The sequence below is a fragment of the Brachypodium distachyon genome, chromosome 1, assembly GCF_000005505.3.
Source record: "Brachypodium distachyon strain Bd21 chromosome 1, Brachypodium_distachyon_v3.0, whole genome shotgun sequence".
In the NCBI taxonomy this organism is placed as follows: domain Eukaryota; kingdom Viridiplantae; phylum Streptophyta; class Magnoliopsida; order Poales; family Poaceae; genus Brachypodium; species Brachypodium distachyon.
The window spans coordinates 55,419,158-55,541,560 of NC_016131.3; the positions used below are offsets into that span (position 1 = coordinate 55,419,158).

Sequence of the window (122,403 nt, forward strand, 5' to 3'; positions counted from 1 at the left end):
ATCCTAGGGTTTTCCCCCTTTCTTCTTCTTCTTCTTCCCCAAGAACACAGCTCAAGGAGCACCATTGTAGAGCTTCTCTATCCCGGCTAATACCACAAAGCAGGAGTAGGAGTCTTACCTCTACAAGAGGGCTCCGAACCTGGGTAGATCTGGGTGTTCTTGCGTATTTCGTGCGTGTTCTTCTTCACGTCCTCCCTCCTCCGGATCCACCATCGTCCATCGGCCCCAAGTTAAGCCATCCTATGGCATCTGCCATGACACCACCACGACAGTCCCTACGTTTGTTCGAATTCACCCGCAGCCCCTCATTTCTCATATTCTCTCCTCGTCTCCTCCCGTCTCGTTCTCTGCCTCCCCTCCCATCTAGCTCTCTGCATTCCCTCCCGTCTCAGCTAGCCCGATGCCGTGCTCAGCCTCCCCTTCCCTCCTAGCTCGCCTCCACAACGCTCCCTCTCGCCTCCTCCTTTCCTCGTCTCCTCCGTTGTGCTGCGCTCCATCTTCCCCTCTGGTCCCTATGTTGTGTTCCCTTCAGGTGGCAGCGAGGCCAAATCTTGTGGTGGTGTGGCTGGATCTGGTGGCGGATGAAAGATCGGTATGGTTTTAGCTTTTCTTTTTCTTGAAAGATACAAACACCTAATCCTAGGGCTTTCTAGATTCTCTAAAGTGAATGCAACCCTAGAATGAAATGCAATAGCCGAAGCAACAATAGATAGCAAGAATGTAAAGGAGAAATGATACCACACGTGGAGACGAAGATTTCACCAGAGTTCCACCTATTGGGATCGGTCTACGTCTCCGTTTGGAGGAGTGCTCTACCACAAAGGTAGAGACGCCACAAAGGCTCACTCTATTCTCCAACTCACCACACCACAAAGGTGGGATGAGCTCTCACAACACCACAAAGGTGAGGTGAGTTCCACTAATGGCTTCCATGAGGGCAAGCGCCGAACCGTTACAAACTTGACCGGAGCAAACTCCACAACTCAATTGGAGGCTCTCAATCCAAGCCCCGAGCTCCTCGCACACCAAGGGAGAGCACGAGGTGACCGCTTCCGTCTAGTGTTCCCAACAACCCAAGAGAACGAAATCCACAAAGAAAACAAGTGGAATCAACTTTTTGACTTCGTAAAACCTAGAACAAGATCTTCTCCTCCAATCCTCAAAGAATCAAGAGTTATGAGTGGCTAGGGAGGGAGATCTTGAAGATTTAAGCTTGAGATGAGTGGAGATGTTCTTGGATGCTTGCTCGGTCACTGGCTCGTTGGGGACGAAGGGGTATATAAGTGGGTTCCCAAAAATCGAGCCGTTAGGCACAGGTCGGGGTAGACCGGAACTTCCGCTGAATTTCCGGCTGACCGGAAGTTCCGAATATTCACCGAAAGTTCAGCATATTCCCCCGGGACTAACAGAGAGCACCCGGAGGTTCGGGCAGAATTTCACCCGGAACTTCCGCTGCCTGGAACCCTAAGAAGCCAGAAACACCCTCAGAAAAATGTTTTCTTCTCACACCTTTTTGGGTAGGCTTTTTAGTGGGTGCAATTTGGTGTAGATGTGTACGTGAAAATGATTCACCCGTTACCTTCCCTTGTGGATCCCCTCTTAATAGCACGGATGTCCTACGACTCAAATAAACCGAAAAAACCGCTAAACACCACTACGCTTCTTTCCTTTTTGAGGGTTCACAATACATCTTGTGTCGAGTTCTTTATAAAACCTGAAATGCTTAGCACAAGATTAGATAACAAAACACGTTGTCATCACCACCAAAACCACTTAGGAGAGAAATGCCCTTTCAATCTCCCCCTTTTTGGTGAATGATGACAACACAAAGATTTGCATAAAGAATAATCAATTAAAACTAGATGCATGGAATATAAAATATAGACGGGCTCCACCTAGATGTATGCACTAATTAGATTTGCTTGACATGCAAAGAGCACATACACTAGGCTCAACACCCCCCCTAGATTTTATAAACCAATAACTCATTTGCAAAGGATTAAAGGTATTCCACTAAAATCTCTATAAGAGTATGTAGGATTCATTCATAAAAAAGATATAGATCATACCTCCACAAGGCATAACAATTTTGAATGAAACCTACAATGACTTATCCAACGAGATATCGAGTAATGCTTCCAAGAAGCATAAAGGATTAGATAAGTCAAACCAATTGAACATATACCTTTTGCAATGAGATCTTGTGATGGAGCACATATCTAAGGACACAAAAACATCACATCTCCACACAAGATTAGTAAGACATGAGATAAGCAATAAAGTCATATCTAGAACAAATAATCCATCACATAAAGCTTAAAGATAGCTATTACATCACAATGTTATCAAGTCTTACACAAACCACGAATTTAAAATACTTCAACACACTAGATAAGTAGCACGAGCACATATAAAAACTCCATGAATAAAAACGAGCTTGTGACTAAGCCATGCAAATCCCCGAGGCCCTAGACTCTCCCTCACAACTACACTCTCCCCCTTTGGCATCAAGACACCAAAAAGGGAAGAATCGTCCCAAGAGAGAAACAAACAAATCACTCGAAGAAATCGTCATCAGTGTCTTCTTCCTCATCCTCTTCTTCACTACCCTCGGCAGCAGGCACTTCATCTTCATCATCATCCTCATCTTCTTCATCACCACGCACCGGAGAAGGAAGATGGCCATCATCGCGGTTCCAATCTCCATGGGTGCTCCTCCAACTCTCAAAGTTCTCAACATCAGACACAGGAGAGCTAGGCAAGCCCATATGGTTCAAAATGCGCTCTTGACGACGAAGAATGCAATGATTAACTTGCTCAACATTGTACAACTTCCTCTCATTAGATTGTTGCATGCAAAAAATCTTCCTTATCATGCCCTTCCAACCACCTTGCTTGCTAGAACCACGAGTGTGAGAGGAGGGTCCCAAACCCAAATCTGAAGGAATATTCTCATCCTCCTCAATGTCAACCGGGGCTTGAAAGTTGTTCGGAGGTGGTGGAAGGTGTCTCTTCTTCTTCAGTTGCCTGGAGGGGTGAACCACAAACGCTACATCATGCATGAGAGGAGCCTTGGCTAGAATAAGCTTCATGATGTACGGGGCATAGGGAGGCACTCTCCTATGGAGAATAGCAAAATAGAGTTCATGCCACAAGTAGTCCATCACATCCAAAGGTGTATCTCCATTCTTCCTCCTATGTGTTTCCAACATGAGATTGACACCAAAACCATGTATCTCATCCGAGTTACCCGTCTTGCAAGCTATGGTTTCTCTGTAGATGCGTTGCAAGATGTCATAGGTGGGCTTCAGAAATTTGGTCCCTCAAAGAGTAACTCTTCCTTCCATGTAAAGTGGCTTCAACACCTTCTTGCCAGCAGCATCATTGTCATGGGGGCGAAAGCCTGAAGGGGTGCAATGTCCAGCATTCTCATACCCAAGGAGGTTCGCAAACTCGGCCCATGTGGGAGTGCAAAAGTGGCTCCTCGACATCCATGAAACTCTGCGAATGTTCTGGTCATCTAGATCTTCTTGGAACACCGTGGCATAAAACTGAGCCACTAGAGTCTCATCATAAGCTTGATTGAAGGTCATGATAGGAAACAAATTGAGCTTCTCACAAATAGATAGTGCTTCTCCAAAGTATTTCTTGTCAGCTTGCATAGCTTCAACATTGATAGAGCATTGAGGAACAACTTTGGTCTTGGGAAGCAAATATATCTCTTCAAATATACGAATCTGAAAGTTGGTATGGAAGTGATGGTGGTTATCCTTGAGATCTGAATCAGGCTCCTTCAAATAAGAATTAATGAACCTCTCATCCACAGACACTTGCTCGGGCCAATGCTTGATAGGAAACTTGCTGGGCTGAGCTTTGGAAGTCGACTTTTGGCGAGAGGACTTGGACTTGGCGAGGTCTAGCTGCTCACACTCACGTTCTTTCATCACAGTCTCTGCCCTCTTCTTTGTTGTAAGCTTCTTGGGAGAAGAAAGAATTATCGGATCCTTGCCCCTGTCTTGACGAGAACTAGTACCCCCTGTGAACAGAAAGTGATACGAGGGACAATAGATAAGTGCTCAGGATTGTATAAGTAAAGAATCGAATAATTGGAGCCAAGGCTGTACAGAAAGATTGTCCAGGGACCGGAAGTTCCGGCTAAAACCTGGAAGTTCCAGCCGCGACCGGAAGTTCTGGACTCCCGCAGAAACGGGACGAACCCTAACTTCCAATCCCTTAACAATCAAGCCATACAACCACAAATCCAACTAGCCTAGTCCATGCATTCTACACAACAAAGGAATTCCACCAACAAATTTGCCCTAATTTCTCACATTCATCAAAGGATTCAAACAAACCCTAGAAGGAGAGAAAAGAGGAATTACTTGATTTCACCATGATGGAGATCGAAGAGAAGCGCATCCTTGTTGTAGATCTGAAGAGAGGAACCGGATCTTCCAGTTGAATCCAAAGAAATTGAGACTTCCTTGGAGCTAGGGTTTGAGGATTGAGCAAGAGAGAGAGGGGGGTCAAGCGGAGTGGGGAAGAGAACCCCCACCCAGTCGGCCCCCTTCACTTAACAGGAAAAACTCTTCATCGGAAGTTCCGTCCAAGTGATGAAACATTCGGCTGACCGGAAGTTCCGCCCGGGAGACAGAAGTTCTGGCAAACCCAGACACAGACAATGGATTCAAAGTGTGGGAACTTCTGAGCAAAAAGAATAGATGGTTTTCAGATAAGATGGCTTGGGTAGATCACACAAAGTGATTAATAGGGATGTATATACTCAAGCTCGCAAGATGCAACTTTAAATACCAAGAATTGAGTATTTCTCCATATATAAGCATATAATGTCATATATTGACTTACAAGATTTGCAATGAATTAAAAGAATCAACCTCACAAAAGTGAGGGCGGTGGCCTAGGCCACCATATTTGAGTATGTATGAGCTTGACACCGCGAATATAGATTCTTGGGCTCAAGACTCAAAACTCACATTGAAGCTCAATGTATGAAATTAATGTTAGCATAATAAGAGTAGCATTTGCCCATGAATTGAGCTATGCTCCCCCTACATCCATGTGCATAACCAAACTAGACAAATGTTAACCGTGGGTACGGGTGCAAGTTTATCAAACCACAACACTAGAATCTAGGATATTTAGCTCATGCCTTAACTCCCGAAATGTTGGTTCATCAAGTGGCTTCGTGAAAATATCCGCTAGTTGCATACCGGTGGCAACATAAGAGAGATCAATATCACCACGGGCCACGTGCTCTCGAATGAAATGACGACGAATCTCAATATGCTTCATCTTGCTATGTTGCACGGGCTTGTGGGCTATCTTGATTGCACTCTCGTTGTCACATAAAAGAGGCACACTTTCACAAGTGATTCCATAGTCCAACAATGTTTATCTCATCCATAATAATTGTGCACAACAACTTGCGGCGGCTATACACTCAGCTTCCGTCATGGAAAGAGACACAATTTTGCTTCTTAGAAGACCAACTCACCAAAGACCTACCAAGAAATTGGCATGTCCCAGAAGTTGACTTCCTATCCACTTTGTCTCCCGCCCAATCCGAATCTGAATATCCCATGAGCGTGAAACTTGATCCTTTAGGATACCATAAACCAAAGTTTGGGGCATGAACCAAATATCTAAAGATTCTTTTGACCGCCACTAAGTGGCTTTCTTTTGGTGCGGATTGATATCTTGCACAAATACCCACACTTAACATAATATCCGGTCTAGATGCACAAAGGTAAAGCAAAGAACCAATCATAGAACGATATACCTTTTGATCCACATATTTACCATTGGGATCGAGATCAAGAGAGCTTGATGTAGGCATTGGGGTCTTGGCACTCTTGGCGTCATGCATCTTGAATCTTTTTAGTATTCTTGGGTGTATTTGGCTTGATTAATAAAGATTCCTCCTTGAATCTCTTTAGTATGTCTTGGGTGTATTTGGCTTGATTAATAAAGATTCCTCCTCTCAATTGCTTGATTTCAAATCCAAGGAAGAACTCCAATTTACCCATCATAGACATCTCAAACCTTTCGGTCATTAGCTTAGCAAATTGATCATTGAACACACCATTAGTAGAACCAAATATGATGTCATAAACATATAGTTGGCATATAAAAAAATCACCACCAACCATCTTAGTAAAAAGAGTGGGGTCAATAACCCCAATTTCAAAGTCACGATCCACTAGTAGCTCCTTTAGGTGCTCATACCAAGCTCGAGGTGCTTGTTTGAGGCCATAAAAGGCTTTATCAAGTGTGTACATGTGGTTAGGAAATTGAGGGTCCTCAAACCCCGGTGGTTGTTTGACATATACCAACTCATTTAGTGGACCATTTAGAAATGCACTTTTCACATCCATTTGTTGCAAAGTAATGTTATGATGCGATGCATATGCAAGCAAAATACGAATACATTCAGAGGCGAGCAACAGGAGTAAAAGTTTCACCGTAGTCAATACCCTCGACTTGGGAGAAACCTTAAGCCACCAATCTTGCCTTGTTCTTTGTCGCTTGTCCAAGTGCATCTTGCTTGTTCTTGAATATCCATTTGGTGCCAATGACATTCTTGCAATCTTTTGGTCTTTCCACCAATGACCATACTCTATTGCGCTCGAAGTTATTCAACTCTTCATGCATGGCATTGAGCCAATCCGGATCCTCGAGTGCTTCTTGTACCTTTTGGGGTTCAACACAAGAGACAAAAGCATGATGTTCACAAAAGTTAGCTAATTGTCTACGAGTAGTTACCCCTTTTCTCACACTTCCTAGGACATTGTCCAAGGTATGTTCTTGACGTTGAAGTCGTGAGGCAATCTTCATGGCCCGTCGTTCCATAGCTTCTTGAGATAAATCTTGAGGCTCAATGGAAGCTTGAACATCTTGAAGATCTTGATCTTGGACATCATTTGGTGAAGAATCACCAACATCAACATTTGCTTGAACTTGTCCTTGATCAACTTGTTCATCAACATGAGTGACTTGTTCTTGTTCTTGGCTAGCTTGTGGATCTTGTGGAGATGAGGCCTCCACTTGAGTGAAGCATTGTCCTTCTCCTTCTTCCATACAGGGATCCTCAACGGGCATAATTTGACCTATGCCCATTCTTTGTATGGCTTGGGGAGGAATTTCCTCATCTACATCCACAACATCAACTTACCCCACATGGGAGCCATTATTCTCATCAAACTCCACATTACAAGATTTTTCAACACATCCAGTGGATTTGTTGTAGACTCTATAAGTGTGGGAGTTTGATGCATAGCCAACAAATATGCCCTCATAAGTTTTAGGCTCAAATTTAGATAAACGAAACACTTACAACCGAATACCCGAAAGTACTTGAGGTTGGGCTTGCGTCCCGTGAGAATTTCTGTAACATCCCTATTTCAAAACCTTTCATATGCATTGCATCCATGAGCATCATGCCACAATTGCATATTTGAATTCAAATTTGAATCTCAAAAGGCTTTTATTTCATTTTAAACCCTAGTATTTCACCCATTTGAGCTTTGGATCTTAAAACCAATAAGGTTTATCTATAAATGGGGTTTATTGCATAAATAAGCTTCTCATAATTTTTGGATATTTATTTGGAGTTGAAAAACTATTTTATTTAAATAGTTATATAGACCTAAAGGCATTTATAAGGCAAATATATTTTCATATATTTTATTTTGAGGGGAAATTACTCCCAAAAGTTGAATCATGATAAAACATGATTTTACAAATTTTCTGGAATTGATTTGGACCAATTTGGAGCTTAAAATCAAAAGATATCAAAGAAATCGGAAAAAGAAAAAGAGAAAAGGCTAAAAGAAAAAAAAAGGAAGAAACGGACCGGCCCGGCCGAATTGGGCCGAACCAGCCTACTTACCTGCTCGCGCCCGAGCCAGACCGGCCCAGCGCCAGCGTGCGCGCCCGAGGCTGACAGGCAGGACCCACCTGTCAGTCCCTTCGTTCTCGAAGGAAACCTGCCCGCGATCTCCGCCGCCGACCCGCGCCGAGCCGTCGCCGCCGTGACGCCCGCGCCCGTAGATTCCGGCCTTCCCGAAGTTGCCCGAGCACGTCCCTATAAAGCCCAGCCTCCCCTCTCTTCTTCCCCTCTGTTTGCCCTCACTCGCACGCGCCCACGCCATCGGAATTGCTCGCCGGAGCCGCACACCCGCCGCCGCGTTCTTTGGTCGCCGCCGCCGAGCCTGGTGAGCCAATCTCGCCGCCCCTTGCACCTCTCTTCTCCTCTCTCTCTCGCGCATCCCCTGATGCGCTTCTTTTTCTTTTCGTGCACCGCAGCACCTCGCCGACGTCAACCCGGAGCTCGGCCACCGCCCGTCGCCTTCACGTCGTCCTAGGCGAGGATCCCGACGACCCCGAGGAGCGCCGACCCCATCATCGTCTTTGCCGTGCCGCGCCGCTTCGACTCCGCCGCTTCCCGAGCCCGCAGCCTCGCTAGAACACGCCGCGCCGCCGCCCTGAGCCGTCGCCGCCGCTCGCCGAAACCCTAGGGTTCCCGGAGGTGAGCCCGAGGCCCCCTCGTCCGTTGGATCTTGATCAGCGGCCGAGATTAGATCGAGTTTAATTCTTTTAAGCGAACCGGTATCATCCAATGAGAAGCCGACACGTGGCACTGCTTAAATAATAACGAAAATATAATTTTAATCCCGGAATTGATTTAAATGGCACTTTTGCAGAAACACCCCTAGAAATTCAAATGCTCATAACTTTTAAACCCTTTGGCCAAATTTGATAAATTTTACCTTTTTGGAAAGCTCTCAACCTATAGAATCTTTTGGCACTGTCCAATTTTAAATTTGAATAATGTAACCACAATCAAATTACAGAAAGGCTTTTAATGCTATTTAAATCATAACTAATTATTTAGAAATCCTTTTTAATTGAAACCAGTGCCCAAAAATTTGTTTTATTATCCTCTGTCCATTGGGACAGAGAAATAAATATTTTTGAATTAAATTATTTAGCTGATGCCAATGAAACTATAATTTAGGGTTTTAATCAATCGTTTTTGCCTTTTTGTTTAAAACCCTAATGCATTTGTTTTAATTACTAATGTTTAGGACCTGATCACCCAAATAAAATAAACACAATCATGTCACATGTTGCATTGCATCATAGCATACCTTCTTTTGTCGTGACTGAATTGTGTGTTTATGTGTGTGTATATTGTTTGTTTCGTATAGTTTTCTCGGAGAGCGAACCTTGTGATTGTGAAGAGTGTTTGAGTACCAACTACTACCAAGGCAAGTTCGCTTTGATCATTATCCTATTATTATTGTTTTTAAAATACTTATGCATTAGTGTTGCTCGTAGAATGCATTGATAGGATTATTACTCGTACTTATGCTAGCTATGATTTGACCTACTACCGATAGGGTCACTTTTGCCATGAATCCTCCACCAATAGCCATCGTGATTAGATATTGCTTAGCCATGCTATGTTAGTATACGTGGGAGGGAATCTCAATCACTGTGAAACTGATATTGTGGAGTAATTTTGAAAACTTGGCAAAACAATCCTAATGAACCATCCTGGGTGGACGGCTCTGAGGATTTGAGATGTTATGCGACATCAGGTCCATTTCATATGGGGAATATGTACAACCTCTCGAGAGTGTCAAACTAAGTACTTAGCCGTGTCCCCGGTTACGGACAATTATGAACAACTAGATTTGGGGGCTGTAAGGAAGGTCTCACTCATTCCAACTTCTTAAATAAAATGAATGGTTTGAACCTGGGTTAGGAGCATTGATGTGTCTACTCAATGTCCTTAGTTTAATAGGAGCATCAGTGTTTCTACCCGATGTCCATTAGTTAACAATAATGTAACATTCAATTGTACTAAAATAAACTATGTTTTGCTACCACGCCATAAAGCCTGAACCCCACTATACCTCGATTGCATATACTTGGTAGGATTTGTTATAACTTCCAGGTGAACTTGTATTGACCACGTAGTGGCTGCAATCAATAATGCAGGTGAATCTGACGAAGAGTGAGGTTCGTTGATATTCCTTGGGTCATGTGCTTACATTCCAACATGCTCTCTCCTCTGGGAGTAGTTGAGGCCCATTTGCTCCACCTTTTCCGCTGCCGTTTGTGAAACAATATTTGGTTATTTTGGAACTCTATTTGTTATGCTGACCCAAGGGGTTATGCAAGTTTGTAAGTACAATTAAGTTCTGGATGATACGATGTAATAAAGTACTTTTGACATTTGAATCTTGGTATTACATCTTGAAACTGTGTGTGCTAGTGAGTCGATCCAGGAACTAGCACAAATAAGCACAGAGATCGAACCCTGTACGAGGGGGATCGCTTCAATTTCATAAGGTGTCTTGTTCAATATCTTGCGGAGATAGAGGCGATTAGTAGCATGGCATGCGGTGTTGATAGCTTCGGCCCAAAAGTTGTATGGAGACTTGAACTCCGCCAACATTGTCCTTGCCGCATCCATGAGAGTTCTATTCTTTCTCTTTGCTACACCGTTTTGTTGAGGGGTATACGCAACAGAATATTGTCTTTTGATACCCTCATCACTCAAAAACTCAATCAAGGTGTAATTCTTGAACTCAGAGCCATTATCACTCCTAACAGCCATAATCTTTGCATTGTATTGGCGTTGGGCTTCATTGGCAAAGTCGATGACGGTTTGTTGGGTCTCACTCTTGTGCTTGAAGAAATATACCCAAGTGTACCTAGAATAGTCATAAACAATAACCAAACAATATTTCTTACCACCAAAACTATCATATGTAGGAGGACAGAAGAGATCCATATGAAGGAGCTCCAAAGGCCTCGTTGAACTGATAATTGTCTCGTGGTTATGTGCCTTCTCATGTAATTTTCCTTCAATACAAGCACTACACACACGGTCTTTATTAAATGAAACATTGGTTAGTCCTAGCACATGCTCACCTTTGAGGAGGCTTTTCAAAGATCTCATATTGACATGGGCTAGATGGCGATGCCATAGCCAACCCACATTAACTTTAGCCATTAGACATGTTTCTTCTCTAGTGGGTTTTTTACCAAAATCTACCACATAGAGACCATTTTCCACATATCTAACAAAGACTACTTTAAGAGTATTGCTCCATAAAAGGGTCACACTAGTTGTGCCAAAGAAGAAATAAAAACCCATATGTGCAAGTTGAAGTACCGAAAGTAAATTGTATGAAAGGGACTCAACAAGCATGACATTCTCAATGGATGTATCCGGAGAGATGACAACATTTCTTAGTACCATTGATTGTGAAGAATCTCCAAATGTAACTTGCTTGGACCTTGATGTACTCATTTTGGTGTCCACAATCAACTCTTTGCTCCCGGTCATATGATTAGTGCATCCACTATCCACTATCCATGAAGATCCACCGGAAGCAACCTCTTACAAGTTTAAGCTTTGATTTTAGGTACCCATCTTTGAATGGGTCCTTTAGCGTTAGCAACAAGGATCTTAGGAACCCAAATAGACCAATGAACATATTCATAAGGAGAACCAACAAATTTGGCATAAACATGCCCATCATTAGTATGACAAAGAACGTATGAGGGATTGAAGTCACCGGCACTATTATCATAGGTGGCCTTGCCACCCTTCTTGTTCTTTGGTTTCTCCTTGGCCGCCTCCCCTTCCTTCACAAAATTAGCATTAGTGTGGGGAGGTGTCTTGGCCTTCTTCTTGTTGTTGCTCTTCTCATTGGGGTTGTACCCAATTCCCTCCAATCCAAAAGCTTTCCTATGATCATTCAAAAGATCATGGAGGTTCTTCTCGCCTTGGAAGCAAGTGGCTAGACCCTTTTCAAGTTGCGCCTTCAACCTAGCATTCTCCTCAATCATAGATGTATGCTTACAACAAGGGTTAGTTGAAGCATCTTTATCATTAGAAATTAATTTCTTAACAAGAGAATATAGAAGATGATCGCAAGACACTTTGAGAGACTTGTACTCACTTGTCCAGGACTTGTAGTCCTTTCCAAGTTTGTCAAAGTTCTCAAGGAGGTTCTTGTGACCATTCTCAACTTCACTTATCCTGCCCAAGTACTCATTAGCAAGGGAAATAGCATTATCATAGGAATCTTAAACTTTAGCAAGTTTCTTAGTAAGTGACTACTCAAGTGCTTCCCTATTTGCTTGTTCTTCCTCAAGAGCTTCATTAAGCTCCGCAACCTCATGAGCGGCAATGCACTCAAGTCTTACCTTCTCATTCATGAGCTCATCATGTTCTTCAATAATAGCTTGAGCTTCACCTAGTTTTTCCAAGAGGTCCTCAAACCTTTTTTTGGTCTCACCTTCCAAGCTTGCCATGAACATCTCGAATTCATTCATGTTATGCTTAACAACACTACTCTCCTCCACACAATCAAATAGAGGTAAACTCTTAGGAATGACATGTTTGGTGGGAAGAGGGATTACCAAAGAGGTCTTGGTCATAAGACACTTGGATGAGCAGTTCTTGTTCTCATTGGGGGAGTCGAAGAGAGATGGGAGTGAAGGAGCAATGGCAATGTTCGCCCTCTCCGTGGACTCTTCATCATCATCATTTTCGTCACCCGAAGTATAATTCTTCTTGAACAAGAAGCATTCTTGGTTGCCTCTTCTTCGTTGGCTTCTTGTGGAAGGAGGGATTGGTCTTCCCCTTAAGTATAAGGCGATCACCATTCTCCTCCCTCTTCTCATAAATATACTCTGCAACGAAATGATTATTGTTACCACAATTATAACATTTACGAGATCTTTGACCTTTGGGCTTGGAGCTTGAAGCTCCCTTGTTGTAGTAGAAGTTGTTGGGGTTCAAGGTGTTGGTCTTGACAAACTTCTTGTTCTTCCAAAAAGCTTGAGCAGCAAGAGCCATGTGATCATTAAACTCATAGTTGCAATTTTCTTCCGTGATCTCAACCTCTTCTTGTTGGGGTGCTTCACATGGAGTTGAGGTGGGAGTACGTTGGTTTTCAATGCAAGGTTTGAGCTTTGTGAGAGAAACTTGGCACAAATGAGGTTGTCCTCGGAGATCTTCTTGAGAATATCCATAGCCACAAACTCTCCCATCACTTGACTTGGAGTCAAGTTATAGTAGTCCGTTCTTTGCATAATCATTGCGGCATGAACCTCTCGGTGTGGAGAGATGGCTTCTATGAGTAGACGCTTGAGCCATTCATCATTGATGTCACGACTTCCATGGTCCTTCATCTTGGCTCTAAGGGTGATGACTCTCCTATAAAACTCATCCGGAACCTCTCCATCCTTCATGAAGAAACTTTTGCATTCGTTGATGACCACTTCAAACTTTGACTTCCTAACACTCTCATTGTTGTCAAAGTGGTCACCAATGAGCTTCCAAGCATCTCTAGCGGAATCAACACCACGGACAAACGTTTTATATTCCAAGGGTAGAGCCTTTAGAAGTATTCCAATGGCATGCTCATTGAGTTGATTGTCCACATACTCTCTTGGTGACAAGTTCTTTGGATCGTGAACAAAGTAGCCTTCTTCAACAATTTTTCACAACTCCGTTGATGTGCTCTTGAAGTGGGTCCTCATGGAATGAAACCAATCAACGTAATTAGTAGAGGTTAGCATGGTGGGTTCACCTTGGTTATACATAGGTGGCAAATTATGATGGCGATGATTATATTGAGGTGGTGGAGCCACCTCACTATACAACCCATAGCTACCCCTACCTTGGGATTTGGTAGCACTCTCTTCGATAGCCTTAACCTTGTTATGGGCTTCGGCGTCCGAATCTTCCTTAGTCAAATCCACCGCACTTGGTGGCTTGGCATAGGAAGGCTCGGTAGAGGAAGAGGATGCTTTGTTAGGAGACTAGAGGGGGGGTGAATAGAAGACTAACAAATTTTAGCTTTTCTTTTTCTTGAAAAATACAAACACTTAATCCTAGGGCTTTCTAGATTCTCTAAAGTGAATGCAACCCTAGAATGAAATGCAATAGCCGAAGCAACAATAGATAGCAAGAATGTAAAGGGGAAATGATACCACACGTGGAGACGAAGATTTCACCAGAGTTCCACCTATTGGGATCGGTCTACGTCTCCGTTTGGAGGAGTGCTCTACCACAAAGGTAGAGACGCCACAAAGGCTCACTCTATTCTCCAACTCACCACACCACAAAGGTGGGATGAGCTCTCACAACACCACAAAGGTGAGGTGAGTTCCACTAATGGCTTCCATGAGGGCGAGCGCCGAACCGTTACAAACTTGACCGGAGCAAACTCCACAACTCAATTGGAGGCTCTCAATCCAAGCCCCGAGCTCCTCGCACACCAAGGGAGAGCACGAGGTGACCGCTTCCGTCTAGTGTTCCCAACAACCCAAGAGAACGAAATCCACAAAGAAAACAAGTGGAATCAACTTTTTGACTTCGTAAAACCTAGAACAAGATCTTCTCCTCCAATCCTCAAAGAATCAAGAGTTATGAGTGGCTAGGGAGGGAGATCTTGAAGATTTAAGCTTGAGATGAGTGGAGATGTTCTTGGATGCTTGCTCGGTCACTGGCTCGTTGGGGACGAAGGGGTATATAAGTGGGTTCCCAAAAATCGAGCCGTTAGGCACAGGTCAGGGTAGGCCGGAACTTCCGGCTGACCGGAAGTTCTGAATATTCACCGGAAGTTCCGCATATTCACTGGAAGTTCCGGGTGAACTTCCGCCGCCTAGAACCCTGAGAAGCCAGAAACACCCTCAGAAAAATGTTTTCTTCTCACACCTTTTTGGGTAGGCTTTTTAGTGGGTGCAATTTGGTGTAGATGTGTACGTGAAAATGATTCACCCGTTACCTTCCCTTGTGGATCCCCTCTTAATAGCACGGATGTCCTACGACTCAAATCAACCGAAAAAACCGCTAAACACCACTACGCTTCTTTCCTTTTTGAGAGTCCACAATACATCTTGTGTCAAGTTCTTTATAAAACCTGAAATGCTTAGCACAAGATTAGATAACAAAACACGTTGTCATCACCACCAAAACCACTTAGGAGAGAAATGCCCTTTCAGGGGAGATTACGAATCCAGCGGCGGCAAGGACGGATCCGGTGGCGACAAGGACAGATCCGGCGGCGGCGAGGGGCGAGGAGATGTGCGACGGCATCTAGCGCGGGATGGCATCGGCCTTGTAGGAATTGATTTGAAATTGTGGCTGTAAGTCTGGGATTTTGACACTGTCTGAAGACCGAGGAGATTCAGCTACTCTCCATGGGCACCCGCCCACCTTCGCCGTCGCCGTCGCCGCCGTCCTGCTCGCCGGCGTGCCGGTCTCTGCAGCGTTCTTGTTGCATCTCCTTGGGGTGGCGGGTGTAATTGTAATAATGTAACATTGTAGGACGTAATTGTAAATTCTTCTTGTGAATGCGTCCGCGCCAACCTTTTTGGCACGGAGGGAGTATGTACTAGGGAATAAAATTAGTACAAATAAAACCAAGTGTGAGTGAAAAAAAAATAGGTATGTGATGTGGCTGACACAAACGAGAGAGAATCAAAGTTTGAAAAAATAAGAGAGAGAAATCGTTAGGTCCCATCCAAAAACATCTGTGTGCCTGACACCTCTCTTTTAATCACCAACCTCTAATATGATGGACCCCGTGTATTAGCATGCCCATGTGGAGGAACGAGTGGCCACTGCGATGCCGTCGGCGTCTCCGTCTCCGCTTTAATCTCACGCCCCTGAGAGCTATCGTCGCCAGATTTTGCAAGAGTGACTGTGTTTGGACCGTCAACATCTGGTCTAGGCGTCTAGCGTCACCCAATCCAAACTCCAAACATAATCTTTTCTTAACACTATAATGATTTAACCCCTTATCATTCAATCCCAAAAGAGCTATAAAATAATAAAATTATAAAGTGTAGCCTGTTTAATTAATGAAGAGCACCTCTTGGTCCAATAAACAATTACGAGATGGAGTACACATAGGGTCATCTACATAGAGTAACTCTGGAATGAAGCCACCCACACAGTTACAGATGCTAAACCATTTTCAGGAATGAGAATGCCAATGTACATGGATAGGTTAACCATTTGCGAGGCTAGGTAGATTTTGCAAGGCATCCAAGCTTCTGCCTATTCGTTTTTCTATCGAGGCAAGCCTCCGCTCAAGTTTTAGCACACTGGCATGAATAATCCTAATATCAACTTCTGCAAGCTTTGCAAAGGCGCGTATCAATATGTAATAATCAGCATGTGAAACGGAAACAAGACTGCCAGATACTGTCTTCCTTCTATAGTGAAGATAATTATCTGATCTTAGCCCCCTCCCTGGCGGCATATAACAAAATCCATGATCTTCCATTTCTGACTTAATCCTTTGTATCCCTGATGATGTAGAAAAGCGCCTTGCACCAACAAATGTTCCATCCTGGCAGCGTTTATTCACTCCATTCGTAGTTTGCATTTCCTCCATGTGCACTTTTGGATTATCATCCTGCAATGCAACAGTTTAAGCCATCACAAACAACAGCTGTCCCTGAAAAAGGCACAGATAATCCTCTAGGTGATCATAAAAAATTTAAGTTCAAAACCAGTATTCATTGAGGACAAAATAAAGAGTTTTTCCAAAAATAGCAACTCATTCAGTTTTTTGTTGTTATCATCAGTTTAAAAAATAATACTCCCTCCGTCCAACAAAAGATGTCTCAAGTTTGTTAAAATTTGGATGTATTTAGACATGACTTAGTGTATAGATGCATTCAAATTTAGTCAAAGTTGAGACATCCTTTGTTGGACGGAGGGAGTAATAGAAATGAAAACTTCAAACACCAACTGCGTTTGGTTTTTAAGATCATTTATGATTTCTTTTCATGCTGACTTTGCTCCTGAAAAAATAAGGCGGCATGATAGAACGTCATTAGTAGTTTGCAGTATATATTGAGTTTATCAAAATCTCAATAATCCAGAATGGACACAATCTTTGAGGTGAACACTAGTTTTATGCTTGATGCAAAACATGAACAAGTTCTAGCCAAAATATCAAGTAGAGTGCAAGTACATTACCTCTCCTGCTTTGTACATATCATGAAAGATCTCTATTAAATGCGCCTCCTCAACTGAATATGCAATCCCAGGAAAAACGACATCTTTGCAATATTTGAGATAAGAGCGAAGGTCCTTCGAATAGTCTGTAGATTTAGAAAGCTTAGTCAACTTTGTATCACTAGCAAGTACCTGGTGAAGTCACGAATAGTGCTACCTAGAATGCATCCAATCAAAGACAAACCACTGTAACATTGAACAAACATACCATTGAGAGAATATCTATTTTAGCTAGATAAGAATAAAGAATTGCATGCACATTGTTTTCGTCCAATATACTGTACTTCTATAATTTCTTAAGATATAAGATAATAAATATATTGGTTACGATACAAAGAAAATTAAGATTTTAACAGGGAAATGACCTAGCAGCATCGTATACAAGAAAAGGAGAGAAGTACAGCTTTGGTAATTGAAACGGAACAAGAAGCTTTAGTAGTCTCCGTCAGAACTTTGTTTGTGGAAGGAAGCATGAGAATATGCTCATTAGACAACCCAAAGGCAATCACAGAAAATAGTATTTCCAAGTGGAAGATAGGTGCATTGTTAAATTTTGTAATGCTGCCTGGCGCACAAGCCCCACATTGGTTCAAGCCTTGTGTTAGTCACTAACCACATAGGCATCATTACGGCGCTATCTAGTTCTAAGTGGGGAAGTTGTGATCCAGGAAAAGTGGAAAGTTATTTATTAATAGGCACAAAGCCACAAACTCCATGCATATACATGTCATTACACCCTCCATTACTAAATATACATGTCATTCTTGCCTTGTCTGTTTATCACTAAACACATGTCATTCTAACATTTTGAGAACAATTATAACACTGATCCGTGCATGCCCCTACCAAAGTAATTGAAAACTACCTTACAAGATGCCAAGATAGAGTAGTGGCTCCACACATAGGAGAGTACAACATATTAACAATAGAAATAACATAAGGCTACAAGCCTACAACGGAATTTTTCCTCTTAACATGGCACCTATGCTAGAAGCTCAGGTGACATACTGACATGTGTAAGTAACATAAAAGGTTCGTAACTAAACCACTAATGGACATCATAAGTATGACAGAACGTGACAATGTGACATGCGTACATATAAATAGAATGTTGACAGAAGAACATGTTCATTGGAAGTTACCATGTCCAACATCAATTTTATCACAAGCCTCTGCAAGAGTGCAGAGCAACTCTTTTGTGCCAAATGCATTGGTCCTGCATTCAGGCTTCATAGATGGTAGTGAATTTGCATCAGGGTCAGACCCACCTGCAGTTATTCCTGCCTCGCAGATCTCCTGGAGAAAAAAGCAAAGTTCAGTTCATCATATTTACAAGAAATCTTATATGACTTGAGAGAGTGGCCCTATATGTCAAACTCACCTCCCATATCCCTTGACCATTAATGTTGTACAGAAATCTTAGAGACACTATTAGTATGGCCATTACATATACCCGTGTAGGGATCCTATCCGAATTACTAGACAACCATAGTTCTGCAGGCATAGCCCACTCATATATGTGGCATGCATGAGGGAGGATTCTTTCTACTGGCAGAGACAACTCATTCAAGTAGCGTTGAGCAATAGCATAGAAATTAACTGAAGGAAGACGCAGGCCTATTCTTTGTGCTATGGACCCAGCTGCGGCTTCCAGTTGCCATGTTCCAATCACTCGAACTGGCCTGAATAGTTGTCTTGCATCCAAAGGACATTTTAGAGCGCTCCCCAAGAGCTTGTCCACTTCTGTAAATGCTGCCACATAAGGAAGCTTACCCTCAGTTGCCCACCTGGAAATATCAGTAGGTAGGATGGCTTCCCGGGCAATATGACAAGCCAAGAAAGAAACAGCCAATGTTGAGTACAGTGGCAGCATCGTCCTCAATGAGCGCAGAAAGATGAACTCGCACCTTTTTCTGGTACCTTTTCGAGCCAAGGCTGCATCAGCCAATTCATACTTCACCTGGTGAGGTTTCTGGTCACCTGCAATAAAAGAAGGCATTCATTTCAAGACGATTCTGCTCTTACGGTGCGAATAACAGAAGAAGAGCGTAAACTGACACCTTCACTGGCAGAGCGTTTCAGTTTCTCCACAGCCTCGTCCTGAGCGAGCACCTTCTGCGGCCACATTTCATCGAACACCTTGGACGCGGCCACCAACCGCACCCAAATTGTTCCAGCAACGCCGCAGATGAGCGCACCCACACGGTGCCTCTCCACCAGCACTTCCAGCTGCCGCTGCAGGATCACTTGCAACCCCAGCACATAGCGCCGCCGGACCTGCGCCACCAGCTCCTCGGGATTGCCCCAAGCATCAGCGCCAGGCGCGAAGTCCTGAGGCGCGCTCGGCTCATCAAAGTCATCGAATGGGCGAGCGGTTGGGCCGCCATGCGCGGGGTGAGGAGTTCGGTAGGGCGCGGGAGTTTGAGGTGTCTGGGTAGGTACACGGCGTAGAAAAGGCATACTGTCGTTGAAATCGTTGGGGTCGGTGGCGGTCACCTGGGTGGAGGTATGGACGGCGTAGCACCGGCGGCACGAGAAGAAGCCGTCCACGGCATCGTCGGGGCTGTAGACTTCGGTGGCGGAGCACTCATTGCAGCGCAGGGTGATGCTTCCTTCTCCGCCGCCGTAGTGATCCCCGTCGTCGTCCATGGGAGCTGTGGGCCGAACCAGGAATCGCGGAGCTGCAGAGCCCGATTCCAAGTGTGGGTATGCAGAGCTTAAATAGAAGGTCTGCTAATCAACAGTCAGCTTGGGGGGTCAGCTTGATGGATTCGACGGGTAGTTGGGGACGAGATTATGGGATCACCGGGAGCCGAGGAACGCACAGGGTGTGTTTGGTTGGCCGGAGGGGTGGCACGCTGGAGATGGAACGGGACGGACGGCGGAGGGGCTCTAGGCGGGCGGCGGAGGAGCAGTGCGCGGCCAGCGGAGAGAAGGCGCGCCTGCAGCGGAGGAGATGTGCGCGGCCGGCTGCGCGCTGGCGGCGGAGGGGCGGCCGCCGCGAGGGAGACGCTCGGTAGGAGGGAGGAGTTAGTTCGCGAGAGAGAGAGAGAGAGAGAGAGAGGCCGCTGCAGCTAAAAAAGGGCCAAATCGGCCGTATCTCGCGTGCAGCATGCGAGGCCCACTTTTGCAGCTCGGCTGCAGCCCCCTCATGCGAGCCATCTGCAGCCCAGTCATCCAAACAGTTGCCGGAGGTGTATTGCTTCGTGTGGGCCAGGAAAGGCTTGTCGTACTTGAGCAAATCACTTTTTTTTTCTCCTTTTCTTTTTCTGGGTAGCATTATGAAGGAGTAAATTACAGAAAACCACCACATTAGAGGTTAGAGTTTCACATAGGTATCAGGTTTCGTTTTGGTGACTAAAAACCACCGGATTTGCTGAACCTCTCGGTCCTAGCGGATAAACCTGTTTCTGACAGAGCCGGTATACTGGTCAGGCCGACGTGGCGTGCCATCGTGGCCATGGACTGAACAGATCAACATCCCGATGCCCCCTATGCGCGCTCCAGCGCGCCCTGCTCACTGCCGTGTCCTGCGCCTGCTCTGCTCGCGCTGCCGCTCGCCGCCGCGCGCCCTGCCCTGCTCGCACCGCGCGCCCCGCTCACGGCCGCCGCTCCTTGCCGCATCCTACGCCTGCTCTACGTGCTCTGCTCAAGCCGCACGCCCTGCACGTGCACTTCCCGTTGTGTCCTCGCTGCCTCCTCGCCGGAGAAGGACTAGGCCGGCTTGATGGGGAGAAGGAGAGAACAGAGGGAGAGCACCCTGGCAAGACACGCTGGCCCGACAGTGGGCCATACCTATCAGAAACGCACTTATTCGCTAGAGACTATGGAGTTAAACAAATCCGGTGGTTTTTAGTCACCAAAACAAAAACTGGTATCTATTTGAAACCCTAACCTCTAATGTGGTGGTTTTCTGTAATTTACTCCATTATGGATTGGTCCCGATTCTTCCGCCCTGCCGGGTCCGTTCTTAAATTCTCATGCCCCGTCTTCTCTGTTCGGGTAGTTTATAGGACCCTTCTCTAGATCTTTGAGAATTGCAGAAGAGTAACGGTTGTGTTATATTTAGGTTGCCTGATTTTTATTTAGAAATAAGTTGATTTTGTAGTCATTGATCATGGTTTGTGCTTTAAGATTTATGGAAAAGAAAAGATAAAATAGCATCTAAATACTAATTCAACAATTATGATTCGTCAGTTTAGATTTTTTTTTTAAATCAGTTAATTTGTTGCCCAGCATGCCACATCGTCCATGTCTTCACGGTTACGTAGAGGATTTTGTACGCCCCCGGTGCAATTCAATCAAATCCCGAGCATCATGCGGGGGCATAACTTCTTCTTTTTTGACAGCAAAAACCCTCTTTATTGATTCAAGGTATCAAGAGTTACATAATTATGCAGGGGCATAACTTCGTTTTGAGCGGTGGCGCCACAACTTTAGTTTTTTTTTAGCTAAACGCACGGTTTTGTTGATTAATAAACATGGGTACAGAAGTATCATTCTCATCATTCCAAGGCTTAGATAGCCAAAGATATTTTGTCTTTTGTATTTTTGTCTTTTTGCGACATACTCACATCTAGATTTGTTTTTTTTGTTTCTCTATGCATATAATGAATTTGGATTTGAAACTTTGTGACATGATAGACACATGTCTTATGAACCTACTCAATTTATTTAAAAAAATTGAAATTTTTTTAGGAGCACTGGATATCTTCTCGAGAACGGTGGAGTCAAGGAGACGGAAAGGATGACGACGACAAGAAATAAAAAAAAGTTGAAAAAGAAAGAGAAAAGGGGAGACAGAAGAGGAAAAGTCGCACGGGCGAAAGAGGAAAGGAGGAAAGCTCGCGCGCCGGACGAGCGCAAGAGAGTTCTTTCGGAATTTACCATGTGTCCTTTGCACCCTGCTGGGCTAACATGGGCCCGCCTATACCGGGTAATGAATTGTTTTTCCTAGCCGATATACATATACATTTTGATATTGGGTTTGGTCCACTAGAGCTCGAAGCCCACTAAGACAGTCACCCCATTAAAATATCTCATTCGAGCATGGTCGCAAGGAAACAAATGAAGTAACCAATGATCTTGCACGACATGCTAATGAAGCCCAGAGTGTTTCTGCTGATTATTCCCTGTAACCTTTTTACCTCTCGCGCTCTTAGCTAATGATATGTAACAAATTGTTTGATATAAATAAAAGGTTCAAAAAGAAACTGCTAGTCCCTTCGAAGCATATTACTTGTCTCAAATTTGTCCAAATACAGATGTATATATATTTATAGATCGTTGAGATACATGTAATATTTCGGCAAGCAAAAGGAGTAACTGAAAAAGACAAGTTACTAGCTGATTACTAAACTACTCGAGTGCCTTGCAGGATTCAAAAAAATAAAACTAACGTCCACCAAGCCGAGACATGAAGAAGGCGGGCCACTCGATCTCTGGGGGCACCATGGTCAGACAGTTGAGGCCACAAAACTGGTCTGTCACCTCTTGTATGGCCCTAGTCTCAAGAACGGTCATGTACACGCGCCGGTGGCAATCCACGATGTGCAATGTGCCGCTCATCTCTCCCGCCAGGCAAAAGAAATGCCCCGTATCAATCAAATTATACTTGGGCCATTCTAGCTCGATTGTCCGAGTGCACAGCCAGCAGTCCGTAGTGCTATCTTCTTCATCCCCTGATGGCCTGGTCGTGTCCAAATCTCCACCAGGAATCTTCTGTGGTAGAGGCAAACAAACGAGAGCTCCCCATCAGTGGCAATGCCAAGCCGTGGCGGCATGTAAAGGTACAAGGAACGGTCGACCATGCCGAGCTTCGTCAAGGCGGCATGGCCCGTCTCGAGGCTCACATCGAGGGTGTAATAGTCTGACATGTCCTCCTGGAAGAGCCAGCGTGCCATGCCACGAGACACGGCAGCGTGACATTGCCCGACATGCAGCAACATGCGGTGCTCCGGATGGTGATTGAAGCAATTCCCAAGCGCGCTCCAATCCGTGCCATGAGCGGATGAGAACACGTGGAGGTCGTAATTGGCGCCCACGTCGCAGATGATCAACACCTTGAAGAAAGCCGAGTGTTTCGGCGACGGCACGGCCCGATCTTGTTCTCCCGAGCAACAGTCCTCACCGGTTGCGATCGTGCAGCATCTCATGTATAGAAGAAGGCGGTACTTTATCGGAAGCAGCACGTGGCAGGTGCGGGTGAGCAGGTTGCACGCTGCCACATAGGCGAGCCCCCGTTCGTGGCCGGGGCGAGAGGGAGAGGGTCGGGCTAGGCGCACGAGGAGAAGGCCGCACCGTGAAGTGAGCGGCGTCACATGGTCCAAAAGCCCGGCTGGGGCATGGACGAAGGAGCCGAGGAAGCGACGGTCCTGCTCGAGGGCGGATCGCGACGCCGGGACAAACGTCGGCACACCATCGTTACCGTCGTTCTTCCCTCCTTGGCCTCCAAGGACGACGCCGAGGCGGGAGGATGTGTGGCGCGTGTTCTCCGGCCATCGGCGGCCGAGGAAGAAGGGGTTGGCTATGAGACGGCGCCACGCCTTGCACGTCGTGGCGCATCGGAAGAGAGTAGGCACGTTGCACACACGGAGGAGGATCTTGAGCAGACCATGTCGTTTGGAAGCGTGACGGCGGCCGTCGTCGTCCATCATCTTGAGGTGTGGCCGAGCGTGCGAGAGAGAGATTTGACGGAGACGTTAGCCGGTTGTGTTTTGGTTGGGGCCTATATAATGTGCAATGTTGCTTTGTTTCTTTTTTACAGTACGTTTTTCAGTTCTAGCGCAAATGGTGCTGCTTCCGGTCACCGAGGAAAAAGGGGTTGGCTATGAGGCGGCGCCACACAGAGAAGGATCATGTCGTCCGGAAGCGTGACGGCGGCCGTCGTCGTCTCGTCCGTCATCTTGAGGTGTGCCCAAGCGTGGGAGAGAGATTTGACGGAAATGTTAACCGGTTTCGGTGTTGGGGCCATATAATGTGCAATGTTGCTTTGTTTAAGTTTTTTTTTACGTTTTCCAGCTCTACTCGATTTCGAATAACTAACTGTTCGTGCCGTGGTAATTGTCTGTGTCATGCTGCTTCCGGTCTGCCGGTGCCTGCCGCTCTGCGACCGCAGCTACCCCGAGCTGGGAGACCAGGAGTCGCCCACCACCTGTTCGACGCCAGGCCCTGACCACAACGCCGACCTCATGTACGCCGCACCCGCCTCCTTGCCTCGACACCCACGGAGGACCCATAGTCCATAGACACCTGTGCCGCCGCTCTTCCTCCTTCCTGAGCTCGTCCCACCCGACGCCCACAAGGTGTTCGATGAAATGCTCCGACGACGAGGCCAGCAAGGTGTACCCCACGGCCGTGCTGGATACAGCTCTTACGGAGACCTTACCACTCCACGATGTCTACTTGAAGCCCAAGTGCCCAACACCACAGACAGCCTCGTCACTCACGCCGACGGCCGCCAACAGCTTGAATGCTTGATGCAAAGCCATGACCGTGGCACCTGCAGGATGAGGATTGGCGTCGTCCAGAGTCTCTGAACGTGGTGGTGGCGTCTGCTATCGTCACATCATGTTGGTAGCCCCCACTGACTCTGCCGCCGCAGCCATTCGTTGACCTAAGGCTGGCCACGCTGACACCCGCCAGGTGTTCGATGGAATTCCCCGATGACGCCGACAACCGGTTGCGCAACGTGTCCATGCCAGACGCGCCTTTGTTGAGTGTGGTCCCACTCTGTAATGTTCACTCCAGCCCCATACAGGATGCCACACTGGCAGACCAGTTCCTCCTGTGCTCCTTGGCCACAGATGCAACACTAAACTGCGGCTGAAGGACGGGATCACTACATAAGAAAGGCTACAAGCGACAGAGAGGGATCGAACAGAGAAGAATTGACAAGGTTCTTCCCCTGCCTTGGCTTGTCTTCCTACCACCACCACAGCTGGTCCCAATGACCATGATAATTCGCGTACAACAGCAGCGAGCGCCTAGATCACGGCAGGGAACTCAACGGTAAGCCCGCTAAACTCTTTGAGTAGGATTTCCTATTCAAGGGTTTCCTATTCAAGGGTCATCTGAGAGGTAATTAACGTGCATTTTCTCTGCTTTCTTGCTCCTTTGCTTCTTGATCATGCATGGCGGCATGGCGCTTGTGTCGACGGAGGCGGCCCGTGGTTTTGAGCACTGCACGTCCCTCTTTGCGGACGACGTGGTTACTTTCCTTCATCCCACTTGGAAGGATATGATGGGGTGCTCGGCGATCCTTGAGGTTTTTGGGCCTGCTTCGGGCCTTTGCACTAACCTCGCCAAGAGCTCCGCCCACCTCATTCGGTGCTCTGACGACCATCGCTTGCCGGTTGGCGACTTGCTCCGGTGTGAGGTGCAGGGCTTTCCGTGCGCTTACTTGGGTCTACCCTTGGGCCTTCAGAAGCAAACGGCTTGCCAGCTTAGGCCTTTGGTGGACAAAGTTGAGGGCCGCCTCGCCTCGTGGAAAGCCCCCCTTCTCCCCAAGGGTGGCAGGCGTGTGCTCGTCAAATCGACCCTATTGGCGATCCCGGTCTATTCGATGATGTCTCTCGATCTCCCTGTTAAAACCATTAAGGGGATCGAGAGGATCTATCGTGGTTTTCTTTGGCGGGGTCAGAAGGAGGCCAATGGTGGTCATTGTCTTGTGGCTTTCTCTCCCAAACCCTTCGGCGGCCTTGGCATTCCTAACCTTCAGCTTCTTAACATGGCGTTGAGGGTCCGCTGGAGATGGATCGAGCGGGTGGATGACTCGAAGCCTTGGCGGGGCTTTGCGCAGGAGACTCCGATGGATGTTGACGCCATCTTCGAGGCGGCCACATCCTCTCGGGTGGGTGATGGCCGGAGTACGCTCTTCTGGAATGACCGTTGGCTCCATGGTGTCCGCTTCAAGGAAGCGTTTCCGGCGCTTGTGGCTCGTGTTAGGCCCAAGCATGTGAGGATGCGTACGGTGAGGGAGGCGTTGGATGGAGCGTGGTTTGCCGACATGGGTCCTGACCTATGGGGTGAGGCTCTCCCGGAGTTCTTCACTCTTTGGGATTGGACGCGTGATCTTCTCCTGGACGATTCGGTGCCCGACTCATTGATGTGGAACTGGTCCAAAGGCGGCTGCTACACGGCCAATTCGGCGTACCTCAACCTCTTCGTCGGGCGTGCCGGGACCCGATGGCGGATGAGGTGTGGGGCTCGCGGGCACCGGAGAAGTGTCGTTTCTTTGCCTTGCTTGCGGCAAGGGACCGATGCTGGACCGTGGACCGGCTTGCAAGGCGTGGTCTCCAACATCCCCCTAGATGCCCACTCTGCGATCAGGAGATGGAGACCATTTCCCATCTGCTCTTGGGATGCGTCGTGGCGAGGCAGGTGCGGACGAGCCTCCTCTCGGCTTGGGGGCATGCGGATTGGATCCCCGAGGCGGATTCGAGGCTTCGAGACTGGTGGACCTCTCTCCCGCTCCATCGCCAGACCTGCAAAGACTTTCGGACAGCGATCATCCTTGTCCTCTGGACCATCTGCCGTCACCGGAATGATGTGGTGTTCAATGGTGCGTCTCCGGCGGCGGCGCGGATCCTGCAGAGTATCCGGGAGGAGCTTGTGGGTTGGGAGCATGCGAGACTCCGTAGGGGGGAGGGATTTCTCTTGCGACTAGTGCGGCGATTGGTTGGATAGATAGCGATTAGTTTTTTTCTTGTTTTTGGGCATTCTTTTATGGCGTTGTTTTGCCGTATGGCATTGTACTAGGATCCTGGCTCTTCTTCTTTAATCGATGATGTACCGTTGGATGCATTCTTGGAAAAAAAAAAGATCCGGCCCCTTTGGAGTTTCGAGATGCCACTTACCTCATTGATGTTGGAGATTGTTTATCTACTAATTGAACCGTTCGTAAGGTGTGGCAATCTCGTCCTCACCCTAATAAGCACTACGTCATTTGGTAACACTGGCGCAGTACACAGACACGTTTTTAGATGCAACGATATACTAGCGTGCTGATATCCCATATTCTGGCATCACCGGGTAGCTAGTAAAGTAATCAGTGATGGGCTGTCAAACAAAAACTAGTAACGGTGCATTCCCCGTGTGTAGTATTGTGTCATTAACCGAGTAGTTGGAGTAACTAGTTGAATACTTTCTCAATAATCTGGTTGGTCAAAAACTAAGGATTGCAAAACGTAGAATTGGTACAATCTTCGTTTGACAACATGGGAAGTGAATGCAAAATTTCCAGGATATGATATGCTCTCGGAAAATTTCTACGATAGGATAAATAATTAACACATGCCTGGACAGTGAAAAGGACACTGGAGTCAAAAACCTGTTGTCCGGCAGTAGCCTGCAGCCCTTGTACATAACCAGCCCACGTCGCCTTCACAACATGCTGGGAAAAAGGGGTAAAAGTTAGCTAAGTGGTCTTTGATCGAAATTTTAAAAGCCAGTCAGATGGTCCATGCATACCTCCATTTCCATTGCTTCCATGACCATGACAGGCTGACCATTCTTTAAGAAAAACCTTAAAACCAAACCAGCCATTGGTGCCAAAACATTCCCTTTTGAATGTGATCTTCCCTCAGAAGCATGCCTAGGTTGAGAACTATCATCAAGTCACTGCTCAGCTCCAGGCTTGGTTAGTTCTCATGGTCTGCCTGTAATGATGATGATGTTGCCCGTACCAGCATACCTTTATTCAGTTACCGATCAAAACCAAACATTTCATAGGAACGAACACTTCTGACTTCTGGATACTCTTATCTTAGAAAAGAAATTGATGTTCCCGCAACCTCGGTGCCAAGACGGCGGCATGACAATCTTCAATACCTGCGCCGCTTTTTGAGGATCAAAATAAAGCCTGTTTTTTTTTAATGAGAATCTTCAGCCCTGAACTGATGCGTTCGCTGCCCCACCCTGGGCCATCTACTACTTGACGACGTCAATGCTAAAGGGATGGCCCAACAGCTTCTCGTAGGATCTCTAAAAAACTAGTGGTGGCGCCTCTGCTCAAAACAAAACTAGAAGCTCCTCCCCCACGGCCCACGGACGAAGTCCATCAGGTGTAGTGGACGATGGGCTTCTATTGTGTCATGAAAGGGCCCATTGGTTAGACACTGTTAGTCGCTTGAATCTTACTCTCATCAAGAGAGATGATGACACTAGGAGTTGAGGCAATTTTTTGATTTATTTCTCATACAATGCCATACCAACTTGAGGAGTTGGGGATACATATTTATAGACTGCTGGCAGCCAAGCATATGCTAGCTAGTCTAAGATGCTAAAGCTAAGCTGATGCTAGCTAGTCTAAAATGCTAGTCTAAGATGCTAAAGTTAAGGTGATGCTAGAACTAGTCAAAAACCAGCAGCCACAAGGACGCAAAGGACCATGGGCTGCAGCTCCACAAAGATCTTAGTACAGAAACTTATTCATCATTCTCCCCATAAGTCTTGTGCGTCGTCTTGTGGGAAAGTTGAACCATCCTGATCCTGGAGCAGAGTTCAAGGAACTTGATCCTCCCAAGAGGCTTGGTGAGCAGGTCCGCAAGCTGGTCCTTGGTGTTGATGTAGCACGCCGTGATGCTCCCTTCATCCAAGCAACCCCGGATGAAGTGGTACCTCAACCGGATGTGCTTGCTGCGTTCGTGGAACACGGGGTTCTTTGCCAGGGCCAAAGCGGACTTGCTGTCCACCCTGAGCTGAACCGCTCTAGTGTCTCGGCCGAGGAGATCACCAAGCAGTCGAGCGAGCCAGAGCGCCTGAGTGCAAGCGGTGGAGACCGATATGTACTCAGCCTCGCAGCCGGACATGGCCACCACCTGCTGCTTGGCCGACTGCCAGCTCACGAGGCACTGCCGAGGAAGAAATGGATCCCGCTCGTGCTCTTGCTGGTGTCAATGTTGCCGGCGTGGTCGCTGACGCTGTACTCGACGAAGTAGGGCCCCCCAGAACACCTAGGGTAGTGGAGACCCTGGTCGAGAGTCCCCGCAATGTTGCGGATGATCCTCTTCCCAACCTGCTGGTGCTCCGTCGTCGGTCGCTGCTTGAACCGACTGACGTAGCCAACGGAGAATGCCAAGTCCGGCCGTGTGTAGGCGAGGTAGCGGAGGCTCCCCACGAGACGCTGGTACTGTGTAGCGTCCACCTCCTCCGTCGTCCTGTTGCGGCTCAGTTTCAGCCTCTCCTCCATCGGAGTAAGAGCTGGGTGGCGTAGGCGGTCTGTCGAAGCGTGATCCCGAAGTCGTCCTGGTGCACCTCTCCTTCAAGTCGCCGTTGAGGAATGCCGACTTGACATCCATGTGGTGGACACGCCAGCCCTACTGGGCAGCTAGCGCAAGGAGGAGTCGCACAGACTCCATCCGTGCCACGGGAGCGAAGGCGTCGTCGAAGTCAACCCCCTCCTGCTGCAAGAAACCACGTGCCACCAAGCGAGCCTTGTGCTTGACGATGGCGCCAGCTTCATCCCTCTTCAGCTTGAACACCCATTTGAGGGTGATCGCGCGGTGACCATGAGGGAGGTCAGCAAACTCCCAGGTGTGGTTCTTCTCGACCGCATCCATCTCCAGCTGCATCGCGGCGCGCCATGGCGCGTCTCTCTTGGCCTCTGCAAAAGACTGAGGCTCGCCGTGGTCGCACGTAAGTTGCAGCTGCGCCTCCAGGTCGCGGGGCACCAGTACCGGCACCAGCTGGTCGCCGAGTAGATCCTCCATCGTACGGTACCGCAGCGGCTCACCGTCATAATACGCGTCGATGCGCTCCTCGTCGCGAGAGAGCGGAGAAGCGAACTCCACCGGGCTGTGTTCGACGTGAACTGGTGCTAAAGTAGACATACCCGGAGGAGTGGTTGTCGGTGTTGGAGTACGTGGCGTTGGCGGCTGCGGTGGAGTCGGCGAAGGGCTCATCGCAGCTGAAGTCGTGGTCGGAGAGTGTGGTGCTGCTGCTGTAGCAAATGCCTGGGGCGATGGAGACTCGGGGACAGAGGTAGGCATGCTCGGTGAAGAAGAGCTGCCTACTCCCCCGGCTTCCTCGAAGTGGACGTGCTCGACGATGAAGTCGTCGTACGTCGGAGTCGAGTCGTCATCCACCGCCTTATCCCACGCCCATCCTCGCCCTTCGTTGAACATGACGTCACGCGGCATGCGCATACGCTGTGTCTTTGGGTCGAGGATGTGGTAGGCCTTCGAACCCTCCACGTAGCCAATGAACACTCCCGGAGTGCTCCTGTCATCGAGCTTGCCGATGTGGCCAAGCTCCTTGGTGAACGCAAGGCAGCCGAAGACCCGCAAGTGAGAAAACGCCGGCTTTCGTCCATGCCAAGCCTCATACGGCGTCATGTCGTCGAGTGCTTTAGTAGGCGAGCGGTTGAGGATGTAGACGGCCGTCACCACCGCCTCTCCCCAGAAAACAGCCGGCATCCCTCGCTGCTTGAGAAGGGCCCGAGCCATCCCCGCAACCGTCTGGTTGCGCCGCTCGACGACGCCGTTCTGCTACGGGCTATACGGTGCGGAGTAGTGGCGCTGGATGCCCTCATCCGCGCAGTACGACGCGGATTCAGCCGCCGTGAATTTGCCGCCGTTGTCGATACGCAGCACGCGCAGCTTGCGGCCGCACTCCGCCTCCGCAGCAACCTGCGTGCGCCAGATGGCGTCCGCCGCCTCTCCCTTGCTGCTGAGGACCATCACCCACATGTAGCGGGAGAGGTCGTCAACGAGCAGCAGGAAGTAGCGTCGTCCTCCTGGTGTGGCCGGGGTCACCGGGCCGCACAAGTCCCCGTGCACAAGCTCGAGCCTCTCCTTGGCTTGGAAGCTCGCCTGCTGGGGAAAGGGGAGCCGCCTCTGCTTCGTCAACACGCAGACGTCACAGAACTGCTCCACATGGTCGAGGCACGGCAGGCCTCGCACCATCTCCGTGGCACTGAGCCGCTTCAGGGCCTCGAAGTGAAGATGCCCAAAGAGCTCGTGCCACTGCCACACCTCGTCGTCCCGACGAGCAGCAAGACAGAGAGGTTGTGCCACCTGCACGTTAAGAACGTAGAGCCGATTTGCACCTCTGGATACCTTGGCAAGAAGGCGACGATGGTGATCCCAGATGCGTAGGATCCCATGCTCGATCAGCACGCGCGAGCCGTTCTCGTCCAACTGTCCCAGGCTGATGATGGAGTTCCTCAGCGCGGGGATGTAGCAGACACCAGTGAGCAGCCGGTGCTCTCCAGTCTTGGCAGTGAAGATGACGGAGCCGACAACCTTAATCTCCATGGCGGAGGCATCCCCAAACTTAACGGAGCCTCGCACGACGGAGTCAAGCTCGGCGAAGAACTCCCATCGACCGGTCATGTGAGGGGTGGCGCCGGTGTCGAGACACCACCCGCCAATCTTGTTGTTGCCGGAGCCGTTGCCGAGAAGGGCGTGTGCTTTGGGCTCGTCAAGGTGGAGGAGAGCCGTTGTGGCCAGTGCCGCTGGAGGTAGCTCGATGCTCGGATGCGCCATGAACAGAGCCGGCTCCTCCGCCACCGCCTGTGCGACGTGGGCCTGGCCGCGTCATGGATGTCGATAGTCCTTGGCCCAATGGCCAAGCTGCCGCAGTTGCGGCAGGTGTCGTCTTGTGCCGGCATGTGCCTTGCCAGCGGTGCCTTCCCGGGCGCCTCCGCGGGCATCACCTTCGGCACGTCCTTGCGCCCTGGCCTGGGCGTCTTTGCACGCCTTGCCACGCTTGCGGCCGCCTATCGTGGAAGAGGACTCCCCCCTCTTCCTGTCACCATTGCGGGCATTCCACTGCTCCCGAGTGAGTAGTAACATCCCGCCAGTAGTGATGGGCGAGACCGTGGCTCGTCGGTGTCGACGAATTTGAGGCGACCTATCGCCTCCTCGATCGACATCATGGAGAGGTCCAGCAGAGATTCGATCGAGCGAACCATTTGCTTGTACTTCTCGGGGATGCAGCGAAAGAGCTTCTCGACAGCTCTCTCCTCGTCGTAGGTATCATCGCCGAACTGCACCATCTTTCTGCAGCAGAGTGTTGAGACGGCGAGCAAAGTCATCAACGTCGTCACCTGGCTGGAAGGCCAGGTTCTCCCACTCCTTGCGAAGTGCCTGCAGCGTGGACTTGCGAGCGCGGTCGCTGCTGATGCATGCCGCGGCGATGGCGTCCCAAGCCTCCTTGGCAGTCCGCTTGTCGGAAAGCGAGAACTGCATCTCGGGCGGGACTACGGCAATGAGGGCATCCAGCGCCCGTCGATCCTCATGGTGGTCGACGTCGCCGTACTGGACCGCCTCCAACATGTGCCGCACCTGGAGCCTGATCCTCATGATCGCGGCCCACTCAACGTAGTTGGTTTTGGTGAGGTTGGGCCACCCAACACCGGGACCAACGTCCCTGACCACTGTCCGGACCCCGTAGAGGCCGTGGTTTTGGTTGTCCCAGCCGCCGCCACCGTGGGCGCGCCTCCTCCGGGAGCGCCACCGCGTGCGCGCCTCCTCCGGTGGCACCACCCTGGGCGTGCTCGGCTGCCCACCGCACCACCCGCTGCGCTGCATCATCGTGGTCTGCGTCGGCGCTGTCGTCTATAGAAACGGAGCTGTTGGCGCTGCCGCGCAATCCCTCGACCTCCGCCGCCGCCTCACGTGCGGCATCCGCCGCCGCTGCTGCTTCTACCTCCGCTCTGGCTGCTGCCAGCCTTGACGCCCTTGCCGCCACCGCTCGCTCACGCTCCTCTGCCGTGGCGAACTCGGCCTCCTGCCGACGCCGCGTGCTCGAGGTAACCGAGTGCTGAGAGTGGCCTGCAGACATGGCTCGCCGTTGGGGGACTGCAGCGTGAAGCGAGAGCTGCTGCTCGACTGAGAAACAACCAGGGGCGGCCGAAGCTGCTGCTGCTACAGCGCCCATGGAGGGGGATGAGCAGAAAATGCTCAGGCTACAGGATATTGTGACTCTGATACAATTTGTTAGTCGCTTGAATCTTACTCTCATCAAGAGAGAGGATGACACTAGGAGTTGGGACAATTTTCTGGTTTATTTCTCACACAATGCCATACCAACCTTAAGGGTTGTGATATATATTTATAAGCTGCTAGCAGCCAATCATATGCTAAACGTTAGTCTAAGATGTTAGATCTAAGTTGATGCTAGCTAGTTTAAAATGTTAAAGCTAAGATGATGTTAGAGCTGGTCAAAAAACAACGACCACAGGGACGAAAAGGACCGTGTGCTGAAGCCCCACAAAGACCTTAGTACAGACACTTGTCCATCAGATACAGATACAGCAGAGATCGTGTGAATGTGTGATCGTGTCGGACTAGAGATTATCATGTGTTGCCGTGTTTGGTTCCGACCTGGCTGTATATGTGTATCCACGAACCTCTGGAATCAACTTGGGAAGAGCTCATCCGGCCGGCCGCCACGCCATCGATCTCAGATCTCATCCATGGAGGCGGCCCACGGCGATTCCGGGATCGGCCTCCTGCCCTACGATCTCTTCGCCGAGATCCTGCGCCTCCTCCGGAGCCGCGACCTCGCCGGGTCCCGCCGCGTCTGCCGCGCCTGGCGCGCCGCCGTCGACGGCACCGCCCTCCTCCCCGCCCGCCTCCACCGCTTCTTCCCGCCGCGCGCCTTCCCGGGCGTCTTCGTCTGCAGGCGCGACGCCGCGTCTTCCTTCTTCGCCGCACCGCCATCATCGCGAAGCTCACGCGGCGGCGGCAACAACAACGGCGACGGCGGCGGCGACGACGGCAGCGAGCCGGCCGTGTTCCGGTACCCGCTCTTCCACTACGGCTGGTCCACCGTGACGGACAACTGCAACGGCCTCCTGCTCCTCGGCGAAGACCAAGACGATATCTTCCTCGACGAAGGCCGCTGCGTGTGCAACCCGGGGACGGGCCGCTGCGCCCGCCTGCCGCCCGTGCCGAGGTCCTCAGACCAGTGCGATGGCATCTTCCTCGCCTTCGATCCGGCCGTGTCGCGGCACCACGAGGTGTTCCTCCTCCCGCAATCGACCACGCAGCTGCGCCCTGAAAAGGAGATCACAGCCCGCCCGCCAGTCGACCAAACGGAACAAGAGGAGATGTGGACGGAGATCTCCTCTGAGCAACTGCACTCCTTCAATCTGTTTGAAGAAGAGAACCAGCAATCGGAGGCAGAAGAAGAAGAAAGGCCAAGTTCAACAATTGGAGGAGCAACGGCCACAGGTCGAGGAGCCCAAAGAAGACGAGGTGCTGCTGTGTCTACTTAATCTGTTTGAAGAAGATCCACAACAGCTATCGGCGGAAGATGACGAGGTGCTGTCTCTAACTAATCTGTTTGAAGAAGAGGGCCAAGTTCAGCAACTGGAGGAGCAACCACAACCACAAGAGCCGCAACCACAGGTCGAGGAGCCCAAAGAAGACGAGGTGCTGTCTGTAATGGTGTTCTCGTCAAGGACCAACCAGTGGGAGGGCAGAGACTTCCTGCACGGGCGCTGCGCTCCCGGGCTGCAGCTCTGCGAGGTGGTGATCGCGTCAAGGTTACGCCGCGTATACGGTGAAATATGGTTGTCAGCTGAGTACTGGCGGGGGTCGCTCTACGTGCATTGCCGCAACAACATCCTCATGATCCTACGCACCTCGCTCCAGACGTACGACATGATCCAGCTGCCCTGGAGCAAGGCGTTACCGAGAGGATGCGTTCCCGGCCTTCCTACTCGCTCTGTCTTAGCAAGCTATAACCAAGGCGTTCACTACGTCGCACTCGATGTCCATGACCGTGATAAGTTCCAGCTCCAGGTGTGGACACTGGATGAACCAGCTGCTGCTGATGATGAGGGGCAGGCAGCTAGGGTGGACGCTGACGCACAAGGCTGACCTTTGCGCTTACGCTTATCAAATGGATTGTAATCACTCACGGTTGCTGCCTATGCAATCGTCCATGGTGCTATGGGAGCCGATCAAAAGCAGCGAAACAGCCGTCAGCTTGTATGAAAAACCACCGGATTATTATTACGAAGTCAGGGGAGCATCATCCATCGCGACGGGGATGACTACCGGAGCAGAGGAGAAGAAGCCAAGATGCGAAGAGGATTCGGAGTACTCATGGAACTCGGACGAGGACAACTTCATCGACGTGGATGGATCAAGTGCCGCCGACACGAGGCCCGAACCAGTGTACGGTTACGGGTGCCACGGGATCATAGGATTGCATCCGTACAAGGACGCGATCCTCCTCCATATCGAGGGTAATGCCGCGGCATACCATCTTAGCACCTCGAGAATGCAGTACTTAGGCCAACAGCTCGTTAAGGAAAGACACAGTATATATAATGACATCAACCGCACCTTCCCTTACCGCCCATGCTACGTCGACTCGCTCCCGGCACGGAAGATGTCGCGGTGCTATGACTATGACGACTAAGCGCAGTTGCCAGTTGGTACCTAGTCGAGTTGGCCCTGAGGCCTTGCAATGGCGCGCGAGTGTTTGGGCTCGGTCATTATGATGTCTGACAGTCTGAGTGTGCCCATGAAGCGTCTTGATTACAGTTATAAAAGTGGTCTTGGACAGAAAGAATTGTTGCCAGCTCTCAGTTCCATAACCGCTTCCTCCATGAAGAGTTCCAAGTCCGGTCTTGTTTATCCAAGCGAGTTCCAAATCCGGTCGTGTTTATCCCAGCAGCCTTCTCGAAGCGGTCTTTTTTAAGATCTAACAATTGCTGGCTTTTCATATTATAGCAGAAGGGTATGTTTTAATATTTTTGTAGCAGTGCCACTGGCTAATTTTGATCCCAGCAGGCTTGTTGTTGTAGCTAATTTTGATAAAATCCACCGTAATCTCCAACATTGCCGTCTCTGGGTGTGCTACTAGCTATTTGCTTCATTCTTGGTGATGCATTTTTTGTGCCTACCTTAGATTGCAGGTCCGGTCAATGATGCCTTCTTCGTTCACATTCATTTTCTACTTTTTTTTCGCAAACATTCATTTGCTACTGTGTTTTCATATCAAGGCATTCATCTTCTCAGCCTGCGAATCATTTTTCCATCGGTAGAAGTATGCACATCTGTGCTCCAATCCTCCCTTTATTGTTCTGCTACAAGTCTTAGCTGTCATGTTTTCAAATTCTACTGTTCTTTCAATCAATGTATTTGTTTTTGTCAGTCTTGTTAAAAAAATCAATTAAAAGTGGTTGTATGCATCATTTGATGCAGGGGACGGGGGTTTCAACCTCCTTTTCGGGAAAAAAACTCGGATAATTTTGTTTTGCTTGGAATGCAGTTCCAAGCCAAACATTAATTTAGTTATGTTTGCTTCTTGATTGATTGGGTTTAACTTCTCTAACAATCTTTTCCTGCCCTCTTTCTGTGATAGAATATTATTTTTATTTTTGAATAGAGGCAAAAGATTTGCCATTTTCATTATAATTAGAAAGAAGAACAAGAGACAAAGTGCTCGGCCAAAGCCAAGGGATCCACCATAAGTAACAAAAAAAGGCCTAGCTAGTCTCCCGGCATCAGGCTACTCAAATGTTTAGCTCCCGTAAGTCCCCAAGTTGTGACTTCCTCTTTGATTTTGGCAGCAATGATCATTGGTAGAGTAGATACACGTCAAAAAATCCGCGAGTTGTGTTCGTTACAAATCTCCCAACAGACTACATGACCAAGGAGGTGAGCAACTTTTTTACAAAATCATCTTTCCTGGATAACATTTGTCCACCAATCCTTCACAGAAGTTGCACTGCCCCACTGATCAGGGTGCACGTCATGAAAGCCAAGCGAAAGTTTAATCGCCATCCAAATTCTGATTGTGTAGCGACATTTAGAGAACAAATGGGCCGCCAATTTGCGCACCTGCTTACAAAGAGGGCACAAGCCGAATTTTGGTCAACCCTGACGCTCCAGGTGATCTGCCGTCCATACCCTATCTTGGATGATGAGCCATGTGAAGATACATTTTGGTGGTGCCCACACTTTCCACACTGTGGGGTTCATCATGGTGGACACCGCACCAGCGAATTGAGCCTTGTAAGCCACAATTTCACCGAGTAAATGCCATCAATAGTGAATTTCCGTCGAATTGTGTCTTTACTTCCATTGTTTAATTGAGAGTACCCTTTAATTGAACATGGCTCAACTTTTTCCCAAACAGAGTAAAACTCTTGGATGTGCTCCAATGATAGATCTTGTTGGATGTTGATCAGACTGACCCAGTGATTGTTCTCCAAAGCCTTATATAGAGCTGCAAGTTTGTGACCCTCAGGTACGCTGTGACCCTCCTTAGTTCAACAAAATAAACTAAGTTTTAAAATGACACAACTTTTTAAAGAACTAGTTCATTTGTTTGAACTAAGAAGGGTCAAAGGATACCCTGAGGGTCACCATGTTGCACCTCTAGCCTTATAAATCGTACATTGCTTCTTTTGTCATCGCTCGTAGATTGCAGGGGCAATGTCTTTGGGCCTGATACCCTCAAGCCAAGGGAATTCCCATAATTTGACAATGCCAAGATCGACGTATGTTCCATGCATGCATGCTACAATGGTCAGTCTGTTTAGAAAAACAATGCCGGAGAAGAGTGTGTCCAACATACATGAGCAAATTGCCAAAGGTAAGTCAGAAAATCGAAAGGTACGACAGGGTCCTTCGTTTCAGATTTTTTTTAAATTTTAATTATATTTTTTTCTACGTTCTTAATATTTTTTCTAAATGTAGTGGTTTGACCTTCGTTTCCCTTTATTAGAGTTATTATATTTTGTAAGTCAAGTTTGGGTTTCTGGCAATAATACTAATCGCTGTTGGCAGGTGAAAAATATTACGGAGTAGCAGATTAAATAAATCACCACGAGGTGAAACATTGGGATTATATACTCCCTCCGATCCTACATTGTTGTCGAAATATTACATGTATCTAGACGTTTTTAAAAAATAGATATATCCATATTTGGACAAATTTGAGTCAAAAATTTAGAATCAGAAGAGTAGCTTTTTAGCTACCTCCTATTATCTTATTCATCCACCTTATTATTATATTTTTGAGACCTGATTCTCAATACATCTGAATTGCTCATGTCCCGGAAGACATCAATCTCTGCAAGGTGTGTTCTTTGCCTTAAAGGTGAATTAAGTCTAATTACCTCTAAATTAACCTTTTGTTCTGCTATGTTGCTGTTCGAATTAATAACTACTCCCTCCGATTCTAAATTGTTGTTGAAATATTATATGTATCTAAACGCTTTTTAAGAATATATACATTCGTATTTAGACAAATTTAAGTCAAGAATTTACAATCAGAGGGAGTAGAATTTTTTTGATCTGCTATTTTTCTTTTTTTGTTATGGGAGCTGTGCTGCACGTCCCGACCCTTCTTTTCAACCAAAACTTCGTTATATTAACACGAAGCCGAATCGGGACTCTGTGCCATGCCTGTGGAACCAATGACGGGAAAGTGTAAAAAAGGCATTTCCGCCAATAACTTTGCCTTTTTCCTTGTCTCGCGTGAGTCCTTTCAGTAGGTAGCATGCATGCACACACGTTGAATTGTAGCTTTAGCTCAATGGTCAAGCTAATAGGGCCGTTTGTCTCTCCGGCCATGTGTTGAACTATTTCATTTTATTTTATTTTGACTCGAAAGTGAGAAACAGCAAAGACATGTCATGTTTGCTGATCCCATAACGTGTGATGCATGCTAGCTATGCTACTTGCGGCTACGGTAGGCTGGTGAGCACCAAGCGTACGTAGCTCGGTCGGTGGGTGGGTGGGTCGTGCCGGTGAGTCCGGCCCGGTCGCCTTTCGGTTCCAAAAGAAAAGGAGAAGGGGGGAAAGAATTAAAGATGATCACCTGTACATATCCAGGCTGCCATCATGCGTGTATCCTGCTTTCTCTACCTTGAAGTTCTAATTCATTCCAGTATTGATGGTTCAATTCTCATGAATCAAACATCTATAGCTTAGCTTTGTTCACATAAAAAACTAGGCCTACGTGGGAAGAAACCCCGAGCATAGTTGAAAGAATAACTTCAAAATCACCGAACCTCATGTCCCACCCATACACAGTGGCACCGCAGCTCACATGAGATCAAAACCGACCTTAGACCTGTGCGTTGGTATGGCCGGGACAGATGAGGAGATTTTTCTAACCCTCTAAGCTGAAATTCGCTCTCTTATCGAGAGTCGAACCTCCTGTGGAAATGGGGTGTCAGAATCATGTGGGCTAAATCCGCTCTCTCTGTTAAGTCCACCTATAACCACTTACGCAAGTCTATTGTTGGGCCTAATCTATCTTTTATCTGAAGGGCTAAACTTCCTTTGAAAATTAAGATTTTTCTTTGGCAAGTCTTCCTTAATGCGGTGCTTACAAAGGATAATATGATTAAACATTGTTGGCCTGGGAGTCCAAAATGTTACTTCTGCCATAAAGATGAAACTATGTCTCATTTGTTTTTTGAATGCACAGTTGCTAAGGTGGTCTGAGGATGTATTGATCACGTCCTGGGGACTGATAATGTGCCCCGTTCCCCTGGCAATATTTCATTTGGATTAAAAGATTCCTCCCTAACATGCAATCTTGGTTTGTGGAAGGCTCAGGAGCTGTATGCTGGGCGATATGGAAGACTCCTAATGTTGTTTGCTTCGGGAAGAAAGTCATTCACCACCCTACTTCTGTTGTGTTTTTACTTTGCTCCTTCCTACAATACTGGGCTGCGCTAGCTACAGAAGGATCTGAGGATGAAGCAGGGGATCGTGGATGGCGCGACTGGACTTATGCAAGCTACGATCAGGCTGCGTCGACGCCACCAGGAGAATCAGCAGCTGACTGACGCGACTCTTCATCTGACTGCACCTTGAACATCATCGCTGAGCCTTTGGCTTCTGGACAGGGAACTTCTTTGATCAGCTTTGTTTTTGGCCCCTGCGTGGGTTGTTGCCTTGTGTGGCTTAAACTCTCGCCTGCTGGCTGCAGGTAGATTTGAATATTTTCTTTTGGTGGCAGCAGGTTTTCGCCCCATATTAACTTGATCAAGCCGATCAAGTTACACTGGCTTTCCTGTTGGGTGCCTGAATCCGCTTCGACCCCCCCCCCCCCCCCCCCCCGCGCCCTTTATTTCTGCCTTCTGGAAGACTTCTGTTATTTCCGTTTCGATGAATGGAAAATGGGGGGCATTGCCCAATTCGGGGAAAAAAATTGAGAGTCGAACCCAAGACGGGGTGCTTTCAGAGTCTATAGCGTAATTGATGAGAAGTTTTTTTTATAAAACTGTAAATCGAACCCAGGACCAAGTGAGTGCTGCTAGAGTCTCTAATGTTCGCAAAGGTTGTCTATATAAAACTGTAACTATCTAACTTTTTGTTTGATAAAAACGATCAAGATGATTCATTTATTAGAGGCAAGGTTTTTTGAGTGTGGTGTATTTAGAAATAGAAACTTCCCTAAAAAGAACTTTCTTGGTCGAGCAATTCTATTTCTTCGGCAGGTCATGGAGCTTAACCGCGTTTGAAATGGGACCTAGGTGATGCTCATGTGCAGGGCACGTGAGGGCATTGCTCGGGCGTGGGCGGCAGGATGGGGACAAAGGAAGGGAATAGTCGGTGTGGATGGCCTCTACCCTTTCCTTTTCTTTTCTTTACCCTTACCTTTTTTCCCGCCTTTGTGACTCATTTCTTGACCTTTTACCGCTTTTCACACACCAGCTAAACATGGTCGAGCAGCACGGGCATGGCACAGCACCGCCGGAAAGGGCATGCAGAAAAAGGCCTTCAGTTATTCCACGTTGCGCCTACTCGTTTCACACACACACACACTGACACGCAGTGAAAAGGAGCGGGGATCTTCTTTTTCTGAATGACAATGTTATGTCTTTCAGAAAGGTGAAACTATACACATTGACGGGGTTTTGGAATCTTGATCTGTCCGTCTCCTCCTCAACTTTAAAGCGTGCACGGTGCACCTAGGAGATGAGATGAGGTGAGGTCTAGTGGTAAAGCATTTTTGCCTGGTAGATTCCAGATCTTCCGTGGGGGCACGTCCTGCTTTTTTTTTTCTAACCAAAAAGATTAGACAATGTAATAAGAAGAAAACGTACTCATTGGGAAGAAGGTCCAACATTGATATTCAGGTGAGTTCACGCCATAATCTACTCAAAAAATAGTAAAATAGAGACTAAAACAGACAAAAGTTAGTTAATCAAAGCAAAAAATGAAACAGAGTGTGACAAAGGAAAATTTGCCAAACGCAGCATGAGTGATGGACTAGTTACAGCTTCTCAAAATCATGATATGCAGTACAACTGACAAAACCGGGACAAACGATTTCGACATGATACAGTACATAGAATTTCGTTCAAAGAATTGTTTTTACATATCCTTTGAGAATATTTGAAGGGCGTATAAGACCATGCGCAGCGTTGGTCAACAACCGATGCTAGAAAAAGTTGGAACCGCTTCTTGCCCTTGGAGCAGTGGATCGCTAGAAATTTTTCCTAGAATCGAATCAACTACTTGCACCGATTCTAGTAGATAGTTGACCTCGTAGGTCCCATCCCGAGCCCCTCCTTCCTCCTCCATCTCCCTGTTCCTCCAGCCCTTCGCCGTGGAGTGCCTCGAAATCATCGCATCTAGATCCAGGTGGCAGGAGACGAGGGAGCAATGGCTAGAGAGGACGTCGGGGTGGAGAACGGAAGGAGAAGACACGGGCCCCGTCGCCGCCTACTTGAGGGTCGTCGCCGGCGCGTGGAGGCACAGACGCTTGGAGGCACAGGCACAAGTCTGGACGCCAAATCCGGCCAACCCAGAACCGCAAGCGTGAGTCCGGCGTTGCCGGAGAAGCTGGCGAAGTGGCGGATCTGGAGGGCGCGTTGAATTTACCGCCGGAGATGGACGGTCATTGGAGATAGAGGAGGAGTAGCACTCTCGCAGGAGGAAGAGGATACGAGAGGGAGAAAGACTTTGGTGGGGAAAGTTCTGACCAGTGGGACCATAAGCAAATCCATAAGCAGATGCTAAGAATGGCACACATTGCAGCAGTTTTTGTTTTTGAAGCGTCGGTCCCTGTATCAGGTTATTAGCACCGGTACATTGTACATGCCCTGAGCAGTTAGAACCAACGGCAAGTGCATGTAGTATATGACTACAGAAAGCATATGCTCTTCACTCGTTTTAACTAGCACAAGAATTATGCTCCATTTTTTTTCAATATACATACATGTGTCATGTGTGCTTGCCCATGAAGATAAGCACATATACTTACCAGATACATACGCTTCCCGGTGAAGTTAAGCACCTTCATTCCACACCCTACACGGTTATAACTCCTTTTTCCCTTCGCAATTAATTAAACAAACTTTTCCTCTTAATCATTTTGTAGCTCTACACCGCGTGCCATGCAATTGTCAGTCTCCCATCTCACGCGCTGATGATCTCTTTATAAAAGCCTTCCACACTGAGTCACTGACACTACGCTCGACACATGTGTCCCGAGCTCACCGGCGATTCACCATTGCACCGGCCGGTAAGAGCGGCAGAACTAGCTAGCTAAATTGCAGACGAGCTAGCTACTAGACCATCGGTCCGTCGGCAATGGCGCCGGCGGGGACGGTCCGGAAGCTGGTGGTGGAGGTGGTGGAGGCGCGGGACCTGCAGCCCAAGGACGGCTTTGGCACGTCCAGCCCGTACGCCCGCGCCGACTTCGACGGGCAGCGCCGCAAGACCCGGACCGTGGTCCGCGACCTCAACCCGGTCTGGAACGAGCCGCTCGAGTTCACCTTCCCCGGCCCCGGCACCGGCGTGCTGGACCCCGTGGGAGGCGGGGAGCCGCTGGAGGTTTCCGTGCTCCACGATTTACGCGTCGGGCCCAGCCGCCGGAGCACCTTCCTGGGCCGCGTCCGCCTCGACGCGCGCCGCTTCTTCGTGCGCAAGGGCGAGGAGGCGCTCATCTACTTCCCGCTCGAGAAGAAGAGCTTCTTCGGATGGGTCCGCGGCGAGATCGGCCTCAAGGTCTACTACGTCGACGAGCCCGCTCCCGTTCCCGTCGCGCCGGAGCCGGAGCCGAACGCTGGCGCTGATCCTCCTCCGGCTGCTGCTGCACCCGACGCTGCCGAGGCGGTAGAAGAAGCGCCGCCAACGGCTCCTGATGCTGCTCCCGCGTCTGCCGACCCACCGCCGGTGCCGACAGAGGAGGCGGAGGCGCCAGAGGAAGCAGCACCACCGGCCGGCGAAGAAGCCGGCCCGGAGAAGCCACCGGATCAGGCTGACACGGCTGAGACAGTGGATGCCCCTGTAATGACATCAGAGGCGGTGCCGGCGTCCTCGGCGGAACCTGCGGCAGAGACCCCGCCCCCAATGCCGATGCCGATGCCGATGCCGAGGCAGGTGCTGCTCCCGGCGCGTCCGGCGCCGGCGCCGGCCGAGGTCCTGCCGGTGGAGCCATCGAAGCACGACCTGGTGGACAAGATGCCGTACCTGTTCGTCCGCGTGGTGCGCGCGCGGGGGCTTCCCGCAGGCGCGCACCCGCACGTGCGCGTGGCCGTGGCCGGCGGCGGCCGCCACGCGTCCACCCGGGAGGCGCGCCGGGGTGCCTTCTTCGAGTGGGACCAGACCTTCGCCTTCGCGCGCGACCCGGCGGACTCCCAGACAGGCCCCACGATGGAGGTGTCCGTGTGGGACCTCCCGCCTGACGCCGACGTGTCCGTCGCCGACGACCGCAGCTTCCTCGGCGGGCTCTGCTTCGACACCGCCGACGTGCACGCGCGGGACCCGCCCGACGGCCCGCTCGCCACGCAGTGGTACCGGCTGGAGGGCGGCCGCCGCAACGAGCGGGCCGCCGACCTCATGGTTGCCACGTGGGCCGGCACGCAGGCCGACGAGGCCTTCGCCGACGCCTGGAAGGCCGACTCCCCCCCGGCCCATGCCTCCTCCTCCACGGCCACCGCGTCCTCCTCTGCGTCCTCGAGCGCCAAGGTGTACGTCTCGCCCAAGCTCTGGCTCCTCCGGCTCACCGTCATCGAGGCGCAGGACACGCTCATGGCGGCCCGTGCTGACGCCGGTATCGCCGTGCGGGGCACGCTGGGCTTCCAATCGCTCAAGACCCGGACCACGGCAGCGGTGACACGCAACGGCGGTCCATCGTGGAACGAGGACCTGCTGTTCGTCGCCGCAGAGCCCTTCACCGACGGCGACTGCTTCGAGATCTCCCTCGAGGTGCGCCACGGCAAGGACGCTTTCACCGTGGGCTCGGCTAGCGTCTCGCTGGGGAGCATCGAGAGGCGCGTGGACGACCGCAAGGTGGCCTCCAAGTGGCTCGACCTTCTCCCCTCCGACGAGGCCGCCGCCACGAGAAAAGCCAACGGCAAGTTCAGGATGCCGGCGCACGTGCACGGCGGGCGGCTGCACGTGCGGGTTTGCCTGGACGGGGGCTACCACGTGGCGGACGAGCCGCCCTACGCGAGCAGCGACTTCCGGCCCTCGGCGCGGCAGCTCTGGCGGCAGCCTGTGGGCCTCGTGGAGCTGGGCGTGGTGGGCTGCAAGGGCCTCCTCCCGATGCGGGCCGCGGACGGGAAAGGCTGCACGGACGCGTACGCCGTGGCGAAATACGGGCCCAAGTGGGCCCGCACGCGCACCATCTCCGACAGCTTCGACCCGGCCTGGAACGAGCAGTACACGTGGCCCGTCTACGACCCTTGCACCGTGCTCACCGTCGGCGTCTTCGACGACCCGCCGCCTCCGCCGTCCGATGACGCCGACGCCGCCGTGACGCCGTCGAGGCCGATGGGGAAGGTGCGGATCCGGCTGTCGACGCTGGAGAACGGGCGCGTGTACCGGGGCTCGTACCCGCTCCTCATGATGCTCCCCACGGGCGCCAAGCGGATGGGCGACGTGGAGCTCGCCGTGCGCTTCGCCACTTCCGGAACCTTCCTCGACACGCTGCACGGCTACCTGCAGCCATCTCTGCCGCCGATGAACAACCTCCGTCCGATCCCGGCGGCTCACCGCGAGCCGCTGCGGCTGGCCGCGGCACGGATCACGGCGGGCCACCTGGCGCGCGCCGAGCCGCCGCTCAGGCGGGAGGTTGCCACGTGGATGCTGGACGCCGGGCCCGGGTCCGGCTCCAGCTCCAGCTTCAGCATGCGGAAGCTGCGGGCGAACTGGAACCGGGCAGCATCGGCGCTGACGTGGGTGTCCGGCGTGGCGAGGTGGGCGGAGGAGACGCGGACGTGGCGGAGCCCCGCGGCGACGGGGATGGCGCACGCCGTGCTGGTGCTGCTGGCGTGGCACCCGGACCTGGTGATCCCCACGCTGGCGCTCCACGTGGCGGCCGTGGGGGCTTGGAGGTACAGGCGGCGGCCACGGGCACCGGCGCCGCACCCGTGTGTGAGGGCGTCCATGGCGGAGGCGCCGGCCGAGAGGGAGGAGCTGGACGAGGAGTTCGACCCGGTGCCCAGCGCCAGGCCGCCGGAGACGGTGCGGGCCAGGTACGACCGGGCCAGGGTCGTCGGGGCCAGGCTGCAGGCCATGGTCGGCGACGTCGCCACGCAGGCCGAGAGGGTCCAGGCGCTCGTGTCCTGGCGAGACCCGCGCGCCACGGGGATGTTCGTCGCGCTCTGCGTTGCTCTGGCCATGGTGTTGTACGTTGTGCCGCTCAAGGTAGTCGTTGTTGTCGCGGGGTTCTACTACCTCCGACACCCCATGTTCAGGGACAGGACGCCCGCGCCGGCCGTCAACTTCTTCCGCCGCCTGCCTTCCATGGCCGAACGGATCATATAGCTGGGAGAAGAGCCGACGAAGCACTATGCCAGCCAGTAAGCACGGGTTGAGCCATCGACTGCGCCTTGTTGCAATTCCACACTGTCCTGTTAATTTTTAGATTCTACGCTAGAACAATAAGAATTCGTTATCATGGATGAATCTTTCGTTTGAAGTACTAGTGTTAACTTTGGATCGGTCGAGTCGAAAATGCATCCTTCCTGTCATGTGGTTTCCCAGTTCATGTGTTTTCTCTAAGCAATAGACAGCGGATAGTTATGGCCAACTTTCTACGGAGTACATCGTATAACTTATCGATGGTACTGAGCTAATTTTTCTCTTTAAATCACAATACAGGAAACTGTGTCAGCAAATGATACATTTGAAAGAACGAAGGAACTTTGTGGTAAAAAAACTTAGTAAGGAACTTTGGTTATAGATTGCTGCTAGCGTGATTTTTTGCTAAGATGAGATTACAAGCATGACAGAAATATAATCTAGCCGATTTCGAATTTACACAGGAAATATCAGCAGTATCAACTCCAAATTGATCGTCCATGATCGTGAAAAGACCACAGAAACTTTGATGTGGAAAAGACACAAGAAAAACTGAAAAAAAAAATCTGATCTCTGGTAAGCAAAACAGGTGACCTAATATGACTTTGCAAAAATAGCAACTTCATCGGCTGGATTGCCGGTCATGAAGCATTTTTTCGTGCCCTCCGGCTGCTCGAATGGGAAGCACCTGATGGTAGCACTGGTCTCTTCTTTCACCTTCAGCTCATCCGCATCGCTAAAGTTTACCACAAATTAATCAAATTGCCAAAGGCAAAAACAATGTTAACTGTGTAACATAAAAGATATATATTCAAACTGGACCTACCTAGCTGACCATGGGCCTCTTGCCCATTTTCCCTCAGCAATGGCCTCCTTCAGTTCTCCGTATGAGCTTACATCAACTATATTACTGCATGGGAGAAAAGGATCTTCTTTGTTCAGAGCAAATTTCTAGGAGATTGAGTGCAAAGAAGAAAATGAACCAGTAACAGAATTAATATGTCGGATGAAACTACGAAAAAGAATTCATATGTCGGATGAAAACTACAAAGTAGAATCTGTATGTTTCATGAAAACTACAAAAGAGAATTCACATGTTAGATGAAAACTACAATCTTATATGGGTCCAAGCTTTTCACTTCGAAACAGTTATCATGCCTATGGAGAAACAATAGTATATGCACACTGGAAGCAAAAAATTGGACATTGAAATAAACTAGACAAACTTCTACAAGTTATAAGTTCGAAACAAGTACCTATCACGGAATGTGATGGCCTTCTGTAGAAGGGAGGCTTGGATTTCCTCTAGACGGCCTTTTATATGGTCCACCATTATTGATGGTTCCATAGATACTCCAAATTCCTTTCCTTGTTTTCCAGGGACATCTCGCCTAGAAATCACAACACTCCTATTTTTTACATCACGCGGACCAATTTCAATCCTTATAGGAACTCCCTGTCAAAATAATGGACAAAAATGTTAAGAAACAAGCCTATATTAAAAACATCAAGGGAACCTAACTCGATCAGGAAACTTTATTTATAATCTCTGGTACAAGACTAAATATAGAAAGTCAACCATTTCATCTTAATGAAGTTGGTCTTTACGCTGATCAGTAGATAGCATAGCAGAACTTGAAAATGGCGGCAATATTCCAGATGATGGAAAATGATGGCAATATCTGAACCGTGTATAGTTTCTTTTTTGTTTTTCGAGACTGTCATGTATCTAATTAAACTCAAGTAGACTTTGATGAAAATAGCCATGCAATACAGAAGAAAAAAGAGAGAACAAGATTCAATTTCCTCAATGGAAGCATGCACATCTTAATATCTCAACATGGTAAAAGTAGAAAAAAAAAACTGAACTGGAATTCCACTAGAAGTGCCAAGGTGATTACTTTCATCTCATAATGGTTAAACTTCCATCCAGGTGTTCGCAGCTCCGAGTCATCCACTTTAACTCTTATGCCTGCTTCTTTGAGCGTGTTTTGAACTGAAGCTACAGCTTCCATAACAACACCCTTTTCGTCACCCTTTTTCCAAATAGGCACTATTACCACCTGAATTAAACAAAAACATTAATTAAGTACTACTGGCAGGTGTACCATTTTGAGCACTCATAGCAGATAACACTGCAAACTCTGCCAGAAAATGGACATAAATTCTAGATTCTATTTGACCTTTGAGCAATATGGATGTGCTTTTTAATTAATTTTTCAGCAGGGAATTTAGAGAGTTAGATACAAGAGAGAATAAGGAAAAAAAATTAGGCAGGACGAGGGGCCTGAACTTTGCGTGCACTAAGGATGTAAACAACCAATGGAGAACAAGACCTGAATGGGTGCAATCCTTGGTGGAAGCATTAGACCAGCATCATCGCCATGGGTCATGATAATCCCGCCAACAAACCGAGTGCTAATAGCCCAAGAAGTCTGCCAAACGTGTTCAAGTTGACCATTTTCATCCATAAACTGCAGCAAATGGGGAAAATTAAAATCATGGCTGTTGCCAAAGTAATATCAGCATTCAGCAAACACGAAATAATGAAGTGATGCCAAATGCAATATCTGGAAAGAAATTTGTCTAAAAGGGTTGCAATAGGAACTTATAATAGCAGTGACAAGATAGGAATCCATGTATGCTACACATAACTGACTGAGCACATGAAGCGTGCAAGATGTCTAGAAAATGAGACAGATGGTAAACAGTAACCTGTGTTTCAAAGGCACGGGAGAAGTTCTGGCCAAGGTTGTGGCTGGTTCCAGCTTGTAAGGCCTTCCTGTCACCCATCATAGCTTCTATAGTGTAGGTCCGGTTAGCACCAGCGAATGTCTCCACTTTTGATTTCCTGCCAGGAATAACTGGGATTGCAGCTTCCTCGTAAGAAAATTTGGTATATACATCAATCATTTGCATCGCCTGGAGAGTGATAATAAATGGAGCAGATGACAGAGCATTAGAACCTTTTATTGTTTCACGTATGTATCATTACATGAATGGTATGGTACTGAAAAGGTGCAAGGCTAAAAGGAACTTGCAGAATGATAGAACGAACCTCCTCCTCTGCCTCTTCAAGGGTGGCATGAGCTGTATGGCCTTCTTGCCATAAAAATTCAAGTGTTCTGATGAATGGCTTGGTCCTCATTTCCCATCTTGTTACATTAGCCCACTAGAATAATAAGAAACATTTAGTACAGTAAATGATAGTGGACCCGTTAATCCAAGTCTGTCAATGAGGTTACCTGATTAATCATGAGAGGAAGATCACGATAGCTCTGGATCCATTTAGTGAACATGTGATTTACAATGGTTTCACTTGTTGGTCTTACCTACAAAGCCCTCAAGAATGGAAGTGCAAAAAGGTTCAGCTTCAGAGGCGATCCACTCTCAGAATTAATCATCATTACTTATAAGAATTGTTCCAAGAGAATATCGTGGTTCCATGCCCAATAGCTTCACAAGACTAGAGCAAAGTATTACCACAAGCTTTTCCTCCAGTTCCTTTCCTCCTCCAATAGTAACTAACGCAAGCTCTGGACTAAACCCTTCAACATGACTGGCCTCCTTCTCTATAAAAGAGTATGGAATGAACTGATACAACAAAGAAGGCAGTTATAAGAAAATATAGCAAGGCACACGGCAAGGAACCAAAAGCTCAATATGAAGAAATAATTAGACCAGGTACAGGAAAAGTTCAATAAAATAGACTACAGCTATAAGGAAGACAATAACAACAGATCCTCCAGCTGTGTTTAAGATGGATATTTCTACATGCTTCCTCTGAAATCGAGATGATGTAAATTTCACTTTCTAAGAGTCACTTTGCACAATGCTGGAAGTAAGCTACATTATTTGGACCATGCGCATAGGATTCATAATAAGTGTCGGTTAGTAAATACCCGACACTTATTATGGATCTGAGGGAGTACTTTGTTTCAAATGATGCGTCGTTTTGGACTTCGCTGGCTTGTTTTACATCCCAAAGCAAGTTAACAACTAGCACCTGCACTATAGGTATGAAGATCACAACACTAGCAACAGCAATAGACAAGCCAATACATAAACTGCTAATTCTACACAAGGAGAAGAGCTAAAGCATTATATGTGAAACCTCATTCAATGTGTAAACCTTCACAAATTCTAGAAGAAACACTAACAAGATCTATAGTGTGGCGTCAGCAAATGATGTCAGCACTACAGAAAAACTTGCGCAAACAGATGAATTATGATATGCGCACCTGAGGGAAGTACATGTTGCTGTGCCCTGTCTCCTTGAACTTCACATTCAAGTAATCCTATAAAACAAATAAATAACGAATATATTCAAACCCTGTACTAAAAGACAATAACAAAATTTGGTACACATGATGATTTGAAGTACACCCAACTAGCCATCCCATGGAAAGATACAAGTTCATAACAAAGAGTATGGACAACACTAAATAATTGACAGCGATTCATTCCAGACAAATATTCCATGAATGCTCAACCAAAGATAAATGGCAAGGTTGTTCTGCCAAAAGTGTGAACTAGAGTTGACAAGGACAATCATGGAATGTACAGGTCTTAGAAGCCAAGAGGGCGCTACCTTTGTCACAATTCGCACATACACTACCAGTCCTGTTCTGCCAGAAGTGTGAACTAGAGTTTACGGTTTACAAATGGATTTAAGCATCGCCACGCTCAACACCTGGCAACTATCCGTCTTGTTTACAGCAATGTCGAACGCGCGGGCGCGCAGGGGGACTGACCTGGATGGCCTCCCAGATGGCGTAGCCGTAGGGGCGGATGACCATGGTGCCCCTCACGGGCCCGTAGTCGGCGAGCTCGGCGGCGGCGATCACGTCCGTGTACCACGCGTTAAAGTCCGCCGACCGCGGCGTCACCTGCCCCTCCCTGTCGCCGCCGCGGGCACCCTCCGCCTGCGCGGGAGCCGCCGCGGAGGCGCCCGTGCTCGTCGCGGCAGCGGAGAGCCTCGCGACCGCAGCCGACGGCGCCGCGTAGAGGCGGCGTCCTCCGCGGCAGAGCAAGGCCGGCGCCGGCGCGAGCAGCGAGGGGAGGCGCAGCAGCGAGGACGCCATTAGGGGATTTGGTTGGAGGATTGGGGTGTGCTGCACGAACGAATGCTTCCTTCTGCTAGTACCCTGGCGGGCTGTACTGGGCCTGATTGGGCTCTTGATGGACTTGTCAGGGCGAAGCCCATGAATCGTCGGGAAACATAACAGAACCCAGTTGCGCAGACTAGCCCTTCTCCTCCTCTCCTTCCGGCGGCCGGCGACGAGCCGGCGACTCAACCCTTGCTATCCTTTCGCTCCGCGCTGCAGCTGGTAAGTCTGCCATGGCTTCTCCGCCCTCCCGCCTCCCCTCGTCGACTAATTCCCGGTGTTCCTGTCTGATTTGAAACGTGTTTTGAAGCAGGTTCCCCTGAATTAGATTCCCCAAGAACGACTGCAGAATTGCTCGAATTCAGCTTTGGATCCTCATCCTACCATGATCAGAAACTCACCGGTGCTTCCGATTTCCTTGAGCCATCGGTGCTCGCAGACGAGACGCTGTACCAAGAGGGATTCAGAAACGGCTACGCCGATGGCCTGGTATCAGGAAAGTTAGAAGCGAAGGAGATCGGTCTGAAGATGGGGTTTCAGGTCGGCGAAGAGCTGGGCTTCTACCGGAGCTGCCTGGACGTCTGGACATCGGCGACTGGCGTCGATCAGACCGCGTTTTCGGCCCGGGTGAAGAAGAACATCCAGCAGGTGGCTGCATTGCTGAGCAGCTACCCTGTGTCTGATCCAGAGGATGAGGATGTTCAAGAGATCATGGAGAAAATCAGGCTCAAGTTCAGGATGATCTCGGCCAGCTTAGGAGTGAAGCTGGACTATGAAGGTCGGCCGGCGCCGTCGAAGCAGGATGTCGAGGATATGTAAGTAGCTAAGCTAAGTTAAGAATCGTAATGGGTGATGAATGAAAATACTACTGTCATGTGCATTGGACATAGCAAAGTCCACTGTTATTGTGAATCGTGGTACTGATTTCCATCAGTGTGTGTTAGAGTGTGTTCATGCATGCATATTGTCCAGCCTACACATACTCGTATAGAAATATAGATATATTTTCGCAGTATCTTGGTTTGACACTATCAAAACACATCCTGGTTATATTACAGAAAATGTTACTGCTCCAATTAATTGACCAATAGACGTGGCAACAATAATGCAGCTGAGCCGAGCTGAGCACACCAAGTGATTAATATGAGAAGAGATAACTCAAATGATGGGAATAAATAGGTCGTTCCATGGAAACTAAAGAAACCGAAAGACAGCTGAGCAAAATCAACGGTGCATCTGATGGTGTCAACAAGGGGCATTAAGCCTACGGTATGGATCAGTTTCCACTGTTGACAACAACTTGATCCAAATTGGATCAACTAGATGGTAGGCTGCAGCATTCTCAAGATGCCTTCGCCGAACTTTGATAAGATCAACAACACCACGGTGGTCTGCTTTGCGGAGATACTTCTTGGCGACCTTATAGCCTTCTACAAAAGAACGGCCGTGTTCTGATGACAAATACATATAGTCAGCAGCTACCATTGGCTTTGGGTCTATGTTCATGGCCTCGAGCACGATAGAGTTCCTGAGAATATGAAGTACCAACTCCAGTTGATCTTTCTGACCATAAAACCCTGTAATGTTCACCAACTTGAGATGGGAGTGAGGGTTTGGAGGAAGGCTCCTTAGCTCACCCTGATGCTTGCGATACCGCATACGAGGACAGTCCATCCACATCTATCAAAATGAGGAACATGTGTCATCTACATGAGCATCACTAAACAGAAGGCACAACAAATCAAAGCTTTGTCTCAATCGCTCAACGAGGGAATTACTGTATCCAGACTACCAATTTCATCATATCAATTGACTTGTAGATTACAACACCATATTTGACAGTTAACTAAGGATATACCTAGTTTAAGGATAAGCAAGTTCGTTATATAAGACTTGAAATGACAAACTTACATGAAGCTCCAGCTTTTCCATGGAAGGAGCAGCCTCTAAGAGGGGGGTGAAGTCAAAGACATCGGCGTTCCTTTTTCTCAGAGAGGAAAAGGTTATTTCCAATCTCAGATGCCTTAGATAAATAAATCTGGGACATATTTCCGGCAAAGTAGCTTTCTGTCACACAAAAATAAAGCAAACAAAATAACTCCAATCAAACCAATATAGGTATGCAGATTGGAATTTGAAAGAGTAAATGCAGGTCAAACCTCAAATTCTTCACATCTTAGAGTCAGCATCTCAAGTCGAGGCAGAGTACTTGGCAGTTCAGTGGAGATATATACAAGAGCTGATGAAATATCTGATGACCTTACAGATAAATGTGTCAATGTTCCAGGAGGTGCTAACAGGATCAACGGACCTTCATATTCAAGTGTTGTCAAGCCAGAATTTAACTCTATCTCCTGAAGCAAGGGGCAGCAACGGACTAGCAAATGCTTAAAGTGCTTTGAAAGATAAGGCGTCCTTAAGCTTCTAAGCGTTTCAAGGTTGGAAATACAGAGAAACTCCAACACAATGCAGTTTGATAACAGAAGATGAAGTTCTTCATCAGTAATATTCACATCTACTAACTCAAGCTTCTTAAGGTTTTGAAAAGCCTCGAAGTTTGCAGCCTTATTTAGAGAAACAAAGCTGAGTTTCAGAGAATGCAAGTGGGAATTATTAGTATCATTGAAAAAATGGAAAGGGAACTTATATCGTTCCTTTATAAGTTCCCTTCGAGGAGAGTAAGTTGTCAAATCAAGAATAAGCTGCTTTGTCTTTGATGCGATAGAAAACTTCAGCCATTCATCTATGTGATCTGCATGTTCATTGCTTAGTGATGTGTAAACAACTTCCATTTTCTCAACCCATACACCAGAGTGCTGTTTTATTACTGTGTCGACTCTCACAAAAATCTTGTGTATGGTTGGTCTGAGGTCTTAAACTGTAGTACCATGGCATCATTGATTCATAAGAAAACTCGAAGTTTGTGCGAGAACACCAAACATCTTTCCATTGGTTTGATAGTACGCTTAACCTTGCATCCTCTTTCATTCGCAATCGTGATGTGATATTGCACAATATATCCTGTGGCAAAGAAAAATGGCATTTACAATTATAGATTATTCAAAAGCAAGAAGCAAAGATATTCTTTAATGTAGCATAGCCAAATCAACTTTAAATAGTAGCCCATCATACTGAACCTCACATCATAACTGGTAAAGAGGATTCAACAGCAGGAAACAACTATGTTCTTTAATGTAACACAGAAGAATCAACTTGAAACTGTAGCCACCACAAGTTATTAACTTATTATCCCTCGAATCATAAAAAGTTAAGAGGTGTTTAAAAGAACAGCCACAGAGAAAGGGTGGAAATTTATTAGCATATACTGTTACATGAAAAGACACTTAGCGATATGTTAACCAATAGCCATTATCAACTACAAATAGTTTGAGAATTCTTTCATACATGCATGCTGATAGATAGTGGAAGGTAACATCATTATATAAACTCACAGCAAAGCCCAGTTGGCAGCCTTATTACTTGATTGCAATTTGACATTTCTTACCATAGGTAGGTCGCTCAACTGAAGCTTTGATCTCTTTCTTTTGACCTTGTATCCATTTGGCTGCTCCTTTGAGCGCCTCTTTCTCTTTGCCATACGCCTATGTCTGCAAAAAAAAAAAAGCACCAGAATCAGTACAGACATAGGACGATAAGCTATCGGAATTGTGGCATTTGATATCACCAATTAGTTGGTTCCAACTACAATTTCGATGTAATTTTGAATTGAACCACAACAGGATATCAGATAGAGAGAATATTCTGGCGTGACATCTTGATGGTTTGTTCTATCCGAATCTGTTATAAACTACACGGGTGCAAAAAGGAGGCTCATTCTGACCGAGTTTAAAGGGGTCTCAAACTGGGGGAGGACTTATAAACACACGGCGCCCTCTTGGGGGTCTCAGATATTTCTCACAGCGAAGAACTGAACAAGCACAGACCACGTTAGCGCTTCCGTACCTACTGAGTTGTGAGATATCATACCCGTGGGGGACGGCGCAATGGAGACGGTGACGGAGCCGCCGCCTAGAGCAGGAGGGGGGAGTCGTGGTGCGCGCCGTCGAGGAAGCGAGGACTGGGAGAGCGGGCCGACGCGACCAGGGGGGCGGAGGCGAGAGAGATAAAGTAAGAGGGGAAGACGCCTATTCCGATACGAATACGAATCTCTGAGCGAGGCAGCCGGTTTACAGTTACCGCACGAAGAATAAGAAAACAATGCGTGTCAAGTTGACCAACGGGCCGCCCGCCGGCACGAATTAAACGGGCCATGCCGGCCTGCAACCCGTCTTGGGCCTCTGCCTCGAGCCCACGGGCCGGCACGGTCCTACCGGTTTAGCATTTTTATTTTAACTTTTTTCTTACATTTCAGGCCACAACACATCTTCTTTCTTTTCTCCCCCGGCCGAGCCGAGCCCACGTGCTGCCGAAATCTCTTTCGCCCCTGCACCTCCTCTTCTCGATCCGGAGGCGGCGGCGGGACATGGAGGTAGTGGCGGCGCGCGCACGGTGCTCTGCGGCGGCCGGAGAGCCGCGGATCGGGAGCAAGAAGGAGATGGCGGCGGGCACGGTGCTTGGCGGCGGAGAGGATCGGAAGCAAGGAGAGTTGCAGATGGGACGATTTGGGGAGAGGATCGAGAGCAAGAAGGACGCGCAGAGATAAAACGCTAGAGTTGCATTAGAGGGGTCTGAGACGGACGCAGCTTAATGTCACGAAATGTAGTTATGCAAAAATATGCACGCGATGATTATCATCTTCTGTTTCAATAGTAGGCCGGTATGCCTCGTAGAATTCTTTTTTTTTTTGACAAAAACTGTAGGAGAGGTTCCGAAAGTGTAAGTGTGTGTGTATATAGACACATATATACACACACATACACAAGCAGCAAGGGGGGAAACAAAGGGAGGAAAAGGAAAAGAACTCACTCAGGACATAGAAGCAACAGAGATGAGCCATGCCCTTAGCCTCCCTGGCGCCCTCTTTAAATCTACAACTCTAATTCCTAAGAGAGACTTTGAGCTTTAAGAGCCAAGCCTGAACAGTAGGAGTGACATTATTAAAGATGAGGTCATTTCTGCATTTCCAAAGTTCCCACGCAGCAGAGAGGAAGATTTCCTTGTAAAGCTCCTTGTGCAGACAGTTCTTGGAGTGCCGAATGTAGGCCATGAAGGGGGGGTCCGGTCCAAGGCTAGCCCAGTCAAGACCAATCGTGTGCCAGCAGTTTATACTGAAGTCACAACCGAAGAAGAGGTGATCTCTGGTTTCTCTAGCATTCGTAGTACAGCAGGCACAGGTAAGGATCCCATCTCGGTTACAATGGCGGTGATCCATCAGGTCCCTAGTGTTGAGCCAATCACAAGCGAGTAGCCACATGAAGCCTTTGATCTTAGGAACACAACGATTCTTCCAAATCCAGGCGAATTGAGAGTCAGTGTGGATTCGAGGGTAGTGGTGCTGGTAGTAGAGCTTCGAAGTTAAAATTCTATTGCCCCATTGACAAAGCCATAAATCTGTTTCTTGAGGCTCCAGGTGAGTATGAGCCACGCACGCCTCGACTTGTTGGAATTCCTGAAAGGCCAGATTGGAAAGAGATAAAGCGAAGTGGTCCAAGTGGTCTCTGGCCAGAGCAAAGTTGGAGAGGGTAATGCTCTTATCAATGGCAAAGGAGAATGCCCCGGGGAAACGGCTACAGAGGGGCTCACTAGCCCAGGCATCATGCTAGAAGGAGAAGGACTCCCCATTGCCTGGCATTCCCTTAGAAGAGGCTTTGAAGGCAGGGATTAGTTTAACCAAATCTCTCCACCAGAATGAGCCCCTTCTATCATCAGTTGTAGGGCTGTGTCAGTGTAATAGGCAAACCAAGCCAGCTTGACCCACGGAGTCTCAAAGCGATTGAAGAATTTATAGAGAAACTTGATCATCTGAGCGTCGTTGAAGACAGAGAGGTCAAGGATTCCTAGACCACCTCTATTCTTGGGCTTACAGACTCTGTCCCAAGCTGCCAGAGCTTTGCATTTCCTTGTGATTTCAGACCTGTTCCAAAGGGCGATCCTTCTGCGTTTGTCCGCAACCTCCTTGAAGCCTTCCTGAACCTTGAAGACACTGAGGGCATAGGCAGGAAGGGAGAAGACAGAGTTGACCACCTGGATGCGGCCTCCAAATGACAGGAAGGAGGAACGGGAAGCTAAATGCCTGTCGATGCGATCAATAATGGGCATGAGATCTTTGATTTTGGGTCTAGTAGTACCAACAGGCAGGCCCAGGTATGTGAAGGGAAGGTGCCAATCGCACAGCCAAGAGTGCCCGCAAGAACCTCAACACGTTGGTCAGAGATGTTGATGGGGATGAGGCAGGATTTGGCAAAGTTGACCCTCAGACCAATAGCCCTCGCAAACGATTCCAGAAGATCTTTGAGGCAGACCAATTGGATGCTGGAAGCTTGCATAATAATGAGGGTATCATCGGCATATTTGCACAATAGGAAAGAACTCATCACCATTAGGAATTGGAAGACTCAGCAGATTAAGACTCAGACTAGCAGGTATGTAGAATTCACCACTTCATCTTGAGTACACCAAAATGCTCGTTCGATGGCATTGCGTAGAGATGAATGTCTCTTTTGCATCCTAACTGAAGAGCATCTTCAAATTCGGATACATGATCTATATCGTTGCCCTTTGTATGGAGCTAAACATCCAACTTTGTTTGGATATCCAGAATCAACAAGATAGTATTTTTCCTATAGTTAGAAGTGAACATTGAAATAACAATAAAATTATATAAAATAGTTGTAACATGCAACTGGTTTTACACGTGAATTGAGTTGGCATTCTAATTTCAATCCGTGGGAAAATTTCAGTTCTTTCCAGCTTCAGCTGTCTGGAACCTATAACTAACCCAGAAGCTGGCCTGATAAGGATACGTCGCATCAATCTCTGCCACTTCAGTCCGTACGGCAACGTGTAAATGTGTGTCTGTAGTAATGGGTGTATGTTTGCGTGTTACTAAAATGTTCCAATTTTAAAATTTTGATGCTCTCTCCGGTCGGAATTACTTGTCAAAATATTACATGTATTTAGACGCTTTTTACACATATCTAGATCCATATTTGGACAGATTTGAGACAAGTAATACCCGGAGCTAGTACTACTATAGTAGCAATACAATACAAAATTAAGTAATATTGATGTAGTGTAGTAGTACTATCTCCAGATGGCAATGGGTACACATTACCCGTTTACCCGGTGGGTAAATACCCATTAGGGCATGGGTATGGGCAAAATTTTTACCCATGGGTATGTAAATGAGGCAAATGTTGTACCCGACGGGTATGACGGGTACGGGTATGGGGAGGTGATACCCATACTCGTTTACCCGTGTACCCGTAAGATGGGCTGACAAGTGGATCCCCTGCAGTCCATGTACACTTACGGACCTTGTTTTTTTGAGTGAATCCTTGTTGGGCCTCACTGGACGCCCTGCTGGCCCAGCCACGAAAACCCTAAACCCTAAACCCTAAAAACCCTAATCACCGAACTGTCGATCTCTCCAGCAGTCGCCTCTGACCTCACTCTCCCCGATACAACCCACGGTCCCACACCCACAGTCCCAGACCAAGGCGGCGGCGGATCCTAGTGGTGTACTGGCGCTGGCGCGCGCTGCCGTCCGGCCTGCGACGTCGTTCTCCTCCGTCTCCAAGCCTCGCCCGCGCGCTGGCCTCCTCTGACTTGACGCCGCCGAAGATGCCGAGCGACGAGAACCACGGGGATGGGTCGGAGCAGGCCACGGCGGCCGCGTCTCCAACGCCAACCCCGTCCCCAAGGCAGACGCAGACGCCGACCCCCGTCCCCCACGCCAACACCGACGCCGACCCCGTCCCCCACGCCAACACCGATGTCGACCCCGACCCCAACGCCGGAATCCACCTTGCGCCTCCGGCCGCCTGCAAAGGGGCAAGTCCCTGGGTCCGGGACGAGTAAGCAACGGCCGCCGGCACTCAAGCCGGCACAGCCCCGTCGCAGCAGTGGCAGTGGCAGCAGTGTACGCGCGCAGTCTGCCTCGAGCCAGCGCCCCAGTCCGCCTACTTGTGTTACTGCTACTGCCGCCGCCGCCAAGAACAAAAACAAAGGGAAGGCGGCATTGATTTGGTGAGTTTCACTTCCAAGTTCCAACTTTGTATAGATATGAGCAATGATTTTTGTGATATTGTGATGATTCCATGACGTATGAATGAATGTGATGTTTATTTTGTTATTACTTAATTTTGTAGTGGTACAAGTTCCAACAGCCAAGCATCCGAGTCTGTCAATGACACATCTGCCCCATTGGATGAAGATGGAAATCATGTGAACATTTCGGATGATGAAGAGGACGAGGAAGAGATGAATGAAGCTGGTAAACGCAAGCTAACTTCTAAAGTTTGGTTGGAAATGAAGAAGCTGAAGGTTAGAGGGGAATGGAAGGCACGGTGCAACTATTGCCACAAGGATCTTACAACAGGTCCCAATTCAGGCACAAAGCATCTTGCTGCACATCTTAAGACTTGTATTCAGAAGATGTTGAAGACCAAGGGAGGCAAAACATTGAGTCAGTCATCATTGATGATGAATGCTAAGGAGGATGGGAATGTTTCCGTTGAGAACTATACTTTCGATCAAGATTATGCCAGGAGTGAGCTTGCTAACATGTTGGTGTTGCATGAGTATCCACTCTCTGTAGTGGACCATGCTGGTTTTAGGAAGTTTGTTCATGCACTTCAGCCATTATTCAAATTGCATACAAGAAATACTATTAGGTATTATTCTTATTCTTATTCTTTTCAACATTATTCTATTCAATGATTAAGTAACATTGAGTTGTCCTCTTGTTTTGTAGGAGTGATATTGTGGAGAATTACAACAAAGAAAGAAAGAAGGCAATTGATTACATGACCATGAACCAATCAAGGGTTGCTATCACCACGGACATGTGGATGTCTGATAGCCAAAAGAAGGGCTATATGGCTGTTACTGCTCACTTTGTTGATGAATCTTGGAAGCTTAGGAGCATTATCATGAGGTACTTTGCTAACAATGTTCATACTTCATGGCATTATGATGTGCATTATCATGACTATATGTTGCTGAAAATTGCAGGTTTATATATGTTCCAGCTCCACAGACTGCTGATGTCATATTTGAAGAGCTCTATGACTCCTTGCTTCAATGGAATCTTGATGAAAAATTGATGACGGTGACCGTTTGGACAATTGTACCTCCAATGACAAGGCAATTGAACTTCTTGTGGCGAAGATAGGGAAGAGGAAGCTCCCTTTGGAAGGTACTTTGCTTCATATGCGATGTTGTGCGCATATATTAAATCTTATAGTTAAGGATGGCTCGGATGTTATGCAGTCATCTATTGAAAATATAAGGGATAGTGTGGCGTATTGGACTGCCACACCAAAAAGGGTAGAGAAATTTGAGGAGATGGCTAAGTTTAAGAAAGTTAAAATAACAAGAAAGTTGATTCTTGATTGCAAAACTAGGTGGAACTCCACTTTCGTAATGCTAGAAAGAGCTTTACCATATAGAACTATCTTTGAACGTGCAAAGCAAGTTGACAAGCAATATGTGTGTTTACCTAGTGATGAAGAGTGGGAGTTTGCTGCAGATATGGTAGAGAGACTTAGATTATTCTATGAGATAACCCAGCTGTTCTCAGGAACTAATTATGTGACCGCCAATGTTTACTTCCCCAAAATATGTGAGCTTAAAAAGAAAATGTCACAGTGGGCCACTTCTAGCAACCCAATAATCATGCAAATGTCAAAGGAAATGACTAATAAATTTGATAAGTATTGGAAGGACATTCATGGTCTAATGGGGATTGCTATACTTCTTGATCCTCGGTGCAAGAGGCATATATTGACAGCTTGCTTTGCCATGCTCCATGACTATGAGCCATCTTCTTATGAGTGTTTGGAGTTGGTTGATGACATGGTCGCTAGATTACATGCATTGATCGAGGAGTATGAAGTGGAAGAAAATCAGTATTAACCATGCGAAGAATTGATTTCTTCAACTGCTATCATGAATGTCTTCAATGACATTGTAGCCAAGCAAAGTCCTGCAACAGCTAGGGTACAAGGTGAAATAGACATGTACTTGGCAGATGGCTTAATTCCTTACACAGAAATATTCAACGTGTTGGATTGGTGGAAAGTAGCTGGAACAAGATACCCAACATTAAGGAAGGTCGCAAGAGACATTTTTGCTATTCCTGTGACAACAGTTGCTTCAGAGTCGGCCTTTAGCACTAGTGGCAGAATACTTAGTGAGCATAGGAGCCACCTAACACCTCAGATGGTGGAGGTTTTGATGTGCTCCCAAGATTGGCTTCGAAACAAATTAAAAGGTGAGCAAATAGAGTATGTTTCTTCCTGTTTTCCCTGTATTTTCTTATTACTAATCATTGTCTCTTGTAATGTGTACAAATTGTTTTATGTAGATGCTCACAAAGGAGATGCTAGCTTCTGGACTTGTCTCCAAGATATCCAAGAGGGGATGCAGGTTGGTACTTGCCAACACATTTACCTTGTCAGTTGAGTATTTCTCTTCATGATACAAACTTTGAAAAATAAATGTATTGATGTTTGCAACTAGGATATGGCGCTTTGAAGATTGAGATGTGGAGGGATGGTGTGTCATGGAGAATTGGAGATGCAGCTACCCAAGACTATAACTGTTGCTTCTTGCATCATATCGTCCTTTTGAAGTATCATTGAACTTGTTTGAGTGCCGGAATATTCTTGTAATGTTTTATTTGTGCCCTCGTGTAAGTCCGAACTACCTTCATTACTTTGTCAAGAGTTTGTGGACTTCAGATGTATGACTATGTGCTGTCTTTTATCCCTACATGCTGCTGTATTATGCTTCATATGGTGCTGTCCATGAGACCATGATCAGTTGTATTGTATGCTGCTGTTTTATGTGCTGTTATGCTGCAGTTTTTTTAGCTGCTGCTTTATGTGCCGTTATGCTGCAGTTTTTTTAGCTGCTGTGCTGCTGTTTTATGTGCTGTTTGTGCTGTCGTTTATGTCAAATATAATGCTATTTATAACTATGTAATCAAGAATACTATACGGGTATTTTTACCTGTGGGTACCGTCATCCCATATGAAAATCTTCTGGATACGGGTATGGGCAAAAGTTGTTACCTGGCGCCGGATACGAGCATGGGTAACGGGTTAGTTTTTGAGCAATGGGCACGGCCATACCTTGCGCGTGCCATTAAGAGGTCAATTGCACCGTACTACTGCTCCACGGCGGCAAGATGATCCTTGTGGACTCTGGAGTCTGGACTGAGTAGCTCAGTCCACGTCGGCGGCCGAAATTAAAATACTCACCGGCTTTCCACGGCGGCACGTGACCGGAGCATCATGGCCGGTCTTCGGCGCATCCTCCGCCGTCCTCAACACCACGTGCCAGGGTTATATATTAACCGACCAATTGTAAGATCCACCCCTCCTAGATGAGGCCGCCGATCCCTCTCTCGGGCCCCACACGCAGCGACCGAAAGCACGTCCCTTCCAGTAACAAAAGAATCCGCCTCCGCCACGCCACCGCCCGGCACTGGGCAAAGCGACACCATTCTCGCGTCAACGTCGATTGTTTTCGATTCTTCCGCCTCTCGGAACCAGGCTAGCTCTGGGCTACTGTGATTTGACTGTGAGTGCTGCGTGGGAGCGGATCGGATCAGTAGATAAGGAAGCTTGGGCGATCCCACATGGGAATCCGATCCCTGAGCACGCGCGCCTCACCCTCACCCCCCTCTTCCGGAGATGGCTTCCTCGCCTCAGCCGGCTTCGGCGGCAGCGGTGGTCTTCGCGGTCAACGGCGAGCGCTTCGAGCTCCGCGACGGCGACGGCGTCGACCCGGGCGCCACCCTCCTCGACTTCCTCCGCTCCCGCACCCGCTTCACCGGCCCCAAGCTCGGCTGCGGCGAAGGCACGCACCAACAGTTCCCCTCCCCCCAATCCGAACCACACCTGGCCGGAGTGACTGCTACTACTGACTAATACTAATGCCGGGATTTCGGTTGGGGATTCGTGTTGCAGGTGGGTGCGGCGCGTGCGTGGTGCTGCTCTCGACGTACGACCCGGCGGCGGACGAGGTGTCCCACGCCGCTGCGACCTCGTGCCTCACCCTGGCGCGCGGCCTCCACCACCGCGCCGTCACCACCACCGAGGGGCTCGGCAACAGCCGGGACGGGCTCCACGCCGTGCACGCGCGCCTCGCGGGCTTCCACGCCTCCCAGTGCGGCTTCTGCACGCCCGGGATGTGCATGTCCCTCGCCGCCGCCCTCGCCGGCTCCAAGGGGCCCGGGCCGCCTCCGCGGGAAGGGTTCTCGAGGCTCACGTCGGCCGAGGCGGAGCGCGCCATCGCGGGGAACCTGTGCCGCTGCACGGGGTACCGCCCCATCGCCGACGCCTGCAAGAGCTTCGCGGCGGACGTGGATTTGGAGGATTTGGGGCTCAACTCCTTCTGGAAGAAGGGGGACACCAACGTCTCAAAATTGCCACCGTACAAGGAAGGGAGCATTGGTACGTTTCCGGAGTTTCTCAAGGCTGAGATCATAGCCTCTTCGAGGATTGATAAGTGTACCCTGACGCCGGCAACGGCGGGAAGTGCGAGCTCTTGGTTTCGACCTCGGAGTGTGGAGGGGTACTATAAGCTGATAGATTCCGACCCATTCAACGGAAGTGGCACAAAGGTTGTTGCGGGCAACACTTCTTCTGGTGTTTACAGGGAGGCAGAGGTGTATGGTAGGTACATTGACCTCAGGGACATCCCAGAGCTGAATTCAGTATGCATGGATGCCAAGGGTGTTCGTATTGGGGCCGCTATACCGATCTCTTGGGTTATTGACATTTTAAGAGAAGGTGATGACTGCAAGGATGTGGTCTTTGGTAAGATTGCTGATCACATGGAGAAGGTGGCTTCTCATTCTGTGCGAAATACCGCGAGCTTGGGTGGAAATCTGGTAATGGCGCAAAGGGACGAGTTTCCCTCTGATATTGCGACCATTCTTCTTGCTGCTGGTTCGTCAGTGTGCATCCAGGTATCATCACAAAAGCGGAATGTCATGTTAGATGAGTTCTTGGAGATGCCACCATGTGATTACAAGACATTGCTTTTAAACATTTATATTCCTCGTTGTACTCCTGACAGTGTCTTATCAAGTGCTGGGACTGTAAATATAGCAGGAGATAAGACAGGAAGTTCTCTGCTATTTGAGACGTACCGAGGTGCGCAGCGTCCTCTTGGAAATGCAATTGCTTACCTTAACTCCGCTTTCTTTGCTCAAGTCTCTTCAGACAAAACTTCAGGAAGCTTGATATTAGAAAATCTACGTTTGGCTTTTGGTGCATATGGAACCCAGCATGCTATCAGGGCTAGAGATGTTGAGAAGCTCTTAGTTGGTAAACCCATTAATGCGTCGGTCCTACTTGAAGCATTTAAAGTTCTCAAGAAAACAATTGTTCCAATAGAAGGCACAAGACATTCTGCTTATAGATCAAGCTTGGCTGTTGCCTTTCTGTTTAGTTTTCTTTACCCAGCAATCAAAGGAAATGTGAAGCCTACGAAAGCGGTCCATCTAAATGGCAATGTAGCTTCTGGTACAAATGGAATGCCAAATTGTGGACCCAGTGCAAATGTGGATGTTTCACTTAACGGAACCAATAGTGTGAAATCTGGTTTATATAGCAATGCCCATATACTTGAATCTTGCAAGCAGATTGTTGAAATCAGTAAAGATTATCTCCCAGTTGGCATACCAACCAAGAAAGTTGGAGCAGAACTCCAAGCTTCTGGTACGCGTTTCACAATTTTGTTTTGTAGCGGTTGGTAATTTTGAGCTTTTGGGGGATAAATTTGGTTGGTTATTTAGATAACTTAGCAGTTGTTTTGTGTAGCATGTTATGTTATGTTCCTTGCTTGTGTTATTAATGGCATGATTGTCTTCATTTTTTTCCATCTGCATTGTATCTGCAAAGACGAGTCCTTTCTTGATGTTTCTTTTCAAGTTTTGTTCGTGTGACTAATTAAATCAGTAGCAGTTGTTTTAATACTCTGATCAAATTAAGAGTGCTGATAACTTGAGCATCATGTATAGGGGAGGCTGTATATGTGGATGACATCCCTTCTCCGGAGGACTGCCTTTATGGGGCATTTGTATATAGCACAAAACCTTTGGCTCATGTGAAGAGCATAGAGCTCGACTCTTCTCTTGAGCAGCTAAAAACTGTGGCAGTTATCACCGTTAAAGATATTCCAAAAGGGGGTGGCAATTTCGGGGCCAACACTATATTTGGACCTGAGCCTCTGTTTGGCGATCCACTTACTCAGTGTGCCGGGGAACCTCTTGGTGTCGTGGTATGACTTTGCACTGTGGTTTCGATTTGACAACCTTTGACAAAAAGAAACTAACATTTTTTTTCCTTCAATCGAAGATATATGTGTGACAATGTGATGTTAAATGTAGCCATTTGCTGATGATTTTAGCATTTTAGGTTGCAGAAACACGGAATTTTGCCAATATAGCTGCCAAACGAGCTTTAGTTAACTACAGCACAGAAACTTTGGATACCCCAATTTTATCAATAGAGGAGGCAGTCAGGAGACACAGTTATTTTGAAACCCCACCATTTCTTCTTCCGCAAAAGATTGGTGATTTTCCCAAAGGGATGGAAGAAGCCGATCAGAAGATCTACTCAGCTGAGGTACTGTTCCTACATATTTTTTATGCTCTTTGTAAGTTAATCTTTCTGAGAGCTATCCAAACTCTGTAGATGATTTTTTTTTATGCTAACATCAGTAGTCATTGGTCACATGTATTTGGTATATCTAATGGTTCTGCAGTAGATGTTTGGCCCATGAAGGGTGGGATGTGACAAACTCTTAATTTAATATTTGCTACTGTGCTGCTGAATCACCCTATTGCCCACAGAGTAATTTAGATTAAACAGAGTTCCTTCTCTGATTTGCATTTGCCCCACCTTGTCTAACCTTTAAATCTCGAACCCCGTTTCTAATTATTGAACATTTGCCTTATCATGGTTTCCCTTGATAGCTCTTTCTTACATACATTTTTATAAGGTTCCTTTTTCTATATCTTTGATATTGCAACACTGTGCTACAGCTGACAAACATTTGATGCAGGTGAAGCTTAATTCACAGTATTACTTTTACATGGAAACACAAACTGCTCTAGCCATACCTGACGAGGATAATTGCATGGTAGTGTATAGCTCAAGCCAATGCCCTGAGGCAGCACAAAATAACATTGCACAGTGCCTCGGTTTACCTTGTCACAATATTCGCGTTGTCACGAGAAGAGTTGGTGGTGGCTTTGGAGGAAAAGCTGTTAGATCATTACCTGTAAGTATTAATACCATCATTTACTTACATCATTTGAAATGTTGCAGACTAAGTCTTCTTTTTATGAGTCTATGCGTAACACTTCACTGAAGCATGATAAATAGGTAAGTATTGTTCCACGTTCAACTCTGCAATGTCTGCCAATTATCAGGTGCTTTAAAATGAGACATTATCATCTTGAAGGCAAAAAAAACTGAAATTCTGAGTATCCTCATACCAACATTAGAACATGAAATATCTGCACATCTCTTCACCTTATAAGCATACAGGTAAGATGATTGCTTCATCTATAATACAGCTGTTTACTTCCTCTTTGACATTGTTGCACTGAATATTGAACCTGAATGGTCTCTTTTAACAAGATTCACTTTGATCAAGTAATTTTCTTGAAGACATAGTTCATCTGAATTTTCAAGTGCTACATGTAGGAGGGGGGGGGGGGTTACTCATTCTTGCTGCCAATTGACACTTACTGCCCTCCCTGTACTTTCTAACAATGAACTTGAAGAACGCATACTCATTTAAACATGTGAAGTTCAGTGTGTCATAAATTTTGTACCTATCGTTGGTTTCACCAGTTCATTAAGTGGACATAAAGGATCAGAACACTTATTACATGTATGTTAATTATAGGTGGCGACAGCGTGTGCACTTGCAGCATTTAAACTACGTCGTCCTGTTCGAATGTATCTTGATCGCAAGACTGACATGATAATGACTGGAGGTCGGCATCCTATGAAAATATGCTATTCCATAGGATTCAAATCAGATGGAAGAATCACAGGATTGCATGTAGATTTGTTCATAAATGCAGGAATGAGCATGGATGTTAGTCCGATTATTCCTCACAATTTCGTAGAGGCACTGAAGAAATATAACTGGGGTGCCTTTTCCTATGATGCAAAGATCTGCAAAACAAATATTGCAACGAGATCTGCAATGCGGGGCCCTGGAGAAGTGCAGGGTTCTTATGTTGCTGAAGCTATTATCGAGCATGTGGCGTCAGCTCTCTCTACTGATGTTAATTTGGTCAGGCAGAGAAATATTCACACGGTGGAGAGCCTTGCTTTGTATCACGGTGAGTGCATGGAAGATGCCCTGGGGTATACACTTCCCTCCATCTGCAATAAATTGACTGCATCAACAAATTACCAGTATCGTTTGGAAATGATCCAGACCTTCAACAAAAGCAACCAATGGAAAAAGCGGGGCCTTTCTTTTGTTCCAATAGTGCATAAAGTGTCATCTCGACCAACACCGGGGAAAGTGTCAATTCTTAATGATGGATCTATTGTTGTTGAGGTTGGAGGCATTGAGTTAGGGCAGGGGCTTTGGACAAAAGTGAAGCAGATGGCAGCATTTGGTCTTGGACAGTTATGGGATGATCAAAGTCAAGACCTGTTGGAAAGAGTAAGAGTTATTCAAGCAGACACATTAAGTGTGGTACAGGGAGGGTGGACTACAGGGAGCACCACGTCAGAATGCAGCTGTGAAGCAGTTCGACGTGCTTGCAATATTATGGTTGACAGACTGAAATCACTCAAGGAGCAATTACAAGAAAAACAAGGCATGGTTTCATGGGATGGACTGATTTCACAGGTATTGATAACTTAACTATTATCATAATGATCTTGTCAAAAAATTAGGAATGCTCACAAAGTTGTACTTGCCTATGCTATGCCATTAGTCTGTACTCAGCATTCAGTGATGTATTTAATAATCTTAAGTTATCCTGATGTTTCAATGTGAAGGCAAAAATGGCTGGTGTGGATTTATCAGCTAGAGAATACTACATTCCTGGTGCTTCTGGTTCCTATCTGAACTATGGAGCTGCTGCTAGCGAGGTATGCTTAGTTTACTATAGTTTCAGATACTCTGTTTTAGATACTAGATTGTAGAAATTTGAAACATTTATGCATTTAAATCAAGATGTTCATGTTGGATATTGTAGGTAGAGATTGATCTTCTTACTGGAGCCACTACGATTTTGCGTAGTGATCTTATATATGACTGTGGTCAAAGCTTAAATCCTGCTGTGGACTTGGGACAGGTGGGTACCATGTTCTTACTCTTTTCTAGCTGGCATGTACATTTACAGAAGCAACAAATCCCTTAACTGGTCTGTCAGAAGTGTAAGCAAGATATTTTTAGAAACTGCAATTCCTTTGACTGGTCTATCAGAAGTGTAAACAAGATCTAGTCTTCTAGTCATTTCAGGTGGTCATGGATTAATAGAATTGTATACACTTACAAGTTGCAACATAGGTGCAGTGCTAATATTTACTACTCCCTCCGATCCATATTAATTGTCAAAATATTACATGTATCTAGATACTTTTTAGGCATAGATACATCCATATTTGGGCAGATTTGAGACAATTAATATGGATGAGAGGGAGTACTTTTTATGATATATTCTATTGGTCTACTGTCTGGTGCTTAGTTTTAAACAGAGAAACCCATTTCCTTAGTTAGTGTTAAGATCTTCTTCTATTGTCCTACTATGGTGGGTCTTCTTTTTGTTAACTCTATATGCTCTCCATTTTTCAGGTGGAAGGGGCCTTTGTTCAGGGAATTGGTTATTTCATGAGCGAGGAATATGTGACCAATTCGGACGGGCTGATTGTCTCAGATGGGACTTGGACATACAAGATCCCAACTGTTGACACCATCCCTAAACAGTTCAACGTTGAGCTGCTCAACAGTGGATTCCACAAGAAGAGAGTGCTCTCTTCAAAAGGTACTCAGTCTCTCAATGGGTGGACATCAATGAGCATGAGCAAAACTAGTTAGCTTTATTTCGCTTTGTATGTTGCGGCAGGGCTGACATCCTATTAAGTCCAATACATCTTACAAAAAATTAGTTCTATCCATTCATGTAATTTTTCCGCGTTACTGATGGTGTTTATTTGCTACAGCATCTGGGGAGCCACCTTTGCTGCTTGCAGCTTCGGTTCACTGCGCAACAAGAGAGGCAATTGCTGCAGCAAGGAAGGAATACTGTTCTGGGTCTGGGTCTTCTTCACCCCCCTTCTTCGAGTTGGAAGTTCCTGCAGTCATGCCTGTGGTGAAGGAGCTGTGTGGCTTTGAAAATGTGGAGAAATATTTGGAAACTCTGCTGGCTTCCGAATAATCAAACAGACAGTCTGAGCAGTTGGCAGGCAAATTTTACAGACCATTGGAGAAGTAAATTATAATCATAGCATTATAGCATAGACTTTTCAATTTTAACTGTACTAGTGCATACTAGGAGGCTTTGTATCTGTATGTTTAGGCGTCATTTGTCATATTTGCCCAATAGTTTTATGCAATTACAGACGATTGCGGGCGTCCATGCTGGCGATGGTCGGAACAAGCCGGCGTGGCTGCTGGAGGAGGCTGAATCGGAGCCGGGTCTGAAGATAGTTTCATCAGCTGGAAGTTCTGAAGTTCTGCTAAATCACCTGGAGATCGAGTTGGTGGCTGTCAAATGTTGATATCGCAGCTTGTTTTGCTGGTTTTGTTAGCTGTGCTGGATTGTTTGGCCGAAGTGCTGGCACTTGTTTTAGTTGTTTTGTGATGGGTTACCGTTATCTCTTGCAAACCTGTAGCAGTTTTTACTTTTTCGTATTTCATTTCATTGTATGACTTTATGCTCCGTTTATGCATTTGAATGTAGTGCGGCCGGGTGGGGATTAAAATTACAGTACACACTTCGGTCAAAAATTACAGTACACATTTCTTGTGATGATGAAGTGATGAATCATTTTGTTGTAGACCGATGGCTATAGTGTTTCTAACCCAAACAGGCAATATGATAAGAGTGAACAAATTGACCATAAGTATTACAAGTTTATTTTCCTGAAGTAGTAAAAATACACTGGTATATATTCTTAACGCTCAAGTTATTCATACAGTTCTTTACGGCACACAGAAATGTATGCACATACTCGGATCAGGATTCTTGTTTACATCAAGTGTAATAACTTTAGAAAGAGTATCAAAGATCAGACTGCAGGACCAACGTCTTCGTTGGTCTTCCCCTCTTCAAGCATCTTCACAGGCTTCTCTTCAGTGGTCTTTCCCTCTTCCAGCTCTTTCAGCTGCCTCAGGATGTCATCTTTCTCAAGATGTAGGTCTTGTAACTTGGCATCGATCTTCTCCAGTTTCTTCTTAAGCTTCGCTGGGTCGTTCGTCTTCTCCTTGGCGCCCTTGTCTTTCTTCTTATCCTTGTCCTTTTTCTTACCTTCTTCCTCCTCACCATCACCATCCTTGCCCTTCTTGTCTTTGTCTTTCTTCTTATCTTTGTCCTTTTTCTTACCTTCTTCCTCACCATCGCCATCCTTGCCCTTCTTATCTCTGTCTTTCTTCTTGCCTTCTTCCATCTTGTCAACCTTATCTTTCTTCTTGTCCTTCTTCTCTTCGTCTTTCTTCTCGCCTTGTCCATCCCCGCCGTCGATTTTCTCATCTTGTTTCTTCTCCTTCTCTCTCTTCCTTTTATCCTTGACTTTGTCTGCACTATCCTTCTCTTCAGAAGTATCAGTTCCTTTCTTTTGCGATTCATCATTTGTTAACTTCATTTCTCTTGTGCCCAAACCTCCAGACATGGAATCCTTGCTCCTCTCTGCACTTGCAACCTCATTATGTGCCCCTTTTCCATTCTTATGCTCTGACTGACTGTCCTCCTGATCCACTTCTTTATCCTTCTTCTTGTTCTCCTTGTCTTTGCCTTTCTCTTTTTTCTCATCGCCCAAACCCTTCGAGTCCGATTCATCCTTCTTCTTCCCCTTGTCCTTATCTTTCTTTTCGTGTTTGGAGCTACTGTCATCTGCATCAGCTCCAGTCTTCTTGATGCTGCCTTTCTTTTCATCTTTCGCTTTGCTCTCAGTCTTCTCATCTTTCTCCTTCTTGGACTTCTCCTTTTCCGTGCCTTCGCCATCTTCCTTCTTTTTCTTATCTTTCTCCTTTTTATCCTTCTTCTTACCTTCCTTATCACCACCTTCATGTTCATCTGCGTGCTTCTCTGACTTCTTATCTTTGTCTGTCTTAATTTCCTTACCTTTGTCTACAGACTTTGAACCACCACCAGAGTCATGCTTTACCTCTTCCTTCTCCACAACCTTAGCATCGATTTCTATCTCGATCTCCTTCTTCTCGTCCTCCTCATTGCCCGACGACTTGTCCTTGCTCTTGATCTTGAGATGTATTTCATCCTTGGACTTCTTCTCTACCTCCATATTGGATACAAGCTAGACCGTGCAAAGAACCAGAATTACCTGCATTTACGACACCCTATCACTCTCAAACTGTGTTTGCTACATGATGGCAAATCATATTCAGCTAAGACAGTGACTTGTAAACATGAATTTGCCAGCAACGCAGTCTCTCCAGCACATATTGTGCTATTTTAGTGGTGAATTCACGGCCAATCGTGACTACACGGCAATTTCATGGTTGATTACAAATAGAAACAAGGAAACAGGTTCACAAAACCATGGTGTACGTATACATGTCTCAACCTGCACACAATTCAATGCTTATGATGCCATGAAAAACAAGAGCAGACAGCAGAGCATAACTAGCTGAAGAACTGTACTCGCATATGCTTGAAAGGTACGCTGTGTCAAGATCCAGCCGAAGCGCAGCTAACTCCTCCAAGATCATAAGCCTAGACACAAGACACTAGCGGCACCACATAGTAGTACTGGTGATGTGATAGACTGGTAATTACCCGGAGCTAATCATTTTCATCCAATTTTGTCCTAATGTTGAGGCAGCAAAGATCTAGGAAGAACTGACCTTTGCCGCGAAAGATCCAAGGATCCAAGCCAATCAGGATGCTCCTGGCACTGAGCCGCGATCTCCTCGGACAGCGGCGAAGTGACCAGGCCGACTCCGGTGGCCGGCGACGAAGTGACCTGGATCGCGCAGCGGAATGAGCCGGGCGGACCAGCGGCGCGGTGGTTTGGTCTTGAGCGGCGGTGGGTGGGCGGTCGGATCAGCTCGGATCGACGGGAGGGGAACTGGGTCGGGCAAGACTGCAAGAGCCGAGGAGCAGTGGGTTAAAGAAAGGATGGGGAATAGGAAGAAAGCCGCGTGGGAGTAGCTGCGCGCGGCGTGGTGGCCGCGTGGCCGACGTCGCCCACCAAGAGAAGTTGCGCTCCTCTTGCTTCAACAACTCAACCCACGACGGTTTGTTGGTGAACGGCGGTGTCGGCTGGCTGGACGCGTGAGCCCACGTGTCAGCAGGACACTTGCCCCCCCTTTTTTTTTAGAACAGTAAGGGATCGTCTGTCCTTTCGGCGACGTCCGATATTTGCCTGTCGGTCGTCTCGTCGGAGCAGGGCCCTTTTTCTGGGTTGGGCTCGTAGTGGGCCGCGGCCAGAGCGTGCGATGGCGACGGAAGTGGTACTCGTGTGGCTCAGGCGTTGTAGGAGTAGCATGAGACTCTCAAAGCCAGAGATGGAGATTGAAGGAGTGGAGATGGAGTTGTCTAATCTGAAGAACAAGAGTTTCTCTATATTGTGCCTTGTTGTACTGGCCTTCCATCTACTTTGGGCACAAGTGATTTTAGTTAGTTAATGGTACCATTATCTCACACAGAGAGTACTTTATTATCTTTATTACCTCACACAGAGAGTACTTTATTATCCATATGTTCTACTGCTCTCTAGTTACACAACAGTACTTTACCGTGGGTGATCTCTCTGTGTGAACTGGACTGTAAACCTTCTACCATTATGAAATGGATTTGGTGGATGCATGTTCCTTTGCCTTGTTCTGAGTCTGAGGTGTCTTATGAGATGGATTTGAACTGATGACAATGAGAACACGATGATTCCATCTATTTCTGTGAGGTTTCAATGGCAAAAATAATTTTGGAAAAAAAATAGCAGATTGAACATAGCAGAGAACACGGTGATTCCCTCTGTTTCTGTGAGAACATAGCGATTTCTAGACATCATAATTGGATGAACATTGCACAAGGCATAGAGAAACAGATTTAACCATTGCAGAGCATTCTAATTGGATAAACCATGAGCTACTCATTAAACAGCAATTGTCTAATTTCATTGAAATGAGATTCATTTTCTAAAAACAAATAAATTCAAATGAGATTAGCCATAAGCTGTCCACCATTTTCGCAACACAAAGTGCCACCGATTAGGTTGTCCATCAGTTTGGCAACACAAAATATTACACACAAGTTTTCCATCAATTTGGCATCACAAAATGACGCGAATAATCTATATGTTCTACTGCTCTCTAGTTTCATCCCTAGCTGCAGCCTGTGAGGCGATGTTGAACCAGCTTTCTTCCACTACCGGTTGTTCCATACACTCTAGTTGTCGATGAGGAGACTTGTGAAGTTGTGATGGTATTGAAGCCTCTGTCTGGCTGTGATGCGACTCACTGTAGTATGTACAAGTTCTTTTTACTTCTGCCTCTTGCACCAGAAGCTGCTCTAGTGTTCCATCCTCTGCCACCAGGAGAAGTTGTTGGAGGGGATGCTCTAGTGCTCCTTCCTCTGCCACCAGGTGAAGTTGTTGGAGGGGCTGCTCTAGTGCAACATCATCCAAATTTACATCTGATAAATTCAGTGTCATCAAACAAATCTCCAATGGCATCTTCATCCTCAGTAAATAAAAGAGTCCATCTCAAGGAATGCATGATTGTTCCAGTAATCAGTTGGATCATCACATTCCTCATCTGGCTGCAGCTGGTCAAACTCCCACCTCTACGAATCCCGCGCAGCTCTCCTGCTGCAGCAAGCAAGAGAGATCGAGACGCCCGGACCAGCTAAATGGTGCGACCCATTGCCACTATTTGCCAACTACAAAGCGTATTGGAATAATATGTGTCTACATGGCTTGCATCGTCCGCCCGAAAAATGGGCCCTGCTTGTGTGTTCGGCGCCAATTTGATAGATGGGGTGCCATGTGTGAACAAGTTTCTTAAATGGGGTACTCACTGTCATAAATGGGATCTTTGGGGGTACAAACTGGAATTTACAACAAACTCCATCATGTTACGATCCGAGATACCTTTGCTATTACAGAACTCGAGTAGCAATACACCAACTCAGATCCGATACAAGAATAGTCTAGATGAGAGGAGATACAGAGGTAAAGATGAGGAGAGCAGGTAGGCGAGAGAGAGAGAGCCAGTTCGTTCAGCGATCTCTTCGATAATTCCCACCGAAGCCAACCCCGACAATATATCACTTGGTCCAATCCAGCCCAGAGTAACGCTTGGAGGGTACACGGCTCGCTTGGATGTCTTGAGTGGGCCAACTGGATTGGGCCCAGTATCAATTGCCTCCTCTGTATCAGCTGCTTCGATGTCTCCTTCAGCAAACTCCACGACAGGCGTAACTGAAGAAGAAGCCTTGGCTGGGATCATAACACATCACTAGACCTTCCAGTCGAGACACCAAGATCTCGATGCAGCCTGTAGAAAGATGAAAGCAGAGGCCTGAAAGTCACCTCACAGTTACTTTAGAAGTGTCGCTGCCTCGGACACAACAACACTAAAACACCGCCATGGTTCAAGACGTAGAGAAACACCGCCAGTTGGCTGTTACCAAGATTCCAAGAATATGATGCCTTTAAGATTAACATTGCGTTCAGGTTAATATAGACGTGAACCTTCCATTTGGCTCTTTTCTCCACAGGCCTTTCTGACAGTCAGGCCAGGTTTCTAGGTTCCCACACTCATGCACCTCCAGAAAATGGAGTTTTGTGAATGCTTGGTACAGTGCAGCCCATGCATAATTGAGATGTTTGAGGAACCTTAACCGAAGCACAGTGACCTCCCAGCACTTGCCCTCGCCTAGATCACTGATAATACCTCCTCTTATGTAGAGTTTCTTCAAGTTTTTCAGCTCTGGAGGGCTAATCCAGCAAGGGAACTCTGCTAGTGGGAAGCAACAAATCTCCAGCTTCACAAGACCCAAGGGGAGAACACGAGGCATTGCATGAGCAGCAGCAGCGCGGCTTGATCTTGGAGTGGTGACATCATGTATAGCAAGCGCTGAGCGTGTCCCGGCTCCCCAAGTAAGCGTGAGTGACCGGAGAACAGAAAAGTTGCCAAGTTTCTCAAACTGATCACTGTCTATGCTGTTGCCTATTCTGATGCTCAGCTTCCTTAATTTTGTCAGTGTGGCAAGTTCATTGAGATGGCAGGGGTGTTTGCTCCTAGTGTTTGCCAGAACAAACCCCTTGAGAACTTCAAGCTGAGCAAGCTTGCCTAGCCCTTTAGGCATACCTGACAGCAAGTAGCATTCAGAAACGTCCAAGTACTCCAGCTTCACTAGTTCTGCTATCTGCTTGGGTAGATCCTCCAGATTATGGCATGCTTTGAGATCAAGGATGACAAGTCTTGTGAGCTTTCCAACCGAGGTTGGAAGGGCCTCGATTCTCGATATCCCTCTGAAGCTCAGGTACTTCAATTGCTTGCAGGACTTGACCTGCTTTAGGAACTCAATATTGTTCAACTCTACATGATGTCCCTGAGGGTCATAATTTGAGTCCTCCCATCGTCCTAACTGCACAGTGCTCAAACGTGCCTTTCCAGAAAACCATGTCTTGTCTAACTCCACATATTGTTGCTTAATATTGTAAACCGTCAGCACATCATGGCGGAAACTGGTAAGGATCTTTCCACCATGCAAACATGCACGACGGGTTCTGCTGAAGTCATTCTTGGAGCTGCCGTCAGAATTGAGTTCAACAAATGCTGTGCTCTTTGCAACTTCGATCAATAGTCCACGGATCCACGGTTGTACCTTGCACCTGTGGACTTTGTCGCAGTGGCATTTATTTACTGGCTTGATGAACCCCTTAGGGATAAGCAATTCATTAAAGAAATTCTTCCCCTCGGAAACTGAACTTACGAACCCTTCTCCAATCCACCAATGAATTAGCAGCCTCTTCTTGATGACTGCATTCTCTGGGAACACAACAAGGCATAGAAGGCACTGTCTCAACCTTGTCTCCAGTCCATCAATGATAACCTTGATCTGACACATCTGCACACTTTCCCTGGTACTGCAGAATGTATCTGCTGCTGAGAGTTGATGAGAAGATGAAACTTCTTGCCTTATGGCCATCAATTCGCTAGAGACTTCCTGGACCTTGAAAGAGTCATTCACCTTTCCCCATATATTTGTTATCTGTTCATGAATTGCATGGAGCTTTCCTCGAAGACCACCCATCTGCCTAAGTCTTAATGAGCCTTCAGAATTTAGCATAGGTCCCTCAAAAAGCTCATCAATATGTTGCTCAATTGCATCAAAGTTACTGTATATGCCTTTCTCTTTTTCCTGGACCTTCTGGAGTACATGCTTGAGCTGTGACAACTCATCTCTGATACTATCCAATAGAATGAAAGCGCCTGATTTATCTTCATGAGCTAAGGCTTCCAATGAGAGGTGCCTGAAGGTGCTCAAACATGTCAACAATGGCACGAAGGCTGCATTGACAATGCTGAAGTTAGCATTTCCATCCTTCTTCTGCTCAATCATGCCAAGTACATCTTCCAAGTGGCTCACTCCATGTTTGATCTCATCTAGGAAGCTCAGATCTTCCGATTGATCATTGCATGTGGCTTTAAAGCGTTCCAATAATGGCAAGATGTGATCTTCCATCGTTCTAAAGCTTTCCTCAACCTCTTTCTTATTTCTATCAATCACAGATAGTGCATCCTGCAAGCATTTTACTTCATCGTCAATCTTGGCAAGGAACTTGTAGTTCTGAGATTTATCTCTGCGCGCAGTAGCTTCTGATACTAGATGATCGATGGTTTCTATAATTTGCAACACTGGGGAAAAGACATGCTCCACAATACACAAACTCCTATTGGCTGCTTCCTTTCTTGATCTCACGGTGGCAAAATAATCATTGATGCACTGCATCACATTCTTGATTTTCTCCAGGAGACGAGCTTCTGAACCACCTTCTACGGTCTTCAGGTATCTCAGTGATTCAAAGAGCTCATGTTCATCAAAATCAACTATCTCACTACTGGCTCCCAGTATGTTATCATCCTCGACCCACCCCTCATGATGATCAAATGCCCATTTCATTCCCTCAAAAGGTTCTGGAGCTCCAGACTCATTTTGGTATGCTATTGCCAATCTTCTTTGCCACTCTGAGACTGCCGTGCCAACAGACATAATAACCTTATAGACCTCATCCTTGTCTTCCTTGATCCCCTCAAACAATTCTTCGAGATGTTGCACTTCCCATCTAATCTTTGCTGGAAGGTCATGCATTGTAATACCCCTTTCATCAGTTTCAGGAGAGCTCACAGTCCCAAAAAAGCGAAGTCCAATTTCAGTAACACGTGCCACCAATGGTTCAAAGACATCTTTTTCAATGCTTTGATGCACAAACATAACAACTGATGGAACCAGCACCGAAGATCAAAGTATGGATCGAACAAATATATCTAGCAAGAAGGGTAATCTTTCTCCAGGACAATTAGAACTGATTAGTGATATGCTGGAGAACAACGGAAACTTGAATCGTTCCCTTCAAAAAAAGTGGAAGCTTGAATAGTAAATTACCTCGGTTATCTTACAGCACTCCAGATCGTTTTCAACTTTGCTGTTCTGCAAACCATGAAGAAGTTCAGTATGCGCTGTCATCATAGGTTCCTGAAGTAGAAGCACTCATATCCAAAAGCAGACAGTAACCAGGAAACTACACAGAAAGGTCCTATGGAGGAGTCTGCCAAAAATATTCTAATATGGTAGCTGGCAAGTCTTTCTTGTGAACTGAGAACCAGGAAACTGCACAGCAGGGTCCTATGGAGGAACCTGCCAAAAGTATTCTAATCTGGTAGCTGGCAAGTCTGTCTCGTAGACTGAGAACATGCCAATTGGAAACTCCCAGGAAATTATTACATTTTTATCAAGTTTCTATATGTAAGTTGCCTGGAATTTTTATAAATCTTGGTCAATTTCCTGGACTTCAGATTAGCTTTAAGATTTATTGGCTGAGTTGGCATACATAAAAAAGGCATAAGTTGCCTTAGAAAAACATGCACATAGTCAAACTAATGCATCAGTGAGACAGTGACGTTCCGAAAGCACAGCACTAATGCCTGCCCCATGCTGGAAAATCAAATTTCTTTTCTTTTCTTTTTTTGCGATGAAAATCAAATTTCAATGTCTAGGAAGAAAAAAATTCAATGGTCAAACAGTAGAATAAAAGCCCATTGGTGAGACAGTGAGTGTAGGAAGAAAATTCCAATGATCTTGTTAATCAAGTGGAAAAACAATAAGTGAGGCAGTGAATGTAGGAAGAAAAATTGGACAACGGAGAACAAAAAGCATCAGTGAGACAGTGACGTTCCAACAGCAGAGCATGAACCCTGCCTAACATCACAAAATTAAATTTCAGTGACTGTAGGAAGAAAAAATCAATGGCCTGAGGAAAATATAGGAAGTTTCCTATGTATCATGAAAAGTATCTCACCAAGTCCGCCTAAAGAAAGGGAAATACTCCAGCTGCAGTTCTTCAAGATAAAGAAGATCCTTCAAGTGCAGGGATAGTTCGTCGTAATCATATTTCTCAAAAATAAGTATAGAATAGAAGGAAAAACCATGTCAGTGGAGCACCTACTACATGCAATGATGGAAAAGCTGCAATCTGAATCTGTCAAGGAGCAGGGTGGGCTGCTTGGCATTGGTAGCCTACTCCAGGACCTCCATGCACAATTCAGGATGGTCCATGGGAGGATCAGCAGCATCGACAAGAGCGCGGTTCTCATGGTCAGCATCAACAACGAGCTGTACCTCCAGCTTCTGCAGAGGCTTTGGTCTCTCACAATTGACACTGATAACGTGCTGGATAGGGTCTCTCGCCATCTGACAAGAAAAGGGGGCCCTTTTGCGCTCCAGGTACGCAGCTCGTTCATCTTAAGAAGGCTCCCTTTTCGCCGTATTATTGCCAATAAGATCAGGCAAGCAATAGCTAACTTGAAAGAGTGCTACGTGCAAACATATAGAACCCGACTCGCTGCCAAATCTACGGATATCCATGCACCAGTGAATTGTCAAAGAACATGTGGCATGGAACCTGAAGGTGTACTTGGTAGAGAAAAGGAAGTGGATGATGTTCTCAGAATGATGCAAGCTGATCAAGGCACAGTTAGACTGTCAGTTCTCCCCATAACTGGAATGGCTGGTATTGGGAAGACAACCCTGGCTCAGCTAGTATTCTGGCATCCATGGGTTGTTGATACCTTTGGTGATGATCGAATTTGGGTTTTGGTATCTCGTAATTTTAATAGCATGGCGATATTGAGTAGAATAGCAGAAGTTCTAACCACCAAGCAGTGTAACATAGAAGACTCTGAGTGCATTGTAAAAGAGAAACTCAGTGGGCGCAGATTCCTTCTTGTATTGGATGATGTGTGGGATCACAATCTGCAGAAATGGCATGTACTGATGGAAGTCCTTCAGAGTGCTGGAAAGTCAGGAAGCAAGATTATTGTCACAAGTCGCATTCCGGATGTTGTAAAATTGACTAACTCCCTCAGACCATACACTTTACACCGTCTCTTGCCAGCTGATTCTTCGAGGCTGCTCACACAATGGATGGAAAATCCTGCGGAGTTGCCACCAAGGCTCATCCCAGTCAGAAAAATGATTGCTGAAACATGTGGTGGCGTGCCCTCGATACTACTCAGTGCATCAAACAAGCTGAAGAGCATACGGAAAACTCAAGTAGCTTGGGAGCATGTCCTGAGCAGATTAGATCTAGTCTTCTACGCAGACCCTCTTCTGCTAGATGGGGCTTATGCCAGCTATCAACACCTCCCTTCAAGTATCCAGCAATGCTTTCTTTACTGCTCACTGTTCCTAGTTCATAGCTTTACTCCTGAAGAACTGGCAGACATGTTTATTGCTGACGAGTTCATAAAACTGACAAGCAGCAAATCTGACATGCATCTGTACTTCTCCAAGATAATGACAGAACACTTCTATGATGTAGTGCAGAAATATCGACACAGAGGAAAAACTGTTTACAAGATGCATCCTGGGATGCAATTTCTTGCACAAAGGATCAGCAGGGGTTTCCACTTAGCAATAGATGCTAGGAGGGAAATAATTTGGCCTTCGTACAACGCCAGGTGTCTCTCCTTACTTGTTGATTCTAAAACCAGTAAGCTTCCACCAGAATTGTTTGAATTGGCAAGTTTGAGGACCCTGATATTGCTCAGAGATGAAAACATGCTTTTGTCTGATAAGAAATGTGCGATCACAGATATCCCAGCAGAGTTTTGCCGACGTATGACAGCTTTGCGTGTACTGCATATGCAATCTTGCAGGATCAAGAGGGTTCCTAGGGTAATTGATATGCTACAAAAATTAACCTATATCAATCTTTCTCACAATGATATTGAGATCGTACCAGAATCAATTAGCAACCTCCGGTTTTTGACGCACTTGAACCTTTCACGAACCGAGATCGCTGAATTGCCAGAATCAGTTGGAAAGATGCAATCCTTGCAGGTGTTGGACCTATCTCACTGTGAAAAACTTCTTGGCTTGCATGAAGCTATGAGTAACCTCGTGAATCTGCATATTCTAAACCTTGAAGGCTGTCACTACCTTGCAGTTTTGCCCAGAGACATGAAAAACTTGAAAAGTCTTACCTACCTAAACATTCTTGAATGTCCTTTACTAACTCAAATGCCTCGTCACATGAACCAACTTGAAAGCCTCAAGATATTGCCAAGATACATTGCAGCGGAAATTCCCAAACATACAATCTCAGAGCTACGTCCTTTAGTTAATTTGAAGGAACTCGGTGTTCAGAACATGGAAAATGTTTCTTTGGCTGACATCAGAAATGCAACCCTGCAAGGCAAACACAAGCTCGAGTCACTAGCATTGAGTTGGACTGCACATCGCACAAATCCTGAAGATAGTTCAAGAGCACAGCAAATACTTGAACATCTCAAACCAAATCATGGTTTGAAAGTGTTACAAATCTTTTCCTACCCAGGGAGGAAACTTCCAACATGGATAACCAGCAGAGCATCTTACCTAAAATTACTTACTGAGATCAAGCTGGTAAATCTGGCTTGTGAAAGCCTACCACAACTGGGGCAATTACCTCTCCTCAAGATTGTTGAAGTGAGCGGAATAGATGCTGTCACGTGTGTAGACGACACATTCTGTGGCGACAATGGCACATTTGCCTCATTGGAGAAACTCTCATTCTTTCACATGCCTAACCTAGAAACCTGGCTACCATCACAGAGAGAAGCACTTTTTCCTCGCCTTCAAGAATTGACAATCACCCAATGCCCAAAATTCAGAGCAGTGCATGTAAAACTCCAAGCTATTAAAAGCTTGACTATGCTGATGAACAATGAGAAGTTGATTGGGTGTAGAGGGTCACTCCAGGGTTTGTCTCAGAATTTAAGGTCTCTGTCAATTTCTCTGTGTGAAGAGCTATTAGAATGTTCTGAATGTGAGGGGTTGCATGAACTTCATGGGCTCGAGGAACTTCAGATTTCAAGGTGCACAGAGTTTATTTCTTTACCCTATGGTATGAGGCATTTGTCACTCCTCCGGAGTTTGACTATAACAAAATGCAAAAAATTAGAGACCTTGCCTGAATGGTTGAAGAATCTCACTTCTCTGAGATCCTTGTGCATATCTGACTGTCCAAATCTGCACATTCCCGAGAGTTTGAAAGATTTGCCGTATCTCCAAATTAGTTTTGAGTGAGGCCTATCAGTTTCCCTTTCTGGTAATCTGTTTATGTGACAGGAGCAATGAATGGTTCTGGGTACCTTCTGATGTTCCTTGTTTTAGGGGGTTTTTATTACCCTAAATACAAGAGAATGTGTGGTTTTTCCCTAGTACCAACTTTATGAGATTAACTGCTTCAAGATGGTTTCCAGATGTTCATCATTCAGTTTCCAGATGGTTCAACTGCTTGAAGACGGAAATCATTGAGCATATATAGCATTAGGCTAGGATAGTTCTCAATATGCTGTTCGTGATTGACTCGATTTAGTGGCTTCTGTAACCTAAGCGTCTGTATCATCCCTTGCATCCCTGTCCGTTGCACTTCGAGTCCTCTGCTCTGTGTGTACCTTGTATATATTTGTACATATTTTCTCTGCCAGAACCTCGCCTACAGACTTCTTTCGAAAATATGATATTACATTAAGAAGAATTTAATCTTATTAGTGTCAGCACACGAATTGAAGATATACCCAACTCAAAGAAAAATATAAGGTATGCTCAGTGAACAGTGTGTCATGTTGAATAACTAGTGACATCACTATCGGTATTTATACTTCTGTATTTCATGGAGCAGCTTGATTTTAGAAAGCACGCTTCCATTCAGCTCTAAACCACCTGCATGTTCTTTTGGTTTCCACTTCTTGTTTGGTGAATTATATATTTGAGCGATAGTTTTTTCCCACAAATAGGAGCTCTGAGATTTCTCATTTCCCTAAACAAAGCTGTAGTAGCATGAATGCAATATACCCATTAGGGACATATTAACTAGCGGGAGTATGAGAGAACTATGTGGTTCATGAAAACGGCAACAGGTGACAAAATGAAATGAATGAGTGGCTTAACTCAATTACCAACCTCCCACATCTCTTCTCCCTGGCGTGGGTGTGCGTGCGCTGCAGCTTATGCTGATATATGCTCTAGTCTTGCTTTCTGCCTGTCACACACTTTCCCCTGCTTGCTCAAAGACACGCCACCAATTCTTCCAAATATCCAAGTCTTGTCAGGTACAAGCATGTTTCCTATTTCTTGCCAGATGGTTTCCCTTGTGTGGCCATGTTCCATCAATCCATCATGCTGGTCGTCCCTGAAGACACGTGAGATGTAAATTAGCTGTAATGAATGATTTGCACAAGAGTTTGAATGATTTGTCATATCTCCAAATTAGTTTACAGTGAGACCTGTCAGTTTCCCTTTATGGTAAACTGTTTATGTAACAGGAGCAGAATGGTTCTGGGTACCTTCAGATGTTCCTTGTTTTTTTTGCCCTAAATACAATGCATGGTTTTTCAACTGCTTCAAGACGGATATAAATGAACTAAAACAACGACAAGAACTTAGGATCGGAGGTAGTATTACTTAAGGATAGTTCTCGATCTGCTCTTCGTGATTTGCTAGATTTAGTGGCGTCTGTATCCTGCCTTGTATCCCTGTCCATTGCTCTTTCAGTCCTCTGCTCTGTGTGTACCTTGTATATATTTGTACATGTTTTCTCTGTCAAGCCTCTCCTGCAGACTTCTTTCAAAATTATGATATTACATTGAGAAGAATTTGAGCTTCTTACTACCACCACAAGAAACTGAAGATATACCCCACTCAAATTAAAATATAAGGAATGCTCAGTGAACAATGTTCCATGTTGAATAACTAGTGACGTCACTATCAGTATTTACTTCTGAACTTCATGGAGCAGCTTGATTTTAGAAATCTGCTTCCATTCATCTCTAAACTACCAGCATGTTCTTTTCTTTTCCACTTCTTGTTTGGTGAATTATATATTTGAGCGATAGTTTTTTGGCACAAATAGGAGCTCTGAGACTTCCCATTTCCCTAAACAAAGCTGTAGTAACATGAATGCAATATACCCATTAGGAACATATTAACTAGCTGGAATATGAAAGAACTACACGGTTCATGAAATCGGCAACAGGTGACAAAATGAAATGAATGAGTGGCTTAACTCAATTACCAACCTCCCACATCTCTTCTCCCTGGCGTGGGTGTGCATGCGCTGCAGCTTATGCTGATATATGCTCTAGTCTTGCTTTCTTCCTGTCACACACTCCCCCCCTACTTGCTCAAAGACCTGCCACCGATTCTTCGAAATATCCAAGTCTCGTCAGGTACACACATGTTTCCTATTTCTTGCCAGATGGTTTCCCTTGTGTGGCCATGTTCCATCGATTCATCATGCTGGCGTCCCTGAAGACACGTGAGATGTAAATTAGCTGTAATGAATGCCTAAGGTCCCTTGTAAATTTTTTGCATCAATTCCGTGAACACTGAGCTTTGCACTGTCAGTTACTCGGGTTCAGGTGAGAAAGAAGGCACTAAAAATAGCTCGCTGCATATGTTTCTTCACACCACACACAAATCAGCACCTCTAGCCGCCGAGAGAGAAGAACCGAAAAAAAAAAAAACAGGTCTGGTACTGACTGCTTTCCTTGTCCAGCCCGTGCTTGAGCAGGTTACCTTGCCGTCTTGAAGATTGAACCAGGAAAATCCAGAGACCCAGCTCACTGTTGGGCGGCGCCGAACCTCTGATAGATGCACGCACCAAGTTGAACTCCCAGGATCGCGTTATATAGCCGTTGAGACAGTTCGTCAACTCATGGGCATTCCCACAAACACCACGCGAGCGCGCGTCTCTCGTAGATAGAGCAGAGCGCGTAGCAAGGAGACGCACCTTGATTGCCAGGAGCGGACGCCCTCCTCTCCTCGCTGCTTCTCTGAGTCCAAGGTTGGCCTGCCTTTGGTGGTCGAGTGCCTGCCTGCGGCTGCCGATGTCATAGGGGAGGGAAACTCCCGCGAGCAGAAGAGCAAGGGATTCGATTTGCATTTGCAGCACCCGTCCTCCGACGCGCCTCTACACTACAAAAGTTTTTGTAACACCCGATGCTCTGCTGGATGGGAACACAGGGGAGAAGACGGGAGATACGCTTACGCCAACCGTGGAGGAAAACGGCTAACTACTCCCTCTGTCTCAAATTTGTCCAAATATAAATGTATCTATACTTAAAATGCGTCTATATGTAATAAAAAGTCGGATGGAGTGATTACGATGTACGTACCCGACATGGTGTTAGAGACTCCGTCCGTAGGTGCTGGCACAGCGGCCACTAGTGGATGTAATGAGATGCAACGATTGAATTGACAGCGTCCATGGTGGTGCTAAGTTACATGCATCACAAATACTGCATAGAAGTACAATTTTATTGTTAAAACTGCATCTCAATTGTTTCCAATACCACAAATTCTTAAGATAAAGTATTTTTGAGATTATAGTTAGCTAATTTGCTACTCCCTCCGATCCTAAATTATTGTCTCAAATTTGTCCAAATATGGACGTATCTATTCTTAAAAAACATCTAAATACATGTAATATTTCGACAACAATTTAGGATCGGAGTGGGTAGATCAATACACATATATTACATGGTATGGGATATTTGCACCCATGGAACTTCCCCTAGATCCTGCGAAGAAGAACAACCAGGGGCGAAGCTAGGATTTGAAGATGAGGGAGGGGAAAACATAACGCTCGTGCAAGAAGTAACATTGCATCATATAAAGTCTCGTTGTAGTCTGACATCAAGCATCACTGGGGCCGTCGTCCGTTCGCTCGGGATGGAGTGAGGGGAAGGGAACAAGCGCTCGTTGGAGGAATACGTTTCGGTAAGGGTATTTCTGATGTAAATAGAGGATAACTGACAGCAGTGGGATTTGTACAAGCTTCAGCTAAAAGGAGAATCACCGTAGTGTGTAGTGTAAATTGGCTGGAGCTTCTTCTAATAAGCTAGCTGAAAAAAAGAGGTGTTTGCTTTGGCTTGTTGTTGCTTATAGTTCCTAGAAGCTAAATAAGCAGAAGTTCCAACCTAAACAAAAGGGAAAGCAACACACTTAGCATACGACAGGTTGCTACTAATCCTGGCTAACTAGTCTAGCTACAATTAATTATCTATTGAACCTACCCGATTGATTGACTCGAACTTCTAGTCACCATTTTTTTTTGAAACATATGGCTTTTTAAAATAATAATAAACAGAATGCAAAAGATGGAATAAGCTAAAACAAAAACTATAAAAGTTGGATTAACATCAGAGGTTTTGAAAAGCTGCTTGGGTTGCTCACGCCAAACAATTTGTAAAACTTAATATGAACGCACTATAGTCAAAGACACACTCCTCGCAAGTTGTTAAATCGGTGATGTCCGCCATTGACTCATTCTAGTGCTTGTTGCTATCGCTAGGTGATCTAAAGACCTATTTATATTTTTATTACTTTTAGGACTTTCCTACTGTTGTTGATGATTATTACTCCCTCCGTCCCATAATATGAGGCACGCACGCATCCCAAGATTGTCAATTTATCTAATCAAATATAAATTAAATAATTAAAAAGTTATATCATTAGAAAGTTCTTTTGATAACGAATCTAATGATGTACTTTTTGCTAAGAAAGATACATATTTAATTAATCAAATTGAGGATTTAGGATGCGTGCGTGCCACATATTATGGGACCGAGGGAGTAATAGATCGGTGGTCCTCTTCACACACACAAAAAATAATGTGTCGCCGAACCGACGACGACGAAGGATACTAAAATAACGAAATTTTAAAACATGATATCTACTGGATCCATGGAGTTGGCCATGTTGACTACCCGGAACGCCAATGAAATCAGGAGACCATTATTTTATATGCTGCCGCGTCCACCGCCAAGACGATTCTAAGGAAAACAAAACATCACAAAAAAAAACAAAGTTCATACTAAAATTATAATCGTTTATCCGTGATTCCACTCGTCTCTCGGTGCCAAATTTCTTAGGTAGTGTTCTGTTGATTGAAGATGGCGAAATTTAATACAATGGTAAATCTTCCAAAAAAAAATTAATGGATGGTTCCAGATTTGAGCATCATTCTCATGTTTGATTAATATAAAATGTATGAAACTTGAATCGATCCATTTGGTTCCTTAAAATAGAATATTTTTCTAATATGCCTAACTATCTCATTTAAAAATATGTAAGAATTAGTTAGTTCCAAGTGAAATTAGTAGCTTCAAGTTTGGTTTGCAACTAACCACCAACCACTCGGTAATCAAAAGAGACTAGAGAAACTAACGAATACTACTCCGTACTGTACAACTTTGGGCATTTTCCTTCTTTCAAGCGGCCAGCCCATATTATTTTCTTCTTTTTTTAGAATAGCGGCTAACCCAGCTTCTTTTTTTAGAACAAGCGGCCCACCTTTGTTTCCGTTTCATTCTTCGGAAGCAAGTTAACTGGGCCGGACCATTTCGGTGGGCCTCTCAGTGGATGCACGCATTCGCCTCCATTCCTCTCTTCCGGATCAAAGCCGCGCTCCAATCTCCTCCCGCCGCACCGCCGTCATCCGAGCTCCAGACGGCCTCAAGGCGGACCTTCCTCCCACGCCCAACAACACATCTGCCTGCGAGGAGGCAACAAGAAGAGGCTAGGAGATCCAGAGGCCATGGAGAGCAAGCACCCGACGGCGGCGGAGGCGGCGGCGGCTGGTGGAAAGGGGATCCGATCGCCTCGAGTTCATCACCGGCCATGCCCGCGGCCTCCCTTCCGACGATCACCGGTAACTAGTTAACTTAACCACAGCCCGTTAAATACTTATGACTTTCGGCTGCCTGCTGCCTTCACGTCAGATTCGATTAGATCGTAGCCGTGTTGTTTGGGAACTCACTTCTTTGTCAGGGGACTTGCCGTCAAAAGCCGATTGCTACTAGCATATGCCATTGCCGATCTTGTTTTCGAGGATTGCTGATGTTTATGTCTCGTAGTTTAGCGTACTTTATGAATATCTGGTTGAAACCACATGAATTACCAGTTTCGTTCTGCCTAACATGAGGTTTCCGGGTCACGGTTCATGAAAATTTCTAATCTAGGATTTGTTGGATGCATACTTCGTCTAATCGGGCACAAGAGCGCTGGCATATGACTGATACCATTTATGAGAATCTTCTACCCAAATTATCAAGTATTGATGGGTGTTTTGCTGAATTGGTTTGGAAAAATTCACCATATCACTCATTGTATCGGCTCATTGAGGTGTAACTAATAAATAGGTCCCTTCTAGCATCTCTTTGTTGGTCTTGTTAGAAAATTTCCCCTTAAGAGACATGGAGACCTATGGATATTCAGCTTTGTCTGATCTCTCTGTTGCAACTTAACCATATAATCAGTCATTGCGTAGCCTGTCACCATGTGTTGATATTTTTATGTGCTACTCCTTTGGTTTTCCCATTTCATATTGATATCACCTATCAAGCACACCGCCGCCTTCTACCCATTAGATTGCTTTTTGGTTTCAGAGTTCTCCTTGTCCTTTGTCCGTCTCTTTTAATCCCCACTATAGGCATACAATTATTCGCTTATAGACCATTGCAGTACATAAATTCTCCTTACATATCGTATTCTTAGCTTTATCGTTGAAATTTTAATTATTTGAATGCTATTTTCCTGGTTCCTTGCAGATCTACTAAAATGCTAAAGCATATATTATGGCTTCTTAAGCATTATGCCGTTTTACAGCTTCACCGCTTAGTTCTACTGCTTCATCACAGCTATTCAAAGGTGGCATTGGTACTGAGAAGTTGAGCCATTTGGAGAAGTCAGAACCCAGTGCCTGCTCCCCGAAATTCAGCCAACTGATGGGTCCTGTCAAAAATACTCAACCATAAAGCCCATACTAGCAAGAAGACCTTCTCCAGATATTGAAGACAAACAGTGCAGTTCCTGAAATCCAGCGAGTCTGAACTGCCATTGCGAAGGTCTGATGATGAAACTCTCAGCAATAAGACTAGTAATAATGGATCAGCAAGTGTTCAGTATCGGAGGGAGATGGGAACGAAACCGGATTGGTGTCTCAAACCTGTCTAACCAATCAGGGGTTTTCAGCTTCTTTGGGAACTCGGAAGGAACTCCTGGATTTTACTCCGCACAAAATGATCCAGGCTGCATCAGCGACAGAATATAACCGCCTTATAGCATCTGTTGCCATCACGTTTCTGGTGGTTCTTCAAAATGGGGACTAAATATCTGTGGCACTATCACCAGAAAATTAGTTAGTACAATAGCACTCCTCTTTCTTACTATTATAACCAACATAACCATCGTCATGTCCTTGTTGATGGAGAACATGGATCCCAATGCGAGGGCCGAGGGTCAGGATGGCTGGTAGCAACATTGGTTCTGCGGATTGCTTAGGATTAATGTTGGAGGTAGGTTTTCTGCTATAGAAATATGTGGGGGCTCTGCTGATGGACTGCGGTGTTTGCGCTGTCATCTTGATCTGTTTTCTTGGAATTTAAATTGTAGCTTTCTCCTACTCTTTTTTTTTTGAGAGAGAAAACTGTAGGACAGGCTCCGGTAGTGATTTTAGTAAACGAAAAATATATATATGATATACAAAATAAGGGGAAAAGAACCCCAGGGACACAAGAGGACACAGAACACAACAAACAGAGGAGGACCAACCAAACAGGAAGAGTTAAGTTACAGCATCAATCGACTCCAGCCATTCAGCAATGGCAGGCCTAATAGCCACCTTAAACCTAGGAAGGTGATACAGCAATTCATGCCTGAAGCCGGCAAGCTAGCGATTAACAGGAGGAGGTTCCCAATCAAAGACTAACTCATTGTGCTGCTTCCAAATATGGCGTGCAGCACAACTAAAAATTGCCATGAAACCAGGCCCTCGGAAATTATTCCTGGCAGAAATGATCCTGTCCTTGTGATCATCCGAAGGCACCCAGTGAATGCCAATCTTTCCCAGCAGCGAACACTGAAGGAGCAACTGAAGAAAAGATGGCAGCAGTATTCGAGCAATCCAGCAGCACAGAGACGGCAAGGCAAGACGTTTAATCTTTACAGTGCCTCCTATCCATCATATCAAAAGTGTTTACCCGATCATTAAGCAAAAGCCAAAAGAAAACCTTGAGTTTTGGAACACATTTACTCTTCCAAATCCAGCCAAGAACTCTGTCCGGAGGAAGATCCTTGAAACAAAAGCCATGGAATCTCTTGGATGAAAAAGAATTCACATCATTACTGCAGGACAAAGAATCGCTCTCTGAGTCAAACCAAATCTAAAGAGTAGATATTATCACATATTTCTTGAAACTCATGAAAAGCTTCAGCCGAGAGAGGGAGATTGGAAAGAGCCAACAGGTTCTCCGAATCCTTCACATCTTTGACAGAGAGCCTCTCCGACTTGGCAAAAGAGTAACATCTAGGAAAGCGAGGGGCAAGACACCATGCGCACAGTCATCTCCCCAGAATAAAGCAGACCTGCCATCTCTAACTTGTAACTTTCATGTTGATCTTGTTCCGTGGATTCTGAGGAATTTAAATATATCGCGGAGATGTTTGTAAAAGTTACTTTCTTGTCTAAGGTACTGAGTGTCTATTTATCTGATATTGTACACATCCTCTCTGGCTGCATTGACTTACTTTGTTTTGTGCGCAACTGCGCATATAAACTTATGCAGGAAAATGGGGTAACATAATCCACCACACGCGTTGTACAGTTCACTGTGTTGAAGTTAAAACAGGTTAGCTGGACCTATGTATCATAATGCCTGACCATAGTGGCAACTGATTTATTTGGAGCTTTTTCCTTCTGCTGTGGCTCTTTAGGGAATTTTATTTGGCCATATTTGGTTCCTGTACTTAATTTCCTTTGTTCATTCGGCCAGCTGGAGTTTCCCTCATCCAGAGTGTTCATTACTTTGTCATCTAAGTTGCGGCTGCTGTATGTGTTAACCTGTGCTGAGACTATCTGTACTGTGCCTCTACATTTGGCTCCGTGTGATCAACAGAAACACATGTTGCAGTTTATAATGTGTACCATCTATTTTTGGCAGGTAAAAAAATCTTGGATGATCTCAGGGCAGTGCATATATCTGTGATGAAACCACATGATGGTAAAGCTGTTTACTCGGTTTCTTTCATTATGGGTTATGGCACGTGAGCAACCAAATCATGCAAATCTTGTTACAGTGGTATGTATTCTTCTACATTTTTTCATTTTATTTTCTGTCATATTTAATCACCTTCAGCAGACATGTTATTCTGCAAACTACTCCCTCCATTTCACAAAGGTTGGCGTATTTTGTGTCGTTAAGACAAGGCTTTGACCAATAATAACTCTATTAATATGTGTTTTTACATACATGAAATTTATATCAATAAATTCATCTTTAAAAGTTCTTTCTAATAATCATGATTTTGTATCATATATGTTACATATTAATAGTGTAACTCTTGGTCAAACCCTTGTCTTAACGAAACAAAATACGCCAACCTTTGTGAAATGGAGGGAGTAATGAATAACGATAACATAGTTGCCAGCTCATATAGAATCGAAGCCTCACCATGCTTCTCTTTTGTTGTTTTTGGTTAGCGATGATTGTGGACTTAATCTTTATTTATTTAACAATATTTGATTAATGATGTTGTGTTATGACACTCATCTAACGTGTTACCTTATTTTCTCCTTTCACGTAGGTCTGTGTATGTGTGTTACCCGTAGAACCATACATCTTTTAGGATCACTGACTCCTATTATTCTTGCTGTTTGCAAACATCAAGGGTGTTGATTGTAACCTATGGATGAAAGAACTGTCACATAAACTGAAATATATGCAGTCTAGATACAGTTGATTTTGTTGACTCACAAAAACCATATGAACTCTGGATCTTTATTTACTCAATGTGAATCACCTATTAGTTTACACAAAGGTGTGCTAATAAACATAATTGTGATTCAGCAAGCTCCTGTAAGTCATTTCCACATTTTGGCCGTGCCTTTATATGATTTACCATGCCAGTGGTTGAGTAACTACTTTAAGCAGCTCTAGAGATATGGAGTTTTGATAATTCTGGTCTGCTATCTCTTTCCTTTTTGTATATGCATAAGTAGATTTCTTTATCTCTAATATTATGGCAGCACATACATTAGTTACTTTGTTTAGAATGCCACACCAACTAATGGCAGTGGCTAGTATATAAGCTCGGTAGCACAATCAGAAATATATCAGAAGCATCTGATTAAAATGTGGCTATTGGCCAGAAGTTCAGTATCATGTTTGACACAAGGAATCTATGCGCTTTGGAGAATCAGTAAGGTTTGTCTGATCTAATGTATAAACAAGTCAGATTGCTTCTTGGGTTTTCATTGCCACAATTTCAAAGTAAGCAGTATAATTTGACAGGATATGGAAGTAAGAAAGGAATTTAACTTATAACTGATATTCTTCCTTTTATGTTGTCACTGGCTAAATTACCATGCTCTCAAGGTATCCGGGCTTCATAGTGTTTTGTTTCAACTGATTGTTGTCCCGTTAATCACCTGTTGTTATTTACCTTGATTGTGGTTTCTTTACCACAACTTGTCCAAATTAGTTTTTGTGTTGGCTACAAAGGTGAATACTCACTTCGTATATTCTGTTGTAAAGAGCAGTACTATTTATTAGGATGGCTATGTTCTGCAGAAGTTCTGAATGCATTAAACATAAGATAACCAGAAATTGATGTTATTTCTTGTATGCTGGGTGTCAAAGAAGTTTGGTTAGACTTGGATCACAAAGATCTGCTTTATTTCTTGAGAGAGAGGAACCAATTAGGCATCCATAATACCTGGCACAGAAGTAGTAGATCAGTTGTAGTGCTACAAAGCAATACAAACCTATGCTATTGATTCCATCCCGCAAGTAGTTGCTATTTGAGGAACGGAAACAGGTGATTACACTAAACATTTCTTTGCCTTATATCTGGCTGAAACTTCTGTGATAGTAATAGATGCTGGTCGTCTTCAACTAATTTACATTGCAATAGTCGCTAGGAATTGTTTGAAGACTGAATTCTAGTTTAAAAAGGAATATGTTTGATAGACTGAGTTGTGTTTGATCAAATTATATATCTGTCTCATCAGTACATGAAATTATATTGTGTTGGGCATAAATTTTACCAAGATCCAGTTTGTTGTTATGTTCAAACTAATTAGCTGCTAGAACTCGTGTCTCAGATTGTCTTCTGTTAAAGAAATTTTGACCAAGAAAGTACCCTGAACAACATCAACGCAACTAAAATGTGTTTGACAAACAAGTTACATAGTATAATGATAGTTTACCCAAGGGACAAAACGACATTTATTTGTATGACAGACATAGAACGGTATCATTGTCCATACGATTTCCTCTAAGGCATGTTGCCTTCAGCCCATAAGGTATTTCATGTAGCATCCGTCGATCGCCTTCTGTAGCATAGCGCGGTATTCAATAGTAGTGACTGCCATGTCCATCTCGTTACACACGAGCTGGACTATGTTTTCGACGTTCCTTGGATTGAGGATATCCAGTGCGAGGTCTAGAATCTTCTGTTGCAGAACGTGATCACGGATTGATAGTGCACGAAGCACACAAATGCTCACATTGTCCACATCCGGGTCAGCCTTGATGGTCGACCCGAGCTGCCTCAGACGATCAAGAACTGTTATCACATTGTTGATATGCAGAGGTGGTGTCTGTGCGAGGAAGTTGCGGTACGCTTTTGCCATGGCACATGCAAAGCCCAGAAGAAACGGTGATAACGATAATAGGGCATTGGCACATGCACACACTACGTCGGTATAGGGTGACGTTAGCAGTGAGATGAAGGCCACAACACATCTCACGTCATTGACATGGCCGGGCAAGCGGGGGAGGCTTGCGCATAAAATCTTCAGTGCACCTTGCTGCGCCTGGATCGTCAATGTTCTCAGATCTACTGGGTCACGTAAAATGTACCCAAAGGCCTCATCCTCCCAACAATGGTCTATGGCTTTTAGGGCATCGTGGTGAGCAAGAGGATCCATCATACGGGCATCAATGATGGATGATCTTATAGCCTTCAAGGTGTTGCGCGCTACACGGTTGATTGTGATGTTGTTGTGGGACTGGCACAAAATGGAGGAGAGGCTGGCAATAAGGCGACGCAACTGCATGGCATCCGGGCGGGACACACCCCTGGTGAGGAGCACCATAGTGCGGTTCATGGCGGGGATCGTACTAACGTTGTCACCAAGCTCAAGGGTCGATGCGATCATCGAGAACTCGCTACATTGTGACATATGCTCCATATGCACGCCAAAGATCGCTTCAAGGTGTTATGCTAACCTTGATATTTGTACAAGATAGAAGATCCTAAACTTTGTTGGTTGCAGCTATGAGACACTTTGGGTTTGGGGGTGTATTGTCGGTAGATGCTAGCAAGCTTATTTCTTGGGTGATTGCAAATGCAGATGGATGGCTTTATATAGCGTGTACCACCAACATATATATTGGCAATAAGTAACTCTGAGTAATAGGAATGTTATAAGTGGCCAATCTTAACTCAAATGGAAATATGTCCGAGTTAATTGATTTCTTGACTAACTCCAAGAGATATCTATCTGAGTTAATTGATTTCCTTACTAACTCCAAGAGATATCTATCTGAGTTAATTGACTTCCTGACTAACTCCAAGAGATATCTACCTAAATTAGTTGACTTCTAACCCGACCGTTACCATACCCGGTATGTTGTACCCTAATAACATATCTTCTCTCCTGGAAAAGATTTTGTTTGAGTTCAATTCACACAGTGTGCTTGAACACATCATTGAGGGGAACCCACATGGTGGAAAATTCTTAAGCCGGTTTCCACAAATCGCAAGTACCGGTAGATGCCACGGTGTGGGTTAGAATTATGAGATTTTGTATGCCATCAAGATCACACCACCATCCTCAAACAAGTGTATTAATAGTTCTTTCGTACAAGGGCACCATGGAACTTACCGAAGAAGCTCACATGAAAAATATTGTACAAGCAATTCTAAAAAGAGGATATTGTACAAGTGCAAGCCCTGTGAATCAAGCTTGTGTAGGTGGTTGAACTGAAGTTCGTCAGGAAGTCAATTAACTCGGATAGATTTCTATGGGAGTTAAGATTGACCACTTATAACATTGCTATTACTCCGAGTTACTTGTTTCCTATATATATATATGATGCCGTTTTATGTTTGGCGACAAAGTTTAGTATCATAGCTACAACCAATAATTGTATCATAGCTATATATATCTGACCACTTATATGCTGTTTTATGATAGCCAACAATACATCTCCGACCCTAAATTGTATCATAGCTACAACCAATAAAGTTTAGTATCTAACTATCTTATACAAATATCAAGGTTAGCATAAGACCCTGTAGAGATCTTTGGCGTGCACATGGAACTTAAGTCACCATGTATTGAGTTCTCGGTGGTCACATCCACCTTTGAGCTTTGTGACAGAGTTACTAGGATCTATGCTATGAACCACATTATAGGGCTCCTCACCAAGGGTGAGTCCTCTCAAGTGTCACGCAGTTCCATTGACTTATTGCCAGCCACCCCTTCATTTATGCCAGTCTCATAACAATATTATAATCAACCGTGCAGCCCGTAACACCTTGAAAGCGATAAGAGTATCCATCATGCACGCATGATGGATCCCCTTGCTTACTGCAATGCCTTGAAGCCATACACCACAGTTGGGCGGACCTGGACTTTTGGGTACATTAATGTTACACGGTACATCTTAGATCGTTGACGGTCCAGGCACAACAAAGTGCACTAAATAATTTATGAGCATGCCTCCCTCGCTTGCTCGAGCATGTCAATGACGTGACATGTGTCGTGGGCTTCATCTAATTGCTAAGGTAGCCACACACTGACGTAGTGCGTGGATGTGTTGATGCCCTATTGTTATTGTCCTCATTTGTGCTTGGCTTTGCATGTGCCATGGAAAAAACCTACTGCACCTGCTTCGCACACACACCACCTCCGCAAATTGACAACATAATAACTGTTCTTGATTGTGTATGACAGCTCAGCTTGGCCATCATGGCCGACTCAGACGTGGATGTGACCGTTTGTGTGCTTTGTGCAATAGCAGTCTATGATCATGTTTTGTAACTGAAAATTCTGAACCTTGCAGTGGATATCCTCACTCCATTGAACGTCGAACACACGATCCAGCACCTGCGTAATGAGATGGATGCGACGGTCTCTACTGTTGAATGCCGCGCTAAGCTAGAGAAGGCGATCAATGCATGCTACAACAAATACCTTATGGGCTGATGTCAACATGCCTTGGAGGAAATCGTAAGGACAATGATGCCGTTTTATGTTTGTGGCATACAAATTAATGCCGTTTTATCTTTTGAACAAACATTCATCGTATTTTTTAACTTGTTTGTCAAACGCATTTTAGTTGCTAGTTGTTGTTTTGAATAGTTTCTTGGTCAAAATCTCTTGAACAAAAGCCAAGCTGATTCCCATGTTTGAGCATTGAGTACAGAGCTGCAATTGCATCTCAAGATCAGCATATGGCTATAGTGTGTGAGGATGCGTATTGATTGTGGTTGCCTCATCTTCTACCTAAATGTTCCACAAGATGTGTGGTGGGTATCTCATTTAGGATTGCTAAGCTTTGTGCAGGGAAATGTTTCCTCAATTGCTCAAAATAGTCTTTCTGACTGCCTATTGAGGGAATGGTTTCCTCGATATGTTTGGTTAAGTTCAGTGGAAATAAATTCCATTTGCTGAATAAGATAGTCCACATTTATCACCAGAATCCTAAATGGTTAAGGATATAAACCATAAGTTGATTACCAGGAGTGTAATCAATGGGACATCAGCACAACTTCCATTTCCGGCTCTTTTAGTCTGATCCCATGCAGAGCTACAGGCCCTCTTCTTTCCATTTGGCATTGTCTATTCGTTTCATTTAAGATTGTTTATTCTAAGTTGTAGTCCACCCTAGATTTTTTTATTATTCACCAGTGCCGTTAATTTCAAGCTCTTCATGCTGTTATATTTAGAGATCTCTTACATTTAGCCTTCAATTCATTACATTCCTTGTTTTAGTTCAAAGGAAGAAACTGTATACTTTGTTTTTCTTCTTTGACCAAACCACACCATGTATTTGTTCCTGAGAGGCATCCGTCTTGTTCTTTGTTGTTAATTACAGGATCTGTCATCGCAGGTAAAAATGGCTTCTTTCTCATGCTCAGCTCCAGCGTGTATCCTTTCTGCCAATTCCTATTTATCCCTTCCTTTGATTTTTCCATTTGTTTTCTTGATCAGTGCTCAGGGTCAAGATTGCCCTCTAGTCACGTGCAGGTTAGTGGGTGCAAAGTTTTTTCGTTATTACTCTATCTTTAACACTGATTGAGTTTCAGTATATAACTCTGAGCTTTCGCTAAGCCAAAATTGTAAGGTATTCGTTGGGTTCTGAAACCTATATCAGATAACGAGGAAAGTCTGATGTCTTCTATTTTAGGTTTATTTATCGTCGATTTAGTATGCATGTTTTTCTAATTGTCGTCGCACGAATTCTTCTGAATAAAAATTTCTCTATACATTTGGCAAGTTTTATCAATGCTTCAGCTTCAATTGCACACAACTTTCTTTCCATGAGCACCCTGTAGTTATGTTGGAATTATATACTACTACCTCCGTTCCATAATTCTTGTCTCAAATTTGCCCAAAAATGGATGCATCTATTCCTAAAAAGTGTCTAGATACATTCTTGTTCTTGTCTCAAATTTCGACAAGAATTATGGTACGGAGGGAGTATATTGGTATTTATTTCCAAATTTGTGTCATATTATCTTTCTACGCATGCTGCTTATGCCCCTGTGCACCAAAATGTATGTGTGATACGAGTTCCCGTGGCAACACATGGAGTATCATCTAGTTTTTTTAGGGAGGTGTATCATCTAGTTTTACAATGCAAAGCTCAACTAAAACCAGCGCTCCATCGACTAAGGCTGCATTTTGCACTGCAGATATTTCTCTGCCAACAGACTGAGCATAAGACACGTTCTCAATTTCTGGGTGCATATAGACAATCTGAGATTACGAAAAGTGCTGTTGGAAGTCGTTGAGGACATATTTCGGTTGTCGTAGATGTCGTAATATATCTCGTTACTGTTGTTGTGTGTCTAATGATATGGCAATTCGCTAAATCTCTTGTAATCTCCAGTGCTCTAGTGCTCAGTTCTGTTGGTGCAATCTTTTTCTGAGCATAAATACATTTCCGGTATCTTCAGTGATCTAGTGCTCGGTTCTGTTGATGCAATCTTTTTCTGAGCATAATTACATTTCCGGAACCCGTCAATGGATTCTTTGTTCAACGACAGAGCCCTAACACCTAAATGGCAGATCTACCGCAAAAACCTACGACAAACAACACATCCACGTTCCGGATGTCAAATACTAAAAGACGAAACACCTCAAGCCGTAATAGGAAATGTCATCGACACCCATCCTCGCGCGTGATTGAAAACTTCCGGATGTCGGATACTAAAAGACTTGCCACGGACGCCGCGAGCAGCTTTGACAGAAGTTTCTGGAATAGTTTCTCTGCAATCCAGACAAGAATCAATAGTTGAGCAAATGACATAAATAAACAGTTGTCGCAGAAAAATATATACGGAGTACTTCAGAAACCAACATTGTTCCTAATTTTCGGAATATAACCCATAGGATAGCCACGTGGCGGCGTGTGGGTTGCTAGACTGGTAGCCGCTTTACATGTGTGGATCGCGTATAGAGCTCGAGTGACCGATTCCTGTGGTAGATCAACTTCTAATAGCTAGCCAGTGATCGATCTATATACTACCGCTATGGATGGACTTGGCCGCGAGAAGCGCGCGCCCGGTCATCAAGCCGTTGTGGATTACTGCAATATGGGATTCGATAAGATCGATCAACCTATATGGATAAGAGGTGCCAGCCGATCGAGCTATATACTCGCGCGTACGTGTTTATCTGTGGGCAAAGCCATAACTAACATTATTCTGCTGCATGCCAGAGTTCTATATGGATAAGCGGTTTTAACCAGATCTAGTTCTGGCAGGCGAAGAGAATTCCAGCCAAAGAGGTGTACCGTGTCCGTATAGCTTGGCATGGGAGAGGATGAGGAGCAGAGGAAGAATGGCAGCGATGTGGATGAGGGGAGGAAGAAGAAGAACAAGTACGCCGTGGCCTGCTCCATCATCGGCTCCATCATCTCCATCCTCATGGGCTACGGTATAATTCATCAACTCAATTCATCTGGATAAATAAATAAGATGTAGTAGCACGCAGTAATCCAATATATCCATAATATTGATCCATGTTAATTCCCAGACACGGGCGTGATGAGCGGCGCGATGCTGTTCATCAAGGAGGACCTCAAGACGAACGACACCCAGGTACAGGTCCTGGCGGGGATCCTCAACGTGTGCGCGCTGGCGGGTTCCCTCACCGCGGGCCGCGTCTCGGACCTCGTGGGCCGCCGCCGGACCATCTCGCTGGCGGCCTGCATTTTCCTGGCAGGCTCCGTCCTCATGGGCCTCTCCCCCAACTTCGCCACGCTCCTGGCCGGCCGCTGCGTGGCCGGCGTGGGCGTCGGCTACGCGCTCATGATCGCGCCCGTCTACGCCGCCGAGATCGCCTCCGCCGACATCCGCGGCTCCCTCACCTCGCTCCCGGAGATCTGCATAAGCTTCGGGATCCTCATCGGCTACGTCGCCAACTACTTCCTCGCCAAGCTGCCGCTCGTCTACGGCTGGCGCACCATGCTCGGGCTCGGCGCGCTCCCGAGCGCCGCGCTCGCGCTCGGCGTGCTCGCCATGCCGGAGTCGCCCCGGTGGCTCGTCATGCAGGGCCGGGCCGACGAGGCGCTCGTCGTCCTCAACAAGGTGTGCGACGACGGAGCCGAGGCTGAGGTCCGGCTCACCGAGATCAAGGCCGCCGCTGGGGGCGGCGGCGGTGGCAGTGGGAAGGGCGTGCTGAAGGAGCTGTTCGTGCGCCCGACGCCGGCCGTGCGGCGCATCCTGGTGGCCGCCCTGGGCGTGCATTTCTTCCAACACCTTACGGGCATCGAGGCCGTGGTGCTCTACAGCCCCCGGATCTTCAAGGCGGCCGGCATCGCCACCCGCAATGAGATCCTGGCGGCGACCATCGGCGTCGGGGTCACCAAGACGGTGTTCATCATGACGGCCATCCTGCTGGTCGACCGCGTGGGGCGGCGGCCGCTCTACCTGTCCAGCCTGGCCGGCATCGTGGCCTCGCTGACCTGCCTCGGGCTCGGCCTCACCGTCATCGAGCGGGCGGCGTCGTCGTCGTCTCCGGCGCCGGCGTGGGCGGTGGCGCTGGCCATCACGACGGTGTTCGCCTTCGTGGCGTCCTTCTCCGTCGGCGTGGGGCCCATCACGTGGGCATACAGCTCCGAGGTGTACCCGCTGCGGCTGCGCGCGCAGGGCGCCAGCGTCGGCGTCGCCACCAACAGGATCATGAACGCCGGCGTGTCCATGACGTTCGTGACGCTGTACAAGGCGATCACCATCGGCGGGGCCTTCTTCCTCTTCGCGGGGCTGGCCGTGGTCGCGGCGGCATTCTTCTACTTCTTCTGCCCGGAGACGCAGGGCAGGCCGCTGGAGGACATCGAGGAGGTGTTCAGCACCGGCTGGCGCGCGCGGCAGCGGCACCATCGATCGTCGTCGTCGGTGCCCGACGACTGCAAGGGACGGCCATGATCCACACACGAGATCTGCAGTTCCCGGCGCCGTAGATTCTCTCTAGCTAGGGCATTATGGACTAATTACGTTAAGTTATTTTTTTTATTCCCTCAGTCCGAAATTAATTGACATGGATTTGTATAAGAATTTATACGAGTTTTCTCGTTCCACGCTACGCGCGCGCCGAAGCCCATTTGCTACGATCTGGTCGCACGCGTCAGTTGTCTCGCGTCGTCATGCCATCGATGTTCCTCGTAGCTCTTGTTCGCTCATCTGAAATTTGCCGTCTAAATTTGGCATCGCGCGCCTGCCTTTGCATGTCAATCTCTTGTTCTTATCATCGCATATACACGTACCAATTGATGAAAAAAGCGAAGCCTACAATCTTGCCGAACCGGGCCGAAAAACTTTTTTTAGAGAGAATGTCATTCGGCTAATTTTGTTAATCATTAAAACTAGAGTAAACTTAACAGAATCACAATTATTTAGGTTTCAACGAGTCTCATATTTTACTAATTTGCCCACAGAACCACAGTTTTCGGGCAGAGTGTCTCACGAAGCCCAAAACTCGTATATTAGGTCGTCTAATGGGATTTCTTGCGATGGACCCCACATGTCAGGTGCCACGTAGGATTGAACCTTACCCGATCCAGTAAAGATGAAACCTGCGACTCCTTCTTAGAGATTGAGTTGACAAAAATTTATAAAGATGGATTCGACGTAGGATTAAACATGCCCCCTCTCTCTCTATGACATGTAGGTCCCCGCACGTCTTCTCCCGGTCTCGTCATTGTCTCCTCCTCACCTCTGTGGCCACGATGCCGACAGCCATGCCACCGCTCCCGCGCCTCCCCTGACCTCGCCGCTTTGCATCAAAATGGGCTTAAATAGGTGTTTTGGGCAAGTTGAGGCAGTCTGACCGAGAATGTGTGGTTATACAGACAAATTAGTAAAAACTAGTACTCGGTGAGACGACTGCCCCAAAAACGGTGGTTCCTTAAAATTTACTTTCAAACTTTCAAAAATAGATACATTGTTTATTATCACCGTTATTATCATGACAAAAAAAAGTTGGGAGTTAGGAGTCATTGTGAGATCCCCAAATCCAAAGGCACGAAATCGATCAGAATTTACCTTGTCAGGCGGGGGGGGGGGGGGGGGGGGATTTGTTTGTAGATCGGGCGAAGTTGGCCTCCTTTGGCTAGACGGCGTCGGATTTGGATCCTTCTGAAGCTCCTGAACAGCGGGCGGACGGCAGCGCCGGCGGTTTCGGTGCTCCTAGCTCGGGGGAACTAGCGGCGGAAGTTCACGAGGCAGCGGGCTGACAGAGTGGAAGCGTTGGCGGTGGCGGGGAGAAGCGGAACAGCGACCGGCGGCGGCGCAAAATCGCAGGAGCGGCATGTCAGGGAAGACAAAAATGTCGCGACGCGGGTTGAAATATCCCTTCGCCAATCTTTTCCCGAGGCCACTTCGGTACCGAGGCGGGGGGGGGGGGGGGGGGCGGGAAGACGGGACCGAGGATATCAAGTTTCGAGGGCTCCTATTCGGTAAATTCGAAACTTTTGTTTTCAGTTTCCGCAACTATTCGGTATCTGATCTGGCCCTTTTCTGCCACAAAACCGATAACCGACGGTTATTTTTTGGTTCAGCCATCTTTTCGGTATCTGTTAGAGTTGCTTTTATCTTGAGTCTATTACAACCGAAAAACAATAGGTCTATCGGTGTAAAACCCATGGCAGCTTTCCGTTCCAAGTGTGTCGATCTTCTAGTTGTATTTTTTATCGCTAAACCGTACAAAAGCTGGCAAGCAGGCTATTAGCGGCAGGCTCCTCAACACATGGTGGGCGTGTGGAACGAGCACAATAGACGTATTTTTAAGGACGTGGCACCTGAGCTTGCTTTTCGTAGCCGGATTCAGGCGTGTTCTCACGATCCGGAAAATGAGGCTCTTAGTTGCTTTTTCCTCTTTCTTCCTTTTATTTTTGCCAGGATCCACGTAGGATTTTCTTGTACCTATCTTTCTTCTAAGAACGGACAACCTAATGGGAAGAGGAAGACGTGCCCAGCGTTGTCTTAGCTTACGGCGCACTTCGAGATTCGTGCACGTGCAACGAGCGACATCACAGCGCCCGCGATTCTCCTCTTCTCTCGACGTTTCTTTCTCCTCCCGAGTCTCGATCTCCTCCTCTCTTCTCCTCCCCCGACCTCCTCCTCTCTACTCCTCCGATCGGCGGCGTGGGGCTCGCGAAGCAGCGGCCGTGTGCAATGGAAGCAGCGGCGGCGGTGGCCGCGAAGAGTGGCGGCGCGGGGCGGCAGCCGCGAAGAGTGGAGGCGTGGGGCGCGCGGGGCGGCAGCCGCGAAGGGCAGCGGCGACGCGAGAAGAGCCGCGGCGGAGACGCGCGGGGCGGACGGGAAGAGCGCGGCGGTGCGCGGGGGGCCTAGAAGTGCGGCCGCGGCGGCGCGGCCGCGCCGACGCGTGGGGCGGACGGGAAGAGCGGCGGCGTGGGGCGCGCGGGGCGACCGCAAAGAGCCGCAGCAGCGCACGGGGGGGCCGCGAAGAGCAGCGGCGGCGGCGGCCGTGAAGGGCCCCTGGCGTAGCTGAGCCAGGGTCGCCCTCGGACCCTTGCGCGCCGCCCTGCTGTCGTTTTCCTAGGCGTGCTCTGAACGGCGCCACCTCAGCACCACAGGCCTATCCCGGCTTCTCCCTCACCTCCGGCGTCACCGATGCTGGTGTGCACGCATGCGCAAGAGGGTGTGCAACGTATATGGTAGCGCGTGGTACTGCTGCAGCGGCGAGTACGGCACGTCTCCGTCGTCCTGGACCACCTCCTCACATCTCCATCGTCCACGACCTGCTCCTCGTAAATTCCAACTACTACCCTGTTGATATCTGTTGTTGCCATCGCTGCTATGCTGCTGCTAGATTATCCTTTTTTTCAGAAAAGGCTGCGGCGGCAACGGTGGCCTTCTTGCAACCCTTCGACATGCCGCCACGGACAATGGCGCTCGGACATGGCACCACGACACGGAGCAACAACAGGCCGCGTCAATGTCGTGATGGCGGAGAAGTCGCTACTACCGCACTAGCAGGCATGTAGGCGGAGAAGGAACCACCATTTGCTTCCTACATGTATAGAATGCCGCATCTCATGGTAGCTAGACACAGATAAATTGGTAACCCAGTGATGTTAACCTGATAAGTATAACCTGGTAACCAAGTGAACTTTGTTTTACAGGTGATATTAACCTGGTAAACAATTGATCATGACCTGATAACCAAGTGATATTAACGTGGTAAACAATGACTATAATTTGATAACCAAGTTATATTAACCTAATAAAGTGACAATAACCTGGTAAAGAAGTGATATAAATTTGGTAAAAGGGTGATATTAACTTAGTAAGCAAGTGAGTATAATCTGGTAACCACAATGTGATACTTAACATGCTAATCATGTGGCCATCGGTTGGGCCGACCTCTTCACACTGCTAGCTCACGCTCACGGCTTGGTTCGCCCGCTCGCTGCACGCCCTGCACGTCCCGTCCCGTGTCCCCTTTTGCTTTGGCACGCCCCGTCTCTCCTTTTGGTTTGGTTGTCGAGGTAGGATGGTAACTTGTGCAATATGACCGGACAACAAAAGAGCCTGAACTATTTTGTTGAAACATATTCAAGAAAGATCTAGTTTTGAAGTAATCGTTGATACGGATCTAATGGCGAAGACGGATTGTGAATCGGACACACGGTTTGAGTTATAATTTTTTTTGAATATATAAAATGAACAAGTACAAAATGCTTGAAATCTCCTTTGTACTTAACGAACTGCAAGTAGGAAATTGCCCAGCAGGCCCGGCGCTTGCTCTCGCGCCGCTCCCGTGCGCTGCTTGTAAGGCGCCGTATGCTAAGGATCGATGGGCACGTCCGCTGAATAGTTCAATCCAAGTACATGATGATATGTGAAAGCACTTCCTTCCATACCTATTTTCCTTCATTGTCTTTATCTTTTCCTTTTGAGTTTTGTATAAAAAACATACCACGGCGACATTTCTTTTGCCTATACATGATTATCTATTATCTATTACTATCTATTAAATTGAAATTGGTGGTGATGGTACGGTCGCCGTCACCGTAGGTTAACTTCGTTAAAATTACAATCAATATGCCACTGCTCGTTATTTTCTTTTCCTCCAGTTTTTTTCGTTAAAATTACAACCAATATGCCATTGCCCGTTATTTTTTTTCCTCCAGCTTTTTTTCACGATTTCTCCTATTCCGTCTTACAGCCGACGCCACCACACTCGCATGCCGACCTCAACGGCGCCATGAGTTGCCTACACAGAAAATAAAAATAAATAGTTTGTGATTTTGTTGACCCGTAGCAACGCGCGGGCACACCTGCTAGTATCTACAATGGTACACCTCTTTACATACAGGGTTATATTAAGACTTTTTCTTCCAAATTTATTTTCACTTTGTTATTCGTATCACCGTTCTTATTATAAAATTATTTGACATTCATTGTGGGTGAACTATATTAGAAATCATACATATTTTTTGAAAAAAAACATGACATGGGGCTCTTTTCTAGTTCAAGTATAAAAGATGAATGCTACTACAATATGTAGAATGAAGTTGTATCTTATGAATGCAACATCGCTGTGTACCCATGGCCATGCATCCGGTGCATCACAGCCAGCCAATTCTGATCGGGCGTGTTTGTTTAGGCTGTGTTTGGTTCAGAGTGGGGCGGAATGGAATGGATTTTTACTTTGTTATTCCATTCCACTGCTCGAACATGTGTACCATCAATTGCTCCAATGCAATCCTATATATTTAGAAGGGTTAGAACTTATAAGCCATAGAAGTTCACACCTAAATATGTAAGGACAAGTTTCTCAAAATACCTTCAAATATGGGTCAAACCGCGGGTTCTCTTCAATTTTAGCTGGAACTTCCAAGGAAGGTGGCCTGATATATTCAGCTCGTAGCTCACCTATTGCGTGAAGGGCTAGTCTAAAATAGCGGCTTACTGTATCATTTGACCTGTCAAAATTAACCCCAACAACCCTATTTCTAAGGTTATGCCCAATAGTTTCAAGAACATTGCTAGTTGCTCCTCCACGGATACATGTATAGTGTCTCTCAGCAGCATATGTTCCCTCAAAATTTCACACAATCGGAAAAAGGGTACTCGTCCAACCCTTAACATATTTCTGCATCTCACATCACAGTTGAAAATTTTATTGTTTAGATAATTGATTCTTTGTTGATCTCTTTCCCAAATAGGACCATAGGTAACCGAGGTCTCCTCTTCTTTATTCTATCCAGAATAACCAAAGCCACCAATGTGAAAACCAGAAATGTTGCAGCTCCCCTAAGCACGAATTTCCGCCTCCTATCCATCCTCTTTACCATGTACAATGCATACATGGCTATCAAAAAATGACAATGCATACATGCAACAAGTTTCTCACTGTTGTTTATCTAACAATTTGAGCATACAGTGCATAGAGAAAATCTTCCTCGAAATAATTACACCCCAAAAAGATACAGCATAATTACCTTGAGATCTCTCCTGCTTCTCTTCCAAACCGCAAGCCGCCTCCTTTGACCTGCAGGACCAAACCGCAAGCCGCCTCCTCTCCTCTTCAGATCGAAGTCGCAACTCCAATCCCCTGCAGTGCCGACTCCTCTGCCTCCCTCCTTCGCTGACCTCCTCCAACAACTACGCCCCGCAGCCTCCTACTCCGTCGTCTTCGCCTGACACCACCCTCCTGGGCTCGTGTCCTCCTGCCAAGCGTCCACCGCCGGCAGGGCCCTAGATCTCGTCGGGATTGAGTTCAAGAGGAGGGGAGACGTGGGGATCTGGTGGGGATGGAAGCCGCCGACATGGCTTGGGGAGGAGAAGGAGAGGGTTTCGGTCGGGAGCTCGGTGCTGGGCGGTGAGAGGAAAGACGGGAGAGAGTCACGGGAAGAGGAGGAACCGGACGATACCAAGCTTTTTGAGTTACCGAGCGGTTCCGCGTAAACGTGGCTATTGTACCGGGCGTTTTTTAAAGTGAAAATTGGTTAGAGGGACCGTTATTTCGTAAACTTCGCCGAAACACACCGTCCGAACGTGTCTTTGCGCAGTATCATTACGATTTCATGGACATTTGCCAGAACACATTGTATGGTCCAAAACGAAACGTTTGACTTTTTTTCACATTGAATTATCATTCTTTTAGCAAATGTGTCTAGAATTTTTCAAACTCTTTGTTCGAAGCGTTTTTCTCAACACAAGGGACGAATGCTCACCTCAACCAACAACGAACCCTAGTAGATGTCAAATATCGATTCGTACAAAGGAAACAAATGTTCAAAATTGGATTTAAGATGGTGGTCGCGCAAGTAAAAATGTCAAATTCTCAAATTTAGTCCATGCAATGCATAGCAAATGTCCATATAATTGTAATGGTATTAGACAAAGACACATTCCGATGATGTGTTTTGACAAATGCCACAAAATAACGATGTCCTCCAGCAAATTTCCTCTTTTGAAAAGCCCGGAAGCCCGACGAGCTTGGCCCGTTTGCACCCGGCCCGATTAGGCCTGCGTGACGAGCCTCAACCCCAGGCCTGTCGGGCCGGACCAGCACGGCCCGTTGAACTTTTTTCTTTAAAAAAAAATCCAAGTGCTGCACTCATCTCAGGAAAGTAAAAACTTGGGGATATGAGATTTGAACCCAAGACCTCCCACCGAAGAATCAAGGAGCTGACCCATTTGACCCACCTTTCGACCCATTTCCTCGTTGGCATGGACCAAAAAAGTTTACTGGGCTGCCTGGGCTGGTCCATGCCTAAGGGATTCTCGAGGCCCGCAAGGCCCTAACGGGCCTGGGCCGGCCCGGCCGGGCTCGGTGCCGCGCCTGGACCGGGAGGTGGCATTTTCGGGCCGGGCCGACACGATCCCTATATTGCCGAGCTTCACCAGGCTGTGCCCGGACCAGGCCCGTTTATCCCAAGCCGGGCCGGAGCCGCCCGGCCTGGCCCGATAGCCACCTATAGTTTCGCATCTCAGTCGAATAATTCCTTTGATGGAACAAGTTGGTTCGGTTCCACTTTTACCAATTACCTCGACCAAATACTAGGGTCTCGAAAAATAGCACGGTTCCATTACCTTTCAACTGGTTTCCAGAACCAAACACAGCCTTGGTTTCTGAAGAAATTGCAACTGAACGCCCTGCAAACAAACCCCTTAAACACATTTGGGAGCAATCGATGAATCGCGCCTTCTCGGCTTCACCTGCAAAAAGCCCGCTCGCTCTCTCCACGGCGCTCGCTCTCGCCCCCAAGCTCACCGTCACCGTCGCCCCGGATTGATCCGCCGTTCTCGTCGCTCCGGGAGCGGTCCGCCACTTCGTATCCGAAACTCCAGCGGACCACGTGCCCGTCCGCCTTCCCGCTGGGGCCTGAAGCCAACGCCAACGCCAACGCCGCCGCTGGCCGCACCATCCCCGCCTGAAGCCCACATTATTCATCTCTCGCTCGCGTCGCCGCCGCCCCGCCCCTCCTCGATCCCTTCCAGCCTCAAACCCTAATCCCTCTCCCACTCCCGTCGCTCGTCGCCGCCCCACCTTCGCGCTCGTCGACGCAAGCGCTCGTCGCCGCCCGGCCTGCGCGCTCGTCGACACAAGCAGGGGAGATGGCGGACTCGTCAGAGGACGAGATTGCGGAGGAGATCGCCGCCACAACTGTTGCCGAGGTTGTCGCGGCGAGAATTGAGGTGAAGTTGTGTACACTGGTCGCACCGGCGGGCGCGGGAGGGGCAAGAAAGCGGCGGATAGTTCGAGAAGGTGAGGAGATTGAGGACGAAGATGTGGTTTCGCTGGGGCAAGTCAATGCTGCAATCGCGGAAGGCGGCGCCGAGGGGACTGCCGCGCTTGAGAATCATCTCAAGGCATCGACCCGGCGCACTTTCCTGACCTGCGGCGCTCAGGTTGATATGGCGAGCAGACAGGAGGCCGCTGCCGCTGGAGCAGCCGCGGGCGTCAGCACAGCCATCCGGATCCCCTCCCCTGCAGGAGCCTCTGACCAGGTACCCACGAACACCCCTTCCCCCACCCCCCCCGCGCGCGTTGTTCGATCTGAAATCCTTTGGTGGCGAGACTGCCGAGGGGACCTTCCCAGTTCCCATCCAAGGTTCTGTTAATTCCGTGAACAACTATGATGTCCAGACTCTGGATAGTATCCTGAAGGGTCCACAGAATTTGGAGAAAATTTCTCAGACCAAGAACAGTCTGTCTTTCAGATCTGTTCATATCTGCAAGTGTCCAATGGGTCAAGCAGGCTTGGGACTTTGACATGTTCTCCCTTGTTTAGGCACTTTAACACTTTTCTTGAGGCCTGGCCAATAAAAGGTCCTTTTAATTCTCTAGGGTGAAAATATAGTGTCTGATGTTAGCACCTTTGATACAATGCAGGTTGTGGAGGCAGTGTTGTAGTCAGTTTTTTGGAGCAATTGTTGCACTTTAGCATCAGTACCATAACTGCGTTATATATCTTCTATCCAGCCACTTTATTTTCCTTGCCTTTCTTGTACTCCACCACATAATCAAATTCCATGAGTTTCAACAGTAATTTGTGCCGAATTCCCTCTATGAGTTTTGGCTAGTGATGTACTTCAGGCTTTCTTGATCAGTCTTGATGATTCCTCCATCTTCTTAGTGCTTCCAGAATTGCCATAGCTTCCTTGTCACACACAGAAGGTGCTGAACCTTTGGGACCCTGGGATTTGCTTTAATAAGCTATTGGTCTTCCTTGTTGCATTAAAACTCCTCCCAAAGCACTGCCACTGGCATCAGTTTGGATAGTGAATGGTAAGGAAAAATTAGGTAAAGCCAGAACTGGGTCAGTAGTCATTAACTGTTTGAGATGCTTAAAAGCCTGAGTTTGAATATTAGTCCACTGTAATGAATCTTTCTTTAACAAATCATGAAATGGTCTGCAAATGGCACCATTCCCTTTTATAAATCTCCTATAATACGCAGTCATACCAAGAAAACCCTTCAGTTTGGTGATATTCTTTGGAATCTGCCACTTCAGGATATCTTGGAAACTTGGATCTTCTATGGAGAAGTGGCTACTCCATCCCAAGAGATGATGTGTCCTAGATATTCCACCTTGTTGACAGCAAACACACTCTTGCTTTGCTTAGCTTTCAGTTGGTTCTGTCTGATAGTTTCTACAACTGCCTGAAGGTGCTCTTCATGGTCCTTTATGTTTTGCTATAAATCAAAATGTCATCAAAGAAGACCAGTACAATTTTTCTCAAATATTCAGAAAAAACCTGATTCATCAAAGATTCATCAAATATGGCTAGCGACAATGCCCAGAGTGTCCATGCGAGCAGCAGTCGCGGTGGGAGGAGGGCTGGCACCATGACACAATATTGATCTCTAGTCAAAATATTAGCTGATTATTTAGTCGATTTCATATATGAGACATGTAGTATTCTTTCGTCAAGTTTTTCCTTTATAAAATGCTTCTGAATTTTACTAATTATTACAAATTCTATTGATTTCAGGTTCTTGACTCTGATGATTGCTTATCCGCGGCACGCGCGGGAGCTCAGGCGGAATCAAAGGTGGGGCGCGGCATGCCTGTTGCACCAGTTGCACCTGTAAGTCAATTTTGACTTGGTTGTTGTGTCAATATACTATATATATATATATGTGGCACTGATGTTTTTAATGTCTTTTTTTCAGTCGTCGAGATACACTACGTTGCTAGGGCCCCTGGTAGGTGGATCTTTGCCTGCCTCTGTCACGCTTTACAGTTTGTTGAGGACCTCTAGTGTTCGGGTGAGGCTATTCCTTTTTGGCCTTTTCATAGTTGGAGTTTTTTTTGCTTCTTCGGGCTACGCCGTTAGCTCGTTCTTGTCCTCTCCTTGTTCTTTGCAATATACTAAATTTGCGACTCTTAGCACTTTCATCATATTGTATACTTTTCTTGTCATTGGTATGATCACACTCGGTACTTCTAAGTGATTGTTTTTTGGAGGCCTGGAGTAGTGGCCGTGTTTTCGTTGTTAGCACTTGGTATACCTAGGTGGTAGTGATAGATATATACATTTAGTTGTATACATGTATGACATTTCAATATTAGATATTTGAGATCATCATGCCCAACTGGGATCAATGTGCATTATATGTCTGAGTAAACTACATGATGTGGTACCGATATATACATTTAGTTGTCTACATGTATGACATTTCAATATTAGATATTTGAGATCTTCATGTCCAATCGGGATCAACGTGCATTATATCTCTGAGTAAACTACATGATGTGATGTTGTGTATTTGATTAATAACTTTGTATATGTCGACTTGGTTCAATATGATGTGATCAAGTTAGATATATTTGATTTTTCTCTTGTCAATAACATGAACATGGTGCATGTAGAATCCTCAACATGCTATACACATATACAGGGCCACATGGGAAATATCTAACACCCCAATAACAACCCAAAGCACTAAACACTCCTCCAAGATGAACGATATGCATCCATATATCCACATTGAAACTTCTTATAGAGATCTTATCACAACAAGAAAGTTGAAACACCCGTATATAAGTCTTTAATAATTGTTAACTTACTATTATTGTATTTCTATTTTGCTTTACTGGATTTAAAGCTAATTTAAGATCATTTAAGAATTAGTTTGTGATTTATTTTGGTTTATTAAGTCACTTTACAAATTTTCTCCGACTTGAAACAAACTTCTCTTAACCTGGTTTCTAACTAAACTAGATTGGGCTTCTTGTTTTGGAGATTTGAGTGCTAGCTGTCTTGATAAGTGGAATCTACCTCTAGATCTAGAGATTGATGGTTGTGGACAAGGAAGGATTGGTTAGGGTGCGTTTGGTTGCCTGTGCGTCCTCACCCTGCATTCCATCTTGCATCCTGGTTGAGTCTAGCCTGGGTATCTCATCTCCCTCTTCACCCATATCTCTTTCCTCTGCTCTTCTCTCCACCAAATCCTCCACAGTCCACACCGACCCACCAAATCCGCCTCGCTCTGACGATCTCACGGCACTCATGCCACTCTCTGAGGAGGGGGTCATCGGCGGGTTGCGATGGCTTGCGATGAGGAGGATTCGGCATCACGGAGGAGCTAGGGGGAGCGATTCGGCGAATGCAGACGAGCTCGGTGGGCGGGATTACGCCGGTCGTGGAGGAGCTCGGGGGCGAGATTGAGGAGGCGGTGTCAGTGGCGAGATCGAGGAGGCGATGCTGCCATGGAGGAGCGGCGTCGGGCGCAGGTGTTGAGACTGATTTGGAGGTGTGTGTCGGGCGGAGGTGTAGCTAGGGGGTTTTCACCTTCTAAAAGTTGAACTTCAGACACACCTTCTTTTTTCTGTCGTTTTGGTCCGTTTCGTCGCGGGCCGGACAGAAAAAGGCCCCATTCTGGCCTTCGTCCGTTCGGGTCGAGCAATGCATCCAACGGGAGACACAAACTGGGAATAAAATAAACACATTTGGGAAGAAGACAACATGAACCCTAAATAGATTTGCTTCATTTCATTGCTAAACATGAACCATCAACTAGATACAAATTGCTACTGATCGTCCTCGTAGACCAGGGGGCTAAGATAGTCATACCTGAGTGGGTTGTGAACCATTTTGAAAATTTACTGATCGTCCTCGTCCACGCGGGGGAGGCACCTCCAGCGGCTCGGTGACGGAGTATGGAGGAGCGGCGCCAACCCCTTGTCCACAAGCCACACCCACTGGTTAAGCTCGAACGCATGGTCCGTTGCGAACCCCCGCACGAGCTCCGCGTCGTCCATGGGGCCGTGCTCCTCAGAGGCCTCGCACGCGAAGAAGATGAGGCGCTGCTCCTCTTCTTCATCGGCCTTAGGAACCCGGAAGCAGGATCCAGGGAGATGCGGTGCTGCTGCAGGAGGGGCCGGCGTTTCCTCCTCAATCTCCATTGTCTCTAGCTCCGGCGCCGCCTCTTCTTCCTCATGCTCCATCTTGGGCACCCAGAGCGCGCCGCCACCGTGCCTCGGGGCAAGCCTAGTGCGACGCCCGTCGGATTGACCGACTGGGAAAGCTCCCCAGCCGAGATGGGCGCTTCCACGACGGCCGACACACACGTTCGTCGAGAACGCGGACTGAGGAGACGCCGGCGGATCCATGTTGCCGGCAGGAAGCTAGGGTTTCGGGGAGCGAGTGGGTGTGTGAGGTGGGGGTGGGGAAATGGGGTCGACGCGGTCCCATTAAAAAGGACCGGGTGGGTGGGTGGGTTGTTGGATCGGTGGCAGGTGGCCCCGGGAATGCGAAAAGAGTGGAATCGTTCTGCCCTAGGCGGACGAACGGGCCGCGTGGCCGTCCGTTTCTCTGTCCGTGGAGACGCAAACCCGGCCCAGATTTGGGGCCTGAATGGGTCGCGCCTGAGCAAAAAGCGGACGGGCGCGGAAATGCGTCGCCCCGCTGGACTGCGGTTTCGTCCGTTTCGGCCCGCGTCCCAAATGGGTCGCCCTGCTGGAGTTGCCCTCATACACAAAATATGAAGCTATATTTATTCTTCTCAATGTAGTACAAACTTCGTTTTGTTACAAAGGGGATACATCCTTATAGGCTATTTACTGAACAATAAGTCGGTTAATGTTCACAGAGCTATTCAAAACTGACTTGAATACTATTACTTCTACTTATTGTAAAACTCCAACGTACCATGGATACTTCATGACTAAGCTAGCTCCATGTAACAATCAGTTGTATTTACTTAGATATCACAACTGTCCTATGATGACAAGATTACTCCTAACAATCTCCCCCTTAATCTTGTCATATCAACTAGATCCACTAATCCAGATCACCTGGGCCATGTGCTTCATCTTGTGATAGCCTCACACCGCCTCATGTCTAGCATCGGCATCACACCATGCTTGTCAACCTCACACTGACTCCATATCTTCACACCACCGTTCCGGTTTCACACCAACCTTTCTACTCACAATGGCATCACACCATATTGGTCGGCCTCACGTCGAAGCCTGCAGACGGTCTCCAAAAGCATCACACCGCTGGACGTGCACTTTCACCACCCCTCTCTGGACGCTCATAAGCATAGTGTTCAAAATTAGAACAGTTGTAGTACACTTCAGCTCGGACTTATCCCAACCACGTCCGCAACCATGGCCTTGACCTCCACCACGCCCTCATCCTCGTGATGAGTTCTCAGCCTTGTGTCTCTCCTTCCACTCTGCACGGGTCAGCACATTGACCTCCACCACGCCCTCATCCTCGTGATGAGTTCTCAGCCTTGTGTCTCTCCTTCCACTCTGCACGGGTCAGCAGCAAGTGCTCCTCATCAACATCACCACTTCCTCGTAGGCGCTCTTCGTGTGCCTTCAATCGCCCAATGACCTCTTCCATCGTCATGGTCTTGTGATCACCAAATTGTTCGATGGTTGAAGCAATCTGGAGAAACTTGTTGGGGACAGCACGAAGGAACTTCTTGACGGCAGCGTTTGGCGCCTTTTCATTGTTAGCACTTGTTAGATATATCTGAGATCTTCTCGACAGTTTTTGGCGTGTTTTCTTTGTTAGCACTTGCTATACTGTAGGGGCCATGTTTTCTTTCTTAGCACTTGCTATACCGCGTTGTCCGCTGTCAAGCTGTCCAGCTCTCACATTGCGTCGCAGTCGAGCTACTGCCTCTCTCTTCATGTACACGCCACTTCCGATCGAGGACACAGATTGAAGGTAAATGTTCGCCAATCTTGCACTCCTGCTGCTTCCCTAATCTAATTTTTAGAATCAATGTTCTCTGATCTTGCTCTCCTATTGCTTCAGACCTTTGGTTGTCGTAACCAATAAATCAATTGCGGCAGACACCCCCCCCCCCCCCCCCCTCCATCAGACAAACAAGGAATATTACCAGGCTAAGGACAGTCCAAATACGTAACTAACTGAGATGCATTAAAAGAGTTGCACCCATTTTGTAAACTTTATGCTCAGTGTGCTCTAACGGATGTTGATTCTCATGATTTTTATAGATTGAATGCCATACCAAGTTGGGTGCCACAGATGGGAATGAAATTCAGCACATTTGACGAAGCATGGAACTTTTGGGTGTATTACGGGGCAAAATTGGATTTGGTGCCAGAAAGCGATACTAAAACCCAAGTATTTTTTGTTTTACGGAGGAGGATGCAAGTGTCGATGAATCAAATATTCAAGCTGTCAGGAGAACTCATATAATGCAGAATGCCGTCAAGCATTTATCTTGTCACATGAAGGAGGAGGATGAAAGTGTCGATGAATCAAATATTCTTGCAGACATTTGAGGAAGCTTTTGACACAATGAGAGCTAAAGTAGAAAAGCAAACTTGGTTTGATAGAATCTATAAGGTCAAAATGAATGTTCCCATGTTGGTCCAAGCAAGCCAGGTTTACACGCCTATCATATTTGAAAGTTCCCAAGCAGAATTTGAGAGATCGATAACAGCATGCACCAACAGAATGGACGTGGGCTATGAATACAATTGGTAGTCCAACCTTTGGAGATGAAGCAAAGTTTTTAGTAATCCTTCTCAACAAACAGCTTACTGCACTTGTGAACAATTTGAGAGAATTGGAATATTGTGCGCCCATGCTCTAAAAGTTCTTGATTTGATGAATATCAAGTTATTGCCGGTACATTATATTTTGAAGTGATGGAATCGACAAGCACGGTGTGGAATTATTCAGGACAAAAGTTGGAGGGGCGTTGTTGAAAATCCAATCTTGGCTGCTGTTGTCCGCTACAAATTTCCCTATCAAAAATTTGTCAATTTGGTCACTCAAGCAGCTAGGTCCGAACAATGTTGTTCCTAAATTGAAAATGCACTTTATGGCCTTAGTAAGGAAGTTGAAGGCCGAAGAAAAACTTGCCCGTGAAAGTAACCATAACAAGGAATGTGTTACTCAAGTGATACATGCAGAATCAAATGAGCTTTTAGCAGGTGCACGCCTAAAGAAAAAATCCCACAAGTATAAAGAACTAAAAAGAGAAAGCTGAGTTGGATTGACAAACAACGTAGAAACAGGAAGAAAGGGGATCCAAAGAAAGGACCAACTAAAGCAAGAAAGCAAAATAATCACCTAAGGTATGTTCTTTATATACAACAAAATTATTACTTTGTTGCTAGATAAAACACAAAGTAATACATTTGTAGAAACCTTTCTGTTTTTTTTGTTTCAGCAACTAGAAGATGAGATCACAGCAACACAAACTCACTGCATAGAAGAGGATGTTTATTGGAGCAATCAGAACGATGCTCAAAATTATGGATTCAGCAAGTGTTACAGTGAACCCAGTTTTACTGAACTGTTGATGGTATGCTTTATGTTCAGCTACTAGTATATTCAATAATGCATTTCTACATTGTTATAAAAACCGTTCTGGTGCAGAGTTGTAGAATCGAGGACATTGAAGTCTTTTGCACAGAAGACATCTAAGGGGAGAAGACATTTTTTGATCATGGACAAATGAAATAGATACAGTGTGGGAGTCCATGTAGTAGCAGTTCTCTGATTTTCGAAAAAGTAGTACACTAGTTCTCTGACACAAACGTGTGATGTGTGTTTACTGTTCTGGTCTTTTGGGATTTAGAGCAGCGGTAAGATTACTCTCTCAGTATGCATGATTGAATGATCCAGTGCAAAAATTGCCATACCAATTTAATTGCAATAGCAATGCTCTTTTCAGATGTAAGAGATTTTACTATTTAAACAGGTCAATGCTATTTTCAGATTGTGCTTTCAACAGCTGAACCTGAAGCTGAGATGTTTGCTTTGTTTCCTCTATGTGTTCATTGAATTTTAGTGTGTGCCTCAACCAACGACAGCAGGAGGTTGTCTGTGCACCCGGTCGGCTTGTTTGTTAATGATCTTCTTGTTGAGCTTTTCCGTAGATGCAGTACTGAGACGCAATGGCGGCAGCTTGACGGCGGACGCCACGGCAGCATCTCGATGGTGACGCTGCGGCGGCAGCATGACAGCGAGGCAATGGCGGCAGACACAGCGTCGGTGGTTCCGCGGCGACGACGCAGCAGTGCCGTGCGTTTGTTTTTGTTGAGAATAATTATTTATGATAAATTAGATTAATTATTAGTTAGTTAATGATTAATTAGTCACTTGGTTACGTAACTGTTCGTGTCCCAAATTTTGGAAAATTTGGAACGCGAAGATAAAAGTTTGGGACACCAATGCATGTATTCGTGTCTTTTCATCCTGTATAAATATCATCATCAATCAATGGAATAGAACAAGAATTTCATTCTAACACGTTATCAACCACATTTTGCTCTACAATCAAAAGTTTTTCTACGGGAGTCAATCCAAAATGGACGAAGAACTTTGCCTTGTGGATAGCGCCACCACAAACACTATACTTAGGGAAATAAAATATTTTCAAACCCTTATTAAAACGCAAAGAAATATTTTGACAATCGATACATTAATTGTTGGTTCTGGACAGGCCATTATCACACTTCCTATGGTTACACAAGTAGTAATCGAGGACGTTTTATTGTATCCTGATTCAACTCGTACTCTAATAAGTTATAGGGATATCCGTCAAAAAGGGATTCATGTAGAAACCCACGATGACAACAATGAGGAATTTTTCCTATTTACAAAAGGTAACGGATATGGCAAACAAATTCTTGAAAAGATTCCTTTTTTATCGTTCGAATTGTACTATACATACATAAAACCTGTAGCCCATGTTGCGTATAAAATAATTTTTCAGAATGTCAATACATTCCAGACTTGGCATTATCGGGATGATACGAAAAATTATTAATAATTCTGTTGGTCATAATCTTAATAAAGCAAAATTCTCAGAATCTCAGGATTTTGTATGCACAACATGTGCACAAGGCAAGCTAATTTTAAGACCTTCTTATCTTAAAATACATGCGGAACCACTACAGTTCCTTGAACGAATTCAAGGAGATATTTGTGGCCCTATTCAACCTTTGTCTGGACCATTTAGGTATTTCATGGTATTAATTGACGCATCTACGAGATGGTCTAATGTGTGTCTACTTTCCACACGTAAACATGAATTCGCAAAGATAATGAGCCAAATAATTAAATTAAAAGCTCATTATCCAAAGCATCAAATTAAAACAATTTGAATGGACAATGCCGCTGAATTCTCCTCATGCGCCTTCAATGATTATTGCATGGCATTAGGAATCGAAATTCAGCACTCTGTTCCATATGTCCACACATAAAATGGTTTAGCTGAATCTTTTATTAAGAGAATTAAGTTTATTGCAAGACCTTTATTACAGAATTGTAATCTACCAACAACTTGTTGGGGTCATGTGGCTATACATGCCGCTGATTTAATTCAACTGCGACCAACTACATATCACACTACTTCTCCCCTTCAATTAGTACATGGAAATCCACCAAGTATTTCCCATCTGCAAAAATTCGGTTGCGCTATATACGTACCGATCTCACCACCACAACGTACATCAATAGGACCACATAGAAAATTGGGGATCTGCCTGGTACAAATCACCGTCAATTATCAAGTACCTAGAACCTCTCGTAGGAGATTTATTCACTGCCTGGTACGCTGATTGTATTTTTAATGAGGATCATTTCCCGGCATTAGGGGGAGATTTAAAGTACCAAAAACAAGAATGCTAAGAAATCAATTGGAATGTCCAAGGCATTTCTGCCTCTGATGCACGTACTCAAGAAACTGAACAACAAGTTCAGAAAATAATAAATTTGCAACATATTGCAAACAATTTACCAGACGCATTTGTTGATTACAAAGGTGTAACTAAATCCTATAATCCTGCACAGAACCTACCAGAAAGAGTGGAGGTACCTATAAAAACCACTCAACCTCCTGCACCTACCGTTCAAAGGAAGAGGGGTAGAAGTACGACAACTAAAAAAGATCTAGCTTCCAGCAAGCAACAAAAGGAACAAACGAAGGAGCTGCGGCAAAGAAAACAGAAGAATAAACCTTCTGGACCTCCTTCAACAACAACAACAAATGTGAGTCAACATTTGATTGACCGAGATCAATTGGGTAATATACACCCTGTGGATAACCAACATCCACAACCCAGCTCAATAGTGCACTCAATTACTGATGCTGGAACATCGGAAAACCTAGACTTAACCGCAACGGAAAATCGCGAACAGTCACCAAATGTAAATGAAATTTCCACAAATTATTTAGATACTGGAGAAACATATAATAGAAAGACTACATTCGTCGACACATATTTCTCAACTAAGATTGCAGACAACCTTCTAAATGATCATGATCCAAAAACCATAACTGAGTGTGAAAAACGATTAGCCTAAATGGAAGGATGCAATTCAAGCAGAAATAGCCTCGCTCAATAAAAGAAAAGTATTTACAGAAGTAATATCTACACCTCCAAATGTTTTCCCAGTGGGATTCAAATGGGTTTTTGTCCAGAAAAGGAACGAAAACAATGAGGTGGTGAGATACAAAGCGAGACTAGTAGCAAAAGGGTTCACGCAGAGACCCGGCATTGATTTCAATGAAACATATTCTCCGGTTATGAGTGGAATTACTTTTCGATATTTAATCTCATTGTCTGTTCAAAATCGCCTATCTATGCAGTTGATGGACGTCGTGACTGCATATCTTTATGGGTCATTAGATTCGGATATTTACATGAAGGTTCCAAATGGAATCCAAATTCCGAATGTTAACGCAAGGCGCAACATGTACTGTGTAAAGTTGAATAAATCTTTATACGGTTTAAAACAGTCGGGTAGAATGTGGTACAACCGACTAAGTGAGTTTCTCATTAAAAAGGGTTACTCTAACAATGATGACTGCCCATGTGTATTCATCAAGAAATCCAAAATAGGATTTTGCATTATCTCTGTATATGTTGATGATTTAAACATCATTGGCAACAAACAGGATATTGATGAGGCTCGTAACCATCTAATGACGGAATTTGAAATGAAGGATTTGGGTAAAACCAAGTTCTGCTTAGGTTTAAAACTTGAGCACCTTCCTTCGGGAATATTGGTTCACCAAGCTACATATATCCAGAAAATCTTGGAGAAATTTAACATGGACAAATCCTATCCATGCAAAACACCTATGGTAGTTCGATCTCTAAACGTAGAGAAAGATCCATTCAGACCAAAAGGTGATGAAGAGGAAATTTTGGGATCTGAATTCCCATATCTTAGTGCCATTGGAGCATTAATGTACTTAGCAAATTGCACCCGGCCGGATATTGCATTTGCGGTAAATTTACTAGCTAGACACAGCGCACCTCCAACAAAATGCCATTGGGTAGGAGTCAAGCAAGTTTTTCGCTACCTACAAGGCAGTAAAGATCTAGGTCTATATTTCCAAAAGGAAAACGAAGACTCTGAATTAATCGGATACACTGATGCTGGCTATTTATCTGATCCCCACAATGCCAGATCCCAGACCGGTTTCGTGTTCCTGCATGGTGGGACAGCCATATCGTGGAAGTCTTCTAAACAGACTCTAGTGGCTATGTCAGCAAATCATTCGGAAATAATAGCCTTATACGAAGCATCTCGTGAAAGTGTGTGGCTACGAAGAATGATTAACCACATACAACAATCATGTGGTATTGGTTCAATTGAATCACCAACGATTATCTATGAGGATAATTCAGCTTGTGTTTCTCAGATGCAATCAGGTTATATAAAAAGCAATATAACTAAACCTATTGCACCTAAACTATTCTATCCTCATGAATTACAACAAAATGGGGAGATAAATATCTTGCAAACCAAATCATGTGATAATCTCGCAGATTTATTTACTAAGTTCTTACCCAACTCCACATTTCAGAAATGTGTATATGGGATTGGTATGCGACAACTTAAAAATTTGCAACCATCAGGGCGAGTGTTCACCCGAATTTAACCTGTTCACAACATCATATTGCACTCTTTTCCTATTATGCGTTTTACTCACTAGTTTCTCATAAAAGGTTTTTAATGAGACAATATTAACATAAGAATATATGTCATATTTTCTATTTTCCCCACCGGGGTTTTTATAGATAATATACAAGACATATTTATTGTCCACATAATTCAATATGAATTATCAAGAGGCAATATTCAAAATATGTTATACCATTTTCTCCTTAATTTTCCCCTTGGGTTTTTAAAGGGAGTTTTCATAACATATCAATATTATTATTATTTCCTCAATATTTTTCCCACAGGGTTTTTGGAGGAAATTACAAGATTACAAGATTCCATGATGATTCGAGATTATACAAATCAACGAAGCAAATTGATCAAGGGCGAGTGTTGAGAATAATTATTTATGATCAATTAGATTAATAATTAGTTAGTTAATGATTAATTATGCAGTGGGTTATGTAACTGTTCGTGTCCCAAATTTTCCACGTGAAGGTAAAAGTTTGGGACACCAATGCATGTATTGGTGCATCTTCACCCTGTATAAATATCATCATCAATCAATGGAATAGAACAAGAATTTCATTTTAACAGTTTTCCTTTTGACTCGACGCTGCAGCTTTTAACGCGCGAGAAGCCTCCACCCGGGACCCTTGGCGGCGGCACGATAGCACTCCAGAAGGGAGAAGATATCTTAATCCTAATTTTTTTTTAAAATTTCAAAATAAATTGAGTCGTTTCATAACAGATGTGTTTACCATGTCACAGCATATGAAATCCAAATTCATTATATGCATACAAAAATAAAAAGAAACAAATCCAGATGTGAGTAGGTCGAAAAAGACAAAAACACAAAAGACAAAATTTCTGACACTATTTATGTTTGCATTTGCCTTTTTTGTTTCTCTCTGTGTATAATGAATTTGGAGTTGAAACTTTGTGCCATGGTAGGCACATATGTTATGAACCCACTCAATTTATTTTGAAATTTTTGAAAACTTTTCCGTCGTTGAATCAACAGGAAAAAGACCAAAAACACGAAAAGGCGTGCCGTGAGAACCACCGATTCCATGGCATAGTTTGCAACGCCTGCACTAGGACGATGAAAGAATCAGGACACCAATCTTCTAGACGACAGCGTCTCCCTCGCCAACACGCCACCGAGAAGCACACAAAAAGCTAACAAAAAAAAGGTAACAAAACTTGATGCCAGACATTGATCCGTGGTTACCCTCGTCTTTGAAGGCCAGATTGGCCGTGAGAGACGAGGGGAACCGCTGAAGATTGAAACTTACTCGAAGACGACGTGATGGACATGGTTTTCTTTCTGGCTGCCTGCTCGTACTCTATCTCTTAGGCTGGTCATAGTGGGAAGTAACATAGAGTAGTAACATGTATATGTTACAGTCTAAGTTATTACCTCCACAGTGGGTAGTAACATATATGTGGTGCCATGCATTGTGTCATTTATTAGGTTATAGACTCATCTTGTTTTGGTTTGTGTGATGTTATGGCAACATATCTAGGTACCACCTTCCTCTCTTTCTTCATTCAATACCATGCCATGTCACCAAAATGCCTAGTTGGCATCTTATCTTACTGCCTAAGTTACTCCCACTATGAGCAGCCTTACTATCACACCTGGTCCATCTATAAAGACATGTACCCCTTTATTTCCCGGCGGCCCAGGTACGGACATCAAAACGGTCG

The 122,403-nt window shown here is 46.2% G+C and overlaps 11 protein-coding genes and 2 long non-coding RNA genes across 31 annotated transcripts; 7 read left to right on the forward strand and 6 right to left on the reverse strand.

Annotated features, from left to right (window-relative positions):
• Window positions 1–15,880: 15,880 nt before the first annotated feature.
• On the reverse strand, window positions 15,881–20,145 carry LOC100826720 (TATA box-binding protein-associated factor RNA polymerase I subunit B). Of its 3 annotated transcripts, none has more exons than XM_010230028.3 (5): window positions 19,147–20,144; window positions 18,687–19,066; window positions 18,229–18,382; window positions 17,048–17,172; window positions 15,881–16,478 (listed from the first exon to the last, which is right to left on the reverse strand). In XM_010230028.3, the coding sequence occupies exons 1-5, from the start codon at window positions 19,733–19,735 to the stop codon at window positions 16,068–16,070; spliced, it is 1,659 nt and encodes a 552-aa protein (XP_010228330.1). In that variant the 5' UTR covers window positions 19,736–20,144; the 3' UTR covers window positions 15,881–16,067. The 3 variants fall into 3 exon arrangements, with proteins under 3 accessions (XP_010228330.1, XP_010228327.1, XP_014753418.1); XM_010230025.3 differs by having other exon boundaries at window positions 18,468–19,066; window positions 19,147–20,143; XM_014897932.2 differs by having other exon boundaries at window positions 16,384–16,520; window positions 18,468–19,066; window positions 19,147–20,145.
• A 21,658-nt stretch (window positions 20,146–41,803) lies between these two features.
• Window positions 41,804–46,013, forward strand: LOC100828926 (protein QUIRKY). The gene has a single exon (XM_014897151.2). The coding sequence runs from the start codon at window positions 42,613–42,615 to the stop codon at window positions 45,793–45,795; it is 3,183 nt and encodes a 1,060-aa protein (XP_014752637.1). The 5' UTR covers window positions 41,804–42,612; the 3' UTR covers window positions 45,796–46,013.
• Window positions 46,014–46,174: 161 nt separating this feature from the next.
• On the reverse strand, window positions 46,175–50,939 carry LOC100829224 (proline--tRNA ligase, chloroplastic/mitochondrial). The gene is made up of 11 exons (XM_003557502.4): window positions 50,586–50,939; window positions 50,073–50,129; window positions 49,315–49,425; window positions 49,077–49,163; window positions 48,890–49,003; window positions 48,547–48,753; window positions 48,168–48,305; window positions 47,733–47,894; window positions 47,088–47,287; window positions 46,658–46,741; window positions 46,175–46,567 (listed from the first exon to the last, which is right to left on the reverse strand). The coding sequence occupies exons 1-11, from the start codon at window positions 50,913–50,915 to the stop codon at window positions 46,426–46,428; spliced, it is 1,632 nt and encodes a 543-aa protein (XP_003557550.1). The 5' UTR covers window positions 50,916–50,939; the 3' UTR covers window positions 46,175–46,425.
• A 61-nt stretch (window positions 50,940–51,000) lies between these two features.
• On the forward strand, window positions 51,001–51,901 carry LOC100827336 (protein ORAOV1 homolog). Of its 2 annotated transcripts, none has more exons than XM_014897152.2 (2): window positions 51,001–51,161; window positions 51,253–51,901. In XM_014897152.2, the coding sequence occupies exon 2, from the start codon at window positions 51,468–51,470 to the stop codon at window positions 51,756–51,758; it is 291 nt and encodes a 96-aa protein (XP_014752638.1). In that variant the 5' UTR covers window positions 51,001–51,161; window positions 51,253–51,467; the 3' UTR covers window positions 51,759–51,901. The 2 variants fall into 2 exon arrangements, with proteins under 2 accessions (XP_014752638.1, XP_014752639.1); XM_014897153.2 differs by having other exon boundaries at window positions 51,017–51,161; window positions 51,250–51,901.
• A 176-nt stretch (window positions 51,902–52,077) lies between these two features.
• Window positions 52,078–55,111, reverse strand: LOC100827637. Its single transcript, XM_010230031.3, has 5 exons — window positions 54,927–55,111; window positions 54,445–54,547; window positions 53,099–53,960; window positions 52,851–53,006; window positions 52,078–52,619 (listed from the first exon to the last, which is right to left on the reverse strand). Exons 3-5 carry the CDS (start codon window positions 53,729–53,731, stop codon window positions 52,185–52,187), a joined length of 1,224 nt encoding a protein of 407 aa, XP_010228333.1. The 5' UTR covers window positions 53,732–53,960; window positions 54,445–54,547; window positions 54,927–55,111; the 3' UTR covers window positions 52,078–52,184.
• Window positions 55,112–62,632: 7,521 nt separating this feature from the next.
• On the forward strand, window positions 62,633–70,052 carry LOC100829833 (probable aldehyde oxidase 2). 4 transcript variants are annotated; one of them, XR_001405188.2, is made up of 11 exons: window positions 62,638–62,927; window positions 63,038–64,795; window positions 65,098–65,357; window positions 65,495–65,704; window positions 66,144–66,362; window positions 66,996–67,961; window positions 68,114–68,206; window positions 68,314–68,412; window positions 68,913–69,102; window positions 69,281–69,548; window positions 69,680–70,050. XR_001405188.2 is itself a non-coding variant. In XM_014896772.2 (11 exons), exons 1-10 carry the CDS (start codon window positions 62,762–62,764, stop codon window positions 69,493–69,495), a joined length of 4,176 nt encoding a protein of 1,391 aa, XP_014752258.1. In that variant the 5' UTR covers window positions 62,638–62,761; the 3' UTR covers window positions 69,496–69,523; window positions 69,680–70,050. The 4 variants fall into 4 exon arrangements, 2 of the variants coding, with proteins under 2 accessions (XP_014752258.1, XP_010228335.1); XM_014896772.2 differs by having other exon boundaries at window positions 69,281–69,523; XM_010230033.3 differs by having other exon boundaries at window positions 69,281–70,052.
• A 141-nt stretch (window positions 70,053–70,193) lies between these two features.
• Window positions 70,194–72,502, reverse strand: LOC100830140 (cylicin-2). Its single transcript, XM_003557505.4, has 2 exons — window positions 72,141–72,502; window positions 70,194–71,617 (listed from the first exon to the last, which is right to left on the reverse strand). The coding sequence occupies exon 2, from the start codon at window positions 71,576–71,578 to the stop codon at window positions 70,349–70,351; it is 1,230 nt and encodes a 409-aa protein (XP_003557553.1). The 5' UTR covers window positions 71,579–71,617; window positions 72,141–72,502; the 3' UTR covers window positions 70,194–70,348.
• Window positions 72,503–74,290: 1,788 nt separating this feature from the next.
• On the reverse strand, window positions 74,291–78,157 carry LOC100830451. Its single transcript, XM_010230035.3, has 2 exons — window positions 77,911–78,157; window positions 74,291–77,809 (listed from the first exon to the last, which is right to left on the reverse strand). Exon 2 carries the CDS (start codon window positions 77,737–77,739, stop codon window positions 74,968–74,970), a length of 2,772 nt encoding a protein of 923 aa, XP_010228337.1. The 5' UTR covers window positions 77,740–77,809; window positions 77,911–78,157; the 3' UTR covers window positions 74,291–74,967.
• A 592-nt stretch (window positions 78,158–78,749) lies between these two features.
• Window positions 78,750–82,551, forward strand: LOC104581714 (putative disease resistance protein RGA1). The gene has a single exon (XM_010230036.3). It carries the CDS (start codon window positions 78,952–78,954, stop codon window positions 82,090–82,092), a length of 3,141 nt encoding a protein of 1,046 aa, XP_010228338.1. The 5' UTR covers window positions 78,750–78,951; the 3' UTR covers window positions 82,093–82,551.
• Window positions 82,552–83,471: 920 nt separating this feature from the next.
• On the reverse strand, window positions 83,472–85,305 carry LOC104581715. Its single transcript, XR_002961643.1, has 2 exons — window positions 84,800–85,305; window positions 83,472–84,315 (listed from the first exon to the last, which is right to left on the reverse strand). It is a non-coding gene; the product is annotated as an uncharacterized LOC104581715 (long non-coding RNA).
• A 2,135-nt stretch (window positions 85,306–87,440) lies between these two features.
• On the forward strand, window positions 87,441–100,879 carry LOC100828256 (probable polyol transporter 6). Of its 9 annotated transcripts, none has more exons than XM_024457162.1 (10): window positions 87,441–87,721; window positions 88,620–90,539; window positions 90,636–90,698; window positions 90,843–90,927; window positions 91,011–91,148; window positions 96,144–96,310; window positions 97,194–97,330; window positions 97,999–98,971; window positions 99,072–99,244; window positions 99,344–100,879. In XM_024457162.1, exons 9-10 carry the CDS (start codon window positions 99,121–99,123, stop codon window positions 100,732–100,734), a joined length of 1,515 nt encoding a protein of 504 aa, XP_024312930.1. In that variant the 5' UTR covers window positions 87,441–87,721; window positions 88,620–90,539; window positions 90,636–90,698; window positions 90,843–90,927; window positions 91,011–91,148; window positions 96,144–96,310; window positions 97,194–97,330; window positions 97,999–98,971; window positions 99,072–99,120; the 3' UTR covers window positions 100,735–100,879. The 9 variants fall into 9 exon arrangements, with proteins under 9 accessions (XP_024312930.1, XP_024312929.1, XP_024312933.1 ...); XM_024457161.1 differs by having other exon boundaries at window positions 90,843–90,898; XM_024457165.1 differs by lacking the exon at window positions 90,843–90,927 and having other exon boundaries at window positions 97,179–97,230; window positions 97,302–97,330.
• A 1,833-nt stretch (window positions 100,880–102,712) lies between these two features.
• LOC112270194 lies at window positions 102,713–104,039 on the forward strand. The gene is made up of 2 exons (XR_002962576.1): window positions 102,713–103,577; window positions 103,657–104,039. It is a non-coding gene; the product is annotated as an uncharacterized LOC112270194 (long non-coding RNA).
• Window positions 104,040–107,940: 3,901 nt separating this feature from the next.
• On the forward strand, window positions 107,941–116,529 carry LOC104581717. Of its 5 annotated transcripts, none has more exons than XR_002962243.1 (7): window positions 107,980–108,792; window positions 109,178–109,954; window positions 110,281–110,376; window positions 110,462–114,477; window positions 114,568–115,862; window positions 115,958–116,092; window positions 116,167–116,529. XR_002962243.1 is itself a non-coding variant. In XM_014897881.2 (6 exons), the coding sequence occupies exons 1-4, from the start codon at window positions 108,400–108,402 to the stop codon at window positions 114,825–114,827; spliced, it is 579 nt and encodes a 192-aa protein (XP_014753367.1). In that variant the 5' UTR covers window positions 107,941–108,399; the 3' UTR covers window positions 114,828–115,862; window positions 115,958–116,092; window positions 116,167–116,529. The 5 variants fall into 5 exon arrangements, 1 of the variants encoding a protein (XP_014753367.1); XR_002962244.1 differs by lacking the exon at window positions 109,178–109,954 and having other exon boundaries at window positions 107,982–108,792; window positions 114,568–114,675; window positions 114,771–115,862; XM_014897881.2 differs by lacking the exon at window positions 109,178–109,954 and having other exon boundaries at window positions 107,941–108,792; window positions 110,462–110,494; window positions 114,771–115,862.
• The last annotated feature ends 5,874 nt before the right edge of the window (window positions 116,530–122,403 follow it).

Coding starts and splice junctions, on each gene's coding strand:
- LOC100826720 (XM_010230025.3), bottom strand. CDS start 19,735: ATGGACGACGACGGGGATCACTACGGCGGCGGAGAAGGAAGCATCACC. Junction 19,067..19,146: donor GAAACGCTCTGCCAGTGAAG/GTGTCAGTTTAC, acceptor CTTTTATTGCAG/GTGACCAGAAACCTCACCAG. Junction 17,173..18,228: donor TAAAATTGATGTTGGACATG/GTAACTTCCAAT, acceptor CTAAATCTACAG/ACTATTCGAAGGACCTTCGC.
- LOC100828926 (XM_014897151.2), top strand. CDS start 42,613: ATGGCGCCGGCGGGGACGGTCCGGAAGCTGGTGGTGGAGGTGGTGGAG.
- LOC100829224 (XM_003557502.4), bottom strand. CDS start 50,915: ATGGCGTCCTCGCTGCTGCGCCTCCCCTCGCTGCTCGCGCCGGCGCCG. Junction 49,426..50,072: donor GCAACATGTACTTCCCTCAG/GTGCGCATATCA, acceptor TTGTTGTATCAG/TTCATTCCATACTCTTTTAT. Junction 49,164..49,314: donor AACTGGAGGAAAAGCTTGTG/GTAATACTTTGC, acceptor AGGGCTTTGTAG/GTAAGACCAACAAGTGAAAC.
- LOC100827336 (XM_014897152.2), top strand. CDS start 51,468: ATGGGGTTTCAGGTCGGCGAAGAGCTGGGCTTCTACCGGAGCTGCCTG.
- LOC100827637 (XM_010230031.3), bottom strand. CDS start 53,731: ATGGAAGTTGTTTACACATCACTAAGCAATGAACATGCAGATCACATA. Junction 53,007..53,098: donor TAAGATGTGAAGAATTTGAG/GTTTGACCTGCA, acceptor TTTGTGTGACAG/AAAGCTACTTTGCCGGAAAT. Junction 52,620..52,850: donor TGGAAAAGCTGGAGCTTCAT/GTAAGTTTGTCA, acceptor TCATTTTGATAG/ATGTGGATGGACTGTCCTCG.
- LOC100829833 (XM_010230033.3), top strand. CDS start 62,762: ATGGCTTCCTCGCCTCAGCCGGCTTCGGCGGCAGCGGTGGTCTTCGCG. Junction 62,928..63,037: donor CAAGCTCGGCTGCGGCGAAG/GCACGCACCAAC, acceptor TTCGTGTTGCAG/GTGGGTGCGGCGCGTGCGTG. Junction 65,705..66,143: donor AGAAGATCTACTCAGCTGAG/GTACTGTTCCTA, acceptor CATTTGATGCAG/GTGAAGCTTAATTCACAGTA.
- LOC100830140 (XM_003557505.4), bottom strand. CDS start 71,578: ATGGAGGTAGAGAAGAAGTCCAAGGATGAAATACATCTCAAGATCAAG.
- LOC100830451 (XM_010230035.3), bottom strand. CDS start 77,739: ATGTTTGTGCATCAAAGCATTGAAAAAGATGTCTTTGAACCATTGGTG.
- LOC104581714 (XM_010230036.3), top strand. CDS start 78,952: ATGTCAGTGGAGCACCTACTACATGCAATGATGGAAAAGCTGCAATCT.
- LOC100828256 (XM_024457162.1), top strand. CDS start 99,121: ATGGGAGAGGATGAGGAGCAGAGGAAGAATGGCAGCGATGTGGATGAG. Junction 99,245..99,343: donor CTCCATCCTCATGGGCTACG/GTATAATTCATC, acceptor GTTAATTCCCAG/ACACGGGCGTGATGAGCGGC.
- LOC104581717 (XM_014897881.2), top strand. CDS start 108,400: ATGGCGGACTCGTCAGAGGACGAGATTGCGGAGGAGATCGCCGCCACA. Junction 108,793..110,280: donor CTGCAGGAGCCTCTGACCAG/GTACCCACGAAC, acceptor TATTGATTTCAG/GTTCTTGACTCTGATGATTG. Junction 110,377..110,461: donor CTGTTGCACCAGTTGCACCT/GTAAGTCAATTT, acceptor TCTTTTTTTCAG/TCGTCGAGATACACTACGTT.